Source organism: Anser brachyrhynchus, assembly GCF_964034855.1.
Source record: "Anser brachyrhynchus genome assembly, chromosome: W".
Classification (NCBI taxonomy): domain Eukaryota; kingdom Metazoa; phylum Chordata; class Aves; order Anseriformes; family Anatidae; genus Anser; species Anser brachyrhynchus.
The window spans coordinates 19,346,258-19,490,127 of record NC_137704.1 but is presented as its reverse complement, the minus strand read 5'-3'; the positions used below and the strand labels follow the sequence as shown (position 1 = coordinate 19,490,127).

Sequence of the window (143,870 nt, the reverse complement as noted above, 5' to 3'; positions counted from 1 at the left end):
CTGTGGCAGACCCTGTGGCTGGGTCAGAGAAACGAGCTGTAGCAGTGCAAGTTGCCCCTGTAGACAAGGTGAAAAAATGGTATAGAGACTCAGGTCGTTTAGAACGCAGACAGTCTTCTGCTAGGTCTAGGTATAGAGAAGACGAGGCTGGGCCATCAAATGTGCAGGAGGATGAAGATGAGGATGAGGATGTCGAAAAATCAACAGTAACTACCCGAACCCTATACCAGCGTGAGCTACGAGATGTGCGAAAAGATTTTGGTCGCTGCATAGGTGAGCAGCTTGTCACCTGGCTGCTCCGGTGCTGGGACACCGGAGCCAATAGTCTGGAATTAGAGGGCAGGGAAGCCAGGCGGCTGGGATCCCTTGCTAGGGACGCAGGCATTGACAAAGCAATTGGAGATGGAGCACGATCTCACAGCCTCTGGAGGCATCTCCTGTCAGCTGTGAAGGAAAGGTATCCCTTCAAGGAAGAACTCGTATGTCTACCAGGCAAGTGGACCACCATGGAGAAGGGAATTCAGTACCTGAGGGAATTAGCCGTACGGGAGGTGATTTATAAGGACCTAGACGACGCACAAATATCCAGAGATCCAGATGAAGTCCAGTGTACACGACCCATGTGGCGGAAGTTTGTACGGAGTGCACCATCATCATATGCCAGCTCATTGGCAGTAATGGCCTGGAAAGAGGATGAGGAACCCACAGTGGATGAAGTGGCTAAACAGCTCCGGCAGTATGAAGAAAGTCTCTCCACTTCCCTACAGGCCTGTGTCTCGGCTGTGGAGAAACTCTCTGAAGAGTTTCACCAACTTAAAGAGAATTTATCTTCCCCCCACACCTGAACGAACCAGTGTCCACCAACTAAAAGAGAATGCTTTGGAGAAACTTTTTGAAGAGGTCCACCAACTTAAAGAGAGTTTATTTTCCTCCCCACCTGTACAAACCAGTGTCTCAGCTATTAGGGGTAAGCATTCATCTGTGCAAGGAAGACAATATGGTGGGTACACACAGCGCCACCCTGTGGTTTTACCTACGTGACCATTGAGAGGACATGAGAAAATGGGATGGAAAATCTACCTCGACCCTAGAGGCACGGGTATGTGAGTTGCAAAAGAAAACAATTGGGAAAAAGGGGTTCTCTGAAAACTTTGCTGCTCCAACTTCCAGCAGGCAGTCCTTTAAACACAGAAACGAAGATTCTGTCCAGGACTAGAGGGGCCCTGCCTCCAGCCAGGGGGAAGAAAGGGACAATCGAGTTTATTGGACTGTGTAGATTCGATGGCCTGGCACGTCAGACGCACAGAAGTATAAGGCTTTAGTAGACACCGGTGCACAATGTACTCTAATGCCATCAAGCTATAAAGGGCCAGAGCCCATCTGTATTTATGGTGTGACGGGGGGATCCCAGCAGTTAACTGTATTGGAGGCTGAAGTGAGTCTAACTGGAAATGAGTGGCAAAAGCACCGTATTGTGACTGGCCCAGATGCTCCGTGCATCCTTGGCATAGACTGTCTTAGAAGAGGATATTTCAAGGACCCAAAAGTGTACCGGTGGGTTTTTGGCATAGCTGCCTTAGAGACAGAGGATATTAAACAGTTGTCTACCTTGCCCGGTCTTTCGGAGGACCCTTCTGTTGTGGGGCTGATGAGGGTCGAAGAACAGCAAGTGCCAATCGCTACCACAACTGTGCACCGGCGGTAATATCGCACCAACCGAGACTCCCTGATTCCCATCCATAAGCTAATTCGTCAACTGGAGAGCCAAGGAGTGATCAGCAAGACTCATTCACCTTTTAATAGTCCCATATGGCCAGTGCGAAAGTCTAATGGTGAGTGGAGACTAACAGTGGACTATCGTGGCCTGAACGAAGTCACGCCACCACTGAGTGCTGCAGTGCCGGACATGCTAGAACTCCAGTATGAACTGGAATCAAAGGCAGCCAAGTGGTATGCCACAATTGATATCGCTAATGCATTTTTCTCCATCCCTCTAGCAGCACAGTGCAGGCCACAGTTTGCTTTCACTTGGAGGGGAGTCCAATATACTTGGAATCGGCTGCCCCAGGGGTGGAAACACAGCCCTACCATTTGCCATGGACTGATCCAGTCTGCGCTGGAGCAGGGTGAATCTCCTGAACACCTGCAGTACATCGATGACATCATTGTGTGGGGTGACACTGCAGAAGAAGTTTTCGAGAAAGGGAAGAAAATAGTCCAAATCCTTCTGAAGGCCGGTTTTGCCGTAAAACAAAGTAAAGTTAAAGGACCTGCACGAGAGATCCAGTTTTTAGGAATAAAATGGCAAGATGGACGTCGTCAAATCCCAATGGATGTGATCAACAAAATAACAGCTATGTCTCCACCAACTAGCAAAAAAGAAACACAAACTTTCCTAGGTGTCGTGTGGTTTTGGAGAATGCATATTCCAAATTACAGTCTGATTGTAAACCCGCTCTACCAAGTAACCCGTAAGAAGAATGCTTTTGAATGGGGCCCTGAGCAACGACGTTGATTGCCATTTTTCACTACTACATATACTTTCCCTGTAGCCCCACGCGCTGCCCATGCGCCCGAATGTGTCATACAATTGGTTAGAGACCCTCAGACACACACCTCCAGCCAGTCAGCAATTGGCCACTGCCCAAAGCTCATCTTTAACACTGTAGCCAATTTACATTATCTCGACCTTGCTCAAGTTTTTGTTTCTACCGCTTGTTTCCTCATTATCTCTAATTCAGGGATGTGTGAAACAGTGCAAAGCCACCTGCAAATTCCTTTCTCACACCCAGCCAGAGCCAGTACATAGCTGCCAGCTGTAGTTAGAGATTTTTCTTCATGACACCACCACTTTTGTTTTTTGTTAACCTTTACTGCCATCAGCTTGCCTCAAAAGCCTCTGCTGCTCTCATGACATAGTTTCCTGGTGTTTCTGATTTTGCTATGCCTCCTTAAAGCTTTTCGGTCTTCTGAGCTTTGAGAGCAAGTGTTTGTGAATGGCAAAGGGAGGCTATTTTTGTGCTCTCAGGGGCTTTTTTCTGTATTTAATCCAGCAAAACTGCTATCGCTTATGTCTCCTTTTGATTGCTTGCCTTAGTTTGCAAAATCTGACTCTGGATGCTAGTCACAAACTAGAATTAGTTTGCTGTGGCTTCCAGGGGGTTTCCTGTTAACTAATAGCTTTCCACAAAGACTCCAGTGCATGTGAAGTTACTCTGACTGCAGGAAGACGTTCTGATTTCCTGTGAAGGAAGAGTGTAGCATGTCCTCTAGTTTAATAGTCTTTTAGCTGGAGATTTTTAGCCCAACTGTCAGCACCTCAAGGACAGAATAAGTGATACGGAGAGTTGAATAGGTTTGTTCTGTGCAATTTGAGTCCAAACTAAAGGCTATCCTATGACTTGTTCTACCTCTTGGCTCTGGGATTCTGAAATTCCTTTCTCTGTAACTTTAGTAGTACTGTTCAAGTGACTTTGTTTGCAGTAATGCATATGGGAAAAGTAGAAATTGGTAATAAAGGATGAAGCATGGAAAAATTATGAAGGATATATTAGGAACAAATATTTAGTCGTAGAAAAGCTTTTGAATGAACTCTGGGAGATGATGCAACACATCAGGTTTACGTATACCCATTTACATGTATCAAAAGAATGTGAATAATGTTAGTAATGCTTTGTTTTTGTCTGTTCCTTATGCAGGTAATACATTTCTTTTTTTATGTTTCTAACTGATGCTGTAGGTGTCAACTTAACTGTCTAGCTAGTAGACCACTGACCTTAAATGGAAAAAGCGTACTGCAAACTTTTTGTCCTTAATTAAAAGTACTCTCAATTTAATTTTTTTATTAGCAAGAATGTGGGGATTTAAGAGAGGGTGCAGTTACAGCACGTATTACAGGTATGATCTCTGCAAAGAAGTAATTACTCTTCTCTCTAGGAGATAGACATAAAGGAACCCATAGAAAAGGAAGTAAATCCTCATTTATTACCGGGTAACTTGTATATTGTATGCTTAGAATTATATAATTTAAATGATTTTTTATTACTTATAAAGTTTCTTATTTGTGTACAGCAAACACTCCAGTGACATCTGTGTCCAGCGTAGTAAAACAGAGGTTTGGGAGTAACCATTCTTGCAGGTTGAATGTTTTAAGTATTTGTATCTGCATTGATTACTGAAAAAATATAAAAATTGGATTTTTTATAGAGAACAGTATCTTCAGGTAAAGCTGCATGTGGCAAATTGTCTGTACTTCAGTTTGTCCTATTTTCATAAAGGTGGCTTTGATTTTTGTCCCGTTCTTTCTTTTAAAATGCTGACAGTATTTTCCAAGGTCAGGAAAGATGAGTTTGCTAACGTAAAATACAAATAAAAGCTCAGCATAAATTAGTGTTGTTCTGTCAGTTTTTCTGTACTTTTCTAGAAAAGACTAATCTGGCTGTTGTTTGTACCTATTTAAACCTGCCTTTATTTTCTTAAATTTGAAGTTCAGTTCCTGCTAATTTGAAGATTAAAATTTCATTGACCATTATTTATATAGACTTGTTTGAGAACTTTAAGATAGTGCTGGGACATGTAAAATCAGCAACATTTACAGTCAAAGCTATGAAAAACTAACAATGATAAACTTGTAATAATTAACTCAAATGTTTCAGTATTGCTAAGAGTTTAGTGGTGCAGAAAACTGGAACAGTTTTCAAATTGTTCATTGACTATATTAACTGTTCTTTACTGGGATTTGGATTTTTCAGGTATACATTTGTGTGGTGGCTCTTTGCTACTCCATGTATTCTTTTTCTACCAGTTAGTTGGCCATGATGAAGCTGCTTCTAGTTACAGAACTTCTAAATGTGTTCAGCTGAACAGTGTTCAGTCCATCCTTAGAAATCTTAATAACCTGGAAGAGGCTGTCTGGATACTGATTCCAGGAGCTGCCTCTTAATCTTTGCTTAACAATGATGAATTATCTTCAGGCATACAGTTACAAGAAGCTGTCGGGAAGTAAATGCTGAGTTTAAGATAACTGAAATACCAGTATTTCAACTTATGTTGCAAGTTAATGTTTGTTTTACACAGGTGAACTGCTGCTTTGTGAGGCAAGCACAGTATACAAGTACATACAAGAAGATGGGTCAAATCGTGGCACCTATGGGAAACTTGTATGCACAAACTTCAAGATTGCTTTCCTCGATGATGATTCTGCTTCAGATGATAATGTAGGAAGACAGGTGGCCTTGTTATGACCAAACAGACTCTGAAGAAGTATAGTGTTTCTTTGACTAAATAATCTTACCTTTCCTTTATATAAGAACACAGACTGACTATAGATTTATGGAAAGTTTTAATGGCCACAGGCTCATGTTGATCAGTCTGTACTACTTGGTCCATACATATCCTTCACCAGGCTCTAATAACTTTCAGTGAAAATGTTCTAAGTGTATATCTGGATGCTTACAGTTAGATGTAGTTTATAACTTTTTAGCTCGTGAATTAGTAACTAAAATTAAAAAAACAACAACAACAAAAAAAAACCACAAAAGTTAAAAGCATGGATTGGTTTGAAAGCTAAATCTATAGTTAGTTTAAACCTGATTCCTGACTGTTTGTCTAATAGCAATTGCAAAAGTGTTAATGTCGAACATCTCTAATGTATAACATCAGACTTGAATTTGGGCTACATCTGCAGAACCATTCTAGGGTTGCACAAGACCAAGTAGGCTGATATGCAGTGGAAATGCTCCAGAAAAATGTTTGCTGTGTGGCTCAGCGAAGCTCTGCATTATTCCAGAGTCAGGTGTTAACTGCAAAGACTTTGGGACTTTTTAGCTTTTTAAATGTTTGTCAAAGTCCCCAATCCTTAGAAATGAGTCTAATTTCCTTTTTTTAGATGCCCAAACTGAGTTGTCAAAGAGGAGTGGTAATGCTACACTTCTGTGGATGTGCTGGAGCATGTGAAGCTGGTCCATTTAGGTGTTACAAGTGAAGGAGATGGTGGTATATGGCTCTCAAGAGTGCAGGATTACTTTGAAGGTGAACAAGAATGAGAACACAGTTTGACGTGTTGATTGTAGTCATAAACTCCCTGAATTTTTACCCTGAGAAACTTAATGTTGAAAACTAAAGCTTCTGCAGCAAAATACTGATTTACGGACTGTCTGGAATGAATTTGGACAAAGCTGCAGAACCCTTTCCCCAGATCACATGAGGTGTATTTTAAACCTCAGTGACCTTGCTAATTTCTGCTCTATCACTAGCTTGCTAAATCCTAGGTTTATAGCATGCTGAGTCAATTGTATTTCTCTCAGTGGAAGTTCAGTGTTAGTCACTTGATTCAGAGTAGTACAGACCTGGACATCAATTGAATGAATCACAGAATTGTAGGGGTTGGAAGGGACCTCAAAAAATCATCGGGTCCAACCCCCCTGCCAAAGCAGGTTCCCTAGAGCAGGCTGCCCAGGTAGGCATCCAGACAGGCCTTGAATATCTCCAGAGGAGACTCCATGACCTCCCTGGGCAGCCTGTTCCAGTGCTCTGTCACCCTTACCGTGAAGAAGTTCGTTCGCATGTTGGTGCGGAACTTCCTGTGATCCATTTTGTGGCCATTGCCCCTTGTCCTGTCCCCACGAACCACTGAAAAGAGGTTGGCCAAATCCCTCTGTCTCCCACGCTTAAGATATTTGTAAACATTAATAAGATCCCCTCTCAGTCTTCTTTTCTCAAGGCTGAACAGACCCAGGTCCCTCAGCCTTTCCTCATAGGGGAGATGCTTCAGGCCCTGTATCATCTTTGTGGCCCTCCACAGGACTCTTTCCAGGAGAAAAAAATGGTGCAGTGCTATTGCTTCACTTAAGCAATAGCACTGCAGAGCAGTATAGGTGACATTCCTGAAGAATACCTCTTGTTTGTCTAAGGGAACTTTGTTTCATGAGATTCTTGATGTCTTCAGGATATAAAAGGTGGTAGAAAATGAGTTTTTACTGTACAAGCCAAACAAAATGGACTTGTTTTGCAGCAGGGCCTACAGGCGTGCCTGTATTGCTTTTTTAAAAAGAAGTACACAAGAGTGAGGCTGCTAGCTTTCTCTACTGCTTACAAACTTTATTGAGTAGCCTGACTTTGGGCTCATGTTCAGAGTATTTATGAATGGTGATGTGAATGGGTGAAGGAGTGGGCTAGGGAGAACACTGAAGCATGGTTGTGAGACACTATTTGGTTTCATTTCCAGTGGCCTAGCTGGTAGTACTTGAAGGCATGAAATGGTATATTCTCAAACAGAACTGAACAAAGGGTTGTCCTGAGGGCTTTATGATAGTTCAAAAAAATAATTCTTTTAAGGAACTTAATACAGACGGTTGCCTGAGGAATCTTAGTCAAAACTACTAAGTTGTTCTTTATGCATATCAAAACTTTGAACTTGTTGTGTAGCCAGAATGTGAACAGAAGTAATCACTGAGCAGCTGGCTTGCTCTAAATTCAGTTCCTACCTTATAGTGGGTAGCTTGTGTGGGCTTATAAAAAATAAAAATCAAATAAAATAAAAGTTGTCAGCACAACAGCTTGCAATACTGTTGTAGGGTGCTTGTTTTGACTTGTTAAAACCTGGACTTGAATTAGTTTCTTGAATTTTGAGACATCAAGCAGGGATAGTTTTATCAATTAATGACAAAGTGATTTTGATATTTACTTCTTAATTTTGTAGTTTATGATGGGAAAAAGAAACTTCTAATGGGACAACTGAGAAAATACCCAGAGAAGCTAATTATCTACTGTAAAGACCTTAGAGTATTTAATTTCTACCTGAGATACGCAGAAGAAGAGGAAGTAAAAAGAGTAAGTATAGTAACTTCATTTGTGTTTTTCCTCTTTTTAAGCTTGCTGTTGGGTGTTAATTTCTTCATTGGGGATGAGAGAAGGATATAGTTCACTCTGAGAGTTCCCTTTAATTTGAAGTGTTTTCTGAGAGAGAGTAGAAGACTTGGGTGTTTTTTAAACTAACCTTATTAAATAACATATGTATAGCTATTAAAAACCATGTGCACTGTCTCTTTGAAGAAAAGTGGAGCTTGAGAGTATTATAATATAATTAGCTTCAGCTTAGGCAAACTTGTAAAGCTATTCTGTGTTTTCACGATACTATTTTACTACGTTATGAACTTCAGCCTTGCTCATACGGAAGCAGTTACTTTTCTAATAATTTGAGTTCTTTTGATGGGTTAATCTGAACTCCAAACTAGGAGTGTTTCTAGCTTTAATAAGAGTCATTCTGTAAGTTGAACACGTATAATGCTTCTCATGGAGTCAAGTAGGTATATTGTTCTGCAGACAAGGAAGAAGGCTTTCCAAAAGTTGCTTTTCAGCTGTTGGGGATAGAACCCATGGAGCAATTTTGTTTAAAACCTGGGAGAGAGGTGATGTTGTTTACACTTTTTATTAGTCTGTTTGGGTGTTAGTTTTTGGTCCTTTTCTAGATCATCAGTGGCGTAATTCATCATAGCCAGACTCCTAAGCTACTTAAGCGCTTGGTTTTGTTCTTATGCATCAGCTGCCCCAAATAACACAGGGAAGTGTTTTTATATTTTTAGGTTGTATTTGTTGCATACTGTTATAAATGACAAAGATAAGGAGGACTGTTCACAAAAGGACAAGATAAAGAATGTCAAACATGCAAGGCCTCGAGATAACAGGAGCCCCTCGGACCCCGAGAACCAGACCAAACCAACCTTATGGCCCAGATTGTGACCAAGGCCTCAGAGAGCATGCGCAAGGAGATGAGGTGAAAAGTTCAACCCTGATGAAGACATCTTACTTCATCCTCACGACCCTCAGCACCCACCACCAGAAGGCACTGCGCAAGTGCAGATGGGAGGAGTTTATGGAAATGACTTCTTGGAGCTAATTTTAATACTAAGCGGGGACAGGTCATGCATATGTATAGGCGTACTGGGAAACTTCATGCATATGTAACTCTTTACTATATATAACCAAAGCAAGTTGCCGCGTTAGGGCGCCCACAACTTTGGTGGGACTACCCCCCGTGCCGCCCAGCGCTGAATAAACATACTTACTTTACAATCTTACTGATTGTGGAGTCAGCTTTCCGCGAGTCAGTTAGGAGTTTTAAGAAGGAAATGAAGTCTTTAATTGAGGGCCTAGCAGAACAGTCAAATCCGTTTCTAAGGACTATTTTGTATTCCAGGGGGGGAAATGTCAATCCTGAGTATGTTATTCACTGGAGAAGAATGTTTAGGAGGGGAATGATTCGGCAGGCAGCTATGCAAGAATGGGAAAGAACTAACACCCCCCCTGGACTGAGAGTAATTCCGATAGAGCAGAAATATCTGCAGGAATGGCAGGCAAGGAAAGCTGCCTGTGTTGCAACCTAAATCCTAGCAGGGACAGGCTTTGAGAAGATGTTTTAAGAGTGGCAATTGTAAGAAATGGTCCAGCAATTCGTGCCACTAAGGGGTTTTGAAGGGTTAACATTGAGGCCTGGGTTTAGGCGCGAAAAGAACAAGGGATTTCTTCGGAGAAAAACTACTGACTTTGCACGGATGTGCAGTAACTTCTGATAGCCGGCCAAGAGACCACCAGATAAGGAGGAAGAATGAGAGCCTTCCTGTCTTCCTGTCTCCCTGGACCACCAGATAAGGAGGAAGAATGAGGGCCTTCCTGTCTCCCTGTTCGAGCAGCCCCTGAGAAAGTAACAGAGACTGATAAGCAGGCGACATCAGATTCGGGAAACCAATTATAATAACCTTGCCTCTTTTAGAAGTAGTAATAAATATGTATTAGCCTAGGAGTATAAAAAAGTAGATGCCTTACGTAACGGGTGTGCGTCCCGGTGGAGCAGAGACTCCCGGCGCACCCAGCGCTGTTTGCTTGCCTCTATTCGTTTAATAAATTGTAAACTCTGATTGTAATCCTATTTGGGACTCAGTCATTTATAACAATTGGGGGCTCGTCCGGGATGGTCTTGGTTCCTGAATTCTGACTTGATCTAGGAGGGGCGCCCCCACCATTTGGTGGCTCCTGTTCGAGTCAGGTCAGGGCTAATGCCATCCTGAACCTGAATAAGGGCAAGCAAAGATTTAGATTTTTTTATGAGCTCCCTTTGCCGGCTGCAGCACTATATTTTGCCCGTAATTCTGCGCGCGAAGATCCGAACGAAGACGACGGAGTCGTAAGTATTTAAGGCGTATACCGTTCGGTTGGGTGGGTTTCGGTTGCCTGTGTGTGTGAGAGTGTGACTGAGACGGAACGTAGTTCCGAAGCGATTGTGGAGGTCTTCTAACCGCGGTTCCAATCTCCCGCGAGGGACTTGGCCGGTGAAGGACCGAAGCGATTCCTATAGGATTCGTGGGTGGGTGATAGGTCCTAAACCCCCTGCAAGACACTCTCACTAAGGCAACCAAGGGCTGTAGGAATTGCCACAGTAAAATTCCTAGATGGGTCAGACAAAATTGAAGACCCGGGACCAGAGAAAAGGGAGCAAATTACCAGACATACCACCAGAAAGTCCATTAGGGATAATGATTAGAAATTGGAACGATAGGGGCCCCAGAAAAGGAAAAAGCAAAGTAAAAATGATTCAGTATTGTATGATAGAATGGCCAAAGGAGCCTTTAAGACCACATGTCTTTTGGCCTATTTTCGGATCTTTTGAAGACTGGGTTTGCCAGGCTTTAAATCTACATGTTAACTCAAAGGAACCTTTTAGCCAGGAGGAAAGTGATTATGCAGGATTATGGATCAGGATCTCACGTCCTTTTCCAGCCTCAATATTTACACTAAAAGCAGACGAGAAGTTTGACGAAGAAGAGAACAAAAAAATAAAAAATAAAAAAAAAAGGAAAAAGAAAAAGATGATGAATGGGAGTCATTGGATAACCTACCACCTCTATATCCTAACAATCCACCCCCGGTGGTGCATCTTGTAATCCTGTTTTGTTCTTAAATGTTTTGACTGTGTCAAGGAGGAAGGTGGGAGCATTATCTAAGTAACAGTTTAGAAGTTTGGGTATATTCGCGGTGGTGTTTGGTCAGTTTCCCAAGTATCGGGGGAGCGGGGCTGACTGATTATCAAAGTGGTAGAACGGAGAGTCACTTCTTTGGTGGTTCGGGCCTGAGCCCTGGGAATTTGGTAAGAAGGGGGAGAGCGAATTTATTTAGGCCTCAGTACCTTTTTAAACCCCCATCTTGACGGATACACAGGAGTGATTCCTTGTTTTGTGTAGGCTTACTAACAAAGTGCATGAGAAAAATTAGCATTTGGCTTGAAATTCGGTCTTATTGAAATGTAAATTTTGTGGAAAGAAGAGTTTAATCCCAGAGAATTGGGACATTTGGGAAGAAGATTAGGAAAAGATAGTAAAAACCTGCAATAAAAAGGTTTGCGTGGAAATTGAAACAAGGGACAGTAACTAATATAAATAAATAAAAGGGAATGGGAAATCAAGGAAAAGGGGAAAATCCAAAAAAAAAAAAAAAAAAAAAAAAGACGTCCTAAAAAAGAAAAAGCCTCCTTGGGTGCATATTGGCACATTGGAAGGATATTGTTAGAAATGGGGGCACAGAAAGCAAGAGGACTTTCACTAAGTATTGCAATCAATGGTGGCCACTATATAAACTAAATGGCCACTTTATGGATCAATCGACTATAACAGTGTCTTGCAATTAATGTTTTTGAGGAGAGAAGGAAAATAGGATGAAATGTTGTATAGTGATATGTTGTTTCAGCATGTTGGAGGGAAAAGGTTTGGAATTAAGTTGGCCCCTGACTGAGCCTTTGGTGTTGGCATTAGAAAAGTACAGGCTGGAGAAAGATAAAGGAAGTGTTAAAAGGATTGTTGGAGGTGTTAAAGGTTGTGTGGCATGTAGTATTTAACAGAGCTGTTTGAAGTTGAATGAGCAGGGAAAGAGGATGTAGGAATGTTAATAGTTCCGTCTCAACCCGAGGCTGAGATCTCTAAATCGCGGGTGTGAGCCCTCTGGGGCAGAGGGACCGTGATGGGTCCGAGAGAGTTGTCGTGGAAACAGAAAAGCAGCTAACTCTTGAAACAACCTGAGTTCCTGTGTGAGCTCAGATTGCCAATGGGACCGCTCAGGGAACTTTCAACGATTGCATTCCCCTGACCGACCCCCTCACTGAGACCCTAATCACCCCGGAAATTATGTAAATACTAAAATCTGGTTAAATTGGCTATTGGGAATTGAGAATCTGTTCCAACAAGGTCCAAAAGAAACCCCTATGGAATTTATGGAATTTTTGAATTTTTGGACCAACTTTGAAATGCAATGAGAAAAAAAAAAAAAATGGACCTGGCTTAAAAACAAACAAACAAACAAACAAACAAACAGAGGCAACTGGCTAGCCTCTTTCCAGGGCAATCGGCCCCTGATATCAGAAAGAAATTGTCTTAGGCTGCAGGACAAACTTACAACAGTCAGGAATGACGGGGACCTGGGGCATCTACCCTAGCAGGTCCACTAGTTGAAATAAAGCTAGGAAACGAAGACAGAGGCTTGAATTTTTTGTTGGTTATGGGAGCTTCTTTCTCTGTGTTAGTCAGTAAATGTAATAGGAGCAACATATTCAGTGTTAAATAGTTTAAAAGGACGATTAGGAACTAAGACAACTACAATAATTGGAGCCACAGGGAAGGAGGAGGAACGGCCATTCTTACGACCCCTTGATTTGCGTTTTGGGGGTGAGGAACTAACCCATAAATTTTAGTATGTACCAGAATGCCCGATGCCACTCTTGGGACGGGATCTATTAGCCAAATTAGATGCAACAATAACCTTTGAGGATGGAGAATTAATAATGAAGGTACCTGAGTCCAAAGTAGGCCAAATCCTAATGATCAAAGATAAACCCTTTGTTAATATTCCAAGAGAAGTAGAAAATGCAGTTATAGCAACAGTACGGGAAACAGATGTACCAGGGAAGTCGAAACTGGCACAACTGGTAAAGGTGGAATTAAAGGAAGGAGCCAAACCTGTTTGAATCAAACAATATCCGCTTAAGATAGAAGCTAGGCACGGGAATGGTGAAAATTATTGACAAATTTCTCAAATATCAGATTCTGGAAGAATGTAAATCGGAATACAATACTCCAATTTTTCCAGTAAAGAAGCCGAATGGCGAGTATAGATCTGTACAAGATCTTAGAGCAATAAATGAAATAACAAAGGATATTCACCCGGTAGTAGCTAATCCTTACACATTGTTAACATCTGTGAAAGAGAAATATAAATGGTTTACCGTGATAGATTTAAAGGATGCCTTCTTTTGCATACCTCTTGATAAAGATAGTAGAAAATTATTTGCCTTCAAATGGGAAAACGTATTGAAGTTTTTGGACCACATATGGTAACAACCGTTTTGGAACAAAGGGGGGGGGCACTGGTTATCACCCAGCTGGATGATGAAATATCAGGCAATCCTAACTGAACAAGATGACATAACCTTGAAAACGACTAACCTGTTATATCCAGCAGTATTTCTAGGAACCGTTCCAGAAGAAGGACCGTTGGAACACAATTGTGTGGAAATAATCGAACATACGCCAGCCACAAAGATTTGAAGGATGTACCCCTTGAAAGGTATTCAGTGGGAATACCACACTCCGTGGCACCCACAAAGCTCAGGGAAAGTAGAAAGGATGAATCAAACAATAAAACAACAATTGGCTAAGTTAATGATCGAGACACAGCTGCCCTGGACGAAATGCTTACCATTGGCACTTTTAAACATAAGAACTAAACCACACAGTGAGACTGGATTATCATCATATGAAATGTTATATGGTATGCCTTATTCTCAAGGGATGCCCCTAGGGAACAATGTAGTTGAGGATCATAGTATCCAGAAATACATAATTACCATTGGAAGGAGATTACAGGAGATAAGATAAATTGGGATGATGACTCAGACACCACCTTTAGGATTTGCTATTCATAAAATACAACCAGGAGACAAGGTCTTAATAAAAACCTGGAGAGAAGAATCATTGAACCCCCGATGGGAGGGACTGTACCTTGTTTTACTTACTACTGAAACAGCTGTGAGAACAGCAGAAAGGGGTTGGACCCACGCATCCAGAATAAAAGGACCAATAACTACCGAAGCCTGGAGGGTTGAGTCCACTCCTGGGGAACTGAAACTGAGACTAAAGAGGAACTGATATCCCAGCAATGAGGTTCTGCATGAATTAAGGGCACTGGATAAAGAGGACAAGGCTGAAGGGAGGAAAGGGAGAAGGCAAGACCGGGGTAGGACCCTCCACTGCGGCGTGTATGGTCTACCGAGGGAGGCAACCCCTATGGGTATTGACCACCGAGTGAGAGTGCCTCGACCGGACTTCTCCCACACCAAGATCAGTTTGTCCTGAGAAAAATAACATGAGAACCTTTTAAACCCATAATAAAATTGTGATTAGTTTTTCCAGGAGCTGGATCACCCTGAAGGGCTGAATGGTAACACAAGCTCTGAAAGCGGGCCCAACCCCATGATTGAAGGCGCTTCCCACACTCTCAAGATTGGACGGCGAAAAAGGCTTAAAATATGACAGGTTGCCAAAGAGAACTGAATTGTGACTGTAAGTGGAAACCCAACGTGGGAGCTTGGAAGCGTGCATATATGAGTACAAACGGGGCAGACATTGTAACAGGACCACTCGGTAACAAGGACACTCTGTATTATCACGCCCCAAAGGGTAAAGATGGATGGGATGGTCATTTTCCAAACGGGACGTGGGCCCTAAAGGGACATTATTGGGTGTGTGGCAAACATGCTTACAAGAGGCTACCTGGAAACTGGTCGGGAATATGCTATGGGGGGTACATAAGACCCTTGTTCTTTTTATTGTCACAAACACAAGGAAATCATTTAGGAATAAGATTATATGATGACCTGAACAGAGTAAAACGATCTATTGATACTTCCTTATCCGGGGATAGTGCCCAAAAATGGGGAAAGGATGAATGGCCTCCTGAAAGAATCATACAGCATTATGGGCCAGCCACCTGGAACTCAAATGAGTTGATATCAGGAGCCCGAGAACCTATTTATAATTTGAACCGAATAATTAGGTTGCAAGCTATCCTCGAAGTTGTAACAAATCAAACAGCGACAGCCTTGGATCTTTTGGCTGACCAATCCACTCAAATGAGAAATGCTATATTCCAACATAGAATGGTCTTAGACTATTTACTAGCAGAAGAAGGGGGAGTATGTGGAAAACTGAACGATTCTAATTGTTGTCTACAGATTGATGATAATGGAAAAGTGGTCAAGCAGATAACAAAGGAAATTAGAAAGCTAGCCCACGTCCCAGTACAAACTTGGAAGGGTATGGATTGGGATTTCTTTTCATGGTTGCCTGGTGAACCATGGGTTAAAAGGATGGTGTTTTTATTTTTATGTGGTATAGTGACATTATTGTTTATACCTTGTACGATACCTTGCTTTACGTTGTTGATACGGCGAGTAATAAATAGCACCCAATTTGTGATGACTTCAGTGGAGAGAAAAGGTGACGTGTCGATAATGATGCTTAAGAAGTGGACACCCCGAGAACTGACTGATGAAATCCAATTGTTACTGACAAAGGTTGAAGGAGAGACACGAATTGATGATTAAAAAAAAAAAAAAAGGGAGGAATTGTAAGAAATGGTCCAGCAATTCGTGCCACTAAGGGGTTTTGAAGGGTTAACATTGAGGCCTGGGTTTAGGCGCGAAAAGAACAAGGGATTTCTTCGGAGAAAAACTACTGACTTTGCACGGATGTGCAGTAACTTCTGATAGCCGGCCAAGAGACCACCAGATAAGGAGGAAGAATGAGAGCCTTCCTGTCTTCCTGTCTCCCTGGACCACCAGATAAGGAGGAAGAATGAGGGCCTTCCTGTCTCCCTGTTCGAGCAGCCCCTGAGAAAGTAACAGAGACTGATAAGCAGGCGACATCAGATTCGGGAAACCAATTATAATAACCTTGCCTCTTTTAGAAGTAGTAATAAATATGTATTAGCCTAGGAGTATAAAAAAGTAGATGCCTTACGTAACGGGTGTGCGTCCCGGTGGAGCAGAGACTCCCGGCGCACCCAGCGCTGTTTGCTTGCCTCTATTCGTTTAATAAATTGTAAACTCTGATTGTAATCCTATTTGGGACTCAGTCATTTATAACACCAGGACGGCCACTTCAAATAGGAATATCCGGAGTGGAAGAAGGAGGAGAGATTGCTGTTATAAATTCAGAACAGGGGAGTTGGGGCTTTTCAGAAAGCTAGGTCCCTGATAAATGAAAAAGCGTACCTCAAGGGTTCCTCAAGTGTACCTCAAGTGTACCTCAATGGGGATCACTCTACAATTATCGTTACAGGCAAAACAGACTTAACATAGGAAGGTTAATAAAATTTATTACCTATTGCTGACAGGCTAGAGCGGTGAGAAACAAAGAAACAAGCTGGGGGCACCTCTTCCCCCTCTTCCACCTCTTCCCTGCCCTGAGTGGCACGGGGGTGGGCCAGGAGTGGGGGCTGCAGTCAGTCCGTGGTGCTTTGTTTCCACTGCTCCATCACAGTCGCTCTTCCCCCTGCTCTGTTGTGGGGTGTCGACCTTCCTGGGCTGGTCCTGTGTGGGTTTCTCCACGGGCAGCGAAAAACAGGCTCTTTGGGAGCTGCTCTGGTGTGGGGTCCCTCTCGTGGGGTGCCGACCTTCCTGGGCTGTTCCTAAATGGGCTGCAACGTGGAAATCTGCTCCGCCGCAGTACACCATGGGTGGTGGGGGTCTGCCTTCCCCACCAGGGGCCGCTCTGTGGGCCGAGGGGGGGCTTCGGCTCCGGCACCTGGAGCACCTCTGCACTGCACTCCCCCTCCTCTGCGCTGACCTTGGTGTCTGCAGGGAGGTTTCTCACTCCTCACTCTCCCAGCTGCTGCTGTGCAGCAGTTTCTTTTCCTTTTCTTGGATGTGCTCTCATAGAGATTTAAACTGCATTGCTCACGGCTTGGCTCTGGGCAGCGGTAGGCCCCTTTGGAGCCGGCTAAAACTGGCCCTTATCTACCATGGGGCAGCTGCTGGATTCTTCTCACAGGGGCTACCACTGTAGCCCAAATTTCTTACATAGGGCACATTGATCCTTGCCTAGCCAGGGCTGTTCCTGTCTAGGCCTCCTTTTTCCTTCTTCCCTAATAACTGCTATCAGCCTCTTCTGCATGTTTAATTTGAGGAAGATAAAAGTCCTCTCTCCTTCCAAATTGCCCCGTGTGCATACACCACACCAAAGGCATATTTCAAATCTGTCCAAATGTTTGCCAGCTCAAAAGCTCTTATCAAGGCGATGATTTCCACCTTTTGGGCTGATGTTTGTTACTGCATATCGTGTAAGGCAAAATCCCTGGCGGACGAAGCTGCTGCCATCTATATACCAATCCTCCGCATCTTCTAGGGGTGTATCCTTTAAGTCTGGTCTGCTGGAGTATACCGCGTCCATGGTCTTGATGCAAACATGACTAAGGAAAGAGGCTGGATTCACAGAATTAGTGCCGAAAAACTTTAGGAAGTCCATTATACCCGTTCCTTTTCTTCTTCAGTAGCTATCATTTGCGTATTGCAACAGTGTCCCCTTCTCCCGAAGGGGTCTTTCAAGCTTCCAGATCACAGGCTAGTTGTTTCCCGAATATGGTGGGGCTATTCTTGAACCCCTGTGGTAACACAGTCCAAGTAAGCTGAGTTTTTTGTCCTCTATTAGGATTTTCCCATTGAAAGGCAAAGAGTTTCTGGCTTTCAGTTGCCACGGGCAGGCAGAAAAAGACATCCTTTCAATCTAGTACCGTGAACCAAACCCGTCTAATTTTGCCAAAATGTTATTTCCATTTTTCCTTGTTCAAAAGAATTTTTTTGCATCCAATTTTTCCAGCAAGTCCCTTCCTAAGAAGGACCCTGGCAAATTGGGTAAGTGTAAAAATTGATGAATTCCAATCATTTTTCCCAATTGAAAATTAAAGCATTGCAAATAAAAATGCCTTTTCCTGTTTCCATGACAACTTTCTGGGACCCATCATGATCCCTCTGCCCCAGAGGGCTCACACCCGTGATTTTGAGATCTCAGCCTCGGGTTGAGGCAGAACTACTAACATTCCTACATCCTCTTTCCCTGCTCATTCAACTTCAAACAGCTCTGTTAAATACTATATGCCACACAACCTTTAACACCTTCAACAACCCTTTTAACACTTCCTTTATCTTTCTCCAGCCTGTACTTTTCTAATGTCAACACCAAAGGCTCAGTCAGGGGCCGACTTAATTCCATACCTTTTCCCTCCACGATGCTGAAACAACATATCAGTATACAACATTTCACCCCATTTTCCTTCTCTCCTCAAAAACAACGTTAATTGCAAGATAGTGTTACAGTCGATTGATCCATGAAGTGGCCATTTAGCTTATATAGTGGCCACTATTGATTGCAATACTTAGTGGAAGTCCTCTTGCTTTCTGTGCCCCCATTTCTAACAATATCCTTCCAATGTGCCAATATGCACCCAACGAGGCTTTCTTTTGGAAACGTCTTTGTTTTGGATATTACCCATTTCCTTGATTTCCCATTCCCTTTTATTTATTTATCTATTTATTTATTTATTTATTACTATTCCTTATTAGTTACTGTCCCTTGTTTCAATTTCCACGCAAACCTTTTTATTGCAGGTTTTTACTATCTTTTCCTAATCTTCTTCCCAAATGTCCCAGTTCCCTGGGATTAAACTCTTCCTTCCACATACAAACTTTACTATTTCAGATTCTTAATGAGCCCCGTTCCAATCATAAATCCACAGGGCTTCGGGAAAACACCAGAAGCACTCAGCCCTCCGTCTTCCAGACAAACAATACCACCTTTTTCACAAAATTTACATTTCAACAAGACCGAATTTAAAGCCGAATGCCAATTTTTCTCACGCACTTTGTTAGTAAGCCCACACAAAACAAGGAATCACTCCTGTGGATCCATCAATATGGGAGTTTAAAAAGGTATTGAGGCCTAAATAAATTCGCTCTACCCCTTCTTACCAAATTCCCAGGGCTCAGGCCCGAACCACCAAAGAAGTGACTCTCCGTTCTACCACTTTGATAATCAGTCAGCCCCCCTCCCCCGATGCTTGGGAAACTGACCAAACACCACCGCGAATATACCCAAACTTCTGGACTGTTACTTAGATAATGCTCCCACCTTCCTCCTTGTCACACTCAAACATTTAAGAACAAAAAATAGGATTACAAGATGCACCGCCGGGCCCGTTGTGGGAATAAAAATGTTGTTTTTGCAGAGTTACATTGTTTAAAGGTAAGGAATGTGGTATTGAGATATGCTTGCAGTGATAAGAAAACTTAGCAGGCGACCTTGTAAAATGCAGACAACCAGACTCCTTAGAACAATTAGGTGAAAATCACGGTGTTAAGTCAAGTCAGATAAGGGAAGAAACATTACCACTTCAAACAGTAAAAAAAACGTCAAAAGAAATTTGAAATTTAACAGGCCGGCAACTGAAGTCCATGCACTGTCTGTGAAGCATCAGATAGATTGTGAACCTGGATTACCCACTCAGTGGGGAAACAGGGGAGGGTCCTGTCATCAAAAAGTATATAAACTGTGTTTTGGAACCAGTAGGTGTGCTCCTGCTTGTGGGACGCCCGCCATTGCAATCGCGAATAAATTACTACTTCACTGAGATCCTCGCCTGAGCCTAAGTTATTGGCTACGGAGTGTTTCTCACAATTTGGGGGCTCGTCCGGGATCCAGTCACCTACCGGGGAGCCCCACCGCCGCAGCAGCAGGAAGGCATGCCCCGCTGATTTCAGCGGTCCTGTGCATCGACGGTGGCGGTTCTGCGGAGAGCTGACAGAGGGCCCGAGACTGATTAAAGAGGCAGGATCCATGAAGTAGTGGGGAAGGGAAGAAGGTAGGCACTCCGGGTTTAAGAATTGATCTGGTAAATCTGCGCACAGACCAAGGTAAGAAATATTAAGTATTGCCTTGGGGGTCGGGTGAGACTCTGAGTGATGTGTGATTGAGATGTACTTTTGTACGAAGTGAGTGTGGAGTCCTGATCCGAGATTCTGTAGCTCCGCGAGGGGCACGGCCGGAGACGGACGAAGCGTGAGATAAGGGAGAGGAAGGAAGAGTCTCGGGAAATTTGGTGTATGGTAAGCCCTTGCACAGGGAAGTGCTTGGCCGTACACCAGGGAAATTTGGTATGCGGTAGTCCTTGCACGGGGAAGTGCTTGGCAGTACACCAGGGAAATTTGGTGTACAGTAATCCTTGCACAGGGAAGTGCTTGGAAGTACACCCTCATTTTCCAGAATCAGAACGTTACTGTGTGGTACACTGCAGGAGGGAAATTTCTGTAGCAGCACACTGACAAGGGCTAGGAAAAATGGGAAATATGAGTTCCAGGGGACAGGGAGATATCCCTGGGGGAGTGACTACCGAAAGTCCTTCCTGAAGAATTATAAGAAATTGGAAAAATAATCTCAAAATTAGAGGAGATGATAAAAGAAAGAAAAAAAAAAGGTTAAATATTGTGTATTAGTCTGGACAAAAGAACCAATTAAGGAAACAGCAGTATTTTGGCCAAAATACGGGCCTGATGAAAATTCAGGCTTTAAATTTCTATGTAAACAATAAGATTCCTTCTTTTTTCGGAGGAGGAGCCAAGTTATGTTCCCTATAATCCTAATATTGCACCGCTGGCAGCAGCAGCCGCTCCAGGAAGGGAGACAGGGACTGCAATTAACACTGTCCCTAGAGAAGAGCATACTCTAGGCTCTGGCAAGAATTAGAACAAGGTAGAAGAGGTACTGAGAATTTTGCCTTCCCTTATACTAACAGTACTAACACTGTGTATCCTCTTAAGTGAACTTCCCCCCCTCCTTACCAGCAGAGAGGTTAGGAGTTTTAAGGAGATGAAGTCTTTAATTGAGGACCCCAACAGGCTAGCTGAACTGTTAGACCAGTTCCTAGGACTTAACTTATACTCTTGGGGGGGGGGAATTATGTATATAAATATGTTGTTTACAGGGAAAGAAACGGGAATGATCAGGAGGAGAGCTGCTATACAAAAATGGGAAAGAGCTCATCCTCCAGGACCAGGGGTAACACCGGCAGGGCAGAAATAGCCACTTGCTGATCCTGGCTGGAATAATAATAGTGTGCAATGTTATAAATTACTCTGTTAGCCAGAAAGAATTAGTTTATTGAGTAAGCGATCAGCAAGGAAAACAGCGCTGGGCAGCCTGGGAGTCCATGCTCCTCCAAACGGCCCGCACCCCCCCCCTTTTCACAGTCCTTATATCACCGAGTTCTTCCAGGGTTACATAGCCCCCCTTCCTGCTACTGCGGCTGCGTCGACTGTTGCTAGGGGGTCGTCTCTGGTCCCTCTGGTGGTCGCACGGATGAAGGACGTAGTCTTCCTCCGCTTGGTACGTGATGTTTTCCCTCCATAGCCGGTCATGCTGTTTTGTCTTCAGATAGGACAGGTGGGTTATCAAATTTTGCAATAATAGTATTTACACAAAGTTCTCTCAACTATCCGCCCCAGACAGCAACAGGCAAGGAGCCTCAAGGTCCTTACAGCCACCTGGCGACTCCCTTTGTTCCTTCTTAACATAGCCATGGGAAATAATGAACAAACATGCCTCATACACCACAATCCCTCCTTTTTCTTTTAGTTAGTTATTTTGTTCATTAATTCCTGGTATGCCAGTCTGCTGAGTGTTAGAGATTCAGCATCTTCATTCGTGGTCATGGATTCGCATTTGGCACTAATATGCATCAAATGTGCTGCCTCTAAACGTTTTTTTACAATTGCAATTACACGATTAAGAATACATGGTCCAAAAGTAAGGCTCAATATTAGTAACAACAAGGGTCCCGCTATTGTCGACAGTAACGTTGTAAGCCAGGGTGAATAATTAAACCAAGATTCGTACCAATTCTGTTTAGCCTCATATTCTCGTTTTCTTTTCTCTAATCCTTCTCTAAGCTTCATCATTGTATCCCTCACTACTCCAGTATGGTCTGCATATACACAGCATTCTTCTTTCAAGGCGGCACATAATCCACCATGTTGTAAATACACCAGATCCAATCCTCTACGATTTTGTAAAACAACCTCTGATAGTGACCGTACCGATTTTTCTAGGGCAGTGATTGACTGTTCAATTCGAGTTAAGTCCTCATCTACGGCCACACGTAGGGAGGTAAACTCCTGACTCTGTCTGACCAGAGAGGCAACTCCAGTGCCCACCCCGGTACCTCCCAAAATTATTAACGTTGCCAATGTTATAGCCGTGATTGGTTCTCTTTTTGTTAAGTCGTTTTCTGTTACTGTGTGCTGTGTATATACATAGTCTTCAGAATGGTATAGAATTCTTGGTACAATTATCACTTGTATACAGAAATCTTGGGATACATTAAAGAGTTCAAGTGATAAACAAGGAGTAACACCTATCGATGAGCATACCCATCTAACATTGTTTGCAGGTATTAACCATCTTTCTCTACTTCCTGGTGTAACCTTCTCTATACTGCTGCATAAATGGAGCTTCTCCTTAGGGATTGTACCTACAGATCTTCCATTCCCGGTTACTTCCGTCAATGTTATTCCTACATCTTTCCCCCAATTGCATTGTGGAGGGTTGGGGTAACGTGAACGGGTGGCTTCTCCCAGATCCCCAATAGCGTCATAATACGGAGGCCTTATATCAAGGCATAACCAACAAGGTTTGGGGATGTTGGGATTCGTTTGATTTAGTAAGAAATAACTAGCATCCATGATTTTCCACATGCTATTCTCAGTCATCCCTTCATTATGGTCATATTTTCGGTCCACTGATTCGTTAATGGCCTCTAGTAGCTTAGGGCTATTTGTAGTTTGCATTTCAGAGGCTTTTGTCAAAACATTTCCTGATAGTTCTTGGTTTGGCCCCACCTGTTGGGGGTTCTTAATTTCTTCTCTCCTTATATGTAGTATCCCCTCTCTATCCGCTCCGGATTCATGCAACCTAATTCCCCAACGTAGTCCTAGGGTCCATCTTTGGTCTTCCGGATGGGTTACATTGATGTATATGAACCTGCAATTACGGTTACATCCTGGTGGCCCGTACCCCACCTTCACATACTTGTCTGCTCCAGCTCCAGGAGTCCAGTCTGTAGCAATAGTTTCACAACCCCAATAGGCACAAAAGTATTCATGTGGATCGTTACAATGCGGTCTTCCCGGGTTAAAGCTTGGGCACATATAGAAGCTCAGTTGACCTGAGCATATGTTTGCATTTCTGCCCCATGTCACAAGGTCACATAGAGCGACTTTAAAACTAGGGCCTCCGGCAGTGATTATTTGCTGTACCAGACGGTGATCTCCCCATCTGATTAGGCTCCAACTAAAAGGTTTATGAGGGTACGCAGACCCAGGAACAGTATAAATACATACACTTATTACTATGTATCGCAAAAAGTGGATGGAGATAGGGCCCATCTCTAGGGGTTTACCTGGTCACGCAGATCCCCACCGTTTCACTCTCTGCCTCGCTTGTCAGTTCGGTTGCGGCGAACTACAAGGTGTGGGTTCTTCTCGGCAGCAGTAGTGCTCTTCAGGGGAGTCTCTCGGTCAGTGACCTCGTACCTGTTACCAATCACACAGAGCCTCCCTCCTCCCCTTTTTTACGATACATAGACAGTGACAGTATATACTTATTGAGTCCGTTTCAGAGTGAGCTTTAAGTCATCTGGGCCTGCAACCACTTCCCATTCGCTTGTCTGGATTGGTCCCTTCACACGACTGGCATGCGTCCACCCCTTCTCAGCCGTCCGGATAGCCGTCTCTGTAGTGAGTAAAACAACATAGGGGCCTTCCCACCGTGGTGTTAAAGATGTTTCTTTCCATGTCTTAATTAGAACCTTATCTCCAGGCTGTATTTTATGGATTGCTATATCTAACGGGGGACGCTGTGCTACCAACCCTTTCGCTCGTAATTCCCTCCGTCTATTCATGAGCTGTATTAAATAAGGTGTTAATTGTGTGTCCTGTACCTGGGGATGATCAGCTGGTATCTCTAGATCATAAGGCATACCGTATAGCATTTCAAAAGGTGAGATTCCAACATCGGCTCGAGGCTGTGTTCGAATATTCAATAGTGCAAGCGGTAAACATTTCACCCAGGAGGTTTTTGTCTCCATCATAAGCTTCGGTAGTTGCTTTTTAATTTCCCCATTCATTCGTTCTACCTTTCCAGAGCTCTGAGGGTGCCACGGTGTATGATATTCCCAACTCGTCCCCAGGGCTCTCATAGCTTCTTTGGACACCTTTGATATAAAGTGGGGGCCTCAGTCAGAATCAATTGTTTCTACAATCCCGTACCTCGGGATGATATTTTCTAATAGTATTTTTACCACAGCTTGGGCTGTTGTCCTCGCTGTTGGGAAAGCCTCGACAAAATGCGTGAGATGGTCTACAATTACTAGTAAATATTTGTACCTTCCCACTTTTGGAAGTTCTGTGAAATCCAATTGAATTCTGGCAAAAGGTCGGTGTGCTAATTCCTGACCCCCTAATACCCTCTCCCTCATTTGTCGGGCATTCACTCTCTTACAAACAAGACAATCATGCACAATTCGTTTTGCTACATTGTATATTCCAATACACATATATTTTGTGGCGAATTGGTCCACTAGTGCTTGAGCTCCCCAGTGGGTGTTCTCATGAAACCTCCGTAGCACTCGCAGAGCTGCAGATTTAGGAAGCATTTCCCTTCCATCAGGCAATATCCATTTACCCCCATCTATTTCTTTTATGCCCATTTGAGCCATTTTATCCTTTTCTGGCTGTGTAAAACACAGTAATGTGTATATAGGTCCGTGTAAATAACAATAACTATGTGGCTTATTCCCTTCCTCCTTTTCCCAGGACAGGCAACTGCATTGTACAACATCAAAGCCGAAATCTTTCCAACAGGTATCACATGGAAGTTCTTTTGAGTTTTTGCCAAAGTCTGGGCAATTTTCCCTCGTTTTTGTGGTTCTCATACTCATTAATGATGCTCTTTTTGCCTCCTGATCTGCCAGGTTATTACCCCTAACTTGAGGGGTGAGGCCCCTCAAGAGGGAACTCAGAAATCATATGAGAGACTTGGGGTCAGAATGAGAAAGTACTTGGGTATGAATCCTGAGGACCCGGTATCCCAAGGGCTCTTGAAAGTTCATTTTGTGATTAAAGCCTGGCAAGATGCACAGAAAATGCTCCAGAAGGTGGGGGGATGTAGTGAACAGTCACTGGGGGGGCCCTCCTGCGGGAGGCCCTGAAGGTGTGTGTCAGGAGGGGAGATGAGAAGGAAAAGCAGAGAGTGAAACTAATGGTATTGACAGTGTAGCAGGTAGTGAGGCAGAGGGTTGGAGAAAGAGGAAGAAAATCTTCAGGAGGAGTCAGGGCCAGGATGGAAAGGAGAGGAAGAGAGATGAAGGAATGGCAGGTGAGGAAAGCTACCCATGTTGCGGCCTGAATCTTAGCAGGGACAGGCTTTGATGGGATGTTTTAAGTGTGGCCAGGCTGGCCACTTCAGGTAGGAATATCCGGAGTGGAAGAAGGAGGAGAGAAGGAAAATGGGATGAAGTATGTTATACTGATATGTTGTTTCAGCATCCTGGAGGGAGAAAGGTATGGAATGAAGTTGGCCAATGACTGAGACTTTGGTGAAAGTACAGGCTGGAGAAAGATAGAAAGAAGTGTTAAAAAGGGTTATTGAAGGTGTTAAAGGTGTGGTATGTAATGTTTGACAGAGCTGTTTTTTGAATGAGTTGGGAAAGTTGAATGAGCAGGGAAAGAGGATGTAGGCATTATCTAAGTAGCAGTCTAGAAGTTTTGGTATATTTGCTGTGGTGTTTAGTCAGTTTCCCAAGTATTGAGAAGGGGGGGGGGACGGGGGGTGCAGCGTGCTCCACCATGGGGCTTCGGCTCCGGCACCTGGAGCACCTCCACCCCCTCCTTCTGTGCTGACTTTGGTGTCTGCGGGGAGGTTTCTCACTCCTCGCTCTCCCAGCTGCTGTTGAGCAGCAGGTTTTTGTTTGTTTGTTTTCGTGGATGTGCTCTCACAGAGGCACGGACTGTGTTGCTCATGGCTTGGCTCTGGGCAGCGGTGGGCCCCTTTGGGGCCGGCTGAAACTGGCCCTTATCTGCCACAGGGTGGTTTCTGGATTCTCCTCGTGGGGGCTGCCACTGCAGCCCCCCCCCCCCCCCCCTCCCCCGAACCTTGCCATCAAACCCAATACACTGGGGCAGCTAGGTCATTACTGGCCTGTAAAGTATCAGGGATTAAATTGTAAGGAATAGTCCAGCAATTCGTGCCACTAAGGGGTGTGAAGGGTTAACATTGAGGCCTGGGTTTAGGCGAGAAGAGAACAAAGGGATTTCTTCAGAGAAAAACTGCTGACTTTGCACGGACGTGCAGTAACTTCTGACAGCCGGCCAAGAGACCACTAGATAAGGAGGAAGAATACGAGCCTCCCTGTCCGAGCGGCCCCCGAGAAACTAACAGAGACTGATAAGCAGGCGCACCTGGGAGGACTTCGGATTCGGGAAACCAATTATAATAACCCTGCCTCTTCTAGAAGTAGTAATGAATATGTATTAGCCTAGGAGCATAAAAACCAGCCGCCTTACGTAACAGGTGTGCGTCCTGGTGGAGCAGAGACTCCCGGCGCACCCAGCGCTGTTTGCTTGCCTCTATTCATTTAACAAATTGTAAACTTTGATTGTAATCCTATTTGGGACTCAGTCATTTATAACAAAATTAACTAATGAAACCCTAAAAAGTGATGGGGGTTCTACCTGGGCTGGGATAACAGTGCCACCTTTGGGGGATACCAAGCTGAGACTAGGCGATAAAATGATCTCTGGGCAATTATTGTATGTACCCAAGGCAGGGACTAACTTGTTGGGAAGGGATTTGATGATGAAATTGGGCATTCAAATAGTAAATTGGTAGACTGGAATAACAGTGGTATTAATGGAGTGCTCTCAGGCCCTGAGAGCAAAGATATATTCACCTCTGACTGGAAAGACTCTGAAGTGGGGGCGGAAGCAACAATACATATGGACAGTTTTACCTCAGGGGTTTACAGGGCCACCGATTTATTTGGGCAAAGTTCTAGAACAGATTTTGAAGCAATTCCAACCTCCCAAGGAGGAATTACTGTTACAAAATGTGGATGATCGTTTATTGTCAGGACAGGAGAAAACAGTTGTGAAGGAAGCTACTAACAAGCTATTCAACTTTCTGGGAAAGCAGGGCTTGGGAGTATTGAAAAATAAATTACTATATGTAGAAAGAGAAGTCAGGTATTTAAGGCATCTAATGTCTGAGGGAAAACTGAGAATAAATCCAGAGAGGATTCAGGGAATTGTTGAAAACTAAGAAAGAACTAAAGAGTTTTAAGAGAAAGATTTCTTTAAGGAATCAGGAGCCACGAAGTCTGAGGGAAAATGGATACTCCCTGATGGGAGAGAAATGCTGAATAAAGCACCGGTGAGGCAAATATTAATCTTTTACATCAAAATAGTCATTGGGAGGTGCAAGCAATGTGTGATGTAGTGCTGAGAAAGTATGTCTGTGTAGGAATATACACTTTAGTGAAGCAAATATGCAGAGGATGTACCCTATGTCAAAAGGCAAATAAAAAGGTCATCCGTAACCCACCTAGAGGGGGATGGGAGCCAGGGATTCGACCTTTCCAAAGTATACAGGTAGACTTTACTGAGTTACCTAAAGCAGGGCGACTTAAGTACTTGTTTGTCCTAGTTGACCACGTGACTGGATGGGTGTAAGCTTTCCCCTCTGTATCTGCCACTGCGAACACGGTGGCTAAGGTATCACCGGAGCAAATAGTCCCTAGATATGGGATAGCTGAAAACATTGATTCAGATCAAGGAAGTCATTTCACTTCACAAGTACTGCAAGGGTTAATGCAGGCCTTAGAGACTGAGTGGGATTTTTACACCCCCTGGCACCCCTCCTCTTCTGGGAAGGTGGAGAGAATGAACCAGACATTAAAGAAGCAATTAACTAAATTAGTGTTAGAAACCCAACTTCCTTGGGTAAAATGTTTACTTTTAGCACTCCTGCAGGTTCAAACAGTACCAAGAAACGATATAGGAATTTCACCGTATGAGATGCTGTTCGGATTCCCCTATCTGGGCAGAAGGGATGAGATACCACAATTCGAAACAAGAGAGTTTTCTTAAGAACTGTATTCTGGGGTTGTCCTCTTCTTTGTCATCTCTCAGGACCCGTGGGAAATTGGGTCCTGATTCAGACCTGGAAAGGATCAACTCTGGCCTGAATGGGAAGGACACTTCCAAGTATTACTAACCACTGAAACAGCCATAGGAACTGCGGAAAAAGGTTGGACTCACTATACTCGAGTGAAGGCATCCATCGACCCTAGCACCTGGGAAGCTGTTCCTACAGAAGACTTGTTGGAAGCTGATATCAAAGAGAAAAATCTCATAGTGGACTCTGAGCGGGATAAGAGCTTACAATTGTAAACTAACCTTTTATTTTCACAGGTAACTAATGAGTGTGGCTTGTAATTGAGAGAAAGGACAGACCTATAGTGAATCGAAGTGCTCCCAAGGGGGGTTTGTTATAGTAGTAGTGTATATCTTATTCTTTGTATTGATAATTATTTGGAAACCTAAGGTTTAAAGATAATGATAGGGAAAAATCAACTATTAATTTTATTTCTAGTGATTGTAGGCCTCAGAGAAGGCCTTGGTCAATTGTCTACTTGGAAAAGGCATGACCAGATAATAGTAAGACGGGATACCCCATAAAAATATGGGTGACTGTGGTAGAGGGTTATGTACCACAATCTGTCACGTTTGATGCTTGTGAGGTGTTAGCTTGTGGAGATTTAAATGCCCAAGGACAATTGAGCAGAGAGAACAAATAACTGGGAGGGACCCAACAGCCAGATTGAGAATAGTTGTATGGAAACAATCCTCATTTCCATCAGAGAAAGGGAGAAACTCAAGGAGAAAACAGGAGAGAAAACAGGAGGCCCTGTTTGAAATGCGGCAGTTCAAACATTTGAGATTGAAACAGGGTATGGGGATGTGAAAGCCTGGATAGAATGGGTCAAATATACTGTCCAGAGTCTCAAACATAGCGATTGCTATGCTTGTGCCTCGGGGTGACCGATTGCCCAGATAGTGCCCTTCCCGTTGGGGTGGACCAGGGATTCCCAGGGGATGCGATGTATGATTGCACTGTACCAAGAAAAGACTGCCTGGGGAAATGAGGCCTGTAAGTCTCTCTCTTTGCTGTTCCCTTCCTTGCGTGATAGCAATATCAGGGTTCCCCCTGCATTCTCTACAGCTCTAGGTAACCATACAGCTTGCCTCTCACGGCAGGGTGTGAGTGCTACCCGGCATCTGGGAGAATTTGCCTTGTGCACGAGGACCTTGAATGCTACCAAGGACTTGATGGGAAACTGCTCAAGACTTGAGATCCCCAGGGCAGACCTCTGGTGGTACTGTGGAGGGCAGATCTTACGGTCCACCCTACCATCTAATTGGGGAGGCACTTGTGCACTTGTTCAATTAGCTATACCCTTCACCCTAGCATTTCAAAGAGAAACATCACATGTATCCAGAAGAAGTAAAAGAGGCTTAGGAGTACCATTCGATGATAGAGTCTACATAGATTCTATTGGGGTGTGTGATAAATTAGCGGGTGTTTGTTCATTGTCTTTAAAAGGAATTCAGAGGATCTGCTGAGAAGATAAGGTTTTGCAATTTACGACCTTGTTAAGGGGGAAGACTAAGCAAGTAGATAGTGGGGAGGGGGTGTTGGATAAACATCCTTGGTAAAACAAAGACTCTGTGAAATACTGTTTCCCGCTTCACTACCCTCCCCCTTGAACACGAGCACAACGCATGATCATTGAAAGAAAAACAACGACCCCCAACAACGAACTGCGCAGCTTCAGAAGGTCCAACAAGTCCTGACAAACCGAAACTTGGATGCTATAAAACGGCGACACTGAAAGGGGAAAGTTGCGTGCTGTGGTGGAGCGGAGACTCCCCAGCCGCCCAGCGCTGTTTTGCTTGTGCCTGCTTACTTAATTAATAAAATATTTCTGATAGACCAAGAAATTTGTATGGTCTCACTTATAACAAATTTGGTGCCGTGACTCGGATGAAGGCGGATTGACTGGGAATCCCTCTAGGGGAGGCGCCCCGCCGATTCTGGCGGCCCCGGGAACGGGAAATCCCGCTCGAGCCCTTCACCGACGAACCCCAAATTAGGCACAAGCAAATAAAACCGGTAACCCCAAGCAATCTTTGTGCACGAAGACCGAACGAAGACCCACGGGGTGGGTAAGTATAGGCCGGTGATCCGTTCGGTTGGGGTTGGTGATCCCGGAGTGCGTCTGTGTGAGACGTCCAATTGCGGACGAAGTGAGTGCGGACCCCTCAGTAGTGCGGTTCCCACATCCCGCGAGGGACTGGGCCACGACCAGGGGGAAGCGGCTCTGTGTGTGTGTGAAGGCACTCCGGAAGATGGGACAGAAGAAGAGTAAGCCTTCTGGTCCCATGGGTGGGGTAATGCCTAGTGCTAGGTTGCCCCCTATTCCCCCAGATAGTCCACTGGGGTTAATGATTAAGAATTGGAGTGATTCCCCTTTTAGGCGGGGAAAGGATAAAGTAAAAATGATTCATTATTGTGTTGAAGTTTGGGGAGGTAGGCAAATTATTGGCCCATATTCGGGTCGTTTGAAGACTGGGTTTGCCAAGCCTTAAACATTTATGTAAGTGCAAAGGAACCTTTTTGTTTAGAGGAGAGCGAATATGCGAGCCTTTGGATTGGCTCAGAGAATCGAGTTAATCTGTACCCTCTGTACCCTTTAAAAGAAAAAGGAGGGGCAAAATTACAAATTGTGGAGCAAGAGATAAAGTACCTGGGTCACCAGTTAAGTAAGGGGACTAAGAAGTTAGACCCAGGCAGAATCAGTGGAATATTGGCTTTAGCGTCCCCGCGAACTAAAAAGCAGGTACGGCAACTGTTAGGGTTGACCGGATACTGTAGACAATGGATAGAAGATTATAGTGGAAAGGTTAAATTTTTATATAACAAGCTGAATAAGGATGGATTACTCAAATGGACAAAAGAAGATGAGGAACGACTGAACAAGTTAAAGGAGGAACTAGTACGCCCCCCCCAGTGTTAAGCTTACCAGATTTAAGGAGGCTGTTTTGTGTTTTTTTTTTGTGAACAGCGCAGAAGGCACAGCATATGGAGTGCTGGCCCAAGAATGGGCAGGGAGTAAAAAAAAAAAAAAAAAAAAAAAAAACACCTGTGGCCTATTTATCTAAATTATTGGATCCGGTTAGCCGGGGTTGGCCAAACTGTTTGCAGGTAGTGGTAGCTGCTGCCTTGTTAGTGGAAGAAGCACAGAAGATCACTTTTGGGGGGGAAATCAAAGTAATATCTCTACACAATATATGCGGGGTACTGCAACAGAAGGCATAGAAATGGATCACTGACGCCAGATTATTAAAATATGAAGGAATTTTGATTTCCTCTCCAAAATTAACCTTAGGAACAACCTCCCTACAGAACCCTGCTCAATTTCTTTATGGGGAACCAAATGAGTCCTTAGGACATGATTGCCTCCGAAACATAGAAGAGCAAACGAAATTGAGACCTGATCTAGAGGAGGTGGAATTACCCATCGGTGAACAGATATATGTGGATGGTTCCTCGAGAGTAGTCGAGGGAAAGCAAAAATCAGGATAGGCGTTAGTAAACGAGAAAACATTTGAGATAGTGGAATCTGGACCTTTGAGCCCTAGCTGGTCTGCCCAAGCTTGCGAGCTATATGCCATATTGCAGGCCCTAAAATTGTTGAAAAATAAAAGCGGTACAATATATACAGATTCAAAATATGCTTATGGGGTAGTACATACATTTGGTAAAATATGGAAAGAAAGGGGGCTCATCAATTCACAAGGAAAGGGTTTAATACATCAGGAATTGATTACCCAGGTTTTACAAGCTATCAGAGAGCCCAAAGAAATTGCTGTAGTACATATAAAAGGGCATCAAAAAGGCCTCACCCCTCAGGTTAGGGGTAATAATCTAGCAGATCAGGAGGCAAAAAGGGCAGCATTAATGAGTATAAGAATTAGAAGAACGAGGGAAGATTGCCCAGACTGTGGGAAATACTTAATACTTATACTTAATATATAATAATTAATATAATAATTAATAATATAATAATATATAATAATGCTTAATATAATACTTAATACTGTGGGAAAGGCTTAAAGGAATTTCCATGTTATGATTGCTGGAGTGAATGGGGAGTTGATGGGATTGAATGCAATTGTTCAGAGGAAGAAAGCCCGCCTTATAAAAACTGCTACAAGTGCGGGCCGACTAACTCCCTGTGGTCGAATGGACCCATTCCCCTCCCCTTACTCTGTTTCACTAATACAGAAGAAGACAAGATGACACAAATGGGGGTTCAAAAAAAAAAAAAAAAAAAAAAAAACGATAAAGGGAAATGGGTACTGCCTGATGGACGGGAAGTGTTACCAAAATCAGTAGCTATGAGGGTGCTACGGAGATTTCATGAACAGACGCACTGGGGTACTCAGGCGTTGGTGGATCAATTTGCCACATATTATATGTGTATAGGGATTTATAATATAGCAAAGAGGATCGTAAATGATTGCATAACTTGTCGGAGGGTAAATGCTCAACACATGAGAAAAAGGGTCCCGGGAGGAGGACGAGAATTGGCACATCGACCTTTTGCAAAGATTCAATTAGATTTTACTGAACTTCCAAAAACGGGGCGATATAGATACTTATTAGTTATTGTAGACCACCTCACAAACTTTGTTGAAGCATTCCCTACGGCAAGGGCCACAGCTCAAACCGTGGTAAAGATATTATTAGAAAGCATCATACCCAGATACGGGGTAATAGAAGCAATTGACTCTGATCGAGGCCCACACTTTGTGTCAAAGGTATCCCGAGACACGATGAAGGCTCTGGGAATTAAATGGGAATATCACACTCCCTGGCATCCTCAGAGTTCGGGAAAGGTAGAACGAATGAATGGTGAAATTAAAAAGCAACTAACAAAGCTTATGATAGAGACTAAAACCTCCTGGGTGAAATGTTTACTGCTTGCACTATTGAATATCCGGACATAGCCCCGAGCCAATGTCAGAATCTCACCTTTTGAAAGGCTGTATGGTATGCCTTATGATTTAGAGATGCCATCTGATCACCCCCAGGTACAGGATATCCAATTAAAACCTTATTTAATACAGCTTATGAACCAACGGAGGGAGTTGCAAGCGAAAGGCTTGGTGGCTAGATATAGCAATCCATAGGATACAACCTGGAGATAGGGTTCTAATTAAGACATGGAAAGAAACGTCTTTAACACCACGGTGGGGAGGCCCCTATGTTGTTTTACTTATCACAGAGACGGCTATCCGGACGGCTGAGAAGGGGTGAACGCATGCCAGTCGCGTGAAAGGACCGATCCAGAAAAGCAAATGGGAAGCGGTCGCAGGCCCTGATGACTTAAAGCTCACGTTGGAAGGAACTCGATAAGTATGGTCTAACTGTCTATGTATCGTAAAAAAAAAAGGAGGAAAGGGGACCCTGTTTGATCAGAAAAAGGTCGCGGTTACCTGAGAAACTCCCCTGAAGAACACTGCTGCTGCAAAGAAGAACTTGCACCTTGTAGTTCGCTGCAACCGAACTGACAAGCGAGGCAGAGAGTGAAACGGTGGGGAATTACGTGGCCAGGTAAAGAACTCTGGAAAATGGGCCCTAGCCATTTTTTTTTTTGCGATACATAGTAATGGGTACGATTGTTTACACTGTTCCTGGGTCTGCGCACCCTCACAAACCTTTTAAATGGAGCCTGATTAGATGGGAAGATCACCATGTTGTTCAGCAGATAACTACTGCTGGGGGACTGATAGGGAAGGCATCATCTATATAAAGAAGGAAGAGACTAAGAGTCCCCAACGGGTGGGACCAAATCAGAAACTGTCGGGGAGTGTTTTGAGGATTCAGCCTACACAAGCTTTTAGAATGCTAACTCCTAATAGCCCTAAACCACTGGAGGTTGCTAATAAATCAGTAAACCCGGAGTATGGGATTAGAAATGAAGGGGTGACCGGGAATAACATATGGAGAATCATGAATGCTAGTTATCAGTTGTTGAATCAACCAAATCCAGACGTGCCTAGACCTTGCTGGTTATGTCTTGATATAAGGCCCTCATATTACGACGCCATTGGGGATCTGGGAGAAACCACCCGTTCAAACGAAACCGATCCCCCACAATGCAATTGGGGAAGGGATGTAGGAATAACATTAACGGAAGTAACTGGGAATGGCAGGTGCGTAGGCACGGTCCCTGGTGAGAAGTTCCATCTATGCAATATTACAGAAAATGTTACACAATTAGACAAAGAAAAATGGTTAATACCAGCAGATAACACCAGATGGGTATGTTCATCTCTGGGGGTAACTCCATGCTTATCTTTGAAATTGTTCAACTCGTCTCATGATTTTTGTGTACAGGTAGTAATTATACCTAGGATTCTTTACCATTCTGAGGAGTATATGTACATCCAACATGCTATGGCAAAAAAAACACTTAAGGAAGAGAGAGCCTATTACGGCTGTCACTTTAGCCACTCTGATGATTCTGGGGGCTGCAGGAGCCGGAACTGAAATTACCTCTCTGGTAAAACAAAGCCAAGAATTTACCTCTCTACGCATTGCTGTAGATGAGGATTTGGCCCGTATCGAGCAATCTATATCAGCTTTAGAGAAATCTGTATGACAAAATCGTAGGGGATTAGATCTGATTTTTCTACAACAAGGAGGATTGTGTGCAGCCCTACGAGAGGAGTGTTGCGTATATGCAGATCATACTGGAGTAGTAAGGGATACAATGACTAAATTGAGAGAAGGGCTAGAAAAACGAAAAATAGAAAATGAAGCCCACCAGAATTGGTATGAATCCTGGTTTAATTACTCACTTTGGCTCACTACACTGCTATCAACTATAGCAGGACCTTTGTTGCTGCTCATATTAACACTAACTTTTGTACCATGTATATTCAATCGAATAATCGCGATTGTAAAAAAAACCGATTAGAGGCAGCTCACCTTATGCTTGTGCGTGCGAAATATGAATCTCTTGAACAGGAGGAGGATGACGCAGAAACTTTAATATTGAGCAAACAAGTGCTTCAAAAATTCATCAATGAACAAAATATGTTAGAAAAAGAAAAAGGAGGGATTGTGATAAATTAGCGGGTGTTTGTTCATTGTCTTTAAAAGGAATTCAGAGGATCTGCTGAGAAGATAAGGTTTTGCAATTTACGACCTTGTTAAGGGGGAAGACTAAGCAAGTAGATAGTGGGGAGGGGGTGTTGGATAAACATCCTTGGTAAAACAAAGACTCTGTGAAATACTGTTTCCCGCTTCACTACCCTCCCCCTTGAACACGAGCACAACGCATGATCATTGAAAGAAAAACAACGACCCCCAACAACGAACTGCGCAGCTTCAGAAGGTCCAACAAGTCCTGACAAACCGAAACTTGGATGCTATAAAACGGCGACACTGAAAAGGGAAAGTTGCGTGCTGTGGTGGAGCGGAGACTCCCCAGCCGCCCAGCGCTGTTTTGCTTGTGCCTGCTTACTTAATTAATAAAATATTTCTGATAGACCAAGAAATTTGTATGGTCTCACTTATAACAGGGTGCCTAGAGGAGTTCCCGATGAACAGGAAGCCAGGAATCAAATTGCTGCAGGGTTTGAGTCACTGTTCTGGTGGGTAACAATCAATAAGAATGAGGACTGGATTAATTATATTTATTATAATCAGCAGAGATTCATAAACTATACAAGGGATGCGATAAGAGGAACTGCTGAACAACTAGATGCCACCAGCAAAATGGCTTAGGAAAACAGAATAGCATTAGATATGATGCTGAGAAATGATATGAGAAAGGAGGTGTGTGTGTGTGATACTGAGCAACCACTGTTGCACTTTTATCCCCGACAATACTGCCCCGGATGGCACAGTAACTAGAGCATTGCAAGGGTTTACCATCCTTGCCAGTGAATTGGCAGAAAAATTAGGCATATTTACGTCCTTAATCATAGTAGCAGGAGTTTTGACAGCTATCGGTTGTTGCATTATCCCCTGTGTAAGAGGACTAGTCCAGTGGTTAATTGAAACTGCACTATTGAAACAAATGACCACGAAGCCACCACCTTACTCAGGTAAGGTGATGATATTAGAGGAGATGGAAAGCAAAGAAGGTGAAGAAGAAGAAGAAATCTACCAAATTACACCTTAGAGAAAAGTTTTGCAAAAATCAACAATTTATAAAAAAAGAAAAGGGGGGAATTGTGGGAATAAAAATGTTGTTTTTGCAGAGTTACATTGTTTAAAGGTAAGGAATGTGGTATTGAGATATGCTTGCAGTGATAAGAAAGCTTAACAGAAAACCTTGTAAAATGCAGACAGCCGGACTCCTTAGAGCAATTAGGTGAAAATCATGGTGTTAAGTCAAGTCAGATAAGGGAAGAAACATTACCACTTCAAACAGTAAAAAAGTCAAAAGAAATTTGAAATTTAACAGGCCGGCAACCGAAGGCCATGCATTGTCTGTGAAGCATCAGATAGATTGTGAACCTGGATTACCCACTCAGTGGGGAAACAGGGGAGGGTCCTGTCATCAAAAAGTATATAAACTGGGTTTTGGAACCAGTAGGCACGCTCCTGCTTGTGGGGCGCCCACCATTGCAATCGCGAATAAATTACTACTTCACTGAGATCCTCGCCTGAGCCTAAGTTATTGGCTACGGAGTGTTTCTCACACCGTGTATTGGGCACCACCAGTCAACACTTGGATAAAACAGCACTTCCTTCCTTTTGATCTGTCATGGGCTTTGTTCGTCTCTGGCCGCTCCCCTCGCGGAGAATACGGAACGGTGGATCGGAACTCCACACTCGCTTCGCAGCGATGCTGTGTCTCACTCACACAGCACAATCATGCAATCACTCAAAGAGGCCCCTTGCACTTCTCGTTCATACCAAAAGAATATATCACTTAAAACAATAACCAAACTTGTTTGTATCGTCTCTGGCCATGTTCCTCGTGGTGTAACTCACTTCACAACAATACTTTGTCTCAAACACATACACTTACACAAATGCTTTCAACATGAGATACCCAGACATCTACAAATAAGACATACAATTATCAACACTCCAATTAGTATCCCTCCAGCAGCTGCAAATATTACTCAGGTAACCTTGTCACAATTTTGAGAGGTCTGCTTACCCTTCTCCTGCTTCTTATACAGTCATTAGCAGGTCCTCCTGTGGGAATGGAAATGTTGTTTTTGCAGTGTTACATTGTATAGAAGGAAGGAATGTGGTATTGAAATATGCTTACAGTGATAAGAAAGCTTAACAGAAAACCTTGTAAAATGCAGACAGCCAGACTCCTTAGAGCAATTAGGTGAAGATCACGGTGTCAAGTCAAATCAGATAAGTGATGAAACATTACCACTTCAAACAGTAAAAAAGTCAAAAGAAGCTTGAAATTTAACAGGCCAGCAACTGAAGGCCAGGCATTGTCTGTGAAGCATCAGATAGATTGTGAACCTGGATTACCCAGTCAATGGGGAAACAGGGGAGGGTCCTGTCATCAAAAAGTACATAAACTGTGTTTTGGAACTAGTGGGTGCGCTCTCCTGCTTGTGGGGCGCCCGCCATTGCAATCGCGAATAAATTACTACTTCACTGAGATCCTCGCCTGAGCCTAAGTTATTGGCTATGGAGTGTTTCTCACAATTTGGGGGCTCGTCCGGGATCCAGTCACCTACCGGGGAGCCCCACCGCCGCAGCAGCAGGAAGGCATGCCCCGCTGATTTCAGCGGTCCTGTGCATCGACGGTGGCGGTTCTGCGGAGAGCTGACAGAGGGCCCGAGACTGATTAAAGAGGCAGGATCCGTGAAGTAGTGGGGAAAAGGAAGAAGGTAGGCACTCAGGGTTTTAAGAATTGATCCGGTAACTCTGTGCACAGACCAAGGTAAGAAATATTAAGTATTGCCTCGGGGGTCGGGTGAGACTGTGTGTGATGTGTGATGTGTGATTGAGACGTACTTTTGTACGAAGCGAGTGTGGAGTCCTGATCCGCGGTTCCGTAGCTCCGCGAGGGGCGCGGCCGGAGACGGACGAAGCGTAAGATAAGGGAGAGAAAGGAAGAGTCTCGGGAAATTTGGTGTGCGGTAATCCTTGCACGGGGTAGTGCTCGGAGTACACCAGGGAATTTTGGTGTGCGGTAAGCCTTGCACAGGGTAGTGCTTGGCAGTACACCAGGGAAATTTGGTGTGCAGTAATCCTTGCACGGGGTAGTGCTCGGAGTACACCAGGGAATTTTGGTGTGCGGTAAGCCTTGCACAGGGTAGTGCTTGGCAGTACACCAGGGAAATTTGGTGTGCGGTAATCCTTGCACGGGGTAGTGCTCAGAGTACACCAGGGAATTTTGGTGTGCGGTAAGCCTTGCACGGGGTAGTGCTTGGCAGTACACCAGGGAAATTTGGTGTGCGGTAATCCTTGCACGGGGTAGTGCTCGGAGTACACCAGGGAATTTTGGTGTGCAGTAAGCCTTGCACAGGGTAGTGCTTGGCAGTACACCAGGGAAATTTGGTGTGCGGTAATCCTTGCACGGGGTAGTGCTCGGAGTACACCAGGGAATTTTGGTGTGCGGTAAGCCTTGCACGGGGTAGTGCTTGGCAGTACACCAGGGAAATTTGGTGTGCGGTAATCCTTGCACGGGGTAGTGCTCGGAGTACACCAGGGAATTTTGGTGTGCGGTAAGCCTTGCACGGGGTAGTGCTTGGCAGTACACCAGGGAAATTCGGTGTGCGGTAATCCTTGCACGGGGTAGTGCTCGGAGTACACCAGGGAATTTTGGTGTGCGGTAAGCCTTGCACAGGGTAGTGCTTGGCAGTACACCAGGGAAATTTGGTGTGCGGTAATCCTTGCACGGGGTAGTGCTCGGAGTACACCAGGGAAATTTGGTGTGCGGTAAGCCTTGCACGGGGTAGTGCTTGGCAGTACACCAGGGAAATTTGGTGTGCGGTAAGCCTTGCACGGGGTAGTGCTCGGAGTACACCAGGGAATTTTGGTGTGCGGTAAGCCTTGCACGGGGTAGTGCTTGGCAGTACACCAGGGAAATTTGGTGTGCGGTAATCCTTGCACGGGGTAGTGCTCGGAAGTACACCAGGGAATCTGGTAAACTCATAGGTGTGCGGTAGCCCTTGCACGGGGAAGTGCTTGGCAGTACACCCCCATTTTCCAGAATAGGAAAAATGGGAAATATGAGTTCCAGGGGACAGGGAGATATCCCTGGGGGAGTGCCTCCCGACTGTCCTTTAGGAAGGATGTTGAGAAATTGGAAGAATAACCCCAAAACTAAGGAAAAAGATAGGAAGAAAATGGTTAAATATTGTGTATCAGTCTGGACGAAAGAACCAATTAAAGGAGCTGCAGTATTTTGGCCTAAATACGGGTCTGACAAAGATTGGGTATGTCAGGCCTTAAATTTTTATGTTAATAACAAATTTCCATTTTGAAGAAGAATCTGAGTATGCAGCTTGTTGGATACAAGGAATAAATTTGGTTTTGAGCAAAATCAGAATAAAGAGGGAAAGAAAAAGGAAGAGACAAGTGATAAATGGGACCTTCTGGATAACTTACCTCCTCCTTATAACCCCCAAGTTGCTGCAGCAGCAGCGGCTGCTGTAGCAGTTCCTCCAAAAGAAGAGACAGGAACTGTAGATAACATTAGCTCTGGGAACAGGAGGTACCCCAAACTGGTAAAAGAATTAGAACAAGGTAGAAGAGGTACTGAAAATTTTGCCTTCCCTGATACTAACAGCACTAACACTAACTGTGTATCCTCTTAAGTGAACTTCCCCCCCTCCTTACCAGCAGAGAGGTTAGGAGTTTCCTAGGACCTAACTTATACTCTTGGGGAGGGGGAATTATGTATATAAATATGTTGTTTACAGGGAAAGAAATGGGAATGATCAGGAGGAGAGCTGCAATACAAAAATGGGAAAGAACTCATCCTCCAGGACCAGGGGTAATACCGGCAGGGCAGAAATAACCACTTGCCGATCCTGGCTGGAAGAATAATAGTGTGCAACACAGAAATCATATGAGAGACTTGGGGTCAGAATGAGAAAGTACTCGGGGATGAATCCTGAGGACCCGGTATCCCAAGGGCTCTTGAAAGTTCATTTTGTGATTGAAGCCTGGCAAGATGCACAGAAAATGCTCCAGAAGGTGGAGGGGATGTAGTGAACAGTCACTGGGGGGCCCTCCTGCGGGAGGCCCTGAACGTGTGTGTCAAGAGGGGAGATGAGAAGGAAAAGCAGAGAGTGAAACTAATGGTATTGACAGTGTAGCAGGTAGTCAGGCAGAGGGTTGGAGAAAGAGGAAGAAAATCTTCAGGAGGAGTCAGGGCCAGGATGGAAAAGAGGGGAAGAGAGATGAAGGAATGGCAGGCAAGGAAAGCTACCCGTGTTGTGGCCTGAATCTTAGCAGGGACAGGCTTTGATGGGATGTTTTAAGTGTGGGCAGGCTGGCCACTTCAGGTAGGAATATCCGGAGTGGAAGAAGGAGGAGAGAAGGAAAATGGGATGAGGGAGAAAGGTATGGAATTAAGTTGGCTAATGACTGAGACTTTGGTGAAAGTACAGGCTGGAGAAAGATAAGAAGAAGTGTTAAAAAGGGTTATTGAAGGTGTTAAAGGTGTGGTATGTAATGTTTGACAGAGCTGTTTTTTTGAATGAGTTGGGAAAGTTGAATGAGCAGGGAAAGAGGATGTAGGCACTATCTAAGTAACAGTCTAGAAGTTTTGGTATATTTGCTGTGGTGTTTGGTCAGTTTCCCAAGTATTGAGAAGGGGGGGGGGCAGGGGGGGGCAGCCTGCTCCACCAGGGGCCTCTCCACAGGCCACAGGGGGCTTCGGCTCCGGCGCCTGGAGCGCCTCCACCCCCTCCTTCTGTGCTGACTTTGGTGTCTGCGGGGAGGTTTCTCACTCCTCGCTCTCCCAGCTGCTGTTGAGCAGCAGGTTTTTGTTTGTTTGTTTGTTTGTTTTCGTGGATGTGCTCTCACAGAGGCACGGACTGTGTTGCTCATGGCTTGGCTCTGGGCAGCGGTGGGCCACTCTGGGGCCGGATGAAATTGTCCCTTATCTGCCACGGGGCGGTTTCTGGATTCTCCTCGTGGGGGCTGCCACTGCAGCCCCCTCCCGAACCTTGCCATCAAACACAATACACAGGGGCAGCTAGGTCATTGCTGGCCTGTAAAGTATCAGGGATTAAATTAACTAATGAAACCCTAACGAGTGATGGGGGTAGAAGGGGCTGGGGTAACAGTGCCACCTTTGGGGGGTACCAAGCTGAGACTAGGGGATAAAATGATCTCTGGGCAATTATTGCATGTACCCAAGGCAGGGACTAACTTGTTGGGAAGGGATTTGATGATGAAATTGGGCATTCAAATAGTAAATTGTTAGACTGGAATAACAGTGGTATTAATGGAGTGCTCTCAGGCCCTGAGAGCAAAGATATATTCACCTCTGGCTGGAAAGACTCTGAAGTGGGGGCGGAAGCAACAATACATATGGACAGTTTTACCTCAGGGGTTTACAGGGCCTCTGATTAATTTGGGCAAAGTTCTAGAACAGATTTTGGAGCAATTCCAACCTCCCAAGGAGGAATTACTGTTACAAAATGTGTATGATTGTTTATTGTCAGGACAGGAGAAAACAGTTGTGAAGGAAGCTACTAACAAGCTATTCAACTTTCTGGGAAAGCAGAGCTTGGGAGTATTGAAAAATAAATTACAATACGTAGAAAGAGAAGTCAGGTATTTAAGGCATCTAATGTCTGAGGGAAAACTGAGAATAAATCCAGAGAGGATTCAGGGAATTGTTGAAAACTAAGAAAGAACTAAAAAGTTTTTAAGAGAGATTTCTTTAAGGAATCAGGAGCCACAAAGCCTGAGGGAAAATGGATACTCCCTGATGGGAGAGAAATGCTGAATAAAGCACCAAGGAGGCAAATATGATGTTTTACATCAAGAGAGTCATTGGGAGATGCAAGCAATGTGTGATGTTGTGCTAAGAAAGTATGTCTGTGTAGGAATATACACTTTAGTGAAGCAAATATGCAGAGGATGTACCATATGTCAAAAGGCAAATAAAAAGGTCATTTGTAACTAACCTAGAGGGGGACGGGAGCCAGGGATTTGACCTTTACAAAGTATACAGGTAGACTTTACTGAGTTACGTAAAGGAGGGAGATTTAAGTACTTGTTTGTCCTAATTGGCCACGTGACTGGATGGGTGTAAGCTTTCCCCTCTGTATCTGCCCCTGCAAACACGGTGGCTAAGGTATCACTGGAGCAAATAGTCCCTAGATATGGGATAGCTGAAAACATTGATTCAGATCAAGGAAATAATTTCACTTCACAAGTACTGCAAGGGTTAATGCAGGCCTTAGAGATTGAGTGGGCTTTTCACACCCCCTGGCACCCCTCCTCTTCTGGGAAGGCAAAGCAAATGAACCAGACATTAAAGAAGCAATTAACTAAATTAGTGTTAAAAACCCAACTTCCTTGGGTAAAATGTTTACTTTTAGCACTCCTACAGGTTCAAACAGCACCAAGAAACGATATAGGAATTTCACCGTATGAGATGCTGTTCGGATTACCCTATCTGGGCAGAAGGGATGAGATACCACAATTCGAAACAAGAGAGTTTTCTTAAGAACTGTGTTCTGGGGTTGTCCTCTTCTTTGTCATTTCTCAGGACCCGTGGGAAATTGGGTCCTGATTCAGACCTGGAAAGGATCAACTCCGGCCCGAATGGGAAGGACACTTCCAAGTACTACAAACCACTGAAACAGTCATAGGAACTGCGGAAAAAGGTTGGACTCACTATACGCGAGTGAAGGCATCCGTCGACCCTAGTACCTGGGAAGCTGTTCCTACAGAAGACTTGTTGGAAGCTGAAATCGAAGAGAAAAATCTCATAGTGGACTCTGAGCGGGATAAGAGCTTGCGATTGTAAACTAACCTTTTATTTTCACAGGTAACTAGTGAGTGTGACTTGTGATTGAGAGAAAGGACTGGCCTATAGTGAATTGAAGTGTTCCCAAGGGGGGTTTGTTATGGTAGTAGTGTATATCTTATTCTTTGTATTAATAATTATTTGGAAACCTAAGGTTTAAAAATAATGACAGGGAAAAATCAATTATTAATTTTGTTTTTAGTGATTGTAGGCCTCAGAGAAAGCCTTGGTCAATTGGCAACTTGGAAAAGGCATGACCAGATAATAGTAAGATGGGATACCCCATAAAAATATGGGTGACTGTGACAGAGGGTTATGTACCACGATCTGCCATGTTTGATGCTTGTGAGGTGTTAGCTTGTGGAGATTTAAATGCCCAACGACAATTGAGCAGAGGGAACAAATAACTGGTAGAGACCCAACAGCCAGATTGAGAATAGCTGTATGGAAACGATCCTCTATTGCCATCAGAGAAAGGGAGAAACTCAAGGAGAAAACAGGAGGGAAAACAGGAGGCCCTCTTTGAAATGCGGCAGTTCAAACATTTGAGATTGAAACAGGGTATGGGGATGTGAATGCCTGGATAGAATGGGTCAAATATACTGTCCAGAGTCTCAACCATAGCAATTGCTATGCTTGTGCCTCGGGACGACCGATTGCCCAGATAGTGCCCTGCCCATTGGGGTGTGTGATAAATTAGCGGGTGTTTGTTCATTGTCTTTAAAAGGAATTCAGAGGATCTGCTGAGAAGATAAGGTTTTGCAATTTACGACCTTGTTAAGGGGGAAGACTAAGCAAGTAGATAGTGGGGAGGGGGTGTTGGATAAACATCCTTGGTAAAACAAAGACTCTGTGAAATACTGTTTCCCGCTTCACTACCCTCCCCCTTGAACACGAGCACAACGCATGATCATTGAAAGAAAAACAACGACCCCCAACAACAAACTGCGCAGCTTCAGAAGGTCCAACAAGTCCTGACAAGCCGAAACTTGGATGCTATAAAACGGCGACACTGAAAGGGGAAAGTTGCGTGCTGTGGTGGAGCGGAGACTCCCCAGCCGCCCAGCGCTGTTTTGCTTGTGCCTGCTTACTTAATTAATAAAATATTTCTGATAGACCAAGAAATTTGTATGGTCTCACTTATAACAAATTTGGTGCCGTGACTCGGATGAAGGCGGATTGACTGGGAATCCCTCTAGGGGAGGCGCCCCGCCGATTCTGGCGGCCCCGGGAACGGGAAATCCCGCTCGAGCCCTTCACCGACGAACCCAAAATTAGGCACAAGCAAATAAAACCGGTAACCCCAAGCAATCTTTGTGCACGAAGACCGAACGAAGACCCACGGGGTGGGTAAGTATAGGCCGGTGATCCGTTCGGTTGGGGTTGGTGATCCCGGAGTGCGTCTGTGTGAGACGTCCAATTGCGGACGAAGTGAGTGCGGACCCCTCAGTAGTGCGGTTCCCACATCCCGCGAGGGACTGGGCCACGACCAGGGGGAAGCGGCTCTGTGTGTGTGTGAAGGCACTCCGGAAGATGGGACAGAAGAAGAGTAAGCCTTCTGGTCCCATGGGTGGGGTAATGCCTAGTGCTAGGTTGCCCCCTATTCCCCCAGATAGTCCACTGGGGTTAATGATTAAGAATTGGAGTGATTCCCCTTTTAGGCGGGGAAAGGATAAAGTAAAAATGATTCATTATTGTGTTGAAGTTTGGGGAGGTAGGCAAATTATTGGCCCATATTCGGGTCGTTTGAAGACTGGGTTTGCCAAGCCTTAAACATTTATGTAAGTGCAAAGGAACCTTTTTGTTTAGAGGAGAGCGAATATGCGAGCCTTTGGATTGGCTCAGAGAATCGAGTTAATCTGTACCCTCTGTACCCTTTAAAAGAAAAAGGAGGGGCAAAATTACAAATTGTGGAGCAAGAGACAAAGTACCTGGGTCACCAGTTAAGTAAGGGGACTAAGAAGTTAGACCCAGGCAGAATCAGTGGAATATTGGCTTTAGCATCCCCGCGAACTAAAAAGCAGGTACGGCAACTGTTAGGGTTGACCGGATACTGTAGACAATGGATAGAAGATTATAGTGGAAAGGTTAAATTTTTATATAACAAGCTGAATAAGGATGGATTACTCAAATGGACAAAAGAAGATGAGGAACGACTGAACAAGTTAAAGGAGGAACTAGTACGCCCCCCCCAGTGTTAAGCTTACCAGATTTAAGGAGGCTGTTTCGTTTTTTTTGTGAACAGCGCAGAAGGCACAGCATACGGAGTGCTGGCCCAAGAATGGGCAGGGAGTAAAAAAAAAAAAAAAAAAAAAAACAAAAAAAACCTGTGGCCTATTTGTCTAAATTATTGGATCCGGTTAGCCGGGGCTGGCCAAACTGTTTGCAGGTAGTGGTAGCTGCTGCCTTGTTAGTGGAAGAAGCACAGAAGATCACTTTTGGGGGGGAAATCAAAGTAATATCTCTACACAATATATGCGGGGTACTGCAACAGAAGGCAGAGAAATGGATCACTGACGCCAGATTATTAAAATATGAAGGAATTTTGATTTCCTCTCCAAAATTAACCTTAGGAACAACCTCCCTACAGAACCCTGCTCAATTTCTTTATGGGGAACCAAATGAGTCCTTAGGACATGATTGCCTCCGAAATATAGAAGAGCAAACGAAATTGAGACCTGATCTAGAGGAGGTGGAATTACCCATCGGTGAACAGATATATGTGGATGGTTCCTCGAGAGTAGTCGAGGGAAAGCAAAAATCAGGATAGGCGTTAGTAAACGAGAAAACATTTGAGATAGTGGAATCTGGACCTTTGAGCCCTAGATGGTCTGCCCAAGCTTGCGAGCTATATGCCATATTGCAGGCCCTAAAATTGTTGAAAAATAAAAGCGGTACAATATATACAGATTCAAAATATGCTTATGGGGTAGTACATATATTTGGTAAAATATGGAAAGAAAGGGGGCTCATCAATTCACAAGGAAAGGGTTTAATACATCAGGAATTGATTACCCAGGTTTTACAAGCTATCAGAGAGCCCAAAGAAATTGCTGTAGTACATATAAAAGGGCATCAAAAAGGCCTCACCCCTCAGGTTAGGGGTAATAATCTAGCAGATCAGGAGGCAAAAAGGGCGGCATTAATGAGTATAAGAATTAGAAGAACGAGGGAAGATTGCCCAGACTGTGGGAAATACTTAATACTTATACTTAATATATAATAATTAATATAATAATTAATAATAATATAATATATAATAATGCTTAATATAATACTTAATACTGTGGGAAAGGCTTAAAGGAATTTCCATGTTATGATTGCTGGAGTGAATGGGGAGTTGATGGGATTGAATGCAATTGTTCTGAGGAAGAAAGCCCGCCTTATAAAAACTGCTACAAGTGCGGGCCGACTAACTCCCTCTGGTCGAATGGACACATTCCCCTCCCCTTACTCTGTTTCACTATTACAGAAGAAGACAAGATGACACAAATGGGGGTTCAAAAAAAAAAAAAAACAAAAAAAACAGATAAAGGGAAATGGGTACTGCCTGATGGACGGGAAGTGTTACCAAAATCAGTAGCTATGAGGGTGCTACGGAGATTTCATGAACAGACGCACTGGGGTACTCAGGCGTTGGTGGATCAATTTGCCACATATTATATGTGTATAGGGATTTATAATATAGCAAAGAGGATCGTAAATGATTGCATAACTTGTCGGAGGGTAAATGCTCAACACATGAGAAAAAGGGTCCCGGGAGGAGGACGAGAATTGGCACATCGACCTTTTGCAAAGATTCAATTAGATTTTACTGAACTTCCAAAAACGGGGCGATATAGATACTTATTAGTTATTGTAGACCACCTCACAAACTTTGTTGAAGCATTCCCTACGGCAAGGGCCACAGCTCAAACCGTGGTAAAGATATTATTAGAAAGCATCATACCCAGATACGGGGTAATAGAAGCAATTGACTCTGATCGAGGCCCACACTTTGTGTCAAAGGTATCCCGAGACACGATGAAGGCTCTGGGAATTAAATGGGAATATCACACTCCCTGGCATCCTCAGAGTTCGGGAAAGGTAGAACGAATGAATGGTGAAATTAAAAAGCAACTAACAAAGCTTATGATAGAGACTAAAACCTCCTGGGTGAAATGTTTACTGCTTGCACTATTGAATATCCGGACATAGCCCCGAGCCGATGTCGGAATCTCACCTTTTGAAAGGCTGTATGGTATGCCTTATGATTTAGAGATGCCATCTGATCACCCCCAGGTACAGGATATCCAATTAAAACCTTATTTAATACAGCTTATGAACCGACGGAGGGAGTTGCAAGCGAAAGGCTTGGTGGCTAGATATAGCAATCCATAGGATACAACCTGGAGATAGGGTTCTAATTAAGACATGGAAAGAATCGTCTTTAACACCACGGTGGGGAGGCCCCTATGTTGTTTTACTTATCACAGAGACGGCTATCCGGACGGCTGAGAAGGGGTGAACGCATGCCAGTCGTGTGAAAGGACCGATCCAGAAAAGCAAATGGGAAGCGGTCGCAGGCCCTGATGACTTAAAGCTCACGTTGGAAGGAACTCGATAAGTATGGTCTAACTGTCTATGTATCGTAAAAAAAAAAAAAAAAAAAAGGAGGAAAGGGGACCCTGTTTGGTCAGAAAAAGGTCGCGGTTACCTGAGAAACTCCCCTGAAGAACACTGCTGCTGCCAAGAAGAACTTGCACCTTGTAGTTCGCTGCAACCGAACTGACAAGCGAGGCAGAGAGTGAAACGGTGGGGAATTACGTGGCCAGGTAAAGAACTCTGGAAAATGGGCCCTAGCCATTTTTTTTTGCGATACATAGTAATGGGTACGATTGTTTACACTGTTCCTGGGTCTGCGCACCCTCACAAACCTTTTAAATGGAGCCTGATTAGATGGGAAGATCACCATGTTGTTCAGCAGATAACTACTGCTGGGGGACTGATAGGGGAGGCATCATCTATATAAAGAAGGAAGAGACTAAGAGTCCCCAACGGGTGGGACCAAATCAGAAACTGTCAGGGAGTGTTTTGAGGATTCAGCCTACACAAGCTTTTAGAATGCTAACTCCTAATAGCCCTAAACCACTGGAGGTTGCTAATAAATCAGTAAACCCGGAGTATGGGATTAGAAATGAAGGGGTGACCGGGAATAACATATGGAGAATCATGAATGCTAGTTATCAGTTGTTGAATCAACCAAATCCAGACGTGCCTAGACCTTGCTGGTTATGTCTTGATATAAGGCCCTCATATTACGACGCCATTGGGGATCTGGGAGAAACCACCCGTTCAAACGAAACCGATCCCCCACAATGCAATTGGGGAAGGGATGTAGGAATAACATTAACGGAAGTAACTGGGAATGGCAGGTGCGTAGGCACGGTCCCTGGTGAGAAGTTCCATCTATGCAATATTACAGAAAATGTTACACAATTAGACAAAGAAAAATGGTTAATACCAGCAGATAACACCAGATGGGTATGTTCATCTCTGGGGGTAACTCCATGCTTATCTTTGAAATTGTTCAACTCGTCTCATGATTTTTGTGTACAGGTAGTAATTATACCTAGGATTCTTTACCATTCTGAGGAGTATATGTACATCCAACATGCTATGGCAAAAAAAACACTTAAGGAAGAGAGAGCCTATTACGGCTGTCACTTTAGCCACTCTGATGATTCTGGGGGCTGCAGGAGCCGGAACTGAAATTACCTCTCTGGTAAAACAAAGCCAAGAATTTACCTCTCTACGCATTGCTGTAGATGAGGATTTGGCCCGTATCGAGCAATCTATATCAGCTTTAGAGAAATCTGTATGACAAAATCGTAGGGGATTAGATCTGATTTTTCTACAACAAGGAGGATTGTGTGCAGCCCTACGAGAGGAGTGTTGCGTATATGCAGATCATACTGGAGTAGTAAGGGATACAATGACTAAATTGAGAGAAGGGCTAGAAAAACGAAAAATAGAAAATGAAGCCCACCAGAATTGGTATGAATCCTGGTTTAATTACTCACTTTGGCTCACTACACTGCTATCAACTATAGCAGGACCTTTGTTGCTGCTCATATTAACACTAACTTTTGTACCATGTATATTCAATCGAATAATCGCGATTGTAAAAAAAACCGATTAGAGGCAGCTCACCTTATGCTTGTGCGTGCGAAATATGAATCTCTTGAACAGGAGGAGGATGACGCAGAAACTTTAATATTGAGCAAACAAGTGCTTCAAAAATTCATCAATGAACAAAATATGTTAGAAAAAGAAAAAGGAGGGATTGTGATAAATTAGCGGGTGTTTGTTCATTGTCTTTAAAAGGAATTCAGAGGATCTGCTGAGAAGATAAGGTTTTGCAATTTACGACCTTGTTAAGGGGGAAGACTAAGCAAGTAGATAGTGGGGAGGGGGTGTTGGATAAACATCCTTGGTAAAACAAAGACTCTGTGAAATACTGTTTCCCGCTTCACTACCCTCCCCCTTGAACACGAGCACAACGCATGATCATTGAAAGAAAAACAACGACCCCCAACAACGAACTGCGCAGCTTCAGAAGGTCCAACAAGTCCTGACAAACCGAAACTTGGATGCTATAAAACGGCGACACTGAAAAGGGAAAGTTGCGTGCTGTGGTGGAGCGGAGACTCCCCAGCCGCCCAGCGCTGTTTTGCTTGTGCCTGCTTACTTAATTAATAAAATATTTCTGATAGACCAAGAAATTTGTATGGTCTCACTTATAACAGGGTGCCTAGAGGAGTTCCCGATGAACAGGAAGCCAGGAATCAAATTGCTGCAGGGTTTGAGTCACTGTTCTGGTGGGTAACAATCAATAAGAATGAGGACTGGATTAATTATATTTATTATAATCAGCAGAGATTCATAAACTATACAAGGGATGCGATAAGAGGAACTGCTGAACAACTAGATGCCACCAGCAAAATGGCTTAGGAAAACAGAATAGCATTAGATATGATGCTGAGAAATGATATGAGAAAGGAGGTGTGTGTGTGTGATACTGAGCAACCACTGTTGCACTTTTATCCCCGACAATACTGCCCCGGATGGCACAGTAACTAGAGCATTGCAAGGGTTTACCATCCTTGCCAGTGAATTGGCAGAAAAATTAGGCATATTTACGTCCTTAATCATAGTAGCAGGAGTTTTGACAGCTATCGGTTGTTGCATTATCCCCTGTGTAAGAGGACTAGTCCAGTGGTTAATTGAAACTGCACTATTGAAACAAATGACCACGAAGCCACCACCTTACTCAGGTAAGGTGATGATATTAGAGGAGATGGAAAGCAAAGAAGGTGAAGAAGAAGAAGAAATCTACCAAATTACACCTTAGAGAAAAGTTTTGCAAAAATCAACAATTTATAAAAAAAGAAAAGGGGGGAATTGTGGGAATAAAAATGTTGTTTTTGCAGAGTTACATTGTTTAAAGGTAAGGAATGTGGTATTGAGATATGCTTGCAGTGATAAGAAAGCTTAACAGAAAACCTTGTAAAATGCAGACAGCCGGACTCCTTAGAGCAATTAGGTGAAAATCATGGTGTTAAGTCAAGTCAGATAAGGGAAGAAACATTACCACTTCAAACAGTAAAAAAGTCAAAAGAAATTTGAAATTTAACAGGCCGGCAACCGAAGGCCATGCATTGTCTGTGAAGCATCAGATAGATTGTGAACCTGGATTACCCACTCAGTGGGGAAACAGGGGAGGGTCCTGTCATCAAAAAGTATATAAACTGGGTTTTGGAACCAGTAGGCACGCTCCTGCTTGTGGGGCGCCCACCATTGCAATCGCGAATAAATTACTACTTCACTGAGATCCTCGCCTGAGCCTAAGTTATTGGCTACGGAGTGTTTCTCACACCGTGTATTGGGCACCACCAGTCAACACTTGGATAAAACAGCACTTCCTTCCTTTTGATCTGTCATGGGCTTTGTTCGTCTCTGGCCGCTCCCCTCGCGGAGAATACGGAACGGTGGATCGGAACTCCACACTCGCTTCGCAGCGATGCTGTGTCTCACTCACACAGCACAATCATGCAATCACTCAAAGAGGCCCCTTGCACTTCTCGTTCATACCAAAAGAATATATCACTTAAAACAATAACCAAACTTGTTTGTATCGTCTCTGGCCATGTTCCTCGTGGTGTAACTCACTTCACAACAATACTTTGTCTCAAACACATACACTTACACAAATGCTTTCAACATGAGATACCCAGACATCTACAAATAAGACATACAATTATCAACACTCCAATTAGTATCCCTCCAGCAGCTGCAAATATTACTCAGGTAACCTTGTCACAATTTTGAGAGGTCTGCTTACCCTTCTCCTGCTTCTTATACAGTCATTAGCAGGTCCTCCTGTGGGAATGGAAATGTTGTTTTTGCAGTGTTACATTGTATAGAAGGAAGGAATGTGGTATTGAAATATGCTTACAGTGATAAGAAAGCTTAACAGAAAACCTTGTAAAATGCAGACAGCCAGACTCCTTAGAGCAATTAGGTGAAGATCACGGTGTCAAGTCAAATCAGATAAGTGATGAAACATTACCACTTCAAACAGTAAAAAAGTCAAAAGAAGCTTGAAATTTAACAGGCCAGCAACTGAAGGCCAGGCATTGTCTGTGAAGCATCAGATAGATTGTGAACCTGGATTACCCAGTCAATGGGGAAACAGGGGAGGGTCCTGTCATCAAAAAGTACATAAACTGTGTTTTGGAACTAGTGGGTGCGCTCTCCTGCTTGTGGGGCGCCCGCCATTGCAATCGCGAATAAATTACTACTTCACTGAGATCCTCGCCTGAGCCTAAGTTATTGGCTATGGAGTGTTTCTCACAATTTGGGGGCTCGTCCGGGATCCAGTCACCTACCGGGGAGCCCCACCGCCGCAGCAGCAGGAAGGCATGCCCCGCTGATTTCAGCGGTCCTGTGCATCGACGGTGGCGGTTCTGCGGAGAGCTGACAGAGGGCCCGAGACTGATTAAAGAGGCAGGATCCGTGAAGTAGTGGGGAAAAGGAAGAAGGTAGGCACTCAGGGTTTTAAGAATTGATCCGGTAACTCTGTGCACAGACCAAGGTAAGAAATATTAAGTATTGCCTCGGGGGTCGGGTGAGACTGTGTGTGATGTGTGATGTGTGATTGAGACGTACTTTTGTACGAAGCGAGTGTGGAGTCCTGATCCGCGGTTCCGTAGCTCCGCGAGGGGCGCGGCCGGAGACGGACGAAGCGTAAGATAAGGGAGAGAAAGGAAGAGTCTCGGGAAATTTGGTGTGCGGTAATCCTTGCACGGGGTAGTGCTCGGAGTACACCAGGGAATTTTGGTGTGCGGTAAGCCTTGCACAGGGTAGTGCTTGGCAGTACACCAGGGAAATTTGGTGTGCAGTAATCCTTGCACGGGGTAGTGCTCGGAGTACACCAGGGAATTTTGGTGTGCGGTAAGCCTTGCACAGGGTAGTGCTTGGCAGTACACCAGGGAAATTTGGTGTGCGGTAATCCTTGCACGGGGTAGTGCTCAGAGTACACCAGGGAATTTTGGTGTGCGGTAAGCCTTGCACGGGGTAGTGCTTGGCAGTACACCAGGGAAATTTGGTGTGCGGTAATCCTTGCACGGGGTAGTGCTCGGAGTACACCAGGGAATTTTGGTGTGCAGTAAGCCTTGCACAGGGTAGTGCTTGGCAGTACACCAGGGAAATTTGGTGTGCGGTAATCCTTGCACGGGGTAGTGCTCGGAGTACACCAGGGAATTTTGGTGTGCGGTAAGCCTTGCACGGGGTAGTGCTTGGCAGTACACCAGGGAAATTTGGTGTGCGGTAATCCTTGCATGGGGTAGTGCTCGGAGTACACCAGGGAATTTTGGTGTGCGGTAAGCCTTGCACGGGGTAGTGCTTGGCAGTACACCAGGGAAATTCGGTGTGCGGTAATCCTTGCACGGGGTAGTGCTCGGAGTACACCAGGGAATTTTGGTGTGCGGTAAGCCTTGCACAGGGTAGTGCTTGGCAGTACACCAGGGAAATTTGGTGTGCGGTAATCCTTGCACGGGGTAGTGCTCGGAGTACACCAGGGAAATTTGGTGTGCGGTAAGCCTTGCACGGGGTAGTGCTTGGCAGTACACCAGGGAAATTTGGTGTGCGGTAAGCCTTGCACGGGGTAGTGCTCGGAGTACACCAGGGAATTTTGGTGTGCGGTAAGCCTTGCACGGGGTAGTGCTTGGCAGTACACCAGGGAAATTTGGTGTGCGGTAATCCTTGCACGGGGTAGTGCTCGGAAGTACACCAGGGAATCTGGTAAACTCATAGGTGTGCGGTAGCCCTTGCACGGGGAAGTGCTTGGCAGTACACCCCCATTTTCCAGAATAGGAAAAATGGGAAATATGAGTTCCAGGGGACAGGGAGATATCCCTGGGGGAGTGCCTCCCGACTGTCCTTTAGGAAGGATGTTGAGAAATTGGAAGAATAACCCCAAAACTAAGGAAAAAGATAGGAAGAAAATGGTTAAATATTGTGTATCAGTCTGGACGAAAGAACCAATTAAAGGAGCTGCAGTATTTTGGCCTAAATACGGGTCTGACAAAGATTGGGTATGTCAGGCCTTAAATTTTTATGTTAATAACAAATTTCCATTTTGAAGAAGAATCTGAGTATGCAGCTTGTTGGATACAAGGAATAAATTTGGTTTTGAGCAAAATCAGAATAAAGAGGGAAAGAAAAAGGAAGAGACAAGTGATAAATGGGACCTTCTGGATAACTTACCTCCTCCTTATAACCCCCAAGTTGCTGCAGCAGCAGCGGCTGCTGTAGCAGTTCCTCCAAAAGAAGAGACAGGAACTGTAGATAACATTAGCTCTGGGAACAGGAGGTACCCCAAACTGGTAAAAGAATTAGAACAAGGTAGAAGAGGTACTGAAAATTTTGCCTTCCCTGATACTAACAGCACTAACACTAACTGTGTATCCTCTTAAGTGAACTTCCCCCCCTCCTTACCAGCAGAGAGGTTAGGAGTTTCCTAGGACCTAACTTATACTCTTGGGGAGGGGGAATTATGTATATAAATATGTTGTTTACAGGGAAAGAAATGGGAATGATCAGGAGGAGAGCTGCAATACAAAAATGGGAAAGAACTCATCCTCCAGGACCAGGGGTAATACCGGCAGGGCAGAAATAACCACTTGCCGATCCTGGCTGGAAGAATAATAGTGTGCAACACAGAAATCATATGAGAGACTTGGGGTCAGAATGAGAAAGTACTCGGGGATGAATCCTGAGGACCCGGTATCCCAAGGGCTCTTGAAAGTTCATTTTGTGATTGAAGCCTGGCAAGATGCACAGAAAATGCTCCAGAAGGTGGAGGGGATGTAGTGAACAGTCACTGGGGGGCCCTCCTGCGGGAGGCCCTGAACGTGTGTGTCAAGAGGGGAGATGAGAAGGAAAAGCAGAGAGTGAAACTAATGGTATTGACAGTGTAGCAGGTAGTCAGGCAGAGGGTTGGAGAAAGAGGAAGAAAATCTTCAGGAGGAGTCAGGGCCAGGATGGAAAAGAGGGGAAGAGAGATGAAGGAATGGCAGGCAAGGAAAGCTACCCGTGTTGTGGCCTGAATCTTAGCAGGGACAGGCTTTGATGGGATGTTTTAAGTGTGGGCAGGCTGGCCACTTCAGGTAGGAATATCCGGAGTGGAAGAAGGAGGAGAGAAGGAAAATGGGATGAGGGAGAAAGGTATGGAATTAAGTTGGCTAATGACTGAGACTTTGGTGAAAGTACAGGCTGGAGAAAGATAAGAAGAAGTGTTAAAAAGGGTTATTGAAGGTGTTAAAGGTGTGGTATGTAATGTTTGACAGAGCTGTTTTTTTGAATGAGTTGGGAAAGTTGAATGAGCAGGGAAAGAGGATGTAGGCACTATCTAAGTAACAGTCTAGAAGTTTTGGTATATTTGCTGTGGTGTTTGGTCAGTTTCCCAAGTATTGAGAAGGGGGGGGGGCAGGGGGGGGCAGCCTGCTCCACCAGGGGCCTCTCCACAGGCCACAGGGGGCTTCGGCTCCGGCGCCTGGAGCGCCTCCACCCCCTCCTTCTGTGCTGACTTTGGTGTCTGCGGGGAGGTTTCTCACTCCTCGCTCTCCCAGCTGCTGTTGAGCAGCAGGTTTTTGTTTGTTTGTTTGTTTGTTTTCGTGGATGTGCTCTCACAGAGGCACGGACTGTGTTGCTCATGGCTTGGCTCTGGGCAGCGGTGGGCCACTCTGGGGCCGGATGAAATTGTCCCTTATCTGCCACGGGGCGGTTTCTGGATTCTCCTCGTGGGGGCTGCCACTGCAGCCCCCTCCCGAACCTTGCCATCAAACACAATACACAGGGGCAGCTAGGTCATTGCTGGCCTGTAAAGTATCAGGGATTAAATTAACTAATGAAACCCTAACGAGTGATGGGGGTAGAAGGGGCTGGGGTAACAGTGCCACCTTTGGGGGGTACCAAGCTGAGACTAGGGGATAAAATGATCTCTGGGCAATTATTGCATGTACCCAAGGCAGGGACTAACTTGTTGGGAAGGGATTTGATGATGAAATTGGGCATTCAAATAGTAAATTGTTAGACTGGAATAACAGTGGTATTAATGGAGTGCTCTCAGGCCCTGAGAGCAAAGATATATTCACCTCTGGCTGGAAAGACTCTGAAGTGGGGGCGGAAGCAACAATACATATGGACAGTTTTACCTCAGGGGTTTACAGGGCCTCTGATTAATTTGGGCAAAGTTCTAGAACAGATTTTGGAGCAATTCCAACCTCCCAAGGAGGAATTACTGTTACAAAATGTGTATGATTGTTTATTGTCAGGACAGGAGAAAACAGTTGTGAAGGAAGCTACTAACAAGCTATTCAACTTTCTGGGAAAGCAGAGCTTGGGAGTATTGAAAAATAAATTACAATACGTAGAAAGAGAAGTCAGGTATTTAAGGCATCTAATGTCTGAGGGAAAACTGAGAATAAATCCAGAGAGGATTCAGGGAATTATTGAAAACTAAGAAAGAACTAAAAAGTTTTTAAGAGAGATTTCTTTAAGGAATCAGGAGCCACAAAGCCTGAGGGAAAATGGATACTCCCTGATGGGAGAGAAATGCTGAATAAAGCACCAAGGAGGCAAATATGATGTTTTACATCAAGAGAGTCATTGGGAGATGCAAGCAATGTGTGATGTTGTGCTAAGAAAGTATGTCTGTGTAGGAATATACACTTTAGTGAAGCAAATATGCAGAGGATGTACCATATGTCAAAAGGCAAATAAAAAGGTCATTTGTAACTAACCTAGAGGGGGACGGGAGCCAGGGATTTGACCTTTACAAAGTATACAGGTAGACTTTACTGAGTTACGTAAAGGAGGGAGATTTAAGTACTTGTTTGTCCTAATTGGCCACGTGACTGGATGGGTGTAAGCTTTCCCCTCTGTATCTGCCCCTGCAAACACGGTGGCTAAGGTATCACTGGAGCAAATAGTCCCTAGATATGGGATAGCTGAAAACATTGATTCAGATCAAGGAAATAATTTCACTTCACAAGTACTGCAAGGGTTAATGCAGGCCTTAGAGATTGAGTGGGCTTTTCACACCCCCTGGCACCCCTCCTCTTCTGGGAAGGCAAAGCAAATGAACCAGACATTAAAGAAGCAATTAACTAAATTAGTGTTAAAAACCCAACTTCCTTGGGTAAAATGTTTACTTTTAGCACTCCTACAGGTTCAAACAGCACCAAGAAACGATATAGGAATTTCACCGTATGAGATGCTGTTCGGATTACCCTATCTGGGCAGAAGGGATGAGATACCACAATTCGAAACAAGAGAGTTTTCTTAAGAACTGTGTTCTGGGGTTGTCCTCTTCTTTGTCATTTCTCAGGACCCGTGGGAAATTGGGTCCTGATTCAGACCTGGAAAGGATCAACTCCGGCCCGAATGGGAAGGACACTTCCAAGTACTACAAACCACTGAAACAGTCATAGGAACTGCGGAAAAAGGTTGGACTCACTATACGCGAGTGAAGGCATCCGTCGACCCTAGTACCTGGGAAGCTGTTCCTACAGAAGACTTGTTGGAAGCTGAAATCGAAGAGAAAAATCTCATAGTGGACTCTGAGCGGGATAAGAGCTTGCGATTGTAAACTAACCTTTTATTTTCACAGGTAACTAGTGAGTGTGACTTGTGATTGAGAGAAAGGACTGGCCTATAGTGAATTGAAGTGCTCCCAAGGGGGGTTTGTTATGGTAGTAGTGTATATCTTATTCTTTGTATTAATAATTATTTGGAAACCTAAGGTTTAAAAATAATGACAGGGAAAAATCAATTATTAATTTTGTTTTTAGTGATTGTAGGCCTCAGAGAAAGCCTTGGTCAATTGGCAACTTGGAAAAGGCATGACCAGATAATAGTAAGATGGGATACCCCATAAAAATATGGGTGACTGTGACAGAGGGTTATGTACCACGATCTGCCATGTTTGATGCTTGTGAGGTGTTAGCTTGTGGAGATTTAAATGCCCAACGACAATTGAGCAGAGGGAACAAATAACTGGTAGAGACCCAACAGCCAGATTGAGAATAGCTGTATGGAAACGATCCTCTATTGCCATCAGAGAAAGGGAGAAACTCAAGGAGAAAACAGGAGGGAAAACAGGAGGCCCTCTTTGAAATGCGGCAGTTCAAACATTTGAGATTGAAACAGGGTATGGGGATGTGAATGCCTGGATAGAATGGGTCAAATATACTGTCCAGAGTCTCAACCATAGCAATTGCTATGCTTGTGCCTCGGGATGACCGATTGCCCAGATAGTGCCCTGCCCATTGGGGTGTGTGATAAATTAGCGGGTGTTTGTTCATTGTCTTTAAAAGGAATTCAGAGGATCTGCTGAGAAGATAAGGTTTTGCAATTTACGACCTTGTTAAGGGGGAAGACTAAGCAAGTAGATAGTGGGGAGGGGGTGTTGGATAAACATCCTTGGTAAAACAAAGACTCTGTGAAATACTGTTTCCCGCTTCACTACCCTCCCCCTTGAACACGAGCACAACGCATGATCATTGAAAGAAAAACAACGACCCCCAACAACAAACTGCGCAGCTTCAGAAGGTCCAACAAGTCCTGACAAGCCGAAACTTGGATGCTATAAAACGGCGACACTGAAAGGGGAAAGTTGCGTGCTGTGGTGGAGCGGAGACTCCCCAGCCGCCCAGCGCTGTTTTGCTTGTGCCTGCTTACTTAATTAATAAAATATTTCTGATAGACCAAGAAATTTGTATGGTCTCACTTATAACAAATTTGGTGCCGTGACTCGGATGAAGGCGGATTGACTGGGAATCCCTCTAGGGGAGGCGCCCCGCCGATTCTGGCGGCCCCGGGAACGGGAAATCCCGCTCGAGCCCTTCACCGACGAACCCAAAATTAGGCACAAGCAAATAAAACCGGTAACCCCAAGCAATCTTTGTGCACGAAGACCGAACGAAGACCCACGGGGTGGGTAAGTATAGGCCGGTGATCCGTTCGGTTGGGGTTGGTGATCCCGGAGTGCGTCTGTGTGAGACGTCCAATTGCGGACGAAGTGAGTGCGGACCCCTCAGTAGTGCGGTTCCCACATCCCGCGAGGGACTGGGCCACGACCAGGGGGAAGCGGCTCTGTGTGTGTGTGAAGGCACTCCGGAAGATGGGACAGAAGAAGAGTAAGCCTTCTGGTCCCATGGGTGGGGTAATGCCTAGTGCTAGGTTGCCCCCTATTCCCCCAGATAGTCCACTGGGGTTAATGATTAAGAATTGGAGTGATTCCCCTTTTAGGCGGGGAAAGGATAAAGTAAAAATGATTCATTATTGTGTTGAAGTTTGGGGAGGTAGGCAAATTATTGGCCCATATTCGGGTCGTTTGAAGACTGGGTTTGCCAAGCCTTAAACATTTATGTAAGTGCAAAGGAACCTTTTTGTTTAGAGGAGAGCGAATATGCGAGCCTTTGGATTGGCTCAGAGAATCGAGTTAATCTGTACCCTCTGTACCCTTTAAAAGAAAAAGGAGGGGCAAAATTACAAATTGTGGAGCAAGAGACAAAGTACCTGGGTCACCAGTTAAGTAAGGGGACTAAGAAGTTAGACCCAGGCAGAATCAGTGGAATATTGGCTTTAGCATCCCCGCGAACTAAAAAGCAGGTACGGCAACTGTTAGGGTTGACCGGATACTGTAGACAATGGATAGAAGATTATAGTGGAAAGGTTAAATTTTTATATAACAAGCTGAATAAGGATGGATTACTCAAATGGACAAAAGAAGATGAGGAACGACTGAACAAGTTAAAGGAGGAACTAGTACGCCCCCCCCAGTGTTAAGCTTACCAGATTTAAGGAGGCTGTTTCGTTTTTTTTGTGAACAGCGCAGAAGGCACAGCATACGGAGTGCTGGCCCAAGAATGGGCAGGGAGTAAAAAAAAAAAAAAAAAAAAAAAAAAAAAAAAAACCTGTGGCCTATTTGTCTAAATTATTGGATCCGGTTAGCCGGGGCTGGCCAAACTGTTTGCAGGTAGTGGTAGCTGCTGCCTTGTTAGTGGAAGAAGCACAGAAGATCACTTTTGGGGGGGAAATCAAAGTAATATCTCTACACAATATATGCGGGGTACTGCAACAGAAGGCAGAGAAATGGATCACTGACGCCAGATTATTAAAATATGAAGGAATTTTGATTTCCTCTCCAAAATTAACCTTAGGAACAACCTCCCTACAGAACCCTGCTCAATTTCTTTATGGGGAACCAAATGAGTCCTTAGGACATGATTGCCTCCGAAATATAGAAGAGCAAACGAAATTGAGACCTGATCTAGAGGAGGTGGAATTACCCATCGGTGAACAGATATATGTGGATGGTTCCTCGAGAGTAGTCGAGGGAAAGCAAAAATCAGGATAGGCGTTAGTAAACGAGAAAACATTTGAGATAGTGGAATCTGGACCTTTGAGCCCTAGCTGGTCTGCCCAAGCTTGCGAGCTATATGCCATATTGCAGGCCCTAAAATTGTTGAAAAATAAAAGCGGTACAATATATACAGATTCAAAATATGCTTATGGGGTAGTACATATATTTGGTAAAATATGGAAAGAAAGGGGGCTCATCAATTCACAAGGAAAGGGTTTAATACATCAGGAATTGATTACCCAGGTTTTACAAGCTATCAGAGAGCCCAAAGAAATTGCTGTAGTACATATAAAAGGGCATCAAAAAGGCCTCACCCCTCAGGTTAGGGGTAATAATCTAGCAGATCAGGAGGCAAAAAGGGCGGCATTAATGAGTATAAGAATTAGAAGAACGAGGGAAGATTGCCCAGACTGTGGGAAATACTTAATACTTATACTTAATATATAATAATTAATATAATAATTAATAATAATATAATATATAATAATGCTTAATATAATACTTAATACTGTGGGAAAGGCTTAAAGGAATTTCCATGTTATGATTGCTGGAGTGAATGGGGAGTTGATGGGATTGAATGCAATTGTTCTGAGGAAGAAAGCCCGCCTTATAAAAACTGCTACAAGTGCGGGCCGACTAACTCCCTCTGGTCGAATGGACACATTCCCCTCCCCTTACTCTGTTTCACTATTACAGAAGAAGACAAGATGACACAAATGGGGGTTCAAAAAAAAAAAAAAACAAAAAAAACAGATAAAGGGAAATGGGTACTGCCTGATGGACGGGAAGTGTTACCAAAATCAGTAGCTATGAGGGTGCTACGGAGATTTCATGAACAGACGCACTGGGGTACTCAGGCGTTGGTGGATCAATTTGCCACATATTATATGTGTATAGGGATTTATAATATAGCAAAGAGGATCGTAAATGATTGCATAACTTGTCGGAGGGTAAATGCTCAACACATGAGAAAAAGGGTCCCGGGAGGAGGACGAGAATTGGCACATCGACCTTTTGCAAAGATTCAATTAGATTTTACTGAACTTCCAAAAACGGGGCGATATAGATACTTATTAGTTATTGTAGACCACCTCACAAACTTTGTTGAAGCATTCCCTACGGCAAGGGCCACAGCTCAAACCGTGGTAAAGATATTATTAGAAAGCATCATACCCAGATACGGGGTAATAGAAGCAATTGACTCTGATCGAGGCCCACACTTTGTGTCAAAGGTATCCCGAGACACGATGAAGGCTCTGGGAATTAAATGGGAATATCACACTCCCTGGCATCCTCAGAGTTCGGGAAAGGTAGAACGAATGAATGGTGAAATTAAAAAGCAACTAACAAAGCTTATGATAGAGACTAAAACCTCCTGGGTGAAATGTTTACTGCTTGCACTATTGAATATCCGGACATAGCCCCGAGCCGATGTCGGAATCTCACCTTTTGAAAGGCTGTATGGTATGCCTTATGATTTAGAGATGCCATCTGATCACCCCCAGGTACAGGATATCCAATTAAAACCTTATTTAATACAGCTTATGAACCGACGGAGGGAGTTGCAAGCGAAAGGCTTGGTGGCTAGATATAGCAATCCATAGGATACAACCTGGAGATAGGGTTCTAATTAAGACATGGAAAGAATCGTCTTTAACACCACGGTGGGGAGGCCCCTATGTTGTTTTACTTATCACAGAGACGGCTATCCGGACGGCTGAGAAGGGGTGAACGCATGCCAGTCGTGTGAAAGGACCGATCCAGAAAAGCAAATGGGAAGCGGTCGCAGGCCCTGATGACTTAAAGCTCACGTTGGAAGGAACTCGATAAGTATGGTCTAACTGTCTATGTATCGTAAAAAAAAAAAAAAAAAAAAGGAGGAAAGGGGACCCTGTTTGGTCAGAAAAAGGTCGCGGTTACCTGAGAAACTCCCCTGAAGAACACTGCTGCTGCCAAGAAGAACTTGCACCTTGTAGTTCGCTGCAACCGAACTGACAAGCGAGGCAGAGAGTGAAACGGTGGGGAATTACGTGGCCAGGTAAAGAACTCTGGAAAATGGGCCCTAGCCATTTTTTTTTGCGATACATAGTAATGGGTACGATTGTTTACACTGTTCCTGGGTCTGCGCACCCTCACAAACCTTTTAAATGGAGCCTGATTAGATGGGAAGATCACCATGTTGTTCAGCAGATAACTACTGCTGGGGGACTGATAGGGGAGGCATCATCTATATAAAGAAGGAAGAGACTAAGAGTCCCCAACGGGTGGGACCAAATCAGAAACTGTCAGGGAGTGTTTTGAGGATTCAGCCTACACAAGCTTTTAGAATGCTAACTCCTAATAGCCCTAAACCACTGGAGGTTGCTAATAAATCAGTAAACCCGGAGTATGGGATTAGAAATGAAGGGGTGACCGGGAATAACATATGGAGAATCATGAATGCTAGTTATCAGTTGTTGAATCAACCAAATCCAGACGTGCCTAGACCTTGCTGGTTATGTCTTGATATAAGGCCCTCATATTACGACGCCATTGGGGATCTGGGAGAAACCACCCGTTCAAACGAAACCGATCCCCCACAATGCAATTGGGGAAGGGATGTAGGAATAACATTAACGGAAGTAACTGGGAATGGCAGGTGCGTAGGCACGGTCCCTGGTGAGAAGTTCCATCTATGCAATATTACAGAAAATGTTACACAATTAGACAAAGAAAAATGGTTAATACCAGCAGATAACACCAGATGGGTATGTTCATCTCTGGGGGTAACTCCATGCTTATCTTTGAAATTGTTCAACTCGTCTCATGATTTTTGTGTACAGGTAGTAATTATACCTAGGATTCTTTACCATTCTGAGGAGTATATGTACATCCAACATGCTATGGCAAAAAAAACACTTAAGGAAGAGAGAGCCTATTACGGCTGTCACTTTAGCCACTCTGATGATTCTGGGGGCTGCAGGAGCCGGAACTGAAATTACCTCTCTGGTAAAACAAAGCCAAGAATTTACCTCTCTACGCATTGCTGTAGATGAGGATTTGGCCCGTATCGAGCAATCTATATCAGCTTTAGAGAAATCTGTATGACAAAATCGTGGGGGATTAGATCTGATTTTTCTACAACAAGGAGGATTGTGTGCAGCCCTACGAGAGGAGTGTTGCGTATATGCAGATCATACTGGAGTAGTAAGGGATACAATGACTAAATTGAGAGAAGGGCTAGAAAAACGAAAAATAGAAAATGAAGCCCACCAGAATTGGTATGAATCCTGGTTTAATTACTCACTTTGGCTCACTACACTGCTATCAACTATGGCAGGACCTTTGTTGCTGCTCATATTAACACTAACTTTTGTACCATGTATATTCAATCGAATAATCGCGATTGTAAAAAAAACCGATTAGAGGCAGCTCACCTTATGCTTGTGCGTGCGAAATATGAATCTCTTGAACAGGAGGAGGATGACGCAGAAACTTTAATATTGAGCAAACAAGTGCTTCAAAAATTCATCAATGAACAAAATATGTTAGAAAAAGAAAAAGGAGGGATTGTGATAAATTAGCGGGTGTTTGTTCATTGTCTTTAAAAGGAATTCAGAGGATCTGCTGAGAAGATAAGGTTTTGCAATTTACGACCTTGTTAAGGGGGAAGACTAAGCAAGTAGATAGTGGGGAGGGGGTGTTGGATAAACATCCTTGGTAAAACAAAGACTCTGTGAAATACTGTTTCCCGCTTCACTACCCTCCCCCTTGAACACGAGCACAACGCATGATCATTGAAAGAAAAACAACGACCCCCAACAACGAACTGCGCAGCTTCAGAAGGTCCAACAAGTCCTGACAAACCGAAACTTGGATGCTATAAAACGGCGACACTGAAAAGGGAAAGTTGCGTGCTGTGGTGGAGCGGAGACTCCCCAGCCGCCCAGCGCTGTTTTGCTTGTGCCTGCTTACTTAATTAATAAAATATTTCTGATAGACCAAGAAATTTGTATGGTCTCACTTATAACAGGGTGCCTAGAGGAGTTCCCGATGAACAGGAAGCCAGGAATCAAATTGCTGCAGGGTTTGAGTCACTGTTCTGGTGGGTAACAATCAATAAGAATGAGGACTGGATTAATTATATTTATTATAATCAGCAGAGATTCATAAACTATACAAGGGATGCGATAAGAGGAACTGCTGAACAACTAGATGCCACCAGCAAAATGGCTTAGGAAAACAGAATAGCATTAGATATGATGCTGAGAAATGATATGAGAAAGGAGGTGTGTGTGTGTGATACTGAGCAACCACTGTTGCACTTTTATCCCCGACAATACTGCCCCGGATGGCACAGTAACTAGAGCATTGCAAGGGTTTACCATCCTTGCCAGTGAATTGGCAGAAAAATTAGGCATATTTACGTCCTTAATCATAGTAGCAGGAGTTTTGACAGCTATCGGTTGTTGCATTATCCCCTGTGTAAGAGGACTAGTCCAGTGGTTAATTGAAACTGCACTATTGAAACAAATGACCACGAAGCCACCACCTTACTCAGGTAAGGTGATGATATTAGAGGAGATGGAAAGCAAAGAAGGTGAAGAAGAAGAAGAAATCTACCAAATTACACCTTAGAGAAAAGTTTTGCAAAAATCAACAATTTATAAAAAAAGAAAAGGGGGGAATTGTGGGAATAAAAATGTTGTTTTTGCAGAGTTACATTGTTTAAAGGTAAGGAATGTGGTATTGAGATATGCTTGCAGTGATAAGAAAGCTTAACAGAAAACCTTGTAAAATGCAGACAGCCGGACTCCTTAGAGCAATTAGGTGAAAATCATGGTGTTAAGTCAAGTCAGATAAGGGAAGAAACATTACCACTTCAAACAGTAAAAAAGTCAAAAGAAATTTGAAATTTAACAGGCCGGCAACCGAAGGCCATGCATTGTCTGTGAAGCATCAGATAGATTGTGAACCTGGATTACCCACTCAGTGGGGAAACAGGGGAGGGTCCTGTCATCAAAAAGTATATAAACTGGGTTTTGGAACCAGTAGGCACGCTCCTGCTTGTGGGGCGCCCACCATTGCAATCGCGAATAAATTACTACTTCACTGAGATCCTCGCCTGAGCCTAAGTTATTGGCTACGGAGTGTTTCTCACACCGTGTATTGGGCACCACCAGTCAACACTTGGATAAAACAGCACTTCCTTCCTTTTGATCTGTCATGGGCTTTGTTCGTCTCTGGCCGCTCCCCTCGCGGAGAATACGGAACGGTGGATCGGAACTCCACACTCGCTTCGCAGCGATGCTGTGTCTCACTCACACAGCACAATCATGCAATCACTCAAAGAGGCCCCTTGCACTTCTCGTTCATACCAAAAGAATATATCACTTAAAACAATAACCAAACTTGTTTGTATCGTCTCTGGCCATGTTCCTCGTGGTGTAACTCACTTCACAACAATACTTTGTCTCAAACACATACACTTACACAAATGCTTTCAACATGAGATACCCAGACATCTACAAATAAGACATACAATTATCAACACTCCAATTAGTATCCCTCCAGCAGCTGCAAATATTACTCAGGTAACCTTGTCACAATTTTGAGAGGTCTGCTTACCCTTCTCCTGCTTCTTATACAGTCATTAGCAGGTCCTCCTGTGGGAATGGAAATGTTGTTTTTGCAGTGTTACATTGTATAGAAGGAAGGAATGTGGTATTGAAATATGCTTACAGTGATAAGAAAGCTTAACAGAAAACCTTGTAAAATGCAGACAGCCAGACTCCTTAGAGCAATTAGGTGAAGATCACGGTGTCAAGTCAAATCAGATAAGTGATGAAACATTACCACTTCAAACAGTAAAAAAGTCAAAAGAAGCTTGAAATTTAACAGGCCAGCAACTGAAGGCCAGGCATTGTCTGTGAAGCATCAGATAGATTGTGAACCTGGATTACCCAGTCAATGGGGAAACAGGGGAGGGTCCTGTCATCAAAAAGTACATAAACTGTGTTTTGGAACTAGTGGGTGCGCTCTCCTGCTTGTGGGGCGCCCGCCATTGCAATCGCGAATAAATTACTACTTCACTGAGATCCTCGCCTGAGCCTAAGTTATTGGCTATGGAGTGTTTCTCACAATTTGGGGGCTCGTCCGGGATCCAGTCACCTACCGGGGAGCCCCACCGCCGCAGCAGCAGGAAGGCATGCCCCGCTGATTTCAGCGGTCCTGTGCATCGACGGTGGCGGTTCTGCGGAGAGCTGACAGAGGGCCCGAGACTGATTAAAGAGGCAGGATCCGTGAAGTAGTGGGGAAAAGGAAGAAGGTAGGCACTCAGGGTTTTAAGAATTGATCCGGTAACTCTGTGCACAGACCAAGGTAAGAAATATTAAGTATTGCCTCGGGGGTCGGGTGAGACTGTGTGTGATGTGTGATGTGTGATTGAGACGTACTTTTGTACGAAGCGAGTGTGGAGTCCTGATCCGCGGTTCCGTAGCTCCGCGAGGGGCGCGGCCGGAGACGGACGAAGCGTAAGATAAGGGAGAGAAAGGAAGAGTCTCGGGAAATTTGGTGTGCGGTAATCCTTGCACGGGGTAGTGCTCGGAGTACACCAGGGAATTTTGGTGTGCGGTAAGCCTTGCACAGGGTAGTGCTTGGCAGTACACCAGGGAAATTTGGTGTGCAGTAATCCTTGCACGGGGTAGTGCTCGGAGTACACCAGGGAATTTTGGTGTGCGGTAAGCCTTGCACAGGGTAGTGCTTGGCAGTACACCAGGGAAATTTGGTGTGCGGTAATCCTTGCACGGGGTAGTGCTCAGAGTACACCAGGGAATTTTGGTGTGCGGTAAGCCTTGCACGGGGTAGTGCTTGGCAGTACACCAGGGAAATTTGGTGTGCGGTAATCCTTGCACGGGGTAGTGCTCGGAGTACACCAGGGAATTTTGGTGTGCAGTAAGCCTTGCACAGGGTAGTGCTTGGCAGTACACCAGGGAAATTTGGTGTGCGGTAATCCTTGCACGGGGTAGTGCTCGGAGTACACCAGGGAATTTTGGTGTGCGGTAAGCCTTGCACGGGGTAGTGCTTGGCAGTACACCAGGGAAATTTGGTGTGCGGTAATCCTTGCACGGGGTAGTGCTCGGAGTACACCAGGGAATTTTGGTGTGCGGTAAGCCTTGCACGGGGTAGTGCTTGGCAGTACACCAGGGAAATTCGGTGTGCGGTAATCCTTGCACGGGGTAGTGCTCGGAGTACACCAGGGAATTTTGGTGTGCGGTAAGCCTTGCACAGGGTAGTGCTTGGCAGTACACCAGGGAAATTTGGTGTGCGGTAATCCTTGCACGGGGTAGTGCTCGGAGTACACCAGGGAAATTTGGTGTGCGGTAAGCCTTGCACGGGGTAGTGCTTGGCAGTACACCAGGGAAATTTGGTGTGCGGTAAGCCTTGCACGGGGTAGTGCTCGGAGTACACCAGGGAATTTTGGTGTGCGGTAAGCCTTGCACGGGGTAGTGCTTGGCAGTACACCAGGGAAATTTGGTGTGCGGTAATCCTTGCACGGGGTAGTGCTCGGAAGTACACCAGGGAATCTGGTAAACTCATAGGTGTGCGGTAGCCCTTGCACGGGGAAGTGCTTGGCAGTACACCCCCATTTTCCAGAATAGGAAAAATGGGAAATATGAGTTCCAGGGGACAGGGAGATATCCCTGGGGGAGTGCCTCCCGACTGTCCTTTAGGAAGGATGTTGAGAAATTGGAAGAATAACCCCAAAACTAAGGAAAAAGATAGGAAGAAAATGGTTAAATATTGTGTATCAGTCTGGACGAAAGAACCAATTAAAGGAGCTGCAGTATTTTGGCCTAAATACGGGTCTGACAAAGATTGGGTATGTCAGGCCTTAAATTTTTATGTTAATAACAAATTTCCATTTTGAAGAAGAATCTGAGTATGCAGCTTGTTGGATACAAGGAATAAATTTGGTTTTGAGCAAAATCAGAATAAAGAGGGAAAGAAAAAGGAAGAGACAAGTGATAAATGGGACCTTCTGGATAACTTACCTCCTCCTTATAACCCCCAAGTTGCTGCAGCAGCAGCGGCTGCTGTAGCAGTTCCTCCAAAAGAAGAGACAGGAACTGTAGATAACATTAGCTCTGGGAACAGGAGGTACCCCAAACTGGTAAAAGAATTAGAACAAGGTAGAAGAGGTACTGAAAATTTTGCCTTCCCTGATACTAACAGCACTAACACTAACTGTGTATCCTCTTAAGTGAACTTCCCCCCCTCCTTACCAGCAGAGAGGTTAGGAGTTTCCTAGGACCTAACTTATACTCTTGGGGAGGGGGAATTATGTATATAAATATGTTGTTTACAGGGAAAGAAATGGGAATGATCAGGAGGAGAGCTGCAATACAAAAATGGGAAAGAACTCATCCTCCAGGACCAGGGGTAATACCGGCAGGGCAGAAATAACCACTTGCCGATCCTGGCTGGAAGAATAATAGTGTGCAACACAGAAATCATATGAGAGACTTGGGGTCAGAATGAGAAAGTACTCGGGGATGAATCCTGAGGACCCGGTATCCCAAGGGCTCTTGAAAGTTCATTTTGTGATTGAAGCCTGGCAAGATGCACAGAAAATGCTCCAGAAGGTGGAGGGGATGTAGTGAACAGTCACTGGGGGGCCCTCCTGCGGGAGGCCCTGAACGTGTGTGTCAAGAGGGGAGATGAGAAGGAAAAGCAGAGAGTGAAACTAATGGTATTGACAGTGTAGCAGGTAGTCAGGCAGAGGGTTGGAGAAAGAGGAAGAAAATCTTCAGGAGGAGTCAGGGCCAGGATGGAAAAGAGGGGAAGAGAGATGAAGGAATGGCAGGCAAGGAAAGCTACCCGTGTTGTGGCCTGAATCTTAGCAGGGACAGGCTTTGATGGGATGTTTTAAGTGTGGGCAGGCTGGCCACTTCAGGTAGGAATATCCGGAGTGGAAGAAGGAGGAGAGAAGGAAAATGGGATGAGGGAGAAAGGTATGGAATTAAGTTGGCTAATGACTGAGACTTTGGTGAAAGTACAGGCTGGAGAAAGATAAGAAGAAGTGTTAAAAAGGGTTATTGAAGGTGTTAAAGGTGTGGTATGTAATGTTTGACAGAGCTGTTTTTTTGAATGAGTTGGGAAAGTTGAATGAGCAGGGAAAGAGGATGTAGGCACTATCTAAGTAACAGTCTAGAAGTTTTGGTATATTTGCTGTGGTGTTTGGTCAGTTTCCCAAGTATTGAGAAGGGGGGGGGGCAGGGGGGGGCAGCCTGCTCCACCAGGGGCCTCTCCACAGGCCACAGGGGGCTTCGGCTCCGGCGCCTGGAGCGCCTCCACCCCCTCCTTCTGTGCTGACTTTGGTGTCTGCGGGGAGGTTTCTCACTCCTCGCTCTCCCAGCTGCTGTTGAGCAGCAGGTTTTTGTTTGTTTGTTTGTTTGTTTTCGTGGATGTGCTCTCACAGAGGCACGGACTGTGTTGCTCATGGCTTGGCTCTGGGCAGCGGTGGGCCACTCTGGGGCCGGATGAAATTGTCCCTTATCTGCCACGGGGCGGTTTCTGGATTCTCCTCGTGGGGGCTGCCACTGCAGCCCCCTCCCGAACCTTGCCATCAAACACAATACACAGGGGCAGCTAGGTCATTGCTGGCCTGTAAAGTATCAGGGATTAAATTAACTAATGAAACCCTAACGAGTGATGGGGGTAGAAGGGGCTGGGGTAACAGTGCCACCTTTGGGGGGTACCAAGCTGAGACTAGGGGATAAAATGATCTCTGGGCAATTATTGCATGTACCCAAGGCAGGGACTAACTTGTTGGGAAGGGATTTGATGATGAAATTGGGCATTCAAATAGTAAATTGTTAGACTGGAATAACAGTGGTATTAATGGAGTGCTCTCAGGCCCTGAGAGCAAAGATATATTCACCTCTGGCTGGAAAGACTCTGAAGTGGGGGCGGAAGCAACAATACATATGGACAGTTTTACCTCAGGGGTTTACAGGGCCTCTGATTAATTTGGGCAAAGTTCTAGAACAGATTTTGGAGCAATTCCAACCTCCCAAGGAGGAATTACTGTTACAAAATGTGTATGATTGTTTATTGTCAGGACAGGAGAAAACAGTTGTGAAGGAAGCTACTAACAAGCTATTCAACTTTCTGGGAAAGCAGAGCTTGGGAGTATTGAAAAATAAATTACAATACGTAGAAAGAGAAGTCAGGTATTTAAGGCATCTAATGTCTGAGGGAAAACTGAGAATAAATCCAGAGAGGATTCAGGGAATTGTTGAAAACTAAGAAAGAACTAAAAAGTTTTTAAGAGAGATTTCTTTAAGGAATCAGGAGCCACAAAGCCTGAGGGAAAATGGATACTCCCTGATGGGAGAGAAATGCTGAATAAAGCACCAAGGAGGCAAATATGATGTTTTACATCAAGAGAGTCATTGGGAGATGCAAGCAATGTGTGATGTTGTGCTAAGAAAGTATGTCTGTGTAGGAATATACACTTTAGTGAAGCAAATATGCAGAGGATGTACCATATGTCAAAAGGCAAATAAAAAGGTCATTTGTAACTAACCTAGAGGGGGACGGGAGCCAGGGATTTGACCTTTACAAAGTATACAGGTAGACTTTACTGAGTTACGTAAAGGAGGGAGATTTAAGTACTTGTTTGTCCTAATTGGCCACGTGACTGGATGGGTGTAAGCTTTCCCCTCTGTATCTGCCCCTGCAAACACGGTGGCTAAGGTATCACTGGAGCAAATAGTCCCTAGATATGGGATAGCTGAAAACATTGATTCAGATCAAGGAAATAATTTCACTTCACAAGTACTGCAAGGGTTAATGCAGGCCTTAGAGATTGAGTGGGCTTTTCACACCCCCTGGCACCCCTCCTCTTCTGGGAAGGCAAAGCAAATGAACCAGACATTAAAGAAGCAATTAACTAAATTAGTGTTAAAAACCCAACTTCCTTGGGTAAAATGTTTACTTTTAGCACTCCTACAGGTTCAAACAGCACCAAGAAACGATATAGGAATTTCACCGTATGAGATGCTGTTCGGATTACCCTATCTGGGCAGAAGGGATGAGATACCACAATTCGAAACAAGAGAGTTTTCTTAAGAACTGTGTTCTGGGGTTGTCCTCTTCTTTGTCATTTCTCAGGACCCGTGGGAAATTGGGTCCTGATTCAGACCTGGAAAGGATCAACTCCGGCCCGAATGGGAAGGACACTTCCAAGTACTACAAACCACTGAAACAGTCATAGGAACTGCGGAAAAAGGTTGGACTCACTATACGCGAGTGAAGGCATCCGTCGACCCTAGTACCTGGGAAGCTGTTCCTACAGAAGACTTGTTGGAAGCTGAAATCGAAGAGAAAAATCTCATAGTGGACTCTGAGCGGGATAAGAGCTTGCGATTGTAAACTAACCTTTTATTTTCACAGGTAACTAGTGAGTGTGACTTGTGATTGAGAGAAAGGACTGGCCTATAGTGAATTGAAGTGTTCCCAAGGGGGGTTTGTTATGGTAGTAGTGTATATCTTATTCTTTGTATTAATAATTATTTGGAAACCTAAGGTTTAAAAATAATGACAGGGAAAAATCAATTATTAATTTTGTTTTTAGTGATTGTAGGCCTCAGAGAAAGCCTTGGTCAATTGGCAACTTGGAAAAGGCATGACCAGATAATAGTAAGATGGGATACCCCATAAAAATATGGGTGACTGTGACAGAGGGTTATGTACCACGATCTGCCATGTTTGATGCTTGTGAGGTGTTAGCTTGTGGAGATTTAAATGCCCAACGACAATTGAGCAGAGGGAACAAATAACTGGTAGAGACCCAACAGCCAGATTGAGAATAGCTGTATGGAAACGATCCTCTATTGCCATCAGAGAAAGGGAGAAACTCAAGGAGAAAACAGGAGGGAAAACAGGAGGCCCTCTTTGAAATGCGGCAGTTCAAACATTTGAGATTGAAACAGGGTATGGGGATGTGAATGCCTGGATAGAATGGGTCAAATATACTGTCCAGAGTCTCAACCATAGCAATTGCTATGCTTGTGCCTCGGGATGACCGATTGCCCAGATAGTGCCCTGCCCATTGGGGTGTGTGATAAATTAGCGGGTGTTTGTTCATTGTCTTTAAAAGGAATTCAGAGGATCTGCTGAGAAGATAAGGTTTTGCAATTTACGACCTTGTTAAGGGGGAAGACTAAGCAAGTAGATAGTGGGGAGGGGGTGTTGGATAAACATCCTTGGTAAAACAAAGACTCTGTGAAATACTGTTTCCCGCTTCACTACCCTCCCCCTTGAACACGAGCACAACGCATGATCATTGAAAGAAAAACAACGACCCCCAACAACAAACTGCGCAGCTTCAGAAGGTCCAACAAGTCCTGACAAGCCGAAACTTGGATGCTATAAAACGGCGACACTGAAAGGGGAAAGTTGCGTGCTGTGGTGGAGCGGAGACTCCCCAGCCGCCCAGCGCTGTTTTGCTTGTGCCTGCTTACTTAATTAATAAAATATTTCTGATAGACCAAGAAATTTGTATGGTCTCACTTATAACAAATTTGGTGCCGTGACTCGGATGAAGGCGGATTGACTGGGAATCCCTCTAGGGGAGGCGCCCCGCCGATTCTGGCGGCCCCGGGAACGGGAAATCCCGCTCGAGCCCTTCACCGACGAACCCAAAATTAGGCACAAGCAAATAAAACCGGTAACCCCAAGCAATCTTTGTGCACGAAGACCGAACGAAGACCCACGGGGTGGGTAAGTATAGGCCGGTGATCCGTTCGGTTGGGGTTGGTGATCCCGGAGTGCGTCTGTGTGAGACGTCCAATTGCGGACGAAGTGAGTGCGGACCCCTCAGTAGTGCGGTTCCCACATCCCGCGAGGGACTGGGCCACGACCAGGGGGAAGCGGCTCTGTGTGTGTGTGAAGGCACTCCGGAAGATGGGACAGAAGAAGAGTAAGCCTTCTGGTCCCATGGGTGGGGTAATGCCTAGTGCTAGGTTGCCCCCTATTCCCCCAGATAGTCCACTGGGGTTAATGATTAAGAATTGGAGTGATTCCCCTTTTAGGCGGGGAAAGGATAAAGTAAAAATGATTCATTATTGTGTTGAAGTTTGGGGAGGTAGGCAAATTATTGGCCCATATTCGGGTCGTTTGAAGACTGGGTTTGCCAAGCCTTAAACATTTATGTAAGTGCAAAGGAACCTTTTTGTTTAGAGGAGAGCGAATATGCGAGCCTTTGGATTGGCTCAGAGAATCGAGTTAATCTGTACCCTCTGTACCCTTTAAAAGAAAAAGGAGGGGCAAAATTACAAATTGTGGAGCAAGAGACAAAGTACCTGGGTCACCAGTTAAGTAAGGGGACTAAGAAGTTAGACCCAGGCAGAATCAGTGGAATATTGGCTTTAGCGTCCCCGCGAACTAAAAAGCAGGTACGGCAACTGTTAGGGTTGACCGGATACTGTAGACAATGGATAGAAGATTATAGTGGAAAGGTTAAATTTTTATATAACAAGCTGAATAAGGATGGATTACTCAAATGGACAAAAGAAGATGAGGAACGACTGAACAAGTTAAAGGAGGAACTAGTACGCCCCCCCCAGTGTTAAGCTTACCAGATTTAAGGAGGCTGTTTCGTTTTTTTTGTGAACAGCGCAGAAGGCACAGCATACGGAGTGCTGGCCCAAGAATGGGCAGGGAGTAAAAAAAAAAAAAAAAAAAAAAAAAAAAAAAAAACCTGTGGCCTATTTGTCTAAATTATTGGATCCGGTTAGCCGGGGCTGGCCAAACTGTTTGCAGGTAGTGGTAGCTGCTGCCTTGTTAGTGGAAGAAGCACAGAAGATCACTTTTGGGGGGGAAATCAAAGTAATATCTCTACACAATATATGCGGGGTACTGCAACAGAAGGCAGAGAAATGGATCACTGACGCCAGATTATTAAAATATGAAGGAATTTTGATTTCCTCTCCAAAATTAACCTTAGGAACAACCTCCCTACAGAACCCTGCTCAATTTCTTTATGGGGAACCAAATGAGTCCTTAGGACATGATTGCCTCCGAAACATAGAAGAGCAAACGAAATTGAGACCTGATCTAGAGGAGGTGGAATTACCCATCGGTGAACAGATATATGTGGATGGTTCCTCGAGAGTAGTCGAGGGAAAGCAAAAATCAGGATAGGCGTTAGTAAACGAGAAAACATTTGAGATAGTGGAATCTGGACCTTTGAGCCCTAGCTGGTCTGCCCAAGCTTGCGAGCTATATGCCATATTGCAGGCCCTAAAATTGTTGAAAAATAAAAGCGGTACAATATATACAGATTCAAAATATGCTTATGGGGTAGTACATATATTTGGTAAAATATGGAAAGAAAGGGGGCTCATCAATTCACAAGGAAAGGGTTTAATACATCAGGAATTGATTACCCAGGTTTTACAAGCTATCAGAGAGCCCAAAGAAATTGCTGTAGTACATATAAAAGGGCATCAAAAAGGCCTCACCCCTCAGGTTAGGGGTAATAATCTAGCAGATCAGGAGGCAAAAAGGGCGGCATTAATGAGTATAAGAATTAGAAGAACGAGGGAAGATTGCCCAGACTGTGGGAAATACTTAATACTTATACTTAATATATAATAATTAATATAATAATTAATAATAATATAATATATAATAATGCTTAATATAATACTTAATACTGTGGGAAAGGCTTAAAGGAATTTCCATGTTATGATTGCTGGAGTGAATGGGGAGTTGATGGGATTGAATGCAATTGTTCTGAGGAAGAAAGCCCGCCTTATAAAAACTGCTACAAGTGCGGGCCGACTAACTCCCTCTGGTCGAATGGACACATTCCCCTCCCCTTACTCTGTTTCACTATTACAGAAGAAGACAAGATGACACAAATGGGGGTTCAAAAAAAAAAAAAAAAAAAACAAAAAAAACAGATAAAGGGAAATGGGTACTGCCTGATGGACGGGAAGTGTTACCAAAATCAGTAGCTATGAGGGTGCTACGGAGATTTCATGAACAGACGCACTGGGGTACTCAGGCGTTGGTGGATCAATTTGCCACATATTATATGTGTATAGGGATTTATAATATAGCAAAGAGGATCGTAAATGATTGCATAACTTGTCGGAGGGTAAATGCTCAACACATGAGAAAAAGGGTCCCGGGAGGAGGACGAGAATTGGCACATCGACCTTTTGCAAAGATTCAATTAGATTTTACTGAACTTCCAAAAACGGGGCGATATAGATACTTATTAGTTATTGTAGACCACCTCACAAACTTTGTTGAAGCATTCCCTACGGCAAGGGCCACAGCTCAAACCGTGGTAAAGATATTATTAGAAAGCATCATACCCAGATACGGGGTAATAGAAGCAATTGACTCTGATCGAGGCCCACACTTTGTGTCAAAGGTATCCCGAGACACGATGAAGGCTCTGGGAATTAAATGGGAATATCACACTCCCTGGCATCCTCAGAGTTCGGGAAAGGTAGAACGAATGAATGGTGAAATTAAAAAGCAACTAACAAAGCTTATGATAGAGACTAAAACCTCCTGGGTGAAATGTTTACTGCTTGCACTATTGAATATCCGGACATAGCCCCGAGCCGATGTCGGAATCTCACCTTTTGAAAGGCTGTATGGTATGCCTTATGATTTAGAGATGCCATCTGATCACCCCCAGGTACAGGATATCCAATTAAAACCTTATTTAATACAGCTTATGAACCGACGGAGGGAGTTGCAAGCGAAAGGCTTGGTGGCTAGATATAGCAATCCATAGGATACAACCTGGAGATAGGGTTCTAATTAAGACATGGAAAGAATCGTCTTTAACACCACGGTGGGGAGGCCCCTATGTTGTTTTACTTATCACAGAGACGGCTATCCGGACGGCTGAGAAGGGGTGAACGCATGCCAGTCGTGTGAAAGGACCGATCCAGAAAAGCAAATGGGAAGCGGTCGCAGGCCCTGATGACTTAAAGCTCACGTTGGAAGGAACTCGATAAGTATGGTCTAACTGTCTATGTATCGTAAAAAAAAAAAAAAAAAAGGAGGAAAGGGGACCCTGTTTGGTCAGAAAAAGGTCGCGGTTACCTGAGAAACTCCCCTGAAGAACACTGCTGCTGCCAAGAAGAACTTGCACCTTGTAGTTCGCTGCAACCGAACTGACAAGCGAGGCAGAGAGTGAAACGGTGGGGAATTACGTGGCCAGGTAAAGAACTCTGGAAAATGGGCCCTAGCCATTTTTTTTTGCGATACATAGTAATGGGTACGATTGTTTACACTGTTCCTGGGTCTGCGCACCCTCACAAACCTTTTAAATGGAGCCTGATTAGATGGGAAGATCACCATGTTGTTCAGCAGATAACTACTGCTGGGGGACTGATAGGGGAGGCATCATCTATATAAAGAAGGAAGAGACTAAGAGTCCCCAACGGGTGGGACCAAATCAGAAACTGTCAGGGAGTGTTTTGAGGATTCAGCCTACACAAGCTTTTAGAATGCTAACTCCTAATAGCCCTAAACCACTGGAGGTTGCTAATAAATCAGTAAACCCGGAGTATGGGATTAGAAATGAAGGGGTGACCGGGAATAACATATGGAGAATCATGAATGCTAGTTATCAGTTGTTGAATCAACCAAATCCAGACGTGCCTAGACCTTGCTGGTTATGTCTTGATATAAGGCCCTCATATTACGACGCCATTGGGGATCTGGGAGAAACCACCCGTTCAAACGAAACCGATCCCCCACAATGCAATTGGGGAAGGGATGTAGGAATAACATTAACGGAAGTAACTGGGAATGGCAGGTGCGTAGGCACGGTCCCTGGTGAGAAGTTCCATCTATGCAATATTACAGAAAATGTTACACAATTAGACAAAGAAAAATGGTTAATACCAGCAGATAACACCAGATGGGTATGTTCATCTCTGGGGGTAACTCCATGCTTATCTTTGAAATTGTTCAACTCGTCTCATGATTTTTGTGTACAGGTAGTAATTATACCTAGGATTCTTTACCATTCTGAGGAGTATATGTACATCCAACATGCTATGGCAAAAAAACACTTAAGGAAGAGAGAGCCTATTACGGCTGTCACTTTAGCCACTCTGATGATTCTGGGGGCTGCAGGAGCCGGAACTGAAATTACCTCTCTGGTAAAACAAAGCCAAGAATTTACCTCTCTACGCATTGCTGTAGATGAGGATTTGGCCCGTATCGAGCAATCTATATCAGCTTTAGAGAAATCTGTACGACAAAATCGTAGGGGATTAGATCTGATTTTTCTACAACAAGGAGGATTGTGTGCAGCCCTACGAGAGGAGTGTTGCGTATATGCAGATCATACTGGAGTAGTAAGGGATACAATGACTAAATTGAGAGAAGGGCTAGAAAAACGAAAAATAGAAAATGAAGCCCACCAGAATTGGTATGAATCCTGGTTTAATTACTCACTTTGGCTCACTACACTGCTATCAACTATGGCAGGACCTTTGTTGCTGCTCATATTAACACTAACTTTTGTACCATGTATATTCAATCGAATAATCGCGATTGTAAAAAAAACCGATTAGAGGCAGCTCACCTTATGCTTGTGCGTGCGAAATATGAATCTCTTGAACAGGAGGAGGATGACGCAGAAACTTTAATATTGAGCAAACAAGTGCTTCAAAAATTCATCAATGAACAAAATATGTTAGAAAAAGAAAAAGGAGGGATTGTGATAAATTAGCGGGTGTTTGTTCATTGTCTTTAAAAGGAATTCAGAGGATCTGCTGAGAAGATAAGGTTTTGCAATTTACGACCTTGTTAAGGGGGAAGACTAAGCAAGTAGATAGTGGGGAGGGGGTGTTGGATAAACATCCTTGGTAAAACAAAGACTCTGTGAAATACTGTTTCCCGCTTCACTACCCTCCCCCTTGAACACGAGCACAACGCATGATCATTGAAAGAAAAACAACGACCCCCAACAACAAACTGCGCAGCTTCAGAAGGTCCAACAAGTCCTGACAAGCCGAAACTTGGATGCTATAAAACGGCGACACTGAAAGGGGAAAGTTGCGTGCTGTGGTGGAGCGGAGACTCCCCAGCCGCCCAGCGCTGTTTTGCTTGTGCCTGCTTACTTAATTAATAAAATATTTCTGATAGACCAAGAAATTTGTATGGTCTCACTTATAACAGGGTGGACCGAGGATTCCCAGGGAATGCGATGTATGATTGCATTGTACCAAGAAAAGACTGCCTGGGGAAATGAGGCCTGTAAGTCTCTCTCTTTGCTATTCCCTTCCTCGCATGATAGCAATATCAGGGTTCCCCCTGTATTCTCCACAGCTATAGGTAACCATACAGCTTGCCTCTCACGGCAGGGTGTGAGTGCTACCTGGCATCTGGGAGAATTTGCCTTGTGCACGAGGACCTTGAATGCTACCGAGGACTTGATGGGAAACTATTCAAGACTTGAGATCCCTAGGACAGATCTCTGGTGGTACTGTGGAGGGAAGATCTTACGGTCCACCCTACCATCTAACTGGGGAGGCACTTGTGCACTTGTTCAATTAGCTATACCCTTCACCCTGGCATTTGAAAGCGAAACATCACAAATACCCAGAAGAAGTAAAAGAGGCTTAGGAATATCATTTGATGATAGAGTATACATAGATTCTATAGGGGTGCCTAGAGGAGTTCCTAATGAACATAAAGCCAGGAATCAAATTGCTGCAGGGTTTGAGTCACTGTTCTGGTGGGTAACAATTAATAAAAATGTGGATTGGATTAATTATATCTATTATAATCAGCAGAGATTCATAAACTATACAAGAGATGCGATAAGAGGAATCGCTGAACAACTAGATGTCACCAGCAAAATGGCTTGGGAAAACAGAATAGCATTAGATATGATTCTTGCGGAGAAAGGTGGTGTGTGCGTGATGCTGGGCAACCATTGTTGTACTTTTATCCCTAACAATACTGCCCCGGATGGCACAGTAACTAGAGCATTGCAAGGGCTTACCACCCTTGCCAATGAATTGGCAGAAAACTCAGGAACAGACACTTCCATCACAGGATGGTTGGAATCTTGGTTTGGTAAATGGAAAGGAATGGTAGTGTCCATATTTACATCCTTGATTGTAGTAGCAGGAGTTTTGACAGCCATTGGTTGTTGCATTATCCCCTGTGTAAGGGGACTTGTCCAACGGTTAATTGAAACTGCACTTTCGAAACAAATGACCATGGATCCACCACCCTACTCAGATAAGATGATGATATTAGAGAAAATGGAAAGCAAAGAAAGTGGAGAAGAGGAAGACATCTACCAAATTACACCTTAGAGCAAAATTTTGCAAAAATCAACAAATTATAAAAAGAGAAAAGGGGGGAATTGTGGGAATGGAAATGTTGTTTTTGCAGTGTTACATTGTATAGAAGGAAGGAATGTGGTATTGAAATATGCTTACAGTGATAAGAAAGCTTAACAGAAAACCTTGTAAAATGCAGACAGCCGGACTCCTTAGAGCAATTAGGTGAAGATCACGGTGTCAAGTCAAATCAGATAAGTGATGAAACATTACCACTTCAAACAGTAAAAAAGTCAAAAGAAGCTTGAAATTTAACAGGCCAGCAACTGAAGGCCAGGCATTGTCTGTGAAGCATCAGATAGATTGTGAACCTGGATTACCCAGTCAATGGGGAAACAGGGGAGGGTCCTGTCATCAAAAAGTATATAAACTGTGTTTTGGAACTAGTGGGTGCGCTCTCCTGCTTGTGGGGCGCCCGCCATTGCAATCGCGAATAAATTACTACTTCACTGAGATCCTCGCCTGAGCCTAAGTTATTGGCTATGGAGTGTTTCTCACACTCCCAAAACTGGGATGCAGTGGTAACCTCGGATTTGCTCGATCTGCTCCCAAGATCGCTAGCGGCTGTTCCATCGGTCAGCAAATCCCCCTTGACCGCTCTATCGGTCAGCCTGTAGGGTAGCCTCCTCCCTTACAGGGACTATGCTGCACGCCAGACGTCTCTGCGCGGTTTACCAGCTGCCCTGGCCACACGTACGACTTACAGACCCTTCCTGTACTGTTACACATACCATTTGTCCACGGTCCAGCAGGTCATTGTCTGCCCCCGCAGTGAGCGGCCAAAGAGCAGAGTTCCTCCAGGGAATTGTGCCCGGTGTGCGCTAGGACATCCGCAGCGCGGCCACGCCTGTGGGCAGGCAGAGAGCCTCCTGGCTGGCTCGCCAAAATGATTCGTGGAAGAACTCTACCACTGAAAGCAAATGAGTTATAAAGTAGGTATGTGGTTTATTTTGGCGCCAAGTGCATGCGGGATAGCTCCCAAAGGCATGCGCACCCCAACGCGGCAACTTGCCTTGGTTATATGCAGTAAAGAGTTACATATGCATGAAGTTTCCCAATACGCCTATACGTATGCATAACCTATCCCCGCTTCGTATTAAAATTATTCCAAGAAGTCATTTCCATAAACTCCTCCGTCTGCGCTTGCACAGTGCCTTCTGGTGGTGGTCACCAGGGGTTGTGGGGATGAAGGCTGATAACTCTTCTTCATCACCACTAGTTGACCTCCTGCCTTTGTGCAGACTCAGCTGCTCCTTGGCTCTTGTCCAAACCACAAGGTCGGTCTCAGCTGGTTTTTGAGACAGGTTCCCCATTTTTGTCAGGAACCATCCTTTGTGAGGGGCCCCAAGACTCCTTGTTTCAGTTAATTTGCACAGTAGTAAGCAAAGACATTCAGCAACACCTATTTTTAATGCGATTAAGCAAGTCCCCATTCTTCTATCTTTGGCTTCACTAACCCTGGAGTATAGGCTGTCCTTGCATCAGAGGCACCTTTATTCTGCAACAAAATACACTACTTTGGAATGAATACGTGTGGGATTTGGCTTTGATAGTTTGAGGTTTTGGTGCAACATGTGGGAATGTTTTTGCACAGAGATACATTGCTTAGAGGGAAGGAATGTGGTATTGAAATATGCTTGCAGTGATAAGAAAGCTTAACAGACGACCTTGTAAAATGCAGACAACCAGAATCCTTAGAGCAATTAGGCAGAAATCAAGGTGTAAGAAACATTACCACCTCAAAGAGTAAAAAGACAAAAGAAATTTGACTTGTAACAGGCCGGCAACTGAAAGCCATGTATTGTTTGTGAAGCACTGGATAGATTGTGAACCTGGACTACACAGTCAATGGGGAAACAGGGGAGGGGCCCGGTCGTCGAGAAATAAAGTATATAAACTGTGTTATGGAACTAGTAGGTGCGCTCCTGCTTGTCGGATGCCCGCCATTGCAATCGTGAATAAAATTGCTACTTCACTAAGATCCTCGCCTGAGCCTATGTTATTGGCTACAGTGTTTCTCACAAACACGGCCATCGCAGTGCTTGAATGGGGTAAATAGAAGTGCATGGGAAGCGAAGTTGTGCTGCCTCCATCTCTGGCTGGAGCAGCAGCAGCAGCACTGGTGTCAAGGTGTTGGACAGGCCTGCAGGAGCAGATTGAAGGCTTGACAAGATGCCTTGTGGACAAGGGACTGCATCTGTTCATTTTGAAGTCAAGAGTGCTAAGAGCTCAATGTGTCTTGAGCTTCGTCGTTGTGTTTATATATATCAGACACACATATTGAGAGTGCCATGGTAGCAATGAGGCAAGATCTGGCAGCTAAAACTGAAACCAAGCAGAGCGAGGGCCATCAGTAAGGCACTTTGTCTATCGAGTGCCATGGCCGGCTCGGGGGACAGTTCCCGAGGGGTCACAGACTCACCCCGGCTATAACCGAGATACCCCCGACGGCAACCGACACCCCCTGGGCTTCGTTCCCCCTTCCTTTCCCTGTCCCCCTCCCTCTGTACCGCACTTCGCCCGTCTGTTGCTGTGGAACCCCCCGAAACCCCCCGCCCCCCTGCCCACAGCCGCCCCTCCCGGGGGACCGCCCTCACTGCCCCTCAGAGCAGAGCGGGGCGGGCAGGAGGTGGGGATGTGTCGGGTCCCGCTCCTGTTGCTCGCTGCCCTTTCCGGTGCCTCCCCCCCGACCGCCGCTGCCACATCCTCCGCTGACATCAGCCCGCGCCGCCATATTGGGCGAGAAGCGCACTCCTCCAGCTCCGTCGCCGTAGGGGAGGACGCCGGCCGTCTCCACCTCCCCCACCGTGGCCGAGCCCTAGTCCCGCTCCTCATGAGTCCTCCCGGCCGGCCGCAGCCGCGGTGCGGGTAGGGCCGAGGTGGGAGCGGCTCCCGCGCTTTCCTCCTCCCCGCGCCCTCCCCGCCGCCTCCGGCCATGACTTCCCTTACCCAGCGCAGCTCCGGCCTGGTGCAGCGCCGCACCGAGGCCTCCCGCAGCGCCGCCGCCGCCAAGGAGCGGGGGACTGGCGGCGGCCTGGAGGACGAAGGCCGTCGGGACGAGCCGGGGGACGACGAGAAGGGCGACTCCAAGGAAACGCGGCTCACCCTCATGGAGGAGGTGCTACTCCTCGGCCTCAAGGACCGCGAGGTGCGGCGGCCCCTGAAGGGAGGGTGGTTTGTCGGGGGGTTGTGGGGGGCGCTGACGGTGAAAGGGAGGTCGGGGGAGGGCGTCGACGATGTAGGGTGCGGGGGGGATGGGGCGGGGAAGGTGCGGGGTGACTTGAGGCTTTGGGGCAGGTGCTGGGAGAGAGGGATCTTTTAAAGAAAACAAGGCTCCAGGGTGACCTCATTGCAGCTTTTCAGTATTTAAGGGGACTTATTTAAAAAAAAAAAAAAAAAAGGAGAGTGGCTCTCTGCTCAATTGGATAATGACAGGACAAGGGGGAATGGTTTTAAACTAAAAGAGGGGAGATTTAGATTAGAGGTTAGGAGGAAATTTTTCACTGAAAGGGTGGTGAGGCACTAGCACAGGTTGCCCAAAGCAGCTGTGGCTGCCCTATCCCTGGAGGTTCCCGAGGCCAGGCTGGATGAGGCTTTGGGCAGCCTGGTCTGGTGGGAGGTGTCCCTGTCCATGGCAGAGGGGTGGGACTGGATGGGCTTTAAGGTCCCTTCTAATCCAAACCATTTTGTGATTCTCTGTTCGTGATGTTGCTGGAGGACAGGGTGTGTGCAAAGGGGTTTGGAGGAGGTGGGGAAGGCACTTGAGGGAGAGTTGGCCCTCCCCCCCCCCCTTTGGATATGGGGCTGGTGGAAGGGTTTTTTAGTTTGTAGCATCTCAAGGAAGGCTTGAGGAAGGGTTTGGCAGATGGGTACCCCGAGGTGAGGGCTAAGGCCTCCAGACGGCACTAGTGCTTGGCTTGAAGGCCTGTGTAGGCCTATGATGTTTATTATTCCTCCTCCAACTTACCTGTAGCTCTTACCTGGGAGACTTGTCCACGTTTTGTCAGACACAACTATATTGTACTTACAGGGCTTTAGGATGTGCAGCAGCTCTTTCTAAAAAGACTTCAGACTAATGCACATGAAAAATGTCTTAAAATTTAAGGAGATACATGTGACAAAAATAGGTTTTGAGTCCTAAGTGGGTCAAAATGATAATTCAGTGTTTTTATTGAATTTACAGATTGTTCACCATCGTACTGTGAATAACAGAAGGTATATTTCTACTGGCAGGGAGGTCAATTTTATATTGATTATCATTTGGAAGGGATAATCAATATAAAAAATACGCACACTGCTGAAAGTCAGCCCTATCAGGGGAAATAGTTTGATATGGTGTGTGGTGAAGCATAATATGTTTATTTCAGATCTGAGTTATAATATGAATTTCATTAAGTGGCCTGCTTTATTTTTTGCTGTAAACTAATGAAGACAGCTCATTGATTTGGGTGGAAGTATCTTGAAGTTGTTCCTGTTTATGAGCACAGAGTAACGGGGGGGAAAAGCTGATAAGTTGTATGTTCTTTGACAGTGCATTGCATCTAAAATAAATTTGCTGGTTGATGATGATTAGATTAAAGAGTAGTTTTCCTGCTTAATGTTTGTTTTCTAATGTGTGGGGGTGTATCTGTGTACATACCTGCTACAGTAACGTGCTTTATTTCTCTCTGGCTATGTGCTTCAGGCCATATTCTTATAATCCAATTTTTTTTTCAGATGGACATTGCCATGGCATCCTAATAAAGTCAGTAGATATTCACAATGATGTGTGCTTCTACCTGTTGACTCTGAAGATGTATGTGCCTATGCGCATTTCTCTTCTGACTCACCTGAATAGCTGCAGGGAAGTGTTAGGCGTGCCAAGGCAGGTTTCTGTCAGGTTTGCCTACAAGAAAGATGCGATAGACTGGGTGATCTTTCAGCCCCATTTCTCATGAATCTGTGGTAAATCTGCTGAATTTGTGGGTACTGGGCTGTAAAGATTTCAAGTTAGGTAGTGTTCTGTCTGCCTAGGAATATACAGTGTAAGTATTCCTAGTACATGAAAGTTAGTAATTAATATTGGGCCTAAAAAAAATCCGGCTTTGCACTGGTGTGCATCAAAATTATAAATCACGTGACTTTACTAAGAGCAGCAGGGGCACATGCTACAGATAATGTATTATTTCTTAGAATGAAAAAAATAACTGATTACAGTGATGTGGATATTCATGACTCCCTTAAGATTTTGCAGTTGAAACATCAGCCAAGAAGAATGGTAATGTCATCTCTAGGGTACGGGGCTTATGTGCATAAACAGCATACACAGTTCCTGAGGTTTGTTAGACATGAATCACCAGGGTTTGTTTTGGTTTTGTGTCCATTGTGCCTCTCTCCCTTATAGTAAATAAAGCTCTTTGTCTTTTCTATTTTAAATTATAGGTTCATTTTTAAAGATGAATTTTTTGTTCTCTATTTTTTGAATAAGTAAGCAAAAGAAATTTATGCAACTGGGAATGCTTTTTATAAAGTTTTTACTTCCAGTAGAGTTGGTTCCCAATGACATTTGTGTGAGTCTGTCTTATGACAGCAAACAGAGAAAAAGTAAAATAAGGTCTGTGAAGTATGATTGTGAAACTACACAAAGTGTAAGGGAAAGGCAAAGGCAGGTATGTGAGCTTTAAACTCGACTGAAAACCAGTAAATCTAAAGCTGGGAACATCCTTCCTGTTTAACTAAACACTAAATTATTTTATCCTCTTGGAATAAAATAATAATTTGGCCTCAAGGCTGAATTGGTGTAAGAGCATGTTTCCCTGAAAATAGCTTCTCTCTGAGAAGACACTGATAACTGCATCGATAAATTAGCTTTGAAATTTTGGGGGGTAATTTTTTTTCTAATGTTAAACACTGGTGAATATGGCATAATACAATGTAAATTGTGTACGGAATGCCTTTCATGCAAGTAGACACAGTTTATAATTTGTACATGTAGGTGGAAGAGCCTTTACTCTTAGAGTTTTGCAGGAAGATTCAGGCAGTGATGGATAGATGAGTTGTATGTTTTTAGGAGATTTAGGTACTTACGTGAATCCTGCTTTCAGAACAGAGCAAGGCCTTTAACAGCCATAGCAGAACTCTTGAGTTGTTGCATGGTTGTTGCTGCAGTATTGGTTCAGTGATGTGAATGTCTAGCTGCCCTAAAGTACAGTACGCCTCAGCCCATTCTTAATGCTTGCACACCGTTAACTGCCTTTACTTGTGCCTTCCCCCCCAGTTTAATCTTATTAAAATGTAGTTTATGTAGGGCTGGTTGCTCTTTTTTTTTCCACCAGTGGTTCCTCTTCATTTGTGTCTTCTATATATATGTAACTATTTCTGTATTCCAAAGTCAAGATAGGTTGCAAGGGGCATATGCTGAAATGCCCGCATATAATATGACAAATGCCGTGTCCTTGGAGGAGCAGGTAATACACTGGAATAGAATGCATTACTACAATTCTAGAGGGAGCATCCTTGAGGAAATACTTGGAATCCCTTCAGAAATAAAGCTGGGAATGGGAGTCATGCTCATCCATTTAGAGCAGAGCAATAGCCTGTTGCTATAGGAATAAAAAATAATCACTGAAATAAAATACTTTGCTGTATTAAGTTAAAAATAGTTTTGCAGTAGGATAGGTCAAAGCTGCAGTGGAAGGGAGGCTATTATGTAGAACTCCTGAAGCATCTAAGGTCACTGCTGCCAAAAGAATGGAGTAATAAATACTAACAGCTTATTTGAAAATGACAGCTCAGAGATGAGTATAGACCAGTTTGTTTGTTATGGCTCTTCTGGACATCTTGTGACTCTGTCCCATAGAAAACTGAGAGGCTGCAAGGTGGCTGTGCTCTGTGACTGTCTCTGTTTCATTTGTGTGTATATATATATTTTTTTCCTTTTTGGAGTAGTAGTAGTGGGGAATCTATTCAAATGCAGCAACGCTCACAGCTGTTCCTGTACACAATGTGCCACAGATCAACAAATTGAACTAGCTATAGAGACATGGCACCTACTTCTGTAGATCAGATAATTGTGCTTAATAAGATAAAAATACTTATTTGATCTGTAACTATTTCCTTATTTGCTAAAAGAAAACTCGTATGAAGTCTGCTGAAATAATAGTCCCACGCTGTTGCAACAGTGAATATTTCTGGATTTATTTATCCTTTCTTTGGTGAACACCAAAGAAGTGAGAGTGAAGCGGTGTTCAGTCACTTTGTTCAGTACAGAAGTTTTCTTGGATCTTTGCTACTCACATTGGTTCATTTATTACTGAAAAGTTAGTGTTGCAGTAGTCTTACAGCGTAGCTTTCTGTTCAAGCAGTTCCTGTGAAGGTTTTTGGGTTGTATTTTCATTGTATGGAAATAAGCAAGTTATCAGGGAGGTGTTTTGCCTGCTTTAAATGTGGTGTTTTGTGTTGATCAGATTAGTGCTAAAATGAAACTTATTCTTTATTCCTCTTACAAATCTGAGCAGCTGGGTTTGTTACTGAAATGTGTTTTAATCCTAAAGAGTTTTTGTTTTTTTTGAAAAGTAAGAAGAATTTTTAAAAACATCTGGATTATGGGTGGCATTTTCTATAATCTTAAAATTTGGATTTGTGGAATTCATATTGTGATGCAGAAGTGGTGTGTGTTTTTTTTTCCTCCTGTGTAACAAATAAATTGTGGAAAGTCGTCTTGGTATCTCTAGTTTTCAATTGTGCTTTTCTATTTAATAAAAAGCTTCAGTACTAGCCAGAATATCAACTCCAGAGCTCCCAGGTTTTGCTGAAAAAATTCTGGGACAAATGAGTGAAACGTGAGGAGGTGTCTGTCGGGAATTCACATCAGAGTTGAAGAATGATGTATGAATGTTGAAACCTTGACAAAGACATGCTTTTTCTCAAAAGTTCAAGGCCTAATAACAACAAAGTGTGTAATGTCTGTGATGAAAAATTCTTTCATAATTGCCTACCTTTCTGGTCTTATTTTTGTTTTCATGACCATACATAAATTACAGGTCATCAGAAGAGATGAGGCATGGGAGGAGGAGTACCCAAATTCTGAGCACTACAAGATGCAATGAAGTACCTCTTTGCCAGGCTTCTCAGTAAAACCTGCTGTTTTGGGGCTCTTTGGAGGACATGCTCATCTGGAGGCAGCATTGTAGATACAAGTTGACTTTATGTATTAAAATAGTGTTTATTTTTCATGTTTCTTCATGCAGACAGTGTGGTTCTCCCTGCTCTTCTAGCATGGCTAATTTGTAATCTATATTACTTATTTGTGAATATCTTCAAGTGTAGTGTAGTTTGTTCTTTAATCTCAAGCTGTCTAGTGTAGGAAGGCCAGACAAAAATTTGCCAGAGCCTTTCTAGTGATACTTCTAAATTTTTTAAGTGCTCTTAAAAAGCAAAGCTGTAACTCTTCTTCCTCTCCTACAGCAAGGTGATTTTTTTGAAAATTTTGCATGAGGTATACATGAGAAAGTATGGCTGACTAATCATGGAGTAAGTAATCATGGAACTGAAAAAATAACATTTTACATTAAAGAAAAAGTGGTGTTCAGATGTTTTTTTTTTATATTCAAGTATTTCAGGAACTGCTGCGCTTAGCTCTGTTAAGCTACATGTAATGGGCCTTCTTTTCAAGGCTAAATTGATCAGCCAAAGTGCTGCAGACAGTAAGAAAAGTTAAGAATGACTGTTCTACTTGGAGCAAATGACTACTGCACATGTTCACTTGTGTTGCAGTAATTCCAGTTTCAGTTACAAGACACATACAGAACAGCCCTCTCTGAATATAGTCCCATCAGGTAAAGCCGGGTTGTATCTTTCACCAAAGAAGTTGGTCCAGAGTAACAGTTAAAATTGCAGTCTAGCTAACTGTAGATGTGAGATCAATTCTGGTTTTTAAAAAGGGAAAAAAAAATGAAGTCGTGTCTTTTTATAATTATCTAGATAATAATAAACTTTATTGAAGCTTATTGCTGTCAAAACCAAAAATAAACTTTTGCATTTCAGGGAAGTTTTTTCTCATGTCTAGATTTTAACACAAACTTCAAGTATGTTCTCAGCTAACTGTATTCTTGTATTCCAGAACAGTCTTCTGTTATTCTCTCCTCTTTTAGGAGGGAATGGATAGATAAACAATGAGAGGAGACAAGGCAAGCTATTATTAAAGAGTTCCTTAAGCAAGACCCTAACCCTGAACATTATATTCTCAGCCATGCATCAATAGATTGGGGTAAGCCTATACAGTTCCTTGCCAAAGGAAATCGACTTGGGACTTGTTAGAGATTTCTGCCACAGAAGCTGAACTTGGTTTTGTGTTTTAACCCATCTGGCATCGTGCCCTACTGTAGTGTCATGGAGTATCGGATTTTCTTAGAGGTAAAAAAAAATCTATAGCTGTTAGACTTAGATAAGATTAATACAAGAGCTTTGAACGTGTATTAGAAAGTAACGGAGATTCCCTAGGTTATTAAAGCACATACAGAATTTGACCATGTCTGCTTTTCACTGTCAGCTGCAGCTTCTGTGCTCTGGTGAAGCTTGTCTTCAGGTAGATTAAATTGCAATAACCTGCAGTGGAAAGAAAATAACATCTTTTTATCCTCTGAAGGTGAAAATGGATTAACATGTATAATAAATACCTGTGGTGAGGTCAGCCTTATATTATCTTGATGGTTAAAACAATTTTAGACATTCCAACCTGTCTTCCAACTAATGCCACAATGAAGTTTTTCCTTTTCTCTTCTTCCATCATTGTTTTCTATTGTTTGCATTTTTACCCCACTCCTTATGAATGTGTTTATGTTGGTAAAAGGACTTCTAATTGGTTCTCTCTGGATTTGAAGGTCATTTGTATGTTTACAGGTTAATTGAATGGAATCATAGAATGTCCTGGGTTGGAAGGGACCTCAAAGACCGAATTCCAACCCCCCTGCCATAGGCAGGGATGCCACCCACTAGATCAGATTGCTCAGGGCCTTATCTAACCTGGTCTTGAACACCTCCAGGGATGGGGCATCCACAACCTCTGGGTAGCCTGTTCCAGTACCTCACCACTCTCTGAGTGAAGAATTTCCTCCTAACCTCTAATGTAAATCTCCTCTCTTTTAGTTTAAAACCAACTTTAAACTCTTTTAGTTTTAACTCTTTTAAACTCTTTTAGTTTTTCCCCCTCATCCTGTCATTATCCAACTGAGCAAAGAGTTGCTCTCCATCTTTTTTATAAGCCCCCTTCAAGTACTGAAAGGTTGCGATGAGGTCCCACTGGAGCCTTCTCTTCTGTAGGCTGAACAACCCCAGCGTTCTCAGCCTTTCTTCATAGGAGAGGTGCTCCAGCCCCTTGATTATCTTTGGCCCTCCTCTGGACCTGTTCTAACAGCTCCAAATCCTTCTTGTGCCAGGGTCTTCAGACCTGGATGCAACACTCCAAGTGGGGCCTCACAAGGGCAGAGAAGAGGGGGATAGTCCCATCCCTCTCCCTGTTGGCCACTCCTCTGTTGATGCAGCCCAGGATGCGGTTGGCCTTCTGGGCTGCAAGTGCGTGCTGCTGGCTCATGTTGAGCTTTTCATCCACCAGAACCCCCAAATCCTTCTCTGCAGGGCTGCTCTCAATGAGTTCTTCTCCCAGTCTGTGCTCCTGTCTGGGATTGCCCCAGTCCAGGTGCAGCACCCTGCACTTGGCCTTGTTGAACCTCATTAGGTTCACGTGGGCCCACTTTTCAAGCTTGTCCAGGTCACTTTGGATGGCATTCCTTCCTTCTATTGTATTGACTGCACCACTCAGCTTGGTGTCATCTGCAAATTTGCTGAGGGTGCACTCGATCCCGCTTTCTATGTTGTTGATAAAGATATCAAACAGTACTGGTCAGAGGACAGACCCCTGAAGGGCACCACTCGTCACTGGCCTCCACGTGGACACAGAGCCATTGACCACCACTCTCTGGGTCCAACCTTCAAGCCAATTCCTTGTCCACTGAATGGTCCACCCATCAAATTCATCTCTCCGATTTGGAGACCAGGATGTCATGTGGGACCATGTCAAAAGTCTTGCAGAAGTCCAGGTAGATGACATCGCTTGGTCTTTCTTTGTTAACTGATGCAGTCCTCCATCGTAGAAAGCCACCAGTTTGGTCAGGCATTATTTGCCCTTGGTGAAGCCATGCTGGCTATCTCGGATCACCTCTGTCTTGCATGTGCCTTAACATTGCTTCCAGGAGGATTTGATCCATGATCTTGCCAGGCACAGAGGTGAGGCTCATCTGTCTGTAGTTCCCTGGATCCTCCTTTCTATCCTTTTTAAAAAGTGTCCTGTTGTTTTCCTTTTTCCAGTCACCAGGGACTTTGCCTGACTGCCAGGACTTTTCAAATATGATGGAGAGAGGCTCAACAACTACATCAGACAGTTCCCTCAGGACCCTGGCATGCATGTCATCAGGTCCCATAGACTTGTACGTGTTTAGTTTCATCAGGTGGTCTTGAACCTGTTCTTCACTTACAGTGGGTGGGACTTTGCTCCTCCAGCCTCCATCTACGGGTTCAGGGAAAAGAGATGTGGGAAGCCTGTCTGCCAGTGAAGACAGAGGCAAAGAACTTGTTGAGTACCTCAGCCTTTTCCATGTCTGTTGCTACCAGTTCACCCTTCTCATCCATCAGAGGGGGTACACTCTCTTTGGCCTTTCTTTTCTGAGTAATGTACCTATAGAATCCCTTCCTGTTCTTTGCATCCCTTGCCAAGCTCAGTTCCATCCGTGCTTTGGCTTTCCTGATCCCATCCCTGCACATCTGGACCGCATCCCGGTACTCTTCCCAGGCCATGTGTCCCTGCTTCCACTGCCTGTGCATTTCCTTCTTGCACCCCAGTTTGCCCAGCAGGTCCTTGCTCAGCCATCCTGGTTGTCTGCCCTCCCTGCCCACTTCTTTACGCAGGGGGATGGAGAGTTCTTGCACTCTAAGGAAAACATCCTTAAAGAGCTGCCAGCTCTGTTCAGCTCCTTTGTCCCTAAGGACAGTGTTCCAGGGGATCTCAGCTATTAGGTCTTGAAATAGCTTGAAGTTTGCTCTTTGGAAGTTCAGGGTCCTGATTTTGCTCTTTGCCAGGCCCATATTCCTCGAGATCACAAACTCAGCCATGGCGTGGTCACTGCACCCTAGCCTGCCTCCAGTCTTGACCTCTTTAATGAGCTTTTCTGCGTTGGTGAGCACCAGGTCCAGTAACGCTTCTCCTCTGGTTGGTTTGTCTAGTACCTGCACCAGGAAGTTATACTCAACGCACTCTAGGAACCTTCTGGATTGCTCACAGCCTGCTGTGTAGTTTTCCCAGCAGACATCCGTGTGGTTGAAGTCTCTCATCAAGATGAGAGCATGTGAGCATGACGTTTCTTGTAGTTGAAGCAAGAATGCCTCATCCACAGGCTCCCCTTGATCAGGCAGCCTGTAGTAGACCCCAACCACAAGCTGTCATTTATTGGTACAGTCTTTAACTCTCACCCACAAGCTCTCAACCTGTCCGTGGCTGTTTCTCAGAGGCAACTCTTCACAATCAATCCCTTTCCTAACACAGGGCAACACCCCCTCCCTTCCTTCCCTTTCTGAAGAGTTCTGAAGAGTTTGTAGCTCTCTATTCCAATGTTCCAGTTATGTGATCCATCCCACCATGTTTCTGTGATAGCAATCAGGTCATATCTGTCTAATTGCACCATGGTTTCCAATTCCTCTTGCTTGTTTCCCATGCTGTGTGTATTGGTGTAGAGGCATTTCAGCTGGGTAATCAGTTGTATCACGTTTCCAGAACCCTTCCAGATTGCATTGGGGCAGTTCACAAGTCTTCCCCTGCTGTTACTTAGTGTTATCAGGTATGCTTTCTTCACCACTCAGAGGTGCATCCCCCTTCCCCCACCACATCTAGTTTAAAGCCCTCCTGATAAGCCCAGCCAGAAGAGCTCCCTAAGAGCTTCGTAGAAGTCCACGAAAGGACTTAGCTGAGGAAAAACAGATGCTGGCTGGTTGCACAGGAGGAGTTGCACAGGAGGAGTTGCACAGGAGGAGTTGCACAGGAGGAGTTGCACAGGAGGAGTTGCACAGGAGGAGTTGCACAGGAGGAGTTGCACAGAACTAGAGTAGAATTGTCCATTATATTTCTGTTGTGTCTCCTGTGCCCACAGCGAGCTATCAGCAGTTTGAAGCTTATTAGATTTTTGGCAGAGCAAAATTCTGTATGCCTCATCTGTTTACCAACTGATAAAACTAAATTTCCAGTTTTCCTGGCTGCCAAGTATTAAAGTATTTTAGTGGCCTATAGGAAATATATAGAAGAGGTATTTGAAATGCTTGTTAAAATATTAAAATTTAATTAGCAGATTAGATAAATGTATCGTTTAACACTAATTAAATTTGCAAGGCACCATGTATTAGCCAATGTGTCAACCAATATTACATCAAATTAAGTATTTGTGCAGGTTGGAGACATAAGCAGCACTTTTTTTTTGCAATGCTTTTGAAAGTTTAACAACTTTTTAGTAACTTCTGTACCTGCTTTTCTGGTATTTCTGTGTTTAGATGTGTGATTGTCAACCGTTCCTACTGACATGGCAGTGTATATTATCTAAAATTGTTCCACCCAGTCATGTTACATAGAATACAGTTTGAGAAACGTTGATCTGAGGGATTCAAATGATAAGAATGAATTTGCAGTTGTTTCTCCAAGTAGTGACAGGCTTTTCCTATGTGTTACCGAGAACTTGGAGAAACTTGTTTTTTGTACTTTGTGTGTTCATTTTTACAAAACTTGTTTACTTATTTTTATGTTGAGAAGCTTCTTGCAATGATATTCTAGAATAATAAACCAAAATAATCTGTGTTTATTATTCTAATATAAGCACTTCCTGAAAAAGGATGTGGTTGAAGCTTTTAAGATTAGCTAGAGAAGTCAGGTACCAGATTTGTTGGACAAATGCTTCATAAATATGCTCAATGTTAAATTAAGCATATATTGCGTAAATCTCGCTGACTTCCACACGAGATTCAGAAGTTCTGTTTGTTCTTCCTTATAGAATGATGATGTTTCTAAATAAAACAGTAGCTTCCAAGGGGGTTTCTTATCTAAAAACTGTAAACTTATAACAGTAACTCGGTTATTGACTTTGATCTGCATGAGATTTTTGCTTAAAGTTGCATTATCACAAAAAAAATTGATTTACTTACCTGCAACAGGATTAATTTTTAACTTTTTAATCAGTGATTTTACTTTCAGCTAAAAGGATAGGAACAATGGAATTGTACAAAGAATTGTCCGAATTTGAGATTCACTTGCTCTTCTTTGTCTTCTCCTGCCCCTATCTGCTGGGATCTCCATTTAGTTGTATAACTTGACCTGAATATCCAAGAAGATGTAATGTGTTTGTTGTAGAAGAATGTTGATAATAGGTGCATTTGGAATTCATAAAATGAACCTTTTGGTTCAATATGGAGGAGTGAAATTTTATGTTAAAGCATAAATTATAATAAATGATTATGTGAACATCTGGCTTATGAACATATACTGCTTGTTTTTTGTATTTTACCTCTTTGGATTTGATAACAGCTTTAAGGAGATGTTGACGTTCTTGAGGTGATTCCAGCTACTTTCAAAAATTTAAAATAGTATGAGTAATCTCAGAGACTACATAAAGGGAACAGTATATTAAGGTGGCTCTCCTCTTTGTGGGGGTTATGATAACCCCATGCTCCTCGAACTGCTAGCATTCTTCATTAAAATATTTAAAAAGCGTTTGGCATCAATGATGATAGCTGTGCAGCAGATAATCTGTTGCAAGCCACTTTACAACTTATGTCAGTGAGAGGATGTAAGGGGAGGGAAACAGCCATCCCTGACATGAAAACTGTGGCAGAAAAAATCCCTATTGCCTTTTAACCTGCTGCAGTGCACCTGGACAGTGTCTGTTGTTACTCCTTTGCCCTCTGTACTCCCTAGCTCTCTTCCTGTAGATCCCTAAATTATTGCTTCAGACAGGAACTCCTTGACTGAAAAAGTGAAAGTTGAGTTGCAATTGTGATCAAGTCCTTAATGAAATAAGACTTGCAGTAGCCAACGTTTCAAGAGTAATTATCTCTGCTTTTTGCAGTAGGTTTCAAAACTGATGCGAGTCTCTTGAAGGAAGGATAGTTGAAAAGCTGTACAGTTCAAGAGGTGCTTATGCTGGCAAAATAGTTAAATGCTAAGATGTTATTTTGTTCTCAGTTTTTCTGTTAGCTTTTTCCTCCCTGGTGTTTCTTGCTGCTGTTTTAAGTACCTCTAAGAAAAGATACTTGAATTTATGTACATACAAGCATTCAGGTATTCTTGCTTCATGACGCACCATGCTGTGTAAATGCTAGAAGACTCCCTGATAATTGTGCAGTGCAACATATAACTTCTACCAGCAGACCACTCAGATTGTTGCTTTGTACAATCCTACAAATGACCCAAACTGACTTCCACAGTTGTTCCACATTTGCTTTATTTGGTCCATCTCAGGCTATACATCTGTTGACAACTATTTTTCCTCACCCTCATCTTCAAAAGAGAACTGAACCACCTTGTATTTTTTACGTCTCCTGAATCGTGGCTCACGAGCAGGCCATGAGGTCTCCAACACTGGATCTTTATAATGTTGACATGTAAATTTGATGAAGTTGATGAATGAGACCTGGAGATAAGTGACCTCAATAACATCCTATGATGCCACCAGGCATGGAATGTTTTCCAGTATGTTTGTCATCTGTGATTTCTGAGAACATACCATAAATAGTCTGCTACATATCAGGAAAGAATAGAAGGCAATGAAGAAAGCCACTGTTTGGGAAAGCTAGATACTTGTTAAACATATATGTAATATACATATACATAATAAGTTTTGTCGTGGAGCTTTTATACTGCTGCCACTGACGCAGTACTTGAATGCCATCCATGCAGAAGTAATATAATAGCAAACTCCAGCAGAGTTCAAGAAGTCTGGTATTTTCTCTCTCAGCATCCAAGTAGTAGAGCTGGTTGAAAATCTTCTTTTGAAGTATTCTTCTAATGGGAAACAGGCTACCTGTAAATTTAGGTTTTACTGTTAGCTAAAGCAAAAGCTTTCTTTAACCTAGATTGTGACTCCTGGCTGAGAAATCCTGAAGTTAGGAGTTTCATGTCTTCATGGTAGACTCTGAGCTGTATTGCTTTGGAGCTAGGACTTTCAAGCCCCTTGGGAACTGTAATTGTTGTTTATTGTGGCTTTCTGTTACTTCCCAAGTTGGCCAGCTCCTATTCTGATGGGGCTATCAGGGTTCAAAAGGGTTACGTGTTTTTTTTTTTTTCTTCTTTCTTTCTGGTGTCTCTACATGAAGTTTCAGAAACTTTACTAAATTTTTTAAGTCTTTTGGTTTGTGTCTTTCATAGAAGAAGAACTTGGAATTTCCTGAGAACAGGAATTTGGGATTTTGGGTAGCTTCAGTGATGTTTCTGGTTCAGAATGTTCCCCTTTAATTGTTTGGTTTATTTCAGTTTGGTTACAGTAGATCTCTTGTCTTGCTTTCTATGAATAGATCTCATATCTTGCTGATATTCACTTGCTCTGGCTCTGTGGTCTGTAAAGTAATCTGTAATAGTGTGAGGCTTGCTGGGTTAGATCAGGGAATGCACTGGCGTCTGCAGTATGTTGTAGAAGAATCTGTAAACGGCTAGTCTTAACCAAGTAATTTAAATGTGAGTTTTATTACTGTATGTGTATCTTGAAGCCTCGCGGTTGGAACTCTGCAAGTACTTTTCTTCTCTTCCTTTCTTTTGAATCTGAAATACTTCCACAGATTTTTCAGATTTCCCCACCCTGTTCTGATCTCAGCCAGGTAGGCTAAAACTGCTGGTCTCCTGTTGTGAGTTAATTGAAGAACGAGAGAGAGAGAGAGAGAGAGAGAGAGAGAGAGAGAGAGAGAGAGAGAGAATGTGTTTCTTCTGTAATGGGAAGGGTTTTTTTAAGTAATTCTTATGGATGAAACAAAGTATTCTGAAGTAAGACATTACATGGTCCCATACAAATCTTTTGCCCTCATTTTTAAAAGGTATTTTTTTTAACCTTCACTCTGCAATCTGTTAGACTTTCTCAGACAATATTTTGAGATAACTGCTGTTAATGTGAAATGGCATCAGCAATTAAATATTTTTTTTTCATTGCTACTGCTAGGTGGCTTTAATTTGCACTTGGGATAGAGAAATTATTGAACTTTTTCTTAATAGAACAAGATTGACAATTGTCTGGAAACTGAATAGAGCAATGAAGGAGGTAACTGAATGACTGCTCTGTGAAGGCTGGCTGTTTAATGCTTAAGTGAAACATTTTTTGAAGTTTCTTGCAAGTTTTTTTTAGCAGCATTGATTGTGTAGAAATTGCGAACACACTTGGCATTGGTCTTTACCAAATACCTGTAGTTGTTCTGGTCATGTTAAGGTCTTCTCATTCTGATTGTTACGTGCTTGGTCAATTATAATGGTCATTGGTGCAGCAGCTTTTGGGATCTGAGATGAAGAAAGTGTTGTCTTATTTGTTACTTGATTTTTTTTAATATTTTCAAGTCATGACATTTGAGTAATTTATGAATTTTAAATATCCAGAAACTTAAATTTTGAGTGTCGTGGAAAATTGGAAATAAATGTGTTCTGTGGGAGTGTACTCTGATACTTCTACAACTTATTCTGTAATAGTACTGAGTGATTCAACAAAATACTTGAATAGACTCTGCACAGAATCCTGGTGTTATCAGTGTTGTGTATGTTTTTTCTCTTTTTGAAAAAGTTTGTCTTTCTTGCTGTGGCTTTGTTACAGCATAACCAGATGATGGCACTAGACTTTTTGTAACCACAGTGAAAATGTTTTACCTGCTTTAAGACATCATTTTTTTGTCTGTGCAGGATTTCTCACAATTTCTAGCAATCCTTATAAACGCTCTTTTGCAAGTCCTAGGACTCTATTCTATTGTAAGTATAGTTTTGTGAAGGTTGAGTTTCGGGGATCTTGGCAAGCTGGGTAAGGATGTCCTTAGGGAATAACATAAGTGAAGGATTTGAGGGATGTTGGTAGGACCTTTCAAGTCGTGGTCTTTTCCCTGTGGGGTGTGTGCATGGGCCCTGCCCCATTGTGCTCTGCATGCCAGCATCTCTAGGGGACTGGGTCCTAGCACATGATTACACTGTGCTGTATACAGATGTGAGCTTGTGGATTCCAACTGCAAGAGCTTGTGCCTTGCTCAGCAAAGCTAGACCCAGTGTGTTGGTAAGGCTTGCTTGCTTGAATGTGTTTTAATATAATCGTGCGGCTTTTCTACCCTTCTTGGAGCCAGGAAGAGAATAAGATGGCTGTTCACCATATATACTGTAAATACTTTCTCTGCCTTGTCTGCCCCATCTGCTTGAACACATCTAAGGAAATCCATGAGGGTTGCAGAAACTCAATCCTTTATAAACCCAGAAGTGAAAATCTAATGTATTTTATGTTACAGGAGCATGAGGTGGGGAAGCAGGCAGCTGTAGGAGAGGGTGTCGCGGGCAGGTGGTGGGGACATGCAGCTGAAGAGGCAAAGTAAACATGGAAAGTAGAAGGTAAGGTGGTAGGTTGGTAATACTCAGGCATAGAGCCATGGTCAGGAGATGGGTGGGATTTAGGTTCCAGGTAACTAAAGGCTAACTGAACAGGAAGGCTTGTGTCAGCTGGGAATTGGGGAAGGGGCGTGCAAAGAGGAGAAAGTGAATAAATGCTGCAAGAGGTGATGGGAGGGAAATGGTGTAATGAACGTGGATTTTGGATAACCTATTCTTTAAGTAGAAAGAAGATGTTGGTGTTAGTTACGTGCTTTGCCATACTTGAGTGGAAAGTTTAAGCTTTCAAAGTTAATAGAGTAGCAAGTTTCCATTGTAAACTTTATTTTCATTCCCCTTTATGCTTGTCTAATAAAAGTACTTTTTAGAGTTTCTAGGTCAGCTCAGAAGAAAACCACTTTTGTGCTGTTTCTGTAAATAAATCACAGAATCACAGAATCGTCTAGGTTGGAAGAGACCTCTAAGATCATCTAGTCCAACCTCTGCCCTAACACTAACAAGTCCTCCACTAAACCATATCACTAAGGGCTACATCTAAACGTCTTTTAAAGACCTCCAGGGATGGCGACTCAACCACCTCCCTGGGCAGCCCATTCCAATGCCTAACAACCCTTTCAGTAAAGAAGTTCTTCCTAATATCCAACCTAAACCTCCCCTGGCGCAACTTTAGCCCATTCCTCCTCGTCCTGTCACCAGGCACGTGGGAGAATAGACCAACCCCCACCTCTCTACAGCCTCCTTTCAGGTACCTGTAGAGAGCGATAAGGTCGCCCCTGAGCCTCCTCTTCTCCAGGCTGAACAATCCCAGCTCCCTCAGCCGCTCCTCAGAAGACTTGTTCTCCAGACCCCTTGCCAGCTTCGTTGCCCTTCTCTGGACTCTCTCGAGCACCTCCATGTCCTTCCTGTAGTGAGGGGCCCAAAACTGAACACAGTACTCGAGGTGCGAGCCTCACCAGAGCCGAGTACAGGGGGACAATCACTTCCCTAGACCTGCTGGCCACACTGCTTCTTATGCAAGCCAGGATGCTGTTGGCCTTCTTGGCCACCTGAGCACACTGCTGGCTCATATTCAGCTGCCTATCAACCAGTACTCCCAGGTCCTTCTCTGCCAGGCAGCTTTCCAGCCACTCATCTCCCAGCCTGTAGCGCTGCTTGGGGTTGTTGCGCCCCAGGTGCAGGACCCGGCACTTGGCCTTGTTGAACTTCATACAGTTGACCTCAGCCCATCGCTCCAGCCTATCCAGATCCTCCTGCAGAGCCTTCCTACCCTCGAGCAGATCGACACACGCACCTAACTTGGTGTCATCTGCAAACTTACTGAGGGTGCACTCGATCCCCTCATCCAGGTCATTGATAAAGATATTGAAGAGGACTGGCCCCAGTACTGAGCCCTGGGGGACTCCACTAGTGACCGGCCTCCAACTGGATTTGACTCCATTCACCACAACTCTTTGGGCCCGGCCATCCAGCCAGTTTTTAACCCAACAAAGCGTACGCCAGTCCAAGCCACGAGCAGCCAGTTTCTTGAGGAGAATGTTGTGGGAAACGGTGTCAAAAGCCTTACTGAAGTCAAGGTAGACCACATCCACAGCCTTTCCCTCATCCACTAAGCGTGTCACTTGGTCATAGAAGGAGATGAGGTTCGTCAAGTAGGACCTGCCTTTCATAAACCCATGCTGACTGGGCCTGATCGCCGCCTTGCCCTGCAAGTGCCGCCTGATGACACTCAAGATAATCTGCTCCATGAGCTTTCCCTGGCACTGAAGTCAAACTAACAGGCCTATAGTTCCCTGGGTCTACCCTCCGGCCCTTCTTGTAGATGGGCGTCCCATTTGCTAGCCGCCAGTCGACTGGAACCTCTCCTGATAGCCAGGACTGCTGATAAATGATGGAAAGCTCCTCTTGTTTGTTGCCCATGCTGCGTGCATTAGTGTAGATGCACTTCAGTCGGGCCATTGCCTTCTTCCCCGGCTTTGCCATTGTTCCCCCCGGCACAGCTCCAACAGGCCTTCTTTCAGCCCCATCCCCCTTCTTTCCTAGTTTAAAGCCCTCTCAACGAGCCCTGCCAGCTCCTGGGCTAGGATCTGTTTTCCCCTTAGAGATAGACAGTTAGATAGACAGAGATATGACAGTTGTGAACATTCTTATCATTGAATCAATGGAGATAAAAAATTGGCTTGTGAGCCATTCATAGCTTAAAGCGCTGTTCTAATGCGATTGCTGTCAGATAACAATTCATTACCTTTTAAGACACACACCTTGCTTAGCAACTATAATGAAATAAGTATTTCATTGAGTTAAGGTGTTTATAAAATTAGAAAAGACTTGCAAGGAAGACATACAGCAAAAACATTTGGTGTTGTATTTGGTGGGAATATTAGTGCTATTTAAGGGTATTAAATAGTGGAATGGCTTGCATCTGTAAACAGTGGTCTTTGATCTTTAATGCAAGTGTTTTGAGACTGCTAGGTATTTGGAACAGACTAGGTATTTGGAACAGAAGTTGTGGGGAGCTAGGGGTCATCCTCTTCTCACAGATAACCAGCGATAGTACTAGAGGGAATGGCCTCAAGTTCTTAATGGTCTTAATGATTCTAGGATTCTTCACCGTCCCTCTATTGCCTCTTTAATAGGCAGTAGTTCTGTAATGCTGAGCGTTATTTTTTCTCTTTTCTGTACCTTATTCTAGTTGTGCTGTATGCCACTTGAGGTAGGTGTCAAGGAGCTGTTTGCAGCACTGAAGATAAATGTTCGCTTCTATTCTGTTTCAGCTACGCCAGGAAGTTTGAGTTAATTTAAAGGATGATTTAGACTGTTGTGTGCTAACCTGACCTTCTCTGAAGGTTTCTTCAATTGTCTGAAGTGTTTGCAGTAAGAGCAAAACATTATCCATCCATCTGTTTGAACTACCTGGAAAGACCAGCATAATGGATTGAAAAATGTTGAGGATGACACTGGCTGTTACATAATACCTCCTTCCTCACTTTGTAAATAGTGATATAATTTCTGTATACTGAAATAAGATGTTCCTTCTCTTGGATCCCCTGCAAACTCTGAGCCTGGGGAAAAAAAAAAGTGAGGCAGTATACATTCTTATAACTTTACTGTCATCAAACCCACTAGAGCAAGCAGTTTTGTTTATGAAGGTCATAATCTTTTTGAACTGCCTTTCAGGATCACTTGATTAAAAACTAGCAGATGATTGTGCTGTCTCCTCCCTCGCAGATTTTAAAGACCTGCCTGGATAAAGCCCTGAGTAACTCAATCTGACTTTATAGCTGAACCTGCTTTGAGCTGGAGGTCGGGCTAGAGATCTCCTGAGGTCCCTTCCAACCCGAATTATCCTAGGATCATTTATTTCTCTGCAGCCCACAGCTTGTGGCCATGTATGTTGAATAAGTGCTGGAGCCAAGGATTTTACACCTGGTAATTGCTGCTGGGAATAGTGTAGTTAACATCACCTCCTTGACAAAGGCTTTAAATTCAGTTTTCATTACTAAACAAGGGAAAGGTTTTTAGAACTTAAACTACTTGCATAATAATATAACACTTTTTGTGAATAGAAAAAGTATATATTATGCCACAGCTGTTTGTCCAGTAGATTTTTAGTTTGCATATGTGTTGTCTGATTTCATTTTTTTATGTAAAGAGACTATTTGATTGGAAATAGAATGTAGGAATCCTTTTTTTTTTTTTCATCAAGCAAATATGGCACCTTATCTTACTTTTTTTTTTTTTTTTGGCAAAGAAATGTCTGGTGCTTACCAAAAACAACATACAGAATGGCTGGCTTCTGGATAGGCTGGACCGATGGGCTGAGGTCAACTGTATGAAGTTCAACAAGGCCAAGTGCCGGGTCCTGCACCTGGGGCGCAACAACCCCAAGCAGCGCCACAGGCTGGGAGATGAGTGTTTGGAAAGCTGCCTGGCAGAGAAGGACCAGGGAATACTGGTTGATAGTTGGCTGAATATGAGCCAGCAGTGTGCTCAGGTGGCCAAGAAGGCCAACAGCATCCTGGCTTGCATAAGAAACAGCGTGGCCAGCAGGTCTAGGGAAGTGATTGTCCCCTTTTACTTGGCTCTGGTGAGGCCGCACCTCGAGTACTGTGTTCACTTTTGGGCCCCTCGCTACAAGAAGGACATGGAGGTGCTCAAGCGAGTCCAAGAAGGGCGACGAAGCTGGTGAGGGGTCTGGAGAACAAGTCTTACGAGGAGCAGCTGAGGGAGCTGGGATTGTTCAGTCTGGAGAAGAGGAGGCTCAGGGGCGACCTTATCGCTCTCTACAGGTACCTGAAAGGAGGCTGTAGCGAGGTGGGGGTTGGTCTATTCTCCCATGTGCCTGGTGACAGGACGAGGGGGAATGGGCTAAAGTTGCGCCAGGGGAGGTTTAGGTTGGATATTAGGAAGAACTTCTTTACTGAAAGGGTTGTTAGGCATTGGAATGGGCTGCCCAGGGAAGTGGTTGAGTCACCATCCCCGGAGGTCTTTAAGAGACGTTTAGATGTAGCCCTTAGTGATACGGTTTAGTGGAGGACTTGTTAGTGTTAGGGCAGAGGTCGGACTAGATGATCTTGGAGGTCTCTTCCAACCTAGACGATTCTGTGATTCTGAGAGTAGCTGATACAAAGCATCGGTTTTGAGTAAAAAGGATGAATAGATAACTCCTCAAATGCCTTTCCAACCTTATGTCTATGGCCTTTTAAGTAAACATCTGTGACATTTCAGTAATGGTTTTCTACTAATTCAGTGTTTTTGTAGAATTTTTGTAGAATTTTTAGAAGTATGGATCATCTACGTAATAAAGCTCTTGAAAATAGCTAAGTGCTAAATGAAAACTTTTTTTTTGTTCCTAGAAATCTATATTTAATGGCATGTATTAGTTGGTGACTGGGTTGTACGTCTAGTGGACTTCAGGTGTGTCCATCTGGTATCTATACACTGGGAGCTGTCATTTGCAAATAAGATAAAGTTGTATTGCTCATGGTTTAAGCTGGTTGTTGTTACTGGCTAGGGTAAATTTTATGAGAGAGTGCTCCTTTTTTTTTTTTTCTTCTGTATTCCAAAGTGGATCTTTTCATAAAGAGGATGCATTGCTAGAGGAGTTTTGGAAGGTCTTTCTAGATCATACCAAGTGTTTCCACAATCATTTCTCAAAAGACAAATTTTTTCTCAGAATGATTTTGCTTTGTCCTGCGTACTGTTCTTGCATGTTTGGTAATATTAAATGTTGGCAACTGTATAATTTAAATAGAATCATTTTCATATTTTTTGTCACAGTTGTCAAGCAGTGGAGTACAAAATTGAATAAATGTGTTTCTAGTGATTGAGTAAATTTATTGTGTCAAATATTTGGTTCTGCTATTTAAGCAGACAGCTATCAATGCAGAAATACAGATGAAGTGTGATAGGTATGGTGTGGTTCATAGAATAAATGTGATTTGCAGCTTTGCAATCCATATAAGAACTATATATATTTCTTAACATTGCTTTTCAAATTATTACTTCAGTGCCATATTGTTTATGGATATTAAAGCATGTTAATGTGTCTCAGGAAACTCAGATAAGCCTGTGTGATGTCAGTAATGCCAAATGCTTGATGTCTTAAAATGTAATTAGTTAATTTTGACTACATATAAACTAAATGTTATGTACTGTTTTGTTTGTCACTTTCCTGAAGTTCCTCTGTTCTTCCAAGAACAGGCTAAGTGTCAAAATTAACAGAGGATGAGTCTGTTTCTCTTTCATGTTTACATTTACAGTACAGGAATGGTGGTTGTCTAGTAGTGCTACTTCAAAAGTGCATGAGGGTAAGAGAACTGCTTACAGAACACAGCAAGCCTCCTCTTGCCAAAAAGACTGCGGCAACCCAGACCAAGTGACTGCCCAAAAATGTGTCTGTTCAGGTCTCCAGCTGCAGGGTGCCTGAGCCTGTTGCTACCAGTGGAGGGTGGCAGAGATACTGCCTGCATGAGGTGCAAGCAGGTGGAGGATCTGATCAGCCTGGAGGCAGAGCTCAAGGAAGAGGTGGAGAGATTAAGGACTATCAGGGAGTGTGAGCAGGAGTTAGACTGGTGGAGAAACTCCCTGCCATGCCTGTGAGAAAGGCACCGGGGCGATACACCCCAGATAGTGGTGGACCCCCTGCCCTGTTGCTGTTGCGGAGAGGGAGGGGACCTGAGAGATGGAGAGGAATGGAAACAGGTCCCTGTTCGACATTGCAGGCGAGCCTCCTCCCTGCTCACCTCGCCTCCCCAGGTGCCCTTACACAATAGGCTTGAGGCCCCTGGAGCTTGAGAGACAGATTGGTGAGGATGTGGGGGAAGGTCCACACAGGAGGTTGTCTAGGGCAAGGAAGTCAAGTCCATGCTTGAAGACTTCCTCCACCAAGAAGGAAAGAAGGGTAATGGTCGTAGGCGACTCCCTTCTGAGGGGAACAGAGGGCCCCATTTGTCAGCCGGACCCTAGCTGCAGGGAAGTCTGCTGCCTCCCTGGGGCCCGGGTCAGGGACATTACCAGGAAACTTCCTGGCCTGATTTGCCCCTCCAATTATTATCCCTTAGTGATAATTCAGGCTGGCAGAGACAAAATTGCTGAGAGAAGCCTGAAGGCTATCAAAAAGGACTTCAGGGGATTGGGACAGTTACTGGATGGAGTGGGAGCGCAGGTGGTGTTTTCCTCTATCCCTTCAGGGGCAGGGAGGGATACTGAGCAGACCTGGAAGGCCCAGCTGATTAATACATGGTTGAGAGGCTGGTGCCATTGCAGGAATTATTTTTTTTTGTTGTTTGTTTGTTTTTGTTTTTGTTTGTTTTTTTGACTGTGGGGTGATTTACTCAGCACCTGGCCTGATGGCTGCCGATGGGTCCCACCTGTCTCAAAGGGGGAAAGGGATCCTAACCCAGGAGCTGGTGGGGCTCATGGTTTCTGTTGCACAATGTACAGGGGAACAGATACGGCAGGATATATCCCTCTCTGGGATGGGGGAGAGAAACAAGAAAGTGAAGCCTGTGGGTTGAGATAAAGACAGTTTATTAAGACAGGAAAATAATAATAATAATAATAATAAATGTGTATGAAACAAGTGATGCACAATGCAATTGCTCACCACCCGCTGACCGATGCCCAGCCTATCCCCGAGCAGCTGGCTTCCCCACCCCGGCCAGCCACCCCTATATATCGTTTAGCGTGACGTCAGATGGTATGGAATACCCCTTTGGCCAGTTTGGGTCACCTGTCCCGCTGGCAGGACAGAGCGAGAAGCTGAAAAGTCCTTGGCTTGTTGTAAGCACTGCTCTGCAACAATTAAAACATCAGCATGTTATCAGCACTGTTCTCATTCTAATCCAAAACATAGCACCCTACCAGCTACTAGGAGGAAAATTAACTGTATCCTAGCTGAAACCAGGACAAACTGTAATTGGTCTTAGCAGCTTAGAGTAGTTCTTAGAACAAATAGCAGCCCTCTCCCTCACTTACACCCACAATGGAAGTCAATACATCCAGGCATGGTCCTATGAGTGTGAGCTCACTGTGATATAATTGCCAGGAGCTAAAATAAAAGTGTCTTGACAATCAAATAATACATAAAGTTCAAAAACTCTCCTAACTTTTTTATATATTTCTGTGTGTGCTTACAAGCTCCAAACAAATAGTTTTAATCACTACAGATTCGATACCTAAATCAATCAGCATCTACTCTGACTCCATCAGATTTAAAGGCATCCCCTACCCTGAGGTAGGATTATCCCCATTGAACACTGAGGAGAGACATTAACAGATGCCACGTCATATCTTCCAACCAATAATGCTTCCTGCGTTCCATCAGGGCAATTATCTCTGAGCTATCATCCCATCTACAGGAGGTATTTAAAGGCCGCAGATAAAATTGTTATTCACAAAGCAGACTATTTGAAAGCAGGACTTCCTACTCACAGACTCCATTTTTCCAAAGTCTCGGTACAGAGAAAAGCCACCATTGTACCGCAGGTGCACTCCAAAGATGAAATATCAATTCTAGAGAGTTTCCACATTGCTCAAGCTGAGCCACCATTTTTGACGCTTGCCCACATCCACAAGGGAAGCACACAGGAGCTACAGAGCTTAGGACAAATGAACAAACTTAAAGAAATAGTTCATTTGGCAAAAGTGCAGCTGTGATATCCAAGTTTTTCCCTACCTTACGCTCCAGGAAAATGCAGTACAAGAGGGTAGTTGCAGGCTTTCTGGCTGTGTGCAAGCCTCTCACAATGCGACTGGTGATTTTGCATCTATCAGACTGAAGCATTCAAGCTGCATCCACACCAGGAGCACCACGGTCCTTACAATGAATGCTCCTTACTGCTGTTATAACTACAGGCCATTACCTTTCATTTAGGATACATTTAAAAGTAAATACATGCATGAAATACGGAATGATTTAAGAGAATGTTCTCTTAGGACAGGGATAACTCATCCCTAAGACTCAAAATTAATTGGGAGAATATTTTCATTGATATATTTCTAGGCTGTAAAGTGGCACTTGAGTGACAGACAATTACACATCAAGCAGTCTCTGTTGCACAGTGCACACAGGAACAGATATGGCAGGAAGGAGGAAAAAATAAGCCTAAATACACCACAAATAAAATTTGTGTGCTGCCTGCATGTTCAATGCAGACAACCACGAACATTTGCATTAAAATAGTGCAGTAAATAACCACCCCACAGCTGAGATATTTACAGCCGCATTAGTAAATACACTTTCTCTTTCACAGAGAGGGTGGTAATTTATTAAACCACCCAAACAAGACATCTTGCAACCACCAGTCGTCCTTTAATTAGGAAGGATCCTTCTGAAAGCAGAGCAAAGGGCTAGATGACAAAGCAGGCCCTTTCCATGCAAGTTATCCAGGAGCTGTCATTCACCACGCTTTTACCTCCTTTGATGAACACGTTGGCATGGACTGAAAGAAAAGGCTGTGCACCAAGGCAAGCCCATCACACTCAGCTTCCCACAGCCCCACACCTGCCAGGAGCGACAGCACACCAGCCAGAATAACCGTGCGTTTTGGAGCAGTGCCGCAAATTTGTTTATTGCATTTATTTACTTCCAGATGAGCTATGAGACAGAAATCCCATATGGCTTATGGTTTTATTGAAAGAAGAAAGGGGAGGAGGTCTGTTACTCTATGCAAAAGGGAAGGTGGTTTACTGCTGGAATAGGATGTGCCACATCTCATCCCAGAGCCCAGGCCCCAGCATACCTACAAAGACCTGCCCCTGCTCAGCACCTCATCCCAAGTAGTGGAGGATCCAAATATCAAAGGGGGAAAGGGATTCTATCCCAGGAGCTGGCAGGGCTTGTAGAAAGGGCTTTAAACTAGGTATGAAGGGGGATGGGGGGGAAATGAGGCTCGATAGAGATGAGACTGGGGGAGCAGTCCCAGGGTTGGGGGTGAGGGCAGTGGCACAACTGAAGTGCATCTACACCAATGCACGCAGCATGGGCAACAAACAGGAGGAGCTGGAAGCCATTCTGCAGCAGGCAAACTATGACCTAGTTGCCATCACTGAAACATGGTGGGACCACTCCTATGACTGGAGTGCTGCAATGGATGGCTACAAGCTCTTCAGAAGGGACGGGCAACTAAGGAGGGGTGGTGGCATGGCTCTCTATATTAGAGAGTGTTTCGATGTTGTTGAGCTCGGGGCTGGGAATGATAAGGTTGAGTCCCTGTGGATAAGGGTCAGGGTGTTGGCCAACAAGACAGACATCCTGGTGGGGGTCTGTTATAGGCTGCCAAACCAGGATGAAGAGACGGATGAGGCGTTCTATAAGCAGCTGGCGGAAGTCGCTCAGTCACCAGCGCTTGTCTTCCTGGGGGACTTTAACTTCCCGGACATATGCTGGAAATACAATACAGCCCTGAGGAAGCAGTCTAGAAGGTTCCTGGAGTGCGTGGAAGACAGTTTCCTGACTCAGCTGGTTAGTGAGCCTACCAGAGGGGGTGCCCAGCTAAACCTGCTGTTCACGAACAGAGAAGAACTGGTGGGACATGTGGTGGTCAGGAGCTGCCTTGGGCAGAGTGATGACGACATGGTCGAGTTCTCTATTCTTGGTGAAGTCGGGGGGGGGGGGGGTAGTAAAACTGCTACCTTGGACTTCCAGAGGGCAGACTTTGAATTGTTCAGGGCAGCAGTAGGGAGGGTCCCTTGGGAGTTAGTCCTGAAGGGCGGAAGGGTCCAGGAAGGCTGGATGCTCCTCAAGAAGGAAGTCTTAAAGGCGAAGGAGCAGGCTGTCCCCGTGTGCCGTAAGATGGGACGGTGGGGAAGAAGACTGGCGTGGCCAAACGGGGAACTTGTGCTGAGTGTCCGGGGGAAAAAGAGAGATCATGTCCGGTGGAAGAAGGGGCAGGCAACTCGGGGAGAGTACAAGGAAGTTGCCAGCATATGCAGAGAAAAAATCAGGAAGGCCAAAGCCCAGCACGAGCTCAACCTGGCCACTATGGTTAAGGATAACAAAAAATGTTTTTATAAATATATTAACGGCAAGAGGAGGGCCAAGGAGAATCTCTATGCTTTACTGGAGGCCAGGGGGAATATGACAACTGAGGATAAGGAAAAGGCTGAGGTTCTTAATGCCTTCTTTACATCTGTCTTTACTAGCCAGACTACTTACCCTTGGGGTACTCAGCCTCCCGACCTGGAAGTCTGGGACGAGTAGCAGAAGAAATGTCCCACCGTTCAGGTGGAAACACTCAGAGACCTGCTGCTCCGCCTGGACTGTCACAAGTCCACGGAGCCAGATAGGATCCACCCGAGGGTGCTGAGGTAGTTGGTGGATGTGATTGCTGGGCTGCTTTCCATCATCTGTCAGTGGTCGTGGTTATCCAGAGAGGTCCCAGATGACTGGAGAATTACTAATGTGACACCCATCTATAAGAAGGGTCATAAGAGGGATCCAGGGAACTACAGGCCTGTCAGCCTGACCTCGGTGCCAGGAAAGGTGATGGAACAGGTCATCTTGAATGCAATCACGCATCATAAGGATGTTGCGAGGCTGTGCAGGGACAAAATTAGAAAGGCCAAAGCTCATCTGGAGCTCAATCTGGCTACTGCTGTTAAAGATAAAAGAAAATGGTTTTATAAATACATAAACACGAAAAGGAGGACTAAGGAGAATTTCTGTCCTTTACTGGATGCGGGGGGAAACTTAGTGACAAGAGAAGAGGAAAAGGCTGAGGTGCTTAATGCCTTCTTTGCCTCAGTCTTTAGTGGCAAGACCAGTTGTTCTCTGGATACCCAGTACCCTGAGCTGGTGGAAGGGGAGGGGGAGCAGAATGTGGCCCTCATAATCCACGAGGAAATGCTTGGCGACCTGCTACAGCACTTAGATGTACGCAAGTCGATGGGGCTGGATGGGATCCACCTGAGGGTACTGAGAGAACTGGCGGAGGAGCTGACCAAGCCGCTTTCCATTATTTATCGGCAGTCCTGGCTATCAGGGGAGGTCCCAGTCGACTGACGGCTAGCAAACGTGACGCCCATCTACAAGAAGGGTCGGAGGGTAGACCCAGGGAACTATAGGCCTGTTAGTTTGACTTCAGTGCCAGGGAAAGCTCATGGAGCAGATTATCTTGAGTGTCATCAGGCGGCACTTGCAGGGCAAGCAGGCGATCAGGCCCAGTCAGCATGGGTTTATGAAAGGCAGGTCCTGCTTGACGAACCTCATCTCCTTCTATGACCAAGTGACACGCTTAGTGGATGAGGGAAAGGCTGTGGATGTGGTCTACCTTGACTTCAGTAAGGCTTTTGACACCGTTTCCCACAGCATTCTCCTCAAGAAACTGGCTGCTCATGGCTTGGACTGGCGTACGCTTCGTTGGGTTAAAAACTGGCTGGATAGCCGGGCCCAAAGAGTCGTGGTGAATGGAGTCAAATCCAGTTGGAGGCCGGTCACTAGTGGAGTCCCCCAGGGCTCAGTACTGGGGCCAGTCCTCTTTAACATCTTTATCAGTGATCTGGATGAGGGGATCCAGTGCACCCTCAGTAAGTTTGCAGATGACACCAAGTTAGGTGCGTGTGTCGATCTGCTCGAGGGCAGGAAGGCTCTGCAGGAGGATCTGGATAGGCTGGAGCGATGGGCTAAGGCCAACTGTATGAAGTTCAACAAGGCCAAGTGCCGGGTCCTGCACCTGGGGCACAAGAACCCCAAGCAGTGCTACAGGCTGGGAGATGAGTGGTTAGAAAGCTGCCTGGCAGAGAAGGACCAGGGAATACTGGTTGATAGTTGGCTGAATATGAGCCAGCAGTGTGCTCAGGTGGCCAAGAAGGCCAACAGCATCCTGGCTTGCATAAGAAACAGCGTGGCCAGCAGTTCTAGGGAAGTGATTGTCCCCTTTTACTTGGCTCTGGTGAGGCCGCACCTCGAGTACTGTGTTCAGTTTTGGGCCCCTCACTACAGGAAGGACATGGAGGTGCTCGAGAGAGTCCAGAGAAGGGCGACGAAGCTGGTGAGGGGTCTGGAGAACAAGTCTTCTGAGGAGCGGCTGAGGGAGCTGGGATTGTTCAGCCTGGAGAAGAGGAGGCTCAGGGGAGACCTTATCGCTCTCTATAGGTACCTGAAAGGAGGCTGTAGCGAGGTGGGGGTTGGTCTATTCTCCCATGTGCCCGGTGACAGGACGAGGGGGAATGGGCTAAAGTTGCGCCAGGGGAGGTTTAGGTTGGATATTAGGAAGAACTTCTTTACGGAAGGGGTTGTTAGGCATTGGAATGGGCTGCCCAGGGAAGTGGTTGAGTCACCATCCCCGGAGGTCTTTAAGAGACGTTTAGATGTAGAGCTTGGTGATACGGTTTAGTGGAGGACTTGTTAGTGTTAGGTCAGAGGTTGGACTAGGTGATCATGGAGGTCTCTTCCAACCTAGATGATTCTGTCATTCTGTAATGTGACGCCCATCTGTAAGAAGGGTTGTAAGGAGGACCCGGGGAACTACAGGCCTGTCAGCCTGACTTCGGTGCCAGGAAAGGTGATGGAACAGGTCATCTTGAATGCAGTCATGCAGCATATGCAGGACAACCATGGAAACAGGTCCAGTCAGCATGGTTTCAGGAAAGGCAAGTCCTGCCTGACCAACCTCATCTCATTCTATTACGGGGTGACCCGCCAGGTGGATGAGGGAAAGGCTACCTAGACTTCAGCAAGGCCTTTGGCACGGTCTCCCACAGTATTCTCCTGGAGAAGCTGGCCGCCTGTGGCTTGGACAGGTACACTCTTTGTTAGGTTGAAAATTGTCTGGTCGGCCGGGCCCAGGGAGTGGTGGTGAACGGAGTGAAATCCAGCTGGTGACCGGTCACCAGTGGTGTTCCCCAGGGATTGGTGTTAGGGCCCATCCTCTTTAATATCTTTATTGATGACTTGGATGAGGGAATCAAGTGCATCCTCAGTAAGTCTGCAGATGGCACCAAGTTGGGGGGGAAGTGTTGATCTGCCGGAGGGTAGGAAGGCCCTGTAGAGGGACCTGGACAGGTTGGATTGATGGGCAGAGGCCAACGGGATGAGTTTCAACATGGCTGAGTGCTGGATCCTGCACTTTGGCCACAACAACCCCATGCGACACTACAGGCTTGGGGCAGAGTGGCTCGAAAGCTGTGCGGAGGAAAAGGATCTGGGGATGCTGATTGATGCTCGCCTGAACAGGAGCCAGCAGTGTGCCCAGGTGGCCAAGAAGGCCAACGGCATCCTGGCTTGTATCAGGAATAGTGTAGCCAGCAGGACCAGGGAGGCAATCGTCCCCCCATACTCTGCTCTGGTGAGGCCGCACCTCGAGTCCTGTGTTCAGCTTTGGGCCCCTCACTACAAGAAGGACATGGAGGCCCTGGAGCATGTCCAGAGAAGGGCCATGAAGCTGGTGAAGGGCCTGGACCACAAGTCCTATGAGGAGCGGCTGAGGGAACGTGGGTTGTCTAGTCTGGAGAAGAAGAGGCTCAGGGGAGACCTTATTGCTCTCTACAACTACCTGAAAGGAGGTTGTGGGGAGCTGGGGGTCGGCCTCTTCTCGCAGATAACTAGTGATAGGTCGAGAGGGAATGGCCTCAAGTTGCGCCAGGGGAGGTTTAGGTTGGAAATTGGGAGACATTTCTTCTCAGAAAGAGTGGTCAGGCATTGGAATGGGTTGCCCAGGGAGGTGGTGGAGTCACCGTCCCTGGGGGTGTTTAAGGAAAGGTTGGACGTGGTGCTTAGGGACATGGTTTGGTGGGTGACGTTGGTAGTAGGGGGATGGTTGGACCAGATGATCTTGGAGGTCTTTTCCAACCTTAATGATTCTATGATTCTTCTATTTGTTTTCAGGTGGAGGTGGAAGTATCTTACTGTCTTTTCATCTTCTCAGGGTTACACTTCATTTTGGAATGATTGCATCTCCTCAGGTTTGCGTGGATGCATGTTAATCGAATTGGCATTGCGAGGGCGTCTTCAGCTAGAGGCTTGTGGAATGAGGCGCAAAAGTCTGTTGACAAGAAAGGTAAGTGGGAGGAATGTGGTCATATTTGCTTTTGCGTCGTGTTCTTGCAATGCAGTAGTTACAAATAACAGTGAGTTTTAAGGTAAAACTTATTTTTTTTTCTTTTCCTATAAATGGGGTTAGAGATTCTGAGTAGTGACTTATGTTACAGGCACAGAGTTATTATCTAAACTGTTTCAGTGGTGAGCTGAAGGGTCTTGTAAATTTTCTGTACTTGTTCTCAGTTCCTGTTTGTTCTCTTGATGTGTTCCTGCTGCTGTTGGGAGCCTTTCACAATCAGCTGGCTGTGGCTGTGGCCAGGGTGCAGTGATAGCAGTTGCTGCTGTGTTCCAGCAGCACCAGTTGTTATCTGTCGAAGGAACTGGCTTTTGCTCTGTCGGTGAGATGTGGGCTGGGGCTGAGATGGACAGCTAACTGACAGCGAGCCAGATGTATCCTGCAAGCCACCAGTTAGTGCTGGCGTACACAATATCCTCTGCACAGTATGCTTTGCAGTGCGTAGGAAGGAAACATCCTTGTACCTTGGGCCCCTGAGAATGCAAAACTCTAGCTAAAGTGCGTGACTGGTGTGTTAAATTGATTGTACTCACTGACCTTTAAGATGAGCAAATTTTTAAGGTTCTTTATTGAATTAGGCTGAAAATTTGAAACTTTAATTTATTGATTTTGCTGTTGTTTTTTTTTTTCCTTAGTACAAAATGTGCAAAGTTATACTGTTTGAATTTCTACTTCATCAGCATTAGTGGATACTTGTAAAATAAGTTTATGGTCAAATATTTCTATCCACCACAAGTAAATTCTCTTTCATAGCCTGTTTCCCCGTCAGTTTTACGCTTTGCTGATTTTTTTTTTTTAAAGGAAAGCTTCCAAATTCCCTAATCTTCTCCCAGCTTCCTTCTCCTCCAAAGAACTGAACCTCTGTTCAGGCAAACAGCACCTGCTTCTTTTAGCTTCATTTAAGCATATTCAGCACTGATTAGTTTCTACAGTTTTTTTCCTCACAAAGCTTTTGGCTCCTTAGGCATTCAGGAATGTTCTTTAACAGTTATTTTCTTTCTATGCAAACCTTGTCAGGTCTGTCTATCTGAAGTTTTAACTGCTTTTTTTTTTTTTTTAGGAAAATGGAGAAATAACCTGTGCATATCTTTACTACAGCATACAAACCAAATTGTTGTCTGCCCCCCCTCCTTTTTAAAAATTTTATCATGTGCTTTTTAGGGGTGGGTCTGTCTGTGTTCTTCTGTTTTGTTTTTTTTTACTGCTTTAAGGAGAGCTAAATCTAACTAGTATTCAATGCTTTGTTCTTTTTGTTGTAAGAAAAACTAGAGATTTTTGCAGGTGGGAGCATTCTATGAAAAAGACAATATAAAATTCAAATGAAGATTGATTTCTGCTTACAGAATTTCATGCACGTAAAATCCCTAACTACTGATATCTATGATGTTTCTTCTGTCCTACCCTACCTCTCAGTTTAGAAGTCATTCTCATGTGTCTTTTCTCATTTTACGTAAAGTCTTGCATTGTTTAATATGAAATTGCAGTCTTGTTCCCATGTTTGGTAGATTTATGTGCCTGAACTCTACCAAGTGTCCACCTCTACACTCCTTTGGTACAAGCTTGCAGGCTTTGCTCGCTTTAATTCACAGAAAAAAACAAGGTCAAATACCATGGTTAGTGAATGGAATGAGCTGTTTAGTTGTATACAGGGTTGTAATTCAGTGAGGTGTGGAGCTTCAGCAGCAATATCACTTTATATAGCCTCTGCACCTCAAGCTAACCCTTCTGCCCTGCCCCAGTCCTTTCTGGAACTTTGTGGGAAGGTAGAAGGTAGAAGTTCCTTTTTTTCTTTGTTTCCTGTTAGCACTTTATAGGCATCAGGTAAAAAGATAACTTATCAAACAACTTGAATTGCCGGTTTTAATCATTATTTTCATAAGCAGCTTTGGTGCTGTAGTAATTATTCTTTTCCTAAAGAAATAGTGTTTTCTTTTTGGGTGTGTGTCTTTTTTATAATTAAACTATATTGACTTGGGCTAATTAAATCCATACGTTTTTAGCTTGGTGCTGTTGTCTTTCTAACCAAGAGAAAAAAAAAAAAGGTATTTGTACATGGTTTATATAACTGATTGTACTGGTAAACAAGCAGTTACTCAAGTTCTTAAGTTTTATTACATTCCTGTGAATGATTTTCTTTCTCCTGTGCTCTCTTGGGGAAATAAGTCAATTAAATCATTTTAGAATTTATTAAATGGTAAACATAAACCCCTGTAATATATAATGTCATTTATTGTACGTACAGATTTTGCTTAATATATATGAACTGTTAGTGAATGGAACATAATATTGCTGGTGAGCATGTTCTTCAGAGCTGAAAAACTTACAGATGTTGTATTGACATTGATCTATGGAAGAAAACCAGTTTTCCTGTTTTTTCCAGTTCCTAACTGATTTCTCAGTTTCATGTGGCCTAATTGTTTAACTGCAGTATTTTGAATAAATTGATTTGAAGCAGTAAAATAGAGTGCCATCAGAGATCAGTTTAACACTGTAGTGTACTTTGTTTTGAGGAGGAAATGAAGCATCTAGTCAGGTCAGTGGATTATCTTCCTTAAAAATATGTATATATAAACAAAGAGGTATTAAGCATGTATGAATGCCGTAAGTTTAGTTAATTTTCCTGTTTTTTATTGTTGGATGTTTATGGTATATGAACTAAGTGAAAAAGCTGCGTTTCATTCTGTCGTAGGTGATTTGCAAGTCAGATACTTCTACAGGGGATGTTCTGCTTGATGAAGCTCTGAAACACATAAAAGAGACCCAACCTCCTGAAACAGTACAAAATTGGATTGAACTGCTTAGTGGTAAGCCTTGGACATAACATATTTGCTTTTTTTGTAATCTCTAGTGATGCCACTCAATATGGCATCACTAGAGATTACACTGCAAGATTTTGGAGAAGAAATTATGCAAAAATGTAATTAGTCCGTCCTCTAGAGTAGTCTCTTGTTGATTGTAGCCTTTAATCAAACATAAGTAACTGTTTCTTTTGACTTAAGTTGGTACAGAACGGATCTAGATTGAAGTGTCAGAACATATCAACTCTATGGAAGAGATGTCTTCTGCTGAATCTGAAGTGAATCAGGACTGTGCCCTGGAGACATATAACTGTCTTCCTCTGTAACTGGAAATGAGGGGTAGTAGAAGTTTAGAGTATAATCATATGGATTCAGTAGAGTTTTTTGATAAGGAAAGAAGATAAAGAGCTCACTGTTCCTATGTAAAAATTGAGGGTGAAAATTCAGCCATCAATCATAAAGAAACAGTAGAGAGGAGTTCTGTTTTTCCGTTAACTAGAGAAATGTAACAACATTAGAATATATGTTGAATATATATGTATTTCTAGTTGTTCAAAACAAAGGCTTCAAGATGAGCACTTTGTGCACAGCTTTTTCTGTAAAGGAAAGTAAACTGAAATAAATTAAACTGCATAAATTAAACTGAAGAGATCGGTGGCCAAAAGCATTTTTTTTTCTGTAGCCAAAATGTATTACCAAGGCTTGGCTGTTTTTACAAAACACAAAATGCAGTTTCCCTGGAGTAGATCAGAGCTGTACTTCAGTTGCATGCGCAGTAGTGGGGAGGGAATCACTATTTTGTCAGTAACATAACTTTGGGAAGTAGGGGGCAATGAGACTTGCTCATCTAAATATATTTGTTACTTGTAATAACAGATAAATGAGTTTCAAAAGTGAGCAAAACCTCTCCAGCTTTCTCTGCCTTCTTGTTTTCATTATGTTCTTCCCATTTGTCCTGTACCACCTGAAATAGCCTTCCTTGTACTTCAATATTTTCTTGCACAGTTCATACTGTGTCCTTGCCGTTCCTTCCTTCTTGTTCCATGAGTGTTTGTCAGAGAGAGAAAGAAACATTTCTTGTCAGTAGGGGGCATTGCTGCTGCACATCCCTGCAGTCTAGTCTGTTCTTGCTCAGCTCTACTCCACTTTTACAGCTTGCAAAAGCAATTCTTTTCCTCCGGCCAAATACATAATATGCACTGGCTTTGTCTCCCAGGGAAGAGCACATAAAGTTAGTACTGATTCAAAAAAGGTCAACTAATGAATGAACAGTGTAGGTTTCCTTGAGGCACGAGCCTGCTAAGCTTTGTCTCTGGGAGGATTATCGTCATTAGTGCTGTGATTTGGATCAGTCTTTTTTACTTGCCCATGGGTATTTAATTACTAGTTCTTTGATGGCATTAGGATTCTTTGCATTTCCCATGGTTAAGAGAACTGCCCTGTGAAGAATTTTTTTTTCTTTCTGTAAATTCTTTTAGAGTTTTACTTTAGGGGTGGATCCTGGAAAATAGCTATTCCAGCCATAATTATCAGAGATGCAAAGAATACTGCTTAAAGGTCCAGTACATATGAGTTCAAAGCCATCACAGAAATATTTGTATGGACATTTGAGGCTATATTTTCCAGGCTGTTCTTGTTTATAAGATCACCTCTAAGGGAAGCAAGTATAGGGAATATAGAAGTTTGGATCAAAATGTCAGGTCTTCCTGCAGATGAAATAAATGTTACATCTGTGTAATGGTGGAGATTGGTCACAAGGTGTCACCACAGTACTGATTTTTATTATCATATAGATGCATTCACCTGATAAATTTAGAAGCATCTAGGAAATAACCTCTACTATGTGAAACACTATAAGGAGACTGCCTTTTGGGGGGGAGGTGGTGGCTGGCATATGATAGTTTCATTTGTGGTCAAGCTGGGAAATCACACCTCAGTGAAGTGTAGGACCTATAGGGACTTACATAGTTCAGGCCTAGGTAGATTCTTTACCTTTACACTATGCAGTTGGTGTTACCTCATTTGTGTACTTAACCTGGCTGTTACTTAGATGCTTGTCACCTTCCATTGCAATGAGAGAAACCTTAAATTCATCTGTTTTTTGTTTTGTTTTGTTTTGTTTTAAGTAGTACTATTAAAAGATAACCAAAGATTAAAAAAAAAAAAGCTTTCTAAAATACAAGTTGCTATAGAAGCTGTCATATTGTTTATGGAAAAAACACTTGTACGTAAGAAATACTTAATGCTGTTTCTTCCCTTGCCTCTTAAAGCGCATAGGCTGTTTAATATCAGGAGGAGATTTTAATACTTAAAGTAAATACTGAGGTAAGCTGGACCTAAAAACTTTAGCTGAAGTAAACTTCTAATCAAAGAAGGATTTCTCAGTGCTTAACAACTTCAGCTTTATCAGTAGCTGCTGGTATATTATTTTGTGCTTTTTAAATTCCTTTAAGTGCATACACGTGCTCTGAAGTGCCCATTTGTCCTGCCATAACAAAGCATTAGAAATAATTTTCATAGAAACATCAAAGCCCCTCTCAACAGGAGTGCTCTTCTGTACATCCATCCACCCACACTCACATGGTGCATGTCTGTTTCACCTTGGAGGGAGCAGAAGTGGAAAGAAGAGCATAAACCTGAAGAAATAAGAGAAATGAGGAGAGCATATGGGATAGGTGTGCATTAGCTTGTCTGTGACAGAAAGAATAGCAATGATGCTTACAAGTCTTACGAGGAGCGGCTGAGGGAGCTGGGATTGTTCAGCCTGGAGAAGAGGAGGCTCAGGGGCGACCTTAACGCTCTCTACAGGTACCTGAAAGGAGGCTGTAGCGAGGTGGGGGTTGGTCTATTCTCCCATGTGCCTGGTGACAGGACGAGGAGGAATGGGCTAAAGTTGCGCCAGGGGAGGTTTAGGTTGGATATTAGGAAGAACTTCTTTACTGAAAGGGTTGTTAGGCATTGGAATGGGCTGCCCAGGGAAGTGGTTGAGTCACCGTCCCCGGAGGTCTTTAAAAGACGTTTAGATGTAGAGCTTATTGATACGGTTTAGTGGAGGACTTGTTAGTGTTAGGTCAGAGGTTGGACTAGGTGATCATGGAGGTCTCTTCCAACCTAGATGATTCTGTGATTCTTCCAGTCCCTGAATTGACAAAGGCTGAGCAGACAAGGCTGGAGGAGATGCTTTTTAAAACTTTTTTAATTTTTATTTTTATGGTTACTGTTTAAAAAAAAAAAGTCTTCATGGCTAATTTTTCTTCAGTACAGGAGTGCTTGTTTGTCATATCTTTGCTCAAGACATGGCTTAGCTAGTGTTTCATCCCAACTTTAAATGCACAGTGAAACTCCTCAGAGATGCTCACATGGTCTCAGTCTCTATGCATGTATCTAGATGGGTCAGAGATCAGAGAAATGCTGACATGAGCACGCTAACTTACTGTAATAGTCAGCTATATGAATTTGACAGCTCATTCTGCACCACGAGAGGGGAAAAAATTGCTGTAGTAGTACAGCTTAGATTTTGCCTGACTGTTGGCTTTTTCCTTTGCTTTTTTTAGGTGAAACATGGAACCCATTAAAGTTGCACTACCAGTTACGAAATGTCCGTGAACGGTTAGCTAAAAATCTAGTGGAAAAAGGTGTACTGACAACAGAGAAACAGAACTTCCTTCTTTTTGACATGACTACGCACCCTCTCACCAACAACAGTATCAAACAGCGCCTCATCAAGAAGGTTCAAGAAGCAGTTCTTGACAAATGGGTGAATGACCCCCACCGCATGGACAAGCGCTTGTTGGCACTCGTTTATTTAGCCCATGCTTCAGATGTTCTGGAGAACGCTTTTGCCCCCCTTTTGGATGAGCAGTATGATTTAGCCACAAAGAGAGTGCGGCAGCTTCTGGATTTAGACCCTGAGGTTGAATGTATGAAAGCCAACACGAATGAGGTTCTATGGGCTGTTGTAGCAGCTTTCACAAAATAACTGCAATCAGACTGAAGTGTTCTCTTTTCTTTCATGTAAACCAATTGTTTCTCTTCTGTTGGCTACTCATGTTTTTTGTAATTTGTACCTTCTCACATGAATTGACTCTTGTTTAATGGAATTATAAGTGGTGTATTCCCTCTTTCTCTGTGCATCTGTATACAGGATTCTGTTGGTACAAGAGACCTTCCTATTTAAAAAAACAGAAAAAGGTTTTACTGCCATATTGGCTTTCCATTTCCTTTTAAATTTGAGTTATCTGAAATACTTGTTACTCTATTTTTCATCTTATTGTTATTGAGGTGGTTTAACATGGAAAGCACCTCAAGAAAACGTGCATGCAATTGGATCAGTAGTCTCAGCTGACACAGATGTGTGCATGCATCAATACTTCTGCAGTACAATTCATAACAGATCAAAAAGGGCCTTTTTAAAAAATCACCAATGTTTCAATTGGTTCAATGTTGTTTCAATTATATCTAACAAAATTACTTTAAAAGCAGAAATTCCATTTAACAGCTTTGTCAATAGTTCCTGTAAAACCCCATAAATTTTACTTTTCATGTAAGTCTCTTGTGTACTTATATTTTCATTAGAATGATAGCTGAGTCACAAGGCTAGTGTAGAAAGGTCCAATTGTTTCATAAACCAGTTTTGGGATGGGAAACATTCCATTATATTGTAAATACAGTTCAAGTTGTACATTAACAACTGCCCCATCTTAGTATTTTGCAAGAGCTATGTAGTTGTACATCTGGTGCCCCTTACTTGTTATCAGTCATTGCCATTTGGTGGAAAGAAAGGCCTCTTATAAAGAGTATGTATGTGAAAGCTGTTTGTTTCCAGCATCTACAGAGTTTGCCGTCCAGGTATTCTCTGTCTATGCATTGCCTTTGATAATTAGTGTATGGAAAGAGACCACTTTCTGTCATTTTTTTCTTCCCCTCCTGTACAGAAGAGGCTTGTGACCAGTGCAGTTCTTGAGTGCAGTTTTTAATTTTGTTTGTACACAAGTTAATGTTTGTCTCTTAAAAGTCATAATCTATTTTACATCTTAAAAACAGTCAGTCCTAGCAGGTGTTGCATGTAAATGGTTAGCAAGTAATGACTGCAGTTCAGATTATTAAGATTTCTGTAATGGGACACTATACTATATTTTAATTTTTATATACAGTTATGCTGATTAACACACTTGTAAAAAAAAAATATATAAAACTTTGGCTTTTTAAAATGTATTGCCTCTTTACCATTGCTTGTTACATCTCCCATTGGCTTTACAGTGTAAATATTATGCATTGAACAAATTAAGCGTTGATTTATATATTTTTTCCTTATAACACAGATTTACAGTGGGGCTTACAGGTGTTTAGAAACTTTATTGGTTAATATTCAGAGCAAGAATACTAGATGGTGTATAACTGTAGAGTTGAAATTTAAAAGATCCCTTAATCTGTATACTAGCTTTTTACCTACAGTAAATAAACTATGATCTTGAAAGTGCCTAAAACAGAGCAAGCATGTCATTTTTATTTTTTGTTGCTAATTAGAAAGGTTTTATTGCTTAACTGAAGGCTTTAGTTAATATCCTTCTTATTAGAAAGGGCAAGTTTATGTTAAGTAGATCAAACTGACCTAATCAGCAGAGTTTCTCGGGTCTGCAGGGTTTGTGACCAAGACAGACTGAATTAGTGTATGAGCATGCAGCTGTGCCCACCATGGGTAGACCTCTTCTATCTTGAGCACAATTCTACAGTCTCATCTGTGACTGGACTTCTGATTTTGCACCTCAGTTTGTATTGTTTATATGCTTAAGTAGTTGACTTTAAAATACAACTTAAATCATCATCATGCCTAAGTAAACTTTTTTAATAAAGGTTTTTTTAAAATATGGTCCTTAACATTTAATGTCATGCTGTTCTTTCAGTTCTTAAATGCTGTTTCTTTAGAAAAATGAAATTAAAAGTATATTTTAAGGTATTTCAAACTCTGGTTTACAAATAAAAAGAAACTTTTCTCAGTTGTAAGATGCTATGTTTAAAACTTTGAGGAGCTTGGGCATGAACTTTCAGCTTGGGCATTTATTTTAAATTTTTTCAAAACGTGGTTGTTTTAAATGGAGGAAAAGTGAAAGTTGCTGTGTTGCTCATATTTGACAGCTTACAGCTTACTTTTTGTACTTGATAGTATATGGTAACTCACTGCTTTTGTTGTTTCTCGTGATGTTTTATTTTCTGTAGCTCTTTGAGAGGAGAAAAAATCAGTTGGAAAGGTCAGAGAAATAGTGAAGTATTCAGAAGTAAGTTGAGTGCACAAAATTTTTAAAACAGCTTTGAAAAGCTATACTTGAAATGTGCTTCTGACTGACAGTATCTTTTCATAGTCCCTTCTGTCCTCTCATCTTCATTCTGTATTTATGTTCCTGCTGGGTTTCATGTTAGGTTGTAGAAGATACAGGGTTTTTGTCTCCCTTAGAGCCAACATATTTTAAAATGTCACCCTTCTTTAGCCACTTCTAGAGAGAGGTTTCCACCCTCCAGATAGAAGATAACTCCCTACAATATTTATCAGTTTTCTTTTCCTTCAAGGTAGAACCTGTGTGATGGAGTTTGTATTAGGTGTATCAAAGAACCCTATGATAGGTTTGATGTAAATAACAAGTGGTTTGTGAAGAGCGATGGTACCTTTTGCTAGACCACCTGATATAAACCTCTGTGTGTGTGTGAAATAGAAGAGCTTTTGGAGTCTTCAAGTCCAATGTGCTTTTAAAAACAAATAAAACCAATCAAACAAAAAACACAACAAAGCCTCACAGATGCTACTAGACCTTAAGTCTAACAATGAAGATGAAGGTAAGTTTGGTATGTTAACAGGGATTGATATAGCAAACATCCTTACCTTCATTGGTGTTTCAGGTTCTAATAACGTGGTTGAACATGGGAAACTGTTCTGCTGAGATTCATGTACCCTTCTTCATATTAGCTGCTGCTGCTGCTCACAGATCCAGATTTTAAGAGAGTTTTGGCTGCTGTGAGCCTGTCTCTGGCTGTTTGAAGTAAAGATTACTATCTATAGCCTGAAGAACCTGAACCTCAAGGGAGAATAAGTATTATTCAGGGACTCATTCTTCTAAAACAAACTTCCAAGTTAATCTCAAAAACAGGATTTTGAAGGATAAATCCACAAATGGCATAGACGTATACATTTAATTTTACGGTCCTTGAGATTTACATCTTCCTGTGTTTCTAGAGATGACTTTACAGTGCTCCTATATGAGGTGTTAGTGAAAACTCTGTGCCACGCATGATGCTTTCGAGGTGAAAGTTGCATAAATTGGCTATAAAAGACTGGTGACCGAGTGCTCATGTGTTCATGCCCATTTCTCCTACAAAGTAAAGATATGTATTAACTGTGTTCTCTGTGAACTGGACTGAATCTGTACTGAAACAAAATAAAGTACCCTTTCAAGCTATGAGCTCCAAGTGGTAAATGTGTATCACATGCATGCAGTACCTGAAGGTTTTTTTCATTTATTCAGTAGCTTATGAGTATTTTTCCGAAGGTCTTCACCAGTTTGGGAAATGGAACTTTTCAGTTTTCCATTAAAGTGAGTTCTATCTAAACTGAGCTTCAGGCACTTCAGGTAGTCAAAAGCCTGTTTGCATCCTAGTTTCCCTGTATTGTGTCCATCTATCTTTCTAAATGGAAAGGGGTTTCCAGGTTCAGGGAAGTACACATTTTTTGAAAATAACTCCTTTATTCTGTGGTTATGCTTAATTTATACAACAGTTTAATTACTCAGGGAATGAGGTGCTGCCAAGTGCTTTATAAGTGTCAAATATAAAAACGTGACTTCAGGTGGTCTTGCATAGGAGGGGAGGATCTTTGGATGGGGAAGAAACATGGTGAGAACTACTGCCCATGTTCATCTCTGGACAAGAGCTAGAGTTTGCTCCCATTGCATCTTTTTTTTTTTCTCCTTCCTACAAAGCAGCAACACAAAGCCTGTGAAAAGCTGAAGATAAGAAATGCCTTCTGACTCAGGAGGAGGAAAAGCTTCTGTAGAAACAGAAGAAAAGTTGGCTTTTAAGACAGTGGAAAGGATAGGGAAAGAAATGCTGATTAGTAGGATTTTTCCACCCACTACCTTTCCAAACTGTTTGCTGTTTCTACTTTTTTTTCTCTCAAACCTTTTGGCACCTGGTCTTCTCCTCCCCTCCCCTCCCCTCCCCTCCCCTCCCCTCCCCTCCCCTCCCCTCCTCTCCTCTCCTCTCCTCTCCTCTCCTCTCCTCTCCTCTCCTCTCCTCTCCTCTCCTCTCCTCTCCTCTCCTCTCCTCTCCTCTCCTCTCCTCTCCTCTCCTCTCCTCTCCTCTCCTCTCCTCTCCTCTCTTTCTTGGTGACTTCCTCTCCTCTTGTGCTCAGAAACAATCTGTACTAACTTCGAACCTCAGATGTTTCTACTCTTGCCTTTTTATTACTAAGTTTTTCATTGCCTTCAGTTTTAGAGTCAATTTGAGCTTAAATCTATTACCTCGTCTTCAGAGTTGCTTTCACCTCTTCTCTGATTTCCTACTGATGCTTCAAGGAACCTCCCCTTCTTCAACAAATATCTTTGTCTACACTAACTGCCTTGGTGGTTGAACTAAAGCAGCTGGCTTTCTGATCAAGCTTACACGATGTGATTTGTTAAGATGAACAAAAGTTGATGCTAATTTACATTGAAACTTCTCTTTGCTTGCTTCCAAAGCAAGCTATTGTCCATGCAACAGGGAGGACTTAGAGCTGAGTATCATGACTTTTAACAGAGTTCTCTAATGTAAGAAGATCTTGTTCCTGAGTCAGTGCTCTAAAGACTCAAGCTTTTCTTGTAGTAAGGTCATATATGTGGGAATAAAAATGTTGTTTTTGCAGAGTTACATTGTTTAAAGGTAAGGAATGTGGTATTGAGATATGCTTGCAGTGATAAGAAAACTTAGCAGGCAACCTTGTAAAATGCAGACAACCAGATTCCTTAGAACAATTAGGTAAAAATCACAGTGTCAAGTCAGATAAGGGAAGAAACATTACCACTTCAAACAGTAAAAAAAAACGTCAAAAGAAATTTGAAATTTAACAGGCCTGCAACTGAAGGCCATGCATTGTCTGTGAAGCATCGGATAGGTTGTGAACCTGGATTACCCAGTCAATGGGGAAACGGGAGGGTCCCAGTCATCGAGAAATAAAGTATATAAACAGTACTGTGTGACTAGTAGGTGCGCTCCTGCTTGTGGGACACCCGCCATTGCAATCGTGAATAAATTACTGCTTCACTAAGATCCTCGCCTGAGCCTAAGTTATTGGCTACAGAGTGCTTCTCACAATTTGGGGGCTCGTCCGGGATCCAGTCACCTACCGGGGAGCCCCACCGCCATAGCAGCAGGAAGGCATGCCCCGCTGATTTCAGTGGTCCTGTGCATCGACGGTGGCGGTTCTGCGGAGAGCTGACAGAGGGCCCGAGACTGATTAAAGAGGCAGGATCCATGAAGTACTGGGGAAGGGAAGAAGGTAGTCACTCCGGGTTTAAGAATTGATCCGGTAACTCTGTGCACAGACCAAGGTAAGAAATATCAGTTATTGCCTTGGGGGTTGGGTGAGACTCTGAGTGATTTGAGACGTACTTTTATACGAAGCGAGTGTGGAGTCCTGATCTGCGGTTCCGTAGCTCCGCAAGGGGTGCGGCCGGAGACGGACGAAGTGTGAGATAAGGGAGAGAAAGGAAGAGTCTCGGGAAATTTGGTGTACGGTAACCCTTGCATGGGAAGTGCTTGGCAGTACACCAGGGAATCTGGTAAACTCATAGGTGTGCGGTACCCCTTGCATGGTAAAGTGCTTGGCAGTACACCCCCATTTTCCAGAATCGGAATGTTAGTGTGTGGTACCCTGCAGGAGGGAAATTTCTGTAGCATAACACTGACAAGGGCTAGGAAAAATGGGAAATATGAGTTCCAGGGGACAGGGAGATATCCCTGGGGGAGTGCCTACCGACTGTCCTTTAGGAAGGATGTTGAGAAATTGGAAGAATAACCCCAAAACTACAGAAAAAGATAGGAAGAAAATGGTTAAATATTGTGTATCAGTCTGGACAAAAGAACCAATTAAAGGAACTGCAGTATTTTGGCCAAAATACGGGTCTGACAAAGATTGGGTATGTCAGGCCTTAAATTTGTATGTTAATAACAAATTTCCATTTTCGGAAGAAGAATCTGAGTATGCAGCTTGTTGGATACAAGGAATAAATTTGGTTTTGAGCAAAAATCAGAATAAAGAGGGAAAGAAAGAGGAAGAGACAAGTGATAAATGGGACCTTTTGGATAACTTACCTCCTCCTTATAACCCCCAAGCTGCAGCAGCAGCAGCAACTGCTGTAGTAGTTTCTCCGAGAGAAGAGACAGGAACTGTAGATAACATTAGCTCTGGGAACAGGAGGTACCCCAGACTTGTAAAAGAATTGGAACAATGTAAAAAAGACCTTGAGAATGTTCCACTCCCTGGTACTAATACTACTAACACTATTGAAGCTGCTATGTATCCTCTCCGTGAAGTGCCGCTGGGACCTGGACAGGTAGGGTATGTAAATGCCCCCCTTTCTAGCGGAGAAGTGCGAAATTTTAAAAAGGAAATGAAATCTCTGATTGAGGACCCCATTGGATTAGCAGAACAGTTAGATCAGTTTTTGGGACCCAATCTATATTGCTGGGGAGAAATGATGGCAATTCTGAATCTGCTATTCTCAGGGGAAGAACGAGGAATGATTAGAAGAGCAGCAATGTGGGAATGGGAAAAGGCTCATCCTCCAGGAGATGGGGTGATTCCAGCAGAGCAAAAATTTCCAAATGTGGACCCTAATTGGAACAACAATAATGTGCAGGATAGGGTTAATATGAAAGACTTGAGAGAAATGGTAATTAGAGGAATTAGAGAAGCAGTACCTAAGTCTCAGAATTTTATTAAAGCATTTGAGGTTCAGCAGAGTAAAGATGAAACTCCAAGTGATTTCTTGGAAAGGCTCAGGGACAGGGTGAGAAAGTATTCAGGAATGAATCCTGACGATCCTGTAGCGCAGGGGCTTTTGAAGATTAATTTTGTGATGAAAACGTGGCCGGACATACAAAGGAAACTTCAGAAACTGGAGGGGTGGAACGAAGAGCCGTTAGAAAAACTTTTGAGGGAAGCGCAGAAAGTGTATGTCAGGAGGGAAGATGAAAAGCAGAAGCAAAAGACGAAAAAGATGATCTCCACAGTGAATCAAGTGGTGGGGCAGAGAATGGGGAACCGACGGGAAAAGAAGTTTCAGGAAAGACAAGGGTTGGGATGGAATCAAGAAGAAAAAGGGAACAGGAATGTGAAATCTAAGTGGCCACTTCCTCCTCAGCCACGGCAGGTACAAAAAGGATCTTATAAACGCGAGCAAACAGGACATTTTAAACGAGAATGTCCTGAATGGAAAAGGGAAGAAAGATTGTTTTACCATCATAAACTCTGGGGTCAGGGGTTCTTTGAACAGTGGTCCCACCAAGAGCCCTTGATAAATTTAGAAGTGGGACCTAATAAAGAAGAGGTTGTATTTTTAGTAGATACAGGAGCAGCCAGATCCTCTTTAGCTTATAAAATATCAGGACTCAATTTAACTAATAATACTCTACGAGTAACAGAGGTAGAAGGATTTGGTATGGTAGTGTCACTTTTTGAAACTACTGAATTATATTGGGGAACTAAAATTGTCACTGGGCAATTGTTATATGTACCTGAAGCGGGGACCAATTTATTAGGGAGAGATTTAATAGTCAAATTAGGATTACAATTGAAGACCTGCGAAAAAGGAATAACAGTCTCAATGAAATTATTAACAGAAAATGATGAAAAAGAAATAAATCCCATGGTATGGGTAAGGGAAGGAAATCGAGGAGGGCTTAATATAACTCCCTTAAAGATAACTGTTCAAGAAGGGAGCGGAATAGTTAGACAACGGCAGTATCCTATCTCTTGTGAAGGAAAAATGGGCCTGAAACCTGTGCAAAAACAAAAAAGTGCAAACTTTAGTTAGAGATGGTCTTTTGGAGCCTTGTATGTCACCATATAATACTCCAATTTTACCAGTGCGAAAGCCAGATGGTTCGTACCGATTAGTACAAGACCTGAGAAAAGTTAATGAGATAACACGAAAGCGCCACCCTGTGGTTCCTAACCCTTATACCCTGATGAGTAAAATCCCTTATGAGCACAAATGATTTAAAGGATGCCTTTTGGGCATGCCCACTGGATCCTGAAAGTCGGGATATTTTTGCATTTGAATGGGAAGACCCAGAAACAGGCCGTAAACAGCAATATAGATGGACTGTTTTGCCTCAGGGATTCACTGAATCCCCTAATTTGTTTGGGCAAGAATTGGAAAAGATTTTAGAAACATTTCAGATTCCAGAAGGGGTGACGTTGTTACAGTATGTAGATGATTTAGTGATATCTGGGGTAGAAAAATCAGAGGTAAAAGAAGCCACAAACAAACTCCTGAATTTTTTAGAACACAGGCTAAGGGTATCTAAAGATAAATTACAGTATGTAGAAAAAGAGGTTAGGTATTTGGGACATTTAGTCTCTGAGGGCAGAAGGAGAATAAACCCTGAAAGGATTCAGGGAATTGTGCAACTTCCTCTCCCTAAAACAAAGAAGGAATTGAGAAAATTTTTAGGTTTAATTGGATATTGCAGACTGTGGATAGAGGCATATACGCAGAAAACAAAGAAATTATATCTCAAATTATTGGAGGAAGAACCCAATATACTGAACTGGACTAAAGAGGAAAAAGAAGTAATGGAAAAATTAAAAAAAGATTTTATTACGGCACCAATCTTAGCTCTTCCTGCCCTAAAGAAATCATTTTATCTTTTTATAACTGTCAGTGAGGGTGCTGCTTTGGGGGTGTTAACCCAAGAATGGGGAGATAAGAAGAAACCTGTAGCGTATTTGTCTAAATTATTAGACCCCGTGTCCCAGGGATGGCCAGAATGCATTCAGGCAGTAGCAGCAACTGCCTTATTAGTAGAAGAGAGCAGGAAATTGACCTTTGGAAGACAACTGATTGTTGTTACCCCTCACCAAGTGAAGACTGTTCTCACTCAGAAAGCAGGAAGGTGGCTGACAGACAGACTCCAGAATACTAAAATATGAAGCTATACTAATTGAAAAGGATGATTTAACTATAACTACAGAACCTGTTTTGAATCCTGCCTCCTTCTTGTCAAAGGGAATTGAAGATCCAATAGATATGGAACATAACTGCTTAGATCTAATACATTACCAGACAAAGATAAGATTATATTTACAAGAGCTGCCCTTAGAGGAAGGGGAAATATTGTTCATAGATGGATCTTCTAGGGTGGTGCAAGGAAGGAGATGTAATGGTTATGCCATCATTGAAGGAACAGATGGGAATGTTGAAGAAATGGGAAAACTGCCTAGTAATTGGTCAGCCCAAACTTGTGAATTATATGCATTAAATCAAGCATTAAAGCTGTTAAAAGGGAAACAGGCAACTATATATACTGACTCACGATACGCATATGGGGTGGTACATACATTTGGAAAAATTTGGGAAGAAAGAGGCTTAGTAAACAGCAAGGGAAAGGAATTGGTCCATGAAGAATTAATTTGACAGATTTTGGAAAAATCTGTTACTACCAGAAGACATTGCTGTGGTGCATGTGAAAGGACATCAAAAAGGAAACTCCCTAGTTGAATGGGGAAACAGAATTACAGATGAAAAGGCTAAAGAATCAGCTTTGCAATTAGAAGTAGAAGCAAAGCTGCTTCTTGTACCTGAAATAAAACCTCCACCTGAAAAGCAAATATTCAGTGAAAAGGAGATAGAAGCCTTCAGGGAGTTAGGAGCGAAGGAGTCCGAAGGACGGTGGATTCTCCCTGATGGGAGAGAAATGGTAAATAAACAAATAATGAGGGAAATTTTAGCTGTTCTACATCAAGGAAGCCACTGGGGAGTCCAGGCAATGTGTGACACTGTATTAAGAAAATGTATATGTGTAGGCATGTATACTGTAGCTAAACAGGTGTGTAAAAGTTGCATAATATGCCAACGAGTGAATAAAAAGGCTCTGCGGAAACAACCTCTGGGTGGATGGGAGCCAGGGCTTCGACCTTTTCAGAGCATCCAAGTAGATTTTACTGAATTACCTAAAGTAGGTAGATTTAAGTACTTGCTGGTATTAATTGACCATTTGTCAGGATGGGTAGAAGCTTTTCCTTCAGCATCAACAACAGCTAGTGTGGTGATAAAGATAATCCTGGAACAAATAATCCCTAGATATGGGGTTGTTGAAAATATAGACTCAGATCAAGGAAGTCATTTTACTTCATCTATTTTAAAAGGATTAATGAGAACCTTGGGAATAAAATGGGAGTTTCATACTCCATGGCATCCTTCCTCCTCGGGGAAAGTGGAGCGAATGAATCAGACATTAAAGAAACATCTGTCAAAACCGGTTTTAGAGACTAAGCTTCCCTGGACAAAGTGTTTACCTTTAGCACTTCTCAGAATTCGAACTGCTTCTAGAAAAGATGTAGGAGTTTCACCATATGAGATGTTGTTTGGACTACCGTACCTGGGTAGAAACGGTGAGATACTTATTTTTGAAACTAAAGATATTTTTCTCAAAGATTATATACTTGGATTATCTTCTTCCTTAGCATCTCTGAGGGTTCGTGGACTGTTGGCTCAAACTCCACCTTTGGAATTCCCAGTACATTCATTCCATGCAGGAGATTGGGTCCTGATACGCACCTGGAGAGAATCAAAACTCCGGCCTGAATGGGAAGGACCATTCCAAGTACTACTAACCACTGAAACAGCCGTAAGAACTGCGGAAAAAGGTTGGACTCACTATACTCGAGTGAAGGCATCCATCTACCCTAGCGCCTGGGAAGTTGTTCCTACAGAAGACTTGCTGAAAGTTAAAATCAAAAAGAAAAATCTCATAACAGACTCTGAACAGGATAAAAGCTTACAACCTTAAACTAACCTTTTATTTTCACAGGTAACTAATGAGTGTGACTTGTGAGGACAGACCTATAGCAAATAGAAGTGCTCCCAAGAGGGGTTTGTTATAGTAGTAGTGTACATCTTATTCTTTGTATTGATAATTATTTGGAAATCTAAGGTTTAAAAATAATGCCAGGGAAAAATCAACTATTAATTTTGTTTCTGGTAATTGTAGGCCTCAGAGAAGGCCTTGGTCAATTGGAAACTTGGAAAAGATTTGACCAGATGATAGCAAAGACAGGGTATCCTGTCAAAATATGGGTGAATGTGACAGAGAGTTATGAACCACAATCCATCATGTTTGATGCTTGTGAGGTGTTGACTTGTGGAGATTTAAATGCTCAGCGACAATTGAGCAAAGAGGACAAATATCTCTGTCTTGAACCTAAGACTAGCAGTATGTTTGAAGGACCCCCCTTGCCCAGCATGGACTGATGAATGGTGGACGACCAATCATAAAGGGTGGTCACATACACCCACCTCAAGTGTTTACTTCATGAGGTTAAAGAAACAAATTAACATATTTAAAAGAACTGTTCAGCCCAATTGTCAGCATCTACAATGTAATCCAATAACTATAACAATTAGTCAGGCTGATTACCTTACAAACCGTACTTATGGTCTCGGATCAGATGTAAATGGGCGAGACCCAACAGCCAGATTGAGAATAGCTGTAAGGGAACAATACTCTTTTGCCATCAGAGAAAGGGAGAAACTCAAGGAGAAAACAGGAGAGAAAACAGGAGAACCTCTTCAAAATGCGGCAGTTGTCACAGTTAAAGAAATAAAAGATCTTAGGCAAACATTTGAGATTGAAACAGGGTATGGGGATGTGAATGCCTGGATAGAATGGGTCAAATATACTGTCCAGAGTCTCAACCATAGCAATTGCTATGCTTGTGCCTCGGGGTGACCAATTGCCCAGATAGTGCCCTTCCCATTGGGGTGGACCAAGGACTCCCAAGGGATGCGATGTATGATTGCATAGTACCAAGAAAAGACTGCCTGGGGAAATGAGGCCTGTAAGTCTCTCTCTTTGCTGTTCCCTTCCTTGCGTGATAGCAATATCAGGGTTCCCCCTGCATTCTCTACAGCTATAGGTAACCATACAGCTTGTCTCTCTGCCAGGCTGGCCACTTCAAATAGGAATATCTGGAGTGGAAGAAGGAGGAGAGAAGGATGGAATTAAGTTGGCCCCTGACTGAGCCTTTGGTGAAAGTACAGGCTGGAGAAAGATAGAAAGAAGTGTTAAAAAGGGTTATTGAAGGTGTTAAAGGTGTGGTATGTAATGTTTGACAGAGCTGTTTTTTGAATGAGTTGGGAAAGTTGAATGAGCAGGGAAAGAGGATGTAGGCATTATCTAAGTAACAGTCTAGAAGTTTTGGTATATTTGCTGTGGTGTTTGGTCAGTTTCCCAAGGATTTGGGGGAGGGGGGGAGGACAGCCTGCTCCACCAGGGGCCTCTCCACAGACCGCAGGGGGGCTTTGGCTCCGGCACCTGGAGCACCTCCTCCCCCTCCTTCTGTGCTGACTTTGGTGTCTGCGGGGAGATTTCTCACTCCTCGCTCTCCCAGCTGCTGTTGAGCAGCAGGTTTTTGTTTGTTTGTTTGTTCTCATGGATGTGCTCTCACAGAGGCATGGACTGTGTTGCTCATAGCTTGGCTCTGGGCAGCAGTGGGCCCCTTTGGGGCCGGAGGAAACTGTCCCTTATCTGCCACAGGGAGGCTTCTGGATTCTTCTTGCGGGAGCTGCCACTGCAGCCCCCCCCCCCAACCTTGCCATCGAGCCCAATACAATGGGGCAGCTAGGTCATGACTTGTGGGAGAAGAATTCGCAGGGAGCTTTGTGCTGTTTTGTGGGAAAGGAATTTGCAGGTGGCTTCGTGCTGTTTCACATGTCCCTGAGTTAGAGATAATGAGGAAAACAGCGGTATAACAGGCAGTAACAGCAGCCGAACCGAGATCAGAGCCTGCAAGGTCACCAGAGCAGTGCAATTTGATAGACCTGGGGGATGACAAGGAAGAGGGCTGCGGACCGCCGCCGCAGAGCCCCTCCCCGATGCCGCCACAGAACCCCTCCCCGCTGACCCCCTCGGCTCCCGCCTTGCCTGCCCCCGATAATGCTTCCCTGCGGGCCCGAGCTTTCGACCTGCGGGAACAATGGGAGCTGGTGCGCCGGGAAGCGCTAAAGGACGGGGACCCGGTGGGAATGGCTTTCCCGGTGCAGGTGCGACCCAACGGTCCAAATGAATATAATGCCTTCCACTGGGACCTAATTAAAGAGTTGAGAAAGACTGTGACTACATATGGATTACATGCACCATTTACTCAGTCACTGTTAGAAAACGTTATGACTGGTCACTTGCTGGTGCCGTACGATTGCCGTCAGGTAGCCGCGATGATTTTAACGCCAACACAAAAATTACTGTGGGAGCAAAAATGGAAAGAAGCGTGCGAATTGGCCGCCCTGGGTAACCTGGACCGGCAGCCCGGCGACCCCCTCCTGGGAGCCGGGATCCCACAGTTGATGGGGACTGAGCCGTTACTTGATCCGAGATTGCAGGCTAGGCTCGACGATGCCATCCTGCGGCAGTCCGCGTCTCTGGCCTTCCAGGCTATGTTGAAGTTGCCTGAAGTTGGAAAAGCCGAGCCGTCATTTACCAGCATTAGGCAACAAGTTACCGAGCCTTATATGCAATTCACTGATAGATTGCGAGACGCTTTGGACAAACAAATTGACAACCGCGAGGCCAAAGAGGCCCTTATACTAAAACTGGCAGTGGAAAATGCAAACACAGGCTGTAAGAAAATACTCCAAGCCCTGCCTGCTAATACTACACTGGTATAAATGATAGAGGCTTGCAATCGAGTCGGATCCGTAGAACACCACACTGCCGCTTTGGCCGGAGCTTTTGCTACTGCACTTAAAACCGGGTGAAAACGGTGTTTTCGCTGTCGAGCCACGGGGCATTTTGCCACCGAATGCCCACAGCGAGGAGCGGGGGGGGGGGAATGTGGTAACTCTGCCCCTCCCACTGTTTGCCCACGGTGCGGCAAGGGATGGCACTGGGCTAGCCAGTGCCGTTCGACGCATGATGCAGAGGGACGACCTTTACAACCGTGGCAGGGAAACGGGAAGCAGAGCGCGGGGCGGGGCCGCGCGATGACACAAGTGCCCCGGCCCTCCTTCGTGGGCGGGCCGTCCTCGCGGAAGTCACCGCCCTGGGCGATGATGACTACCGGGCTGCGACCACAGCCGCCCACTGCTCCAGCGATCCCACCGACTACGTCACCGTGGATTCCCTCACAGCCAGAACCCGAGGAAGCGCCGGATTGGATGTCTCCACAGTAACGAGCTGCACCCTTTGGGACACTCGAGTCCGCAGAATACCTCTAAATGTACAGGGACCAATAGGGAAGGGATGCAGCGCCCTCTTGCTAGGGCGGTCTAGCACCACACTAACGGGTCTTTTTATACTGCCTGAAGTCATTGACGTTGATTATGAAGGCATAATACAAGCAATGGCATGGACTCCCTCCCCACCGATGCTCATTCCCAAGGGGACTACAGCTGCACAGTTAATACTATTTAAAGCCATAGTTCCACAAGCAGAGACATGTGACCGACACGACGCGGAGTTTGGATCAACGGGACCCCCCGTCAGCTTTTTGGGCCTCGGCCATTACCATCAGGAGGCCTACGCTGACCCTAACACTTCATCACCCGCAGGCTGACCCCTCCAGCGCACAAATAACCATATTAATGGATAGCGGGGCAGATGTTACAGTAATTTCTCTTCATGATTGGCCCAAAGGTTGGCCTTTAGATTCCACCACAAAAGGCCTTGTGGGAGTCAGCGGTGTCTCTGGTACTTTCAGAGCCGGTATATGCTTACCATTAAGACTCATGAAGGCTTGCTGTATAACGTCCGGCCGTATGCTGCCCTCATATCTGTCAGTCTCCTGGGGAGGGATGTGATGGGGCAGGGTGAGTTCACCCTGGGCTTTCCGGAAAATTTTCGATAGCGGCCATTGACGAGCGACCGTGCATGAGACTCACCTGGAGAACTGATAATCCTGTGTGGGTGAATCAATGGCCACTTCCTGCGGAAAAGGTCGCTGCTCTCCAAGAACTTGTCCAAGAACAGTTCCAGTTGGGACACATTACCCCCACAACCAGCCCCTGGAATTCACCCGTGTTTCTTATTAAAAAGAAAAGCGGGAAATGGCGATTACTTCATGATTTACGTCAAATAAACAATGCAATGGAAGACATGGGAGCTCCCCAGCCCGGATTACCTTCTCCTGCTATGCTCCCTCGCAATTGGAATATCTTGATTATCGATTTAAAGGACTGCTTCTTTACTATTCCACTTCACCCTGCTGATGCTCCTCGATTCGCGTTCTCGGTCCCAAAAATCAATAAGACCGAACCAATGGATAGGTATCATTGGACTGTGCTGCCTCAAGGGATGAAAAACTCCCCAACAATTTGCCAAACATACGTAGCAGAAGCGCTACGCCCCGTACGCAAACGATTCCCGCACGTATACATCTATCATTATATGGACGACATATTGCTCTCCAGCCCAACAGACAACTTAACGCAAGAAGTACTGCCTGTTCTACGGCAGGAGTTCCAGACATGGGGATTGCAAATTGCACCGGAGAAAATTCAAATCGAGCCGCCTTGGAAATATTTAGGCTGGAAGATACTGCAGCACAGTATTCAACCCCAAAACGTAGCCATTACAACGGAAATTCGCACGCTCCGTGATGTCCAGAAGCTTATAGGCAATATAAATTGGATAAGAACGCAATGCGGAATTGACAACCATACACTAGCACCCCTGTTCAAGTTGTTAAAAAAGGGGACACTAATATTAATGCACCCCGCCGGCTGACTAATGAAGCCAGGGCGGTGCTACACCTTATAGAGGAGAAGATCTCTGCCCAACAATGCCAGCGGCGAGCAGAAAATTTACCCATTCAGCTCTACATATGCAACCAGAATCCACAACCTTTAGCTATTATTGCACAATGGGACTCCAATGCAACAGACCCGTTGCTGCTATTAGAATGGGTGTTTCTACCCCACCAACCGACAAAGACACTTGCCACCCGCATTGAAATGTTTTCAGATTTGATTAGGAAGGGAAGAGAACGAATTATAGAAATGGCCGGAGAAGAGCCAAAATCCATTATCATTCCGGTAGTTAAAGACTACCTCGATTGGTGCCTCCAGAATAGCTTAGAGCTACAATCAGCCCTTTCGGGTTTCAATGGTCAACTTGATATACATCTCCTGTCTCATAAAATGCTTACTTTTTATAATAATGTACATGTTGAGGACAAGCCGCTATATCGATGGCACCCAGTCCAAGGACAAACAGTATTCGCAGACGGGTCAGGGAGAACGGGAAAAGCTGTAGTCACATGGGAACAAGGAGGCCACTGGCAACATGTCATAGAAACAATACAGGGCTCCCCTCAGATAGTAGAATTACATGCGGTAGTAATGGCATTCAAGCAATGGGACCAGGCTCCACTAAATATTGTCTCTGATTCACATTATACAGTAGGAGTAGCACAACGCATTGAAAGATCTCAGATCAAACGCATCCACAACGAAGCACTATTCTTAAAATTTAAAGAGTTATTATTTCTTACAGAGCACCGTACCCACCCTTATTGCGTGATCCACATTAGAAGTCATACGACACTCCCGGGATTCTTTGCAGAAGGAAATGCCCGGGCCAATCAGTTGACTAACATTGCATTGCAAGTCCCAGTGCCAAATACATTCTCCCAGGCTCGTTTATCACATCAATTCTCCCACCAGGCTGCAAAGGCATTGTCCAAACAGTTTGCCATCCCCATAGGAGATGCTAAGCTCATAGTACAGACCTGCCCAGATTGTCAACAACGACCAGGCCCACCGACTACAGTTAATCCTAGGGGCCTCTCTTCTCTTCAGCTTTGGCAAACTGACGTTACTCATGTTCCCGAGTTCAGGAGGCTAAAATACGTTCACGTGTCCATAGATTCTTTTTCACACGCGCTCTGGGCCTCTGCGATGACGGGCAAAAAAAGCCGTCATGCACAGGCGCATTTCCGTGCGGCCTTCGCCGCCCTCAGAATCCCTAATGAAATAAAAACTGATAATGGCCCACCTTATGCAAGCCACTCTACACGACTTTTTTTCCATTCCTGGGGCATCACTCACAAAACAGGCATCCCACACTCACCCACAGGAGAAGCAATAGTAGAACGTGTTCACCGCACGTTAAAGGACTTATTGGCTAAACAGAAAAAGGGGGAGACACAGGAGACCCCACAGAATAGATTGAACAAAGTGGTATGTCATAAATCATTTGACACTACCTTTTCAATACGAAGACATACCACCTATAATTAAGCATTTTAAATCAATGGAATCAGGACTAACGTCCGTTCCAACAGGGAAAGTGATGGTTATGATGAGAAATCTGGATACTGGGGGGTGGGAAGGACCATATCCCTTAATAACCTGGGGGCGAGGGTACACTTGTGTTTCCACAGGGCAAGGACCACGATGGGTGCCAGCTCGTGGCGTGCGACCATGGTTGGGACCATCATCCTCGTCCACCTCTGCAGCTTCGACGCCTCCTGGGTCTCAGTCCAGCCCAGACTGTGGGTGACCCATTCGGTGATAATCTGGAGCTGATTAATACAGCAGTGCACTAAAGGTTAGATGGGAGGAGGTTCCTGGATCTGGTGGAGCCAATGAAATGACCCATCTACGACATGTCTGGTGGGGAACCCGGCGGATAACAAAGACTGGACTGTCTACTTGTCTCTACTGTCTCTTGCCGAGGCGACCGGCTCCGAGGCAGATGCGTGCTGCAGCGGAGCGCGGGATCGGGACAGGCAGGGCTATTTTTCGGGCATCGAGCCTACGTGAGGGAGCCGCCAGGCACCGGCAGCCCTCGTGAGGGAGGCTGACGAGGCGTAGGCGGAGCCAGCAGCGTCAGCAACAGCTCCTCCCCCCGGCTGTTCAAAGGCAGCCCTTAGGGAGCGCGAGCGACCAGGAGCGCGGCGACCAGGGCCGGCAAACAGGGAGTGACGTGGGGGGAGTGGTGAGGCAGTTAGCGCGGGCAGGAAGGGCGGAGCGGTCACACCCGCCCATAGGGACAACTCTTCTAACGGCACTCTCCCGTCAGCTGGGCTGCAATGGTCTCCACCAGGCACGGTGCCTTCTCTAGGAAGTCAGTACACACCCAGACCGACTGCCCGTCCAAACATGCGGCAGTTCAGGTCTCCGGATGCGGGGAGTGTCTGAGCCTCTTGCTGCCATCGGCGGGAGGCAGAGAGACTGCTTGCGTGAGGTGCGAGCAGGTGGACGACCTGGTCCGCATGGTGGCAGAACTCAAGGAGGAGGTGCAGAGGTTGAGGGATATCAGGGAGTGCGAGCGGGAGATAGACTGGTGGAGCGACTCCCTGCAGGACCGGAGGGAGAGGGACCAGGGTGAGATGCTCCAAAGGGGGGTGGACCCCCTGCCCTGTCACCATCGGGCAGAGGGAGGGGACCTGCGAGTTGAGGAGGAATGGAGACAGGTCCCTGCTCGACCTCGCAGGAGATGTCCTCCCCTTCCGGTGCCGCCTTCCCAGGTGCCCTTGAACAATAGGTTTGAGGCCCTGGAGCTTGAGAGACCGGTGGGTGAGGATGAGGTAGGAAGCCTACCCAGGAGGATGCCTGAGGTGAGGAAGTTGACTCCATGCCTCAGGACTGCCTCCACCAAGAAAGAAAGAAGGGTGATTGTTGTGGGCGACTCCCTCCTCAGGGGAACGGAGGGCCCTATTTGTCAGCCTGACCCCACACATAGGGAAGTCTGCTGCCTCCCTGGGGCCAGGGTCAGAGACGTTACCAGGAAGCTTCCAAACCTGGTTCGCCCCTCCGACTATTACCCGCTTTTGATAGTCCAGGCTGGCAGTGACGATGTTGAAAAGAGACGCCTCAAGGCTATCAAACAGGACTATAGGGGGCTGGGACGATTGGTGGAGGGAGCAGGAGTGCAGGTGGTGTTTTCGTCTATCCCTACCGGGGAAGGGAGAGGCACGGAGAGGACACGGAAAGCTCGCGTGGTTAATAGGTGGCTCAGAGGCTGGTGCCAGCACAGAAATTTTGGGTTTTTTCACCATGGGGAGCTTTACTCGGCACCTGGCCTGATGGCCCCAAACGGGTCCCTATCTCCAAGGGGAAAACGGATCCTAGGCCAGGAGCTGGCGGGGCTCATAGAGAGCGCTTTAAACTAGGTAAGAAGGGGGACGGGGCTCAAACAAGGCTTGTTGGAGCTGTGCCGGGGGAAACAATGGCTAGGCCGGGGAAGAAGGCGATGGCCCAGCTGAAGTGCATCTACACTAATGCACGCAGCATGGGTAACAAACAAGAGGAGCTGGAAGCCATCGTGCAGCAGGCAGGCTATGACTTGGTTGCCATCACGGAAACGTGGTGGGACCACTCTCATGACTGGAGTGCTGCAATGCCTGGCTATCGGCTCTTCAGGAGGGACAGGCAGCACAGAGGGGGTGGTGGCGTGGCTCTCTACATTAGAGAATCTTTTGATGTTGTGGAACTCCAGGCTGGGAATGATAAGGTTTGAATCCCTGTGGGTTAGGATCCACGGGAAGGCCGGCAAGGCTAGCATCCTGGTCGGGGTCTGTTATAGACCGCCGAACCAGGATGAGGAGATGGATGAGGAGTTTTATAGGCAACTGACAGAAGTTGCAAAATCGTCGGCGCTTGTCCTCGTGGGGGACTTCAACTTCCCGGACATATCCTGGAAGCACAACACGGCACAGAGAAAGCAGTCTAGGAGGTTTCTGGAGAGCGTGGGAGATAGCTTCCTGACGCAGCTGGTCAGTGAACCTACCAGGGGTGGTGCCACGCTAGACCTTCTCTTCACAAACAGAGAAGGACTGGTGGGAGATGTGGTGGTCGGAAGCTGTCTTGAGCAGAGTGACCACGAAATGGTAGAGTTCTCTATTCTTGGCGAGGCCAGGAAGGGGACCAGTAAAACTGCTGTCTTGGACTTCCGGAGGGCTGACTTTGAGCTGCTCAGGACGCTGGTTGGCCGAGTCCCTTGGGAGGCGGTTCTGAAGGGCAGAAGAGTCCAGGAAGGCTGGGCGCTCCTCAAGAAGGAAATCGTGATGGCACAGGAGCGGTCCGTCCCCACGTGCCCAAAGACGAGCCGGCGTGGAAGAAGACCGGCCTGGCTCAACAGAGAGTTGCGGCTGGAGCTTAGCAGAAAAAAGAGGGTTTATAAACTTTGGAAAAAAGGGCGGGCCACTGAGGAGGACTACAAGGATGTAGCGAGGCTGTGCAGGGAGAAAATTAGAAAGGCCAAAGCTCATCTGGAGCTCAACCTGGCTTCTGCCGTTAAAGACAACAAAAAATCCTTTTACAAATATATCAACGCGAAATGGAGGACTAAGGAGAATCTCCATCCTTTACTGGATGCGAGGGGAAACCTAGTTACTAAGGATGAGGAAAAGGCTGAGGTGCTTAATGCCGCCTTTGCCTCAGTCTTTAGCGGCAATACCGGTTGTTCTCTGGATACCCAGTGCCTTGAGCTGGTGGAAGGGGATGGGGAGCAGGATGTGGCCTTCGCTATCCATGAGGAAATGGTTGGCGACCTGCTACGGAGCTTGGATGTGCGCAAGTCGATGGGGCCGGATGAGATGCACCCGAGGGTACTGAAAGAACTGGCGGAGGAGCTGGCCGAGCCGCTTTCCATCATTTATCGGCAGTCCTGGCTATCGGGGGAGGTCCCAGTTGACTGGCAGCTAGCCAATGTGACGCCCATCTATAAGAAGGGCCGCAGGGCAGACCCGGTAAACTATAGGCCTGTCAGTTTGACCTCAGTGCCAGGAAAGCTCATGGAGCAGATTATCTTGAGGGTCATCACGTGGCACTTGCAGTGCAAGCAGGCGATCAGGCCCAGTCAGCATGGGTTTATGAAAGGCAGGTCCTGCTTGACGAACCTGATCTCCTTCTATGACCAAGTGACGCGCTTGGTGGATGAGGGAAAGGCTGTGGATGTGGTTTACCTTGACCTCGGTAAGGCTTTTGACACCGTTCCCCACAACATTCTCCTCAAGAAACTGGCTGCTCGGGGCTTGGACTGGCGTACGCTTTGCTGGGTTAGAAACTGGCTGGATAGCCGGGCCCAGAGAGTTGTGGTGAATGGAGTCAAATCTGGTTGGAGGCTGGTCACTAGTGGTGTCCCCCAGGGCTCGGTACTGGGGCCGGTCCTCTTTAATATCTTTATCAGTGATTTGGATGAGGGCGTCCAGTGCACCCTCAGTAAGTTTGCAGATGACACCAAGCTAAGTGTGTGTGTCGATCTGCTCGAGGGCAGGAAGGCTCTGCAGGAGGATCTGGATAGGCTGGAGCGATGGGCTGAGGTCAACTGTATGAAGTTCAACAAGGCCAAGTGCCGGGTCCTGCATCTGGGGCGTAACAACCCCAAGCAGTGCTACAGGCTGGGAGATGAGTGGTTAGAAAGCTGCCTGGCAGAGAAGGACCTGGGAGTATTGGTTGATAGTCAGCTGAATATGAGCCAGCAGTGTGCCCAGGTGGCCAAGAAGGCCAACAGCATCCTGGCCTGTATAAGAAGCAGTGTGGCCAGCAGGTCTAGGGAAGTGATTGTCCCCCTGTACTCGGCTCTGGTGAGGCCTTACCTCGAGTACTGTGTTCAGTTTTGGGCCCCTCGCTACAGGAAGGACATGGAGGTGCTCGAGCGAGTCCAGAGAAGGGCGACGAAGCTGGTGAGGGGTCTGGAGAACAAGTCTTCTGAGGAGCGGCTGAGGGAGCTGGGCTTGTTCAGCCTGGAGAAGAGGAGGCTCAGGGGCGACCTTATCGCTCTCTACAGTTACCTTAAAGGAGGCTGTAGAGAGGTGGGGATTGGTCTGTTCTCCCACGTGCCTGGTGACAGGACGAGGGGGAATGGGTGAAAGTTGCGACAGGGGAGTTTTAGGTTGGATGTTAGGAAGTACTTCTTTACTGAAAGGGTTATTAAGCATTGGAACGGGCTGCCCAGGGAGGTGGTGGAGTCACCATCCCTGGAGGTCTTTAAAAGACGTTTAGATGTAGAGCTTAGCGATATGGTTTAGTGGAGTACTTAGTGTTAGGTCGGAGGTTGGACTCGATGATCTTGAGGTCTCTTCCAACCTAGAAATCTGTGATACTGTGATAATTATGGCAAGCGCCCCTAGAGCCACAGGAATTAGATATCCTGAGATGTGTAACAGTAATAGCATGTGTAAGGTTTAATTGCTCAAAAAAAAAAAAAAAAGGTCAACGCCACACTTGCTCCTTATTGCAATGCATCTCTTTGCTGTCATTATACAAATTATAATAGCATCCTTCCTTGCGCCAGGAGCCGATCTGCTCGGCTGTGGGATCGACTGTGGAACGGACGCCCCTAGGTGCACCCCGAGCATTTTTTCCTTGGAGGGGTCTCCACTCTCAGCCACTCACCACGGGAGCAGACGAGGACCTCCTGAAGCCGCACACAAATTATTTTAGGTGATATTTTCTTGTGGTATGAATGAGAAGTGCAAGAGGCCTCTTTGCGTGATTGTGTGATTGTGTGATTGTGCTGTGCGAGTAAGAAGCAGTATCGCTGCGAAGCAACATTGCTAGCACTTAGTGGCTTGTTGACTGATGTAGATTCTAGTAGGCACGCTACTTTACAGTCGTAGTTCTGCATGTGATTTTTCACCCTGTTGCTTATTGTACCTTGCTTATTGCAGTGTGTGCGGTGATTGATAGAAAAATCTATAGAAAGCTTTTGGTTGATTGAAAATAAAAAAGGGGGAATTGTGGGAGAAGAATTCACAGGGAGCCTTGTGCTGTTTTGTGGGAAAGGAATTCACAGGTGGCTTCGTGCTGTTTCACACGTCCCTGAATTAGAGATAATGAGGAAAACAGCAGTAGAACCAAAACTTAAGCAAGGGCGAGATAAAGTAAATTGGCTACAGTGTTAAAGATGAGTTTTGGGCAGTGGCCAATTGCTGGCTGGCTCGAGGCGCGTGTCTGAGGGTCTCTAACCAATTGTATGACAGATTCGGGTGCATGGACAGCGTGTGGGGCTACGGGGAAAGTATATGTAGTGGTAAAAAAATGGCAATAAAGGTCCTGCTGTTGAAGAGCCATCAGGAGTCTGTGTCGTGCGTGCCTTCAATGACTGGCCTGTAAAGTATCAGGGATTAAATTAACTAATGAAACCCTAAAAAGTGATGGGGGTAGAAGGGGCTGTGATAACAGTGCCACTTTTGGGGGATACCAAGCTGAGACTAGGGGATAAAATGATCTCTGGGCAATTGTTGTATGTACCCAAGGCAGGGACTAACTTGTTGGGAAGGGATTTGATGATGAAATTGGGCATTCAAATAGTAAATTGTTAGACTGGAATAACACTGTTATTAATGGAGTGCTCTCAGGCCCTGAGAGCAAAGATATATTCACCTCTGACTGGAAAGACTCTGAAGTGGGGGCGGAAGCAACAATACAGATGGACAGTTTTACCTCGGGTTTACAAGGCCACCGATTTACTTGGGCAAGTTCTAGAACAGATTTGGAGCAATTACAGCCTCCCAAGGAGGAATTACTGTTACAAATATGTGGATGATCGTTTATTGTCAGGACAGGAGAAAACAGTTATGAAGGAAGCTACTAACAAGCTATTCAACCTTCTGGGAAAGCAGGGCTTGGGAGTATTGAAAAATAAATTACAATATGTAGAAAGAGAAGTCAGGTATTTAAAGCATCTAATGTCTGAGGGAAAACGAAGAATAAATCCAGAGAGGATTGAGGGAATTGTTGAAAACTAAGAAAGAACTAAAAAGTTTTTAAGAGAAAGTTTTTTTTAAGGAATCAGGAGCCACAAAGTCTGAGGGAAAATGGATACTCCCTGATGGGAGAGTGTCCTGGTTCCAGTTAGGACAGAGTTAATTTTCCCTCCTAGTAGCTGGTAGGGTGCTATGTTTTGGATTAGGATGAGAAGAGCGCTGATAACATGCTGATGTTTTAATTGTTGCAGAGCAGTGTTTACACCAGGCCAAGGACTTTTCGGCTTCTCGCTCTGTCCTGCCAGCGAGCAGGCTAGGGGTGCAGCAGGAGCTGGGAGGGGACAGACCCAGGACAGCTGACCCAAACTGGCCAAAGG

At 44.4% G+C, this 143,870-nt stretch overlaps 2 protein-coding genes and 6 long non-coding RNA genes across 10 annotated transcripts in view; 7 read left to right on the top strand and 1 right to left on the bottom strand.

Annotated features, from left to right (window-relative positions):
- The window catches only part of LOC308184991 (myotubularin-related protein 12-like), a gene marked incomplete at its 5' end in the record, with an annotated part of 14,971 nt that extends 6,375 nt beyond the window's left edge, over nucleotides 1–8,596 (top strand). The window contains 4 exons of the mRNA XM_080572535.1: nucleotides 3,937–3,991; nucleotides 5,077–5,236; nucleotides 7,677–7,830; nucleotides 8,469–8,596. Coding sequence (XP_080428661.1) covers nucleotides 3,937–3,991; nucleotides 5,077–5,236; nucleotides 7,677–7,830; nucleotides 8,469–8,555 — 456 coding nt within the window. The 3' untranslated portion in view covers nucleotides 8,556–8,596. The remainder of the gene's footprint in view (nucleotides 1–3,936; nucleotides 3,992–5,076; nucleotides 5,237–7,676; nucleotides 7,831–8,468) is intronic.
- Nucleotides 8,597–9,166: 570 nt separating this feature from the next.
- LOC308184845 lies at nucleotides 9,167–15,710 on the top strand. Its single transcript, XR_013942945.1, has 2 exons — nucleotides 9,167–10,180; nucleotides 13,498–15,710. It is a non-coding gene; the product is annotated as an uncharacterized lncRNA (long non-coding RNA).
- Nucleotides 15,711–33,294: 17,584 nt separating this feature from the next.
- Nucleotides 33,295–35,833, top strand: LOC308184924. The gene is made up of 2 exons (XR_013943043.1): nucleotides 33,295–33,881; nucleotides 35,436–35,833. It is a non-coding gene; the product is annotated as an uncharacterized lncRNA (long non-coding RNA).
- A 426-nt stretch (nucleotides 35,834–36,259) lies between these two features.
- LOC308184856 lies at nucleotides 36,260–43,847 on the top strand. The gene is made up of 3 exons (XR_013942961.1): nucleotides 36,260–36,678; nucleotides 37,662–38,205; nucleotides 42,833–43,847. It is a non-coding gene; the product is annotated as an uncharacterized lncRNA (long non-coding RNA).
- A 6,605-nt stretch (nucleotides 43,848–50,452) lies between these two features.
- On the top strand, nucleotides 50,453–63,229 carry LOC308184851. 2 transcript variants are annotated; one of them, XR_013942952.1, is made up of 3 exons: nucleotides 50,453–50,872; nucleotides 51,856–52,399; nucleotides 57,027–63,229. It is a non-coding gene; the product is annotated as an uncharacterized lncRNA (long non-coding RNA). The 2 variants fall into 2 exon arrangements; XR_013942953.1 differs by lacking the exon at nucleotides 50,453–50,872 and having other exon boundaries at nucleotides 51,693–52,399.
- Nucleotides 63,230–65,888: 2,659 nt separating this feature from the next.
- LOC308184855 lies at nucleotides 65,889–78,421 on the top strand. Of its 2 annotated transcripts, none has more exons than XR_013942959.1 (2): nucleotides 65,889–66,595; nucleotides 71,234–78,421. It is a non-coding gene; the product is annotated as an uncharacterized lncRNA (long non-coding RNA). The 2 variants fall into 2 exon arrangements; XR_013942960.1 differs by having other exon boundaries at nucleotides 71,223–78,421.
- Nucleotides 78,102–143,537, bottom strand: LOC308184913. The gene is made up of 2 exons (XR_013943032.1): nucleotides 143,039–143,537; nucleotides 78,102–80,119 (listed from the first exon to the last, which is right to left on the bottom strand). It is a non-coding gene; the product is annotated as an uncharacterized lncRNA (long non-coding RNA).
- Nucleotides 82,294–121,081, top strand: LOC308184788 (Golgi phosphoprotein 3-like). Its single transcript, XM_080572345.1, has 4 exons — nucleotides 82,294–82,768; nucleotides 112,609–112,740; nucleotides 115,487–115,601; nucleotides 119,150–121,081. Exons 1-4 carry the CDS (start codon nucleotides 82,556–82,558, stop codon nucleotides 119,572–119,574), a joined length of 885 nt encoding a protein of 294 aa, XP_080428471.1. The 5' UTR covers nucleotides 82,294–82,555; the 3' UTR covers nucleotides 119,575–121,081.
- Nucleotides 143,538–143,870: the final 333 nt, after the last annotated feature.

Bases quoted from the DNA above. Each gene is read 5' to 3' on its own strand.
- LOC308184788 (XM_080572345.1), top strand. From the start codon at position 82,556: ATGACTTCCCTTACCCAGCGCAGCTCCGGCCTGGTGCAGCGCCGCACC. The intron at 112,741-115,486 runs GTAAGTGGGAGG...ATTCTGTCGTAG, and splicing joins AAAGTCTGTTGACAAGAAAG to GTGATTTGCAAGTCAGATAC. The intron at 115,602-119,149 runs GTAAGCCTTGGA...TGCTTTTTTTAG, and splicing joins TTGGATTGAACTGCTTAGTG to GTGAAACATGGAACCCATTA.